Source organism: Amia ocellicauda, chromosome 17 (assembly GCF_036373705.1).
Source record: "Amia ocellicauda isolate fAmiCal2 chromosome 17, fAmiCal2.hap1, whole genome shotgun sequence".
NCBI classification, from domain to species: Eukaryota; Metazoa; Chordata; class Actinopteri; order Amiiformes; family Amiidae; genus Amia; species Amia ocellicauda.
The window spans coordinates 3869230-4013408 of record NC_089866.1 but is presented as its reverse complement, the minus strand read 5'-3'; the positions used below and the strand labels follow the sequence as shown (position 1 = coordinate 4013408).

The 144179-nt window shown below is 42.9% G+C and overlaps 5 protein-coding genes across 9 annotated transcripts in view; 2 read left to right on the top strand and 3 right to left on the bottom strand.

The window, feature by feature from the left end:
• The window catches only part of LOC136712455 (3-phosphoinositide-dependent protein kinase 1), a 20965-nt gene extending 1250 nt beyond the window's left edge, over positions 1-19715 (bottom strand). The window contains exons 1-14 of one of the 2 annotated variants that reach the window (XM_066689064.1): positions 19575-19715; positions 8315-8599; positions 7690-7732; positions 6882-7019; positions 6323-6467; positions 5993-6090; positions 5338-5413; positions 4837-4905; positions 3710-3806; positions 3291-3464; positions 2571-2785; positions 2071-2128; positions 1324-1476; positions 1-1097 (exon numbers count right to left, since the gene is read on the bottom strand). The exon at positions 1-1097 is cut by the window's left edge and continues 1250 nt beyond it. In XM_066689064.1, the coding sequence (XP_066545161.1) occupies positions 984-1097; positions 1324-1476; positions 2071-2128; positions 2571-2785; positions 3291-3464; positions 3710-3806; positions 4837-4905; positions 5338-5413; positions 5993-6090; positions 6323-6467; positions 6882-7019; positions 7690-7732; positions 8315-8599; positions 19575-19598 (1689 nt within the window). In that variant the 5' untranslated portion in view covers positions 19599-19715 and the 3' untranslated portion in view covers positions 1-983. Of the gene's footprint in view, positions 1098-1323; positions 1477-2070; positions 2129-2570; positions 2786-3290; positions 3465-3709; positions 3807-4836; positions 4906-5337; positions 5414-5992; positions 6091-6322; positions 6468-6881; positions 7020-7689; positions 7733-8314; positions 8600-18904; positions 18923-19574 lie in introns of those variants that run through there. The other variant, XM_066689065.1, reaches the window with a different exon arrangement.
• A 10585-nt stretch (positions 19716-30300) lies between these two features.
• il21r.2 (interleukin 21 receptor, tandem duplicate 2) lies at positions 30301-39752 on the bottom strand. 2 transcript variants are annotated; one of them, XM_066689617.1, is made up of 9 exons: positions 39606-39752; positions 36113-36207; positions 35706-35829; positions 35076-35242; positions 34580-34731; positions 33894-34083; positions 33315-33411; positions 32773-32857; positions 30301-32150 (listed from the first exon to the last, which is right to left on the bottom strand). In XM_066689617.1, exons 2-9 carry the CDS (start codon positions 36192-36194, stop codon positions 31521-31523), a joined length of 1527 nt encoding a protein of 508 aa, XP_066545714.1. In that variant the 5' UTR covers positions 36195-36207; positions 39606-39752; the 3' UTR covers positions 30301-31520. The 2 variants fall into 2 exon arrangements, with proteins under 2 accessions (XP_066545714.1, XP_066545715.1); XM_066689618.1 differs by lacking the exons at positions 35076-35242; positions 36113-36207; positions 39606-39752 and having other exon boundaries at positions 35706-35804.
• A 17246-nt stretch (positions 39753-56998) lies between these two features.
• il21r.1 (interleukin 21 receptor, tandem duplicate 1) lies at positions 56999-73865 on the bottom strand. Its single transcript, XM_066689599.1, has 9 exons — positions 72597-73865; positions 70321-70456; positions 68839-68947; positions 68109-68296; positions 66690-66841; positions 66040-66211; positions 65571-65652; positions 62829-62922; positions 56999-59267 (listed from the first exon to the last, which is right to left on the bottom strand). The coding sequence occupies exons 2-9, from the start codon at positions 70376-70378 to the stop codon at positions 58431-58433; spliced, it is 1692 nt and encodes a 563-aa protein (XP_066545696.1). The 5' UTR covers positions 70379-70456; positions 72597-73865; the 3' UTR covers positions 56999-58430.
• Positions 73866-79283: 5418 nt separating this feature from the next.
• cog7 (component of oligomeric golgi complex 7) lies at positions 79284-90306 on the top strand. Of its 2 annotated transcripts, none has more exons than XM_066689367.1 (18): positions 79284-79421; positions 80381-80617; positions 80871-81019; positions 83066-83182; positions 83307-83475; positions 83747-83829; positions 84012-84134; positions 84470-84668; positions 85097-85224; positions 85730-85884; positions 86433-86549; positions 87263-87328; positions 87634-87820; positions 88119-88259; positions 88538-88621; positions 88731-88845; positions 88977-89120; positions 89967-90306. In XM_066689367.1, exons 2-18 carry the CDS (start codon positions 80452-80454, stop codon positions 90131-90133), a joined length of 2310 nt encoding a protein of 769 aa, XP_066545464.1. In that variant the 5' UTR covers positions 79284-79421; positions 80381-80451; the 3' UTR covers positions 90134-90306. The 2 variants fall into 2 exon arrangements, with proteins under 2 accessions (XP_066545464.1, XP_066545463.1); XM_066689366.1 differs by lacking the exon at positions 79284-79421 and adding an exon at positions 79428-79597.
• A 6485-nt stretch (positions 90307-96791) lies between these two features.
• Positions 96792-127992, top strand: usp31 (ubiquitin specific peptidase 31). 2 transcript variants are annotated; one of them, XM_066690268.1, is made up of 16 exons: positions 96792-98337; positions 106532-106669; positions 107323-107414; positions 107792-107884; positions 112645-112780; positions 113588-113735; positions 114129-114303; positions 115730-115841; positions 116095-116189; positions 117845-117922; positions 118149-118278; positions 118480-118599; positions 118707-118932; positions 119950-120108; positions 120652-120804; positions 121858-127992. In XM_066690268.1, the coding sequence occupies exons 1-16, from the start codon at positions 97810-97812 to the stop codon at positions 123408-123410; spliced, it is 3936 nt and encodes a 1311-aa protein (XP_066546365.1). In that variant the 5' UTR covers positions 96792-97809; the 3' UTR covers positions 123411-127992. The 2 variants fall into 2 exon arrangements, with proteins under 2 accessions (XP_066546365.1, XP_066546364.1); XM_066690267.1 differs by having other exon boundaries at positions 121855-127992.
• The last annotated feature ends 16187 nt before the right edge of the window (positions 127993-144179 follow it).

The following is a 144179-nucleotide window of genomic DNA, read 5'->3' as shown; positions in this document are numbered from 1 at the left end:
CAGCCGTCCGAGAGCGAACATCGCCAAAGAGGTCTCTAAGAGAAGTACTGTGATCGCAAATCTACAACTGGCCATGCAGTGCGGCGGAGCGAGCGTCACGATTTAAAAACTAGACCCGCGCGCCGCTCCCCCCGGGACACCGCCTCCACGGCAGGACACACGCCCCCGGGCGCGGACGGCGACGCTATATTTAAGTACCACTGTAAACCTGCACGGGCTCCGTCTGGAGGGTGAGGCGAGGCGCCGCCGCCCCGGACCGCCAGCAGGAGATTCTGAGAAAGCCCCTCCGGACCGAAAGGAACAAAACAGAAACACCCGGAACAAACAGACGGAACAAAAACAACCGAAGAGAAACAATATATCACATGTTAACGAGTTTTTGAAGGCTCCCTGACAGACGAGAAAAAAAACAGTTCGGATAAAAATGAATAAAAATAAAAGGGGTCACAGGAATAAGCCTCCCCGCCCGCCCCCCCACCCTCGTGGTCACAGGGCTGCTGTACACTCTGGGTGTGCGTGTGGGTTTATACATTACTCTTAGTGAAGCGGATTCGACACAAGTTTTTTTTTCGTTTTTTTTTTTTTCTTATCGTATAGAGTCGCTGTAGCAGGAGAGCCGAAGAGCACGAAAGCCAGATCTTCATTTGCACGGGACGATATGCATCTGAAGCCTCAACAAGAGCACAGAGAACAAGCAAAGCAACCCTGAATTCCATTTAGTCTGCGTTTTTTTGTTTTTTCTTTTCTTTTTCTGTTTTTTTTTTTTGTTTTCGTTTTTAAAGAGGAAAAAATTAATTCTGAAGCCCGCCTTCCTAAAAAAAAAAAAAAAAAAAAAAACGTGGTTGTTACAACTCTCGTGGTCAAGGGGCACTAAGGGAAGGCTGTCTGTTGCTCTGTCACGGAGATCTCTCTCTCTCTCTCTCTCTCTCGGGAAGCGAGGTCTGGCAACAACGCGAGCAAGTGGACCCTTCCGGCACTGGGACCTAGATGGCCGTGTTCTGGTTCTTATGGTAAATCTTCCGCCACACTTCTTGAATCTTCTTGCACCATTTATCAGCGTTTCCACTAGGGTCCATTAGGTAATATGTCCGGTTAGGCTGCAGGAAAGGAAAGAGAAGAAATTGAATACCACCGGAAAACTAGGCCGAGATTCCCCAACTCTTCAAATGGAAACACCAAAAAGCATCGATTCCCCGTCAGACTCGTTTACGGATTGGACATCGTAAAATCTCTCTCAGTGGGATATCGGAGAGAGAACGGAGAGCTACCGTTGGGATAAACACTGGAAAAAGTCACAAAATTTGGACCACTTCAATGACTTACTGTATGAACAAAAAAGGTTTTGAAGTTCTTGGCCTCGGGGCGCAGCTCTGGAGACCACGGGATCTCCCCCTTCAGGACTTTATTGACAGGGTCCACGTAGTAGAGGTGAGGTCCCTCCGTCAAGAGCAGCTGGCGGCGCCGTGCGAACAGTCCCTGTGAAAGAAGGCCACAGGTTTCGGGTTTCACTCAAGCACATCACTGGGTATCTTTCAAGCAGACACGGTGTCCAGACTACATACATCAAGGCCTTTGTAAGGATTAAAAATATGCCACTTATACAAAGTAAGACCAAGCTTCAGAACGTGGCTTTTCGGCCATTTCAGCGCCATCTCTGTCACCATTTAGATCTGTGGTTTTGTTAACATCGGTGAAATAACAGCTTTAAAGATCAAATGCACAGCAGAGCCGTCGTTAGGACTCTTTACAGCACTGAACACTTTTAAATGATGCAACCGTAGGCAGACTTTAATGTGAGACCTCTTCCTCTTTCACACAAGAAAACAAACCATCATGCACTACTTCATAACACTCAGATCAGCTTCTCTCATTCTGCCACCAGATGGCGCTGTTCCGTCACAGAACTCAGTTTCCGGAGCGAGTTTTAGCACAGAGGTTCTCTGGGCCAATGGGAAACAGCTCAGGGAGGTCACATGATCACAGGGGGGAATAGTCTTACAGGTACACCTAGGCCAATCAAAATAAAATAGTCATACAAAAACAAACAGGTTCTTCAGTTAATGAACTCACCTTCCTCTTGTCCACTGGACCCATCTTGAGTATTAAATTATTTTCTACAAATTGATGCCTGTATCAAAGACACAAGAGGGACACAATGTACCGCAAATCCACACAACACAAACACCGGTTTAAATGACAGGAACCACAGATTAAACCTGATCAGCTGAGCTCCGCTGTTAGGAAAGCAATTACAGTAAATTTTTACAGGCAGGTTTATAAATTGAACATATGAATACGATGCATGTGTGTGTATATAATTAATTGTGTGTAATAAACATAGCTCAAATGCTATACATATTTATATGTATATATATAACACATGGGGAAAATCCTGCTACCATCTGTAAATAAACCATGGGAACATAGCGACTATAATTTCCATGAAAACAAACACCTGTGATCCCTGTGTAAATATTATGGTGGAATAAAAAGGTAATCCGTCTGTGCCTGGCAGGACGCCAGCACAGGGCCGTGTGTCTGTGTGCCGTCCGGCGGAGCGAAACCCCTACCATGGGTTCCCACTGGTCTGTTTCTCCAGGAGGAGCTGCTTCTCCTCGTTGGAGAACTGCAGGTCCAGCTCGAAGGAGTTGTTGTCCAGGTCGTGGATGTACTGCTCGATGTTGCTGCTGGACCTCTGCGGAGGCGTGGAGCCGGGCAGTGGCAGCAGGGGGGAGGTGGACTGGGCCACCTGCATGCTCCCGAACTGGCTGAGCAGGTCATCGTACTGCGGGGGGGACAGGCAATCCATGATCAATAACAGCAGTTTCCAGTTCTTCTACTGCGTGTAGTATCACCCACAGTTCATGGATACTCAATAGTTGATCTACAGATGAAATTCGGTGTCAATTTGGACACAGACACGCTGGACATGCGTTTCCATTCGGCTGCAGGAGAGAGAGACGCGACTCAGGACCGCAGTCCAGTCCAGGTGTTTGGAGGGAGGCCCGTTTACATGGCTGTGAAACTATGCAAATATATATTGCTACCCAATGGCTGATCAATACAAGATAGTGTTGGATGAATGTAAACAAATTACCAAAAAATACATATTTCCTTCTTTTAAATGGTAGGAAAAGTAGCCATTTGCGACCCTGGAGATAAAAGTTAATCTTTGATTCACTGGTAATAGGCTATTTGAATGGGAAATTATATTTAAAGCATTTCACCTTAAAGCGACCTTTCGTACGGCACCGAGGTCATTTAATTTGATCTAAAAGAAGAGTCCTCACATTTCCGTAGCAATCCTCGTCGTCTTCGGACATGGCGGGCAGGTAGGGGGTGAGCTTCGGGGGCGTCTGCAGGTGAAGGTTGTCCCAGGAGATCGTCTCAAAGAACGGGTGACCTTTTAGCGGATCATAGCCACCCGCTTCCTCACAGCCTATCCGCTTTGAGGGGTCCAATGACTTAAAAAACACAGGCGTATCAAAATTTAAATGAAGTCATAAGAAGAGGGATTCTGGTTGCTTTCAGATTCACAATGCACAGCCATGACCAAGAGTTTACAACATGTGTGGAAATTAAAGATGCAAATCATACCACATGATAAACGAATACCACACAACACATGAATGTGAAAATTACATCCATGTGCATTCGACAAAACATTAAAACATTAACGACTTCAGTTAAAACACAAATTAGGACTTACTAAAAGCTGTTCTACAAGATCCTTGGCTTTCGGAAAGAACTTCTCTGGGAATTCGTATTCCAACTTAATTATCTTCTGGAATATTAGATACTCATTTCTGGAAACAAACGGCAAAAAACACGACAAAACACAGTTTACGTTATTCATTTCGATGTGGAGTTGCTTATTATTGGTTTCTTTCATGTACTACGACATTGGATATGATGAGAGATGGTCACACAGTCAGAGAGATGCATCACTGCATATTTTGACACAAATGTGCTGCAGAAAACAGCTCTTACAGAGATCAACACAGGGACTGCTTTCCAGGTCTAAATGCTACATTCACAACACACAATAGAGAGCATATCGCAGGGATGCTAAAACCAAACATTACACTATACATCATGTTTTGCTACAACTGTTTAGGGAGATAAAGCACTACAACTCTTAAGAACAAAGACTCAGTTACAACGGTTAATTTTAGACAACATTGTGGTTTTAATTTAAAGCAGATTGTAGGGACATTTCTGAACAGGAATTGTGTTTTGAGCTTCTGTCTCTCTCTCTCTCTCTCTCTCGCTCTGGATTGCTAGTTTGGGGCTAAGAATAGACACAAGGTGCGAAACAGAACGGGGAGTTTTTACTTAAACAAACCAAGCGGCCACCCACTGTTCCTTTAGACAGCGCTAGGAAAACAAACCATCACCGCCACGAGAGCAGGCGAGGCCGACTGCAAGCTGGAGAAGATCAAAAGGTTGTGCTCCACTCCTTACTGTGCATCTCCTGCACAACGTACAGGGCCGGGCTCGTGCGTCGGCAAGTGTTGATTGTCAGTTACAGTTTAACCATGAAGCCGCCTGGTCATGTGACTCTGGCGTTCAGTTCTCCAGGCACTCGTTATACAAACAAGTCATAAATACCACAGCCAATACTTCCTGTTATTTTGCAGAGTGTTTTTGACATGTTCTTCTGTCTTTTGTTTCCCTAAATAACAGGCCAGGGCAAAGTACGACGCTTTACTGCTGTAAAAATAAGTCTTTCCCCTACCAGCTCAATTCCCCAATTCGTTGCAGGGTTTTTCCTCCCTCAGAAACAGTTGTCATACGTTCAATTGCTATAACATGAATGTGAAACCGTGTGCTTACCCTGCTCTAAATGGCGGTAATCCCGCCACCAATTGGTAGATTATACAACCTAAGGCCCATAGATCGGAGCTAAATCGAACACAAAGCAAAAACAGAAGTTAATTCAGAAGTTGTACTGAGAAGTTTTCTTTCTGGGCAGCCAAACCTAATTAGTTTCATTAATAACATGGATTAAGGCATAGCTCAAAAGTGGACTTCAAGACTTGATTAAATAAAAAGAACACTGAACTCAATTTAATAAATATGGAAAAGAAACAATACTTTAAAAAAAACACGTGAGAATCCTGGTCTATTTTCATTATGATTTTAAATCCAAGACAGTTATTTGAAGGCATTTAAAAGGGTTTACAATATCACAGCGGATTGTTTCAGGTATCAGAAAACATTTAGCATAACATTAAGAACCAAAACAATACGGCACCCAGAAAGAAACGACACAAAAACAACAGAAACAGAAACAAAACCCAGTAAGAATGGTGAAAGTGCATCACCGGACAATACCTCTTGCAGGCAGATTTCTCTGTCAGCAGTTCTGGAGAAACATATTGTGCCGTTCCCACAAAGGAGTTTGCCCTTGCTATGAAAACAAAGACACCATCATTATCAGCCATTCCTTGCGAACGTTATCTCAATTCTTTCATATTTTAATCTTGAGAGATGTGGAAATAAATGGGAGAAAAGTTACTCTACATAAAAATGGGTATAAATAAATAAAATGTAGTATAATAATCCATTATGAAATCCTCTACCAGCTAAAACAGCTGTGTCCAAGGACATTGACTATGAAAAACAGCTAATTCTTACAGGGTTTTTCCCTGCGGTGATGTTTTTTTATATTGTAAATTTGAGCTGCTACTTCAATTTGACTCCACATTTCAGGATGCAAGCTAATATTAAAACACAAAGTTATCATGCACTTGGAGTCACTGCCTGTTTGACATGAATGCAAATATAAGCAATTGTTTCAGTCTGCCAGAGAGATTTAAGCAGTTCTGTAACACCAGAAAAAAATAAATTTCAACATGGGTTGGATACGGTTTTAAAATGAACTCTTATATGTAGACTGGGCTCACATGTTTAAAAGGATCTTAGCCTACATCTGCTACCTCGTCCCTCTATGGTACTCAAACATGGTATTTTCTGAAAACGGGCATACCTTGCTTACTATCTGAAGATAATTGCTTTGCGGTTCCAAAATCCGTTATTTGAATGTGCATGTCCTCATTCAGTAAAATATTTTCTGGTTTAAGGTCCCTAAAGAGAGAAAATCGAAGGAAAAGGAACAACAGAAGGTTACACGAGACCACTGAAGGACCATACCAAGAGGCACACAGATCAAATATGTAGCACCAATGTGTGATTTAGTTCCAGAAATGAAGTGAATTCAGTCTCACAGCGTATTGTCGCTCTTAAATATAACATTTCAAAGTCATCCATCTTAATGCTTAAAGGAATATCAAAGTTGTCAGGCCTATGATGGCATTACCTGTGAATAATCCCCTTAGCATGTAAATATTCTAGCGCGCAGACGATTTCAGCCGAGTAGAATCTTGTACACGTCTCGTCGAAAGACCCTATTTTACGGATGTACTTTAGCAGCTCTCCATTCTTCGCATAGCTGAGGCCGAAATCTTGAAGGCAGTTAAGGACCAAAGGCAAGAGGAGACATTCTACTTTTTAACTTAATTTCCATGGGCGAACATTCATAACGTGTATAAAATGGCCAGGGAGGCTGTCGGAAGTTTCTACAGGATCACGCGTGTGCCGATTTAGAACCTGCTGTACTGTGCTATCCAAACAACACAGCTAAACATAATATTGTCACATATGGATTCGTATCAGAGACATTCAAAGCACTCCTGTTTTTTATCCCTCTGCATTAAACACACAACATATTTAACGATAACTATACACATACACACAGTCAAAACACACCAGAATATAAGCATTACATCATGGAAACACAAAGATTGCAGCCATGTGAACTGTGTGCTGCAGACCAGAAGGCCTGGACCGGCCGGTCGGTCATCGATTCAAAAGGATACACAGCTTTTCATCGTCTTGAAACGTAAAGTAAAGTTTGACAAAGAAGGGATGATCGAGGTCCGACATAACGTCTCTCTCTCGCTTTACATATTGGGCCTTGTTTTCCTTCATGATGTGCCTCTTTTCCAGGATTTTAACTGAAAGCAACAAAGATGGAAGTTTAGAAGGAAATAAAAAAGGGAAAATACAAACAAAATCTAAAAATCAAAGGTATCTGCTAAGTAATAAATAATCATCTCTAGAAGTAAAATAAGTACATCTTCAATCTTCACAGTCCTTGGGCACCAAATAATTTAATTTTTTCAACCGACGCATCTTTTCATAATTCACAAAACGGTGCCGATGGGAAATTTTCCTTTTTATCTTTACCAAACAAATCTATATAGTACTACTTAAATACAGCTACATTTTTGTGCGGTTGCAACTGAAAGCTGTGTTCAATGAAGTAATTTCATGGTAAATTACATTTCCATTTAAAGCACTCCTAAGTAGATACAAAAATCAAAACATAAGCAGAGAAAAAGGTTTAACTACCATTTCAAAATACTTAAAAACAACAACAAAAAGAGATATGAATCAGGTGCCTTTTAAGAGAAGCACAACGTTTTTAAAACACCTAACTTTCAATCTCTCCGCCCAAGCGCTTTTCCACCAAAACACTCGAAAACATCACTGGTGATCAACTGAGAGACACTTCCACAGTAAGTTAAAAACAGAGGATTGCAATGCTTTCATTTGTGATTATGTTCTCCACCATATACGACACTGCAGCTCGGACCTGCTTCTGCGTTATAAGGCACAACTCACTTGCATATTCCTTGCACGTAGACTGTTCTCGTGCCAGGACCACCTATCAAGGGGAAAAGGCAGAGCAAACACATCATTAACAATTGTGGATGGTAATTTTTATTTACTCAAGTTTTTTCTGCTTCATGCTGTTGTGAAAAATCACACTTCTGCATTAAACACGTCACATTTCATTGTAAAAACTCTGGCTCATCGAAAACTAACAGAAGGAGCGCTTTAAAAACACGATACACAGAACTGAACCATGGCCTTCATCCGTATTGCTATCGATACTTCAAAGAGAAAACTGAAAACATCTTCCGGGTTCAACACAGCAGGTCTAAAAATCTGTTCCCGTGTCAAAAAACGATGCTGTTGCTCCGAAATCTGTGGAAATCGCAACGACCCTGACAATTATTCACTGACTTAATGGTGTAGCACCATTATTCGATATAACATAACTCTGCACTAAGTAGCTATTTATTTTATAAACGTTTTACAGTGTAAACTTTAAAGCTGCTAGCCTTGATGAGGAATTAAATTAAAAACTTGAGGCAATTTAGTTTAAAACATTAACACAGAAAATAAACACAGAAGACAGACAAGTCAGACAACACAGAATAATGGTCACGGTTCGAAAACTTACTGTCGAAAAAGAACCCTCTCCTAAAATCTTCCCAAATTTGAAGTCTTCGGGCCTTTTCTTGCGCGACGGGGGCGGCTGTATGGATTGCGGTCGCTGCTCGGTGTTCTTCTCCGTGGATTTGGAGGACATGCGGGGCTCGGCGGGGGGGGCCTCCATGGTGGGACAGTGGCTGCTGCTGGCGCCTGGGATCGCGAGCGGCGAGCTGGTCTCGGGGTGATTTCTTACCATTGATGGCGATGGGCAGGAACAAATAACGACACTGGATTGCATGGGAACAGCATCATACTGCAAGAAGAACAACAACCACCGAAGTATTAATTAAAAAAGTTAAAAATACAATAAGTGGCTGAGAACAGATATGCACGAAAATGTAAAACTTTATCTGCGGTCGCATTTGTTTCTATTTTATGCATACTACAGACTATTGCGATTCATTTCAAGAAGCAGCTCATTTTGTGCAGATAAATTAAAAAAGGAAAAAAGAGAATGTTGATCTAATCTAGAATCTGAGTGGAAGAGGCCACTGGTAAACACTGGTTAAAGTTGAATGCAAAGGTTACTCGGGCTAGAATGCATCTTGATACGAGATACAGTACATTTCCATTTATCTTGCAGAGTTATTTTTATGAATATTACATTAAAGGGCGCAGCAACACATTTTCTTGAGCTTATGCAAATTGGTTCTAGATAATTTATAGAAGTTTGATTCTTTTTTAACATGCGCCCCACCTTCAAAATGGGCTTAAAGGCCTGCATTTCACAGAATTCATTCTTTTGTGACAAGTTAGAAACGGACGCATACAAAACAGAACTACTGATAAGCAAAAAAGTTATGTATTCAATTTTGAGAGAGAGAAAAACTGGTACTTTCCAAACACCTGCTTCAGCCACGTCCCTACCAGTAATGTAGTAGTACACTGAAAACCACAGAAACCTTTTGGGTCTGTCCCTGTGAGAACAAAACCATCCAAAACAGTCTTTGTAAAATACACACATTCAGATAAACTTAATAAGCCAAAATTGTGGATCAGTGAATGGATGAAATGAAAATGTGCATAATTTGAATACTGCAATTTCCTTTCTCATGCACACATGCTGGGTGCAGGACGAGAACACGGGAGCAGAAAAACAGGCAAACCCATTTCACTCCTGTGTGTTTATGAATCGAAATTAACTCCCTAATTCAAGGTTAAAACCCACATTTTAGTTTCTGCTCAGATCATCGCAACCTATAATGAACAGGGCTTGTCTTTAACTACCCAGGTGTGTTGTGCTTGTGGGGGAAGGAGTTTAACAAGCGGTGTGTTAAAAAAAGCAACCCTCTGAAATACTTGCATGTGGAAAAGGGAGGGAAAGAATCATAAACATTTCAGGACTGCAGGAACAGAAATTATACGCCAACCGAGAAGTCGGCCTCCAATGCCCTCAGGATAAATACTATTGAAATGAGTCATGTTTTATTTCCCAGTCATGCATCACTCTCCAATCCTCAAAACAAGTTGGAGGGCACACTTCCTATGAGGTGTCTGAGCCACACGAGTTGATTCTCCACTTCTGTGTTCTTCAGGTTCATGGAGATTGTACCAACCAGAGTCTCCTGAACTACCAGAGTAAACCGCAAAGTTGAAGAAACTGCACCGGACTGGACTGTGTTCGACTGCATGCTTTCGGAAATGCTTCCAACAAGCACATTTTCTTTGCACCGTGTTTCTACCAGGTCTGCTAGGAAAATGACTGGGCAGCATAGGTTTAGTGTTCTGGAGTTTGAAATTCAGAGTGTGATCTTTAGAAATAAATACATGAATTTATCAATAAATAGAGAGAGATGCAATGATCAGATTCCTCACATTCACAAACTGGTATCTAATTCTGTTTTGGGTGACGCTAGTGGGTCACAATGCTATAACAAAAACAGCTATTGCATTTTTTCAAATGGTGTAATTCAATAAGGAAAAAGCCTCCAGGGGGCCTGGGGTGTGGGTCAAATATATTAACCAGAAAAGAATGCAGTGGCACCGAATAACCCAGCCCGAGGGCAGAACAAAGTATAAAGGCTTCGTCTCAAAGGTGTCTGGCAATTCGTCCGAGTGTGTTCTTTTTCCTATTAACAGTCAATATCAACAACAAAAAAAAGTTTACATTTCCATGCTCTGGTTGCTTCACTTCTTGCTTGTTGCAGCTGGTTCTATATTTGTGCTTCTCGGTTCTTCCACGTGAGACGGATATTTGCTAACATTAATTCAGAGATGCAAAATCACAATAAAAATAATAATCGTAATAAAACAAACACGAGTCCATTGCTCATGGCTCACTGCCTGCAGGCTTTAACGCTGAAGGGCAGTTTTGTCTTCTGCCGTCCTTAGGGACCACAGGGACTCCTGGGGTTTTATTCTTGTCGAGCTCTCAATTAGGTTAATGAACAGATGACTGACCCATTTTGCCAGATATAAAGCGGTTAATGATATAAAGAGGACTTGACACCTGCAGCACTTGGGCCCACAAGGCAGAGAGTTGAGAAACCTCGTGCTACTGAGGAAGCAGGCCCTGTTGTCCAGCCCTACTCTAGGTCGAGGCCACATACAGGAATCACTAGTATTTTAATGATGATAAAAATATCATGGGGCAAGAATTACTCCAGTATTTTTGAATGCACCATTTTCACCCTGTAATGGATACAAGTTGGTTGTTAGTGAGGAGCATCTTTAGTGGTGTTTTCTGCCCCCCCACGATTCAAAACAACAGTTACTGAGCTGAGACCCTTAATTTCTTAACTGTTTTGGAAAGCTGCGGCAGCAAAAAGATGCAACACTTCAAATCTGAACGTATGGTGATTTATACCGTACATCGCCCATTATGCCTGAAATACCTCACTATATCTTATAGGCCGAATCGCTCCCCCACTCTGGCCCAACACTAATATACTGCACCTGGCCTCAAGTCATCTTAGAAACTGCGTTAGATGGAATAGTTAATCAGCATAATAAATCTAATCTTAAAGTAAAACTGAATTACAAAGAAATCACACCACCCTTCAGCAAGTAAGAAATGAACAGTGCAGCACCACAGGCTGGGAGCACGAACGGTTCTTTTAATAACCCATAACAGGACGATCAAGTTCTTGGTTTCTAGATTACTGGTGCTTCGACGTCTTTCTTCAGCAGCGATATGTTTTGTTTGAACAGGCGCCGATCCCTGAAACGTGCCCAGGGATCCACTTATTTTACGTGAGCTCAGTTTTACCTGTTGCCGCATCCATCTGAAGAGAAGTGTCTAATGATTACAACTATTTAAAACAACTCTGTACTCCTAATACCCTGCGTCTGTGGCCACAGCCTGCACATAGCGCGGCAGTAACAGATTGTGGACACGCAGCTAAAGGTTGAATGACAACTGAGGTCCAATGGGGTGCAGGGTAAATGAAGAGGAAATTTACACTGAAGAGTTGAGCGAAGTCAGAAAACCCTTATGTTCTCTCTCCACTGGTATCATTTCTGTAGCGGTCCTATTTACAGCTTTTATATGCACGCTAATTAAAAGCAGCACACCCCACCTTTTATTTCAGAGTCGTGCTTTTACACTCTCTCAAAGTAGCCAGCTGGGGAAGTCTGTGTTAAAAAGTCAGCCCTGAGAGAAGGGGGGGACTTTTTTAAGTTTCAAGCAAAAGAGGCAAGAACGGTGTTCGGGACTTTAAAGGAATAAACATCAAAGGAGATTCAGATTGAGCCATTGTTATTTGCCCAGTCTGTCATTGATTACATGATTATATATACATACTATTTAAAAGCACAAAAAACATCCCCTGTAATCCCCACTGTGCACTGTGTGATGAGAAGTGTGTTCATCTTAGTAACGGGGGATTAGCGAGAGAATCGTCAGTCGGGCCCGCGGACTGGCACGGGTCTGTGCCGAGTGTTCAAACAGCAGCCATGGAAATTTCCAGCAGGTGCTTCTTTGAGCTTATTATTATTTTCCATTATTATCCAAGCATGTGTATAGATTTAAAAAAGTCAAATAAAAAGTATGAACACTTACAAAAAAAATCCCTGAATCCCCTATAGAGTTTGAACAGAGAAAGGACAAAAACAGCCTTTTCATTGAACACAGAAACACAAACAAAAACATTTCTTTTTACCAGAAACATCCCACATACAAACGAGACGTCATAATGATAACAGGAGAGAGGGCAGGCTAGGTGAACAGCTGCCCGAGGGTTGACTCATCCAGCGCCCTCCTGAAGCATGAGAGACTCACAGGGGTTTCCAAAAAACATCTGCTCTGACTGTGGGACTTGGCTGAAGACCGCTTTGAAACGTCTTGCATTTGGTTTTAAGTTATATTAAACTTTGGTTTTGGTTTGGTAGAAATGACTTCTACTACTGAATAATAATAATAATAATAATAATAATAAAACATGTACATGGGACATTTCCACATTTGAGAATTACCAAGCAATAACATTTGCTAAACGTAGGAGTGATTGTGACAATGTTGCTGTTATGAAAACCTGGTTTAGGCAGAGCTGTATTAAACACACTGTAGCTGTGCTCTGTGAAATCACAGCGTCTACACAAACTGGTCATAACCCTAGTCAACACACTCAATGCGAAGGGTACAGAAGTAAAAATGCTGAAGGCTAACATTTACAGTGTGACAGCTCCCCCCCAAGGGAAACATTTAAAATGTACATCAAAATCAAAGGAGGCTGAGAATTTTGGCGATTGATTTAGAGTGGAATAAACCATTATAACTTACATAAAGTTTCAGTTTCACTGAAGGTAACTCAAGTCAAAATTCAAAAACGTATTCAATTAAGTGTATGAAAACTACCTGTACAATCATATATATACAACACTGCACATCCTCAGTCAAAAGTATATTGCCCAATTTAAATTCAGGGCAGAAGTGAAGAGTACAGTGTTTGTTTTCTACACAATTAACTTACTGAGAAGTGAGGGGAAACACTGGAACGATGTCTTGTGTTGCCACGAACGCTATTCAATAGATCAAACTGTTATTGAAAACAAGTCAGACGTGTAAGGGGGAAAAAGTAATAAAACAATCAAACGGGCAAAACAAACAAAACTAAAAAAAGAAAAATATAGTACATTCATTGTGACCTTGTGGGAAAAGAGAATGAAAACTAGAATTGCTATTGCATATCAGAATAGTACCATCTGTTATTGAGGAGTGTCACCATTGCTGGCAATAAAACAATAACCTTGAACATAAACAAGAGTATTATAGTACTAAAGCCCTGGGAAGTTCATACACAAGGTCAACCAGTTACTAAACAAAACAGCAGCACAGATCACGGGCTGCATTAAACGAAAGTATTTTATGAATGGATTAGGTCATTGTGGTTTCCTGTTCTGACATGCCTCGATGAGAAAGTAGCAGCCCTCGGTGTTAGCATTGTAACGCACTGCTCCAAAGAATAAGCTACTAATAGATACACAAACAAACAAACTCCCTCAAGAAACAGAATACGATGCCTGGATCGAGCATCACTATGAAATGACGTCTGAAGCACTTGGCCGGCGAGGAGACTGGTGTGTGAGTTACAGACCTCATCTGTCAGCAGGCGTGTGCAAGACTGTCCTTCCCTGCCTGCACCGAATCGACATGATCAGCATTCGCCCAGAGGGGTCACACTAAACACAAGCTCCCCACAGCCCGTCCCGTGAAGAGACACTGACGGGCGTCCGGCCGGCATGGAGGCCTGGAGAATCAGCCACTAACGTATCCTTCCACTCGCTGATTACAGTTATCTGAAGCTACAGCTCATTCAGGTCATGGCTTTCAATCTGCCCTCATTTTCTTGAAATGAGTATAAAAAAAAAAAAAAGATATGTAACAATAACGATTTACATATAAGGAGATTGTTATTGCAGATCTAAATCAAGGTTCATATCAAGGTATATATACATTTGCTTCCCTTCGTATTTTGGGTGAATACAATTCCAGAGTGCAATTATCTTTATGGCCATCCGAAAGGGTGGCTTCTGAATTTATCCTCTTTTCACACACGACGCCAGGAGAGACAGTGCACTCAGTGACACCTCTCTCTCACAGCCGTGGCCATCTGCCAACCCAAATTTAGCCTCCGCATAACGGCAGCGACTTGAGCTCAAACGGAAACAGAAACGACCTGGTGCCGAGCCAGCGGGTATCAGGCAGCCGCGCTCCGATCAGAGCAGGGCTGGTCAAAGGACCCGGCGGCACAGAGAGACCGCGGCAGCAGGATCCAGCACCTTGGCAAGGTATCGAGGCCATATCCTTGTAACTGCATTACTGGTAGAGGCTGCTCTCGCTACCAACATGATGCTCTTTAAGTAAACAAATGCATACAGCAGCGCTGGTTATAGAGGCTATACAGTCAAGAAATTAAAAATACATACAAAATCTAATCCTCTGCCAGAACCTTCTTCACACTATGACAATCATACCCAACCTGCCCCCCCACACACTCCCACCCATCCCCCAACACCCCCACCCAACCTACCCCACTCTAACCCTTCCCCCCACCCTTCCCCTGCATCAACATGTTTTTCAGTTCACTGCCAACTTCCTGAGAAGCACTGTCTTCCACACCTGACTCTATGGTACGCTGCCCTGCAGGGACCGGGCGAGTTTCATGGCAGGAGGCACACACTTTAAGGGCGATTCTGCCTGCATGCAGATCGGAGTCTCTTGGTTACAAATAGTGCTGTCAGTGCTTTTTCCATTGCTTTTGCAAATGAAGCTGGCCTGCTGGTTGATGAGTCACAGACTCCTGCCTGGACGGACGGCCCAGCTCCTGCTGAGCCACTCCCAGGGTGCAGTTCACTGTGAAATGCAGCACATCACGACCAGCTCTCTGTTCGTCTTTGCATTAAAATAAAAACCAACAACAAAAATTCCAACAACAACAAAGGATCTCCTCATGATCCCTTCCATGTGGGTTGCACAGGCAGTTTTCTTTTTAGGCCTTTCCCAAGTGTGTTTAGTGTAGAGTCAATATTTAACATATAGGGAGAGTTTGGGGAATCTGTGAAGCCACAATGCTCTCCCTGCCGTTCAGGGCTGGGCCGTTCTCCTGTCAACGGGCTCTCCCATTAGAGAGAGGATGACACCCACACACTGCGGGCGTGGCGCTCTGAGGAGTCAAGACTCCCTTTCTGGTTTTGAAATGTGAAGCGTCATCAACACCATACACTGCGTCGGCCTGTACATGTGATTTTCACCCAGCAGGGTAATTCCTCTTGAGTTCCACTGAATTTGCTAAACTACCCAGAATTCATAACTGTTACAGTGGAATCGGTCACATATTGATCACGGCCCCTAACGCCAGGAGGATGAGTAGTCGCCCAGCCTCGTTTGCTAATTCCCAATGTTTTCCTTAGATACAGCAGTATGAACAGACCGATAGGCGAGGTTATTTGGTGCACTTGTAAAAAGCCGTCCTTTGAAAGCGTCTGCACATTGCTGATTGTCAGAGCTTGCCAACTTATCTGCATCCAGTGCCTGGATTTATTTTTCTTTTTTCTTGTTTTTGCAGAATCACTAATCCTTTCAGATGCCACAGAGCTGCGCAGTGACGGTTCAACACTTTCAGCTGTGCTGCCGTGTGGCAGGGATGGCATTCGAGAACATTTCCAGTCTCGAATACATCAGACAGCGGCCTGCAATATATACAGTGAATTTAAAGAGGTAATGTTTTGACAACCTGTTTACTTCTCTTCCCCGACTCTGCCAATGCCTTCGTGAGGATGGTGAGCCGCTAACAGATCCATCACCAAGGTTTCCTTGAATTGATGCATCTTTAACAGATATTTAACAAGCAGTTTAGAATGTTTCTCCTGCTACAAAACCATTAATAATATATTCTATATGTGCGTAAATCAGGTCTCTACTGTGACAGCGGGGAATTGGTACATCTACCTACTGATATTGTGTATGGTAAATATGACTCAATCTATAGACTACGCACTGCATCACCCCGAACTGTGCCCGTATTGGTGGTTTGAAGTCGTTAGCCCATCTGTTCAGTGATTGATTGGAGCCCTTTCTGCCACGTCACCATTTACAGCATTTGATGAATTAATGGTAAAAATAGAAAGAAAAGAGAGGCTGGAAGTGCAGTGCAGCGCTTCTGCAGAGCGGGCGCTTACTTTAAGATGTCCCTCCGCAGATCGGCCGACTCGGTTTTGCTCCACTTTCTAAAATGAAGTGTCGGTTGATTCTATTTATTTATTTATTTATTTATTTATTTTTAAATTTAAGGAAGGGCAGCCACAAGGAGAGAGCGTGCCGGTCCAGTCCAGTCGACTTTCTCATCTCCTAGAGACTCAGATCAACACCACACTGCGACTTTTAAAACGTATTTCTCTTTTCATTTTACGGGGTGAGCAGATGGAACAGTGAAGCCGGGCATTGTGTGGCGGCACAAAAGGTTACAAGTGGGTTCATTGAAGAGCATGAATATCGGTCATAAGAACTTGTTTTCGGCATTAGGAGCTAGATCAAGACTGCCAATAGCAATTCATCTGTTTGAGGCCATTCATAAACTTGAGTTAAATTAAGTGTTCCTTGCAAATCCCTGATAGACTGTAATAAATTAATGTTTTAACGAGCATGCTCACATTTAGCCACGAATGACAAAGATGGTGCTATACTGATCAGTAATGAAGAGTTAGGAGACTAGGAGCTAGCAGGCACTTGTTGAATGTGCGCTTGCCGTTTCAATGCACAGAGCGATAAGCAGATCTGGGTATAAATCTGGAAATAGGCCAACACTTTCTCTTACTCTGGATATTGAGTGAATAATGAATTGACCAGTACCGTCCACTCTAAAAACTTCTACCTGGGAAAAGGCCTTGGCTTTAGTCTTTGGCCAACCTGCTCCGCTAAACTAGCAACAGAAGCAGGGGTTCGTATTTGGCGAGATGATAATGCTTCTTAAATTACAGACAGACATTAAAACTACAGGAACACACACTGCAGCTTGTTCACAACGGACACTCTTTAGATTTCCATTTATTACATCTACCTAAACAAACAGGAACAGGTAACCAATTAAAGACCTACAGCTATTTTTTGCCCTATTGCTCACTTAAATCCCTTAACCAGAACAGCCCAGGACTTCCCGATCAAACTGATAGGCATCTCGGGACACAGGTCTAGTCATCTGCTGAACACATTCCTCTTGCTGCTGCTGACCCATTCCAGCTGTATTCGCTTTTCAAAGGCTCCAAATTAGCCTGCGTGTTTATACAGGTTTACCTCTGAGGTGAAAGTATTAGAATCTGGAAGCATTAGACAAATATATATTCCATCATGTGTATCAATTTATTTTTTGGATGTTTGGTCAAGATGAGCAGACACGTATTGCTCTCTTCACATATTTGTATATTTATTTATGTTATGTTTATTTTTGTGGTCTGATTGCACCTACCAGCAAGTATCTGTATCTTGTTTTTTAATAACTGTTCTCTAATGGGTGAAGACATCAATATGGACATTTAGTAGCCAGAGTCGTTAAAACAGTTGGACAACAATGCAAGGCCTGATGGGTATTTACAATATATTTTCTTACAACACGGAAATAGTACATTTAAGATGAGATAACTGTAAGTGAACTGCCATTTAGATCCTGAATTGAACCCAAAATAAAACTGCCAATTGAGATATATGCATAGCCCATAAAATGACTATTTTAATCAGACACTAGATCATTGTTCCCAGATATTATCGACTCTACTGTGAATTATGGAGGTCTGTCTCTTGCTTACAGGCCATGCTATTATTTAGTTTCTGGTGTTGACAGGGTTTACAGAAGGTACTTTCAATGCTTTATTTAGTTTGGTATTCGAATAACTCTCAACAGATTAAATCAACTTTTCCTGACACCATTAATAATGAATGACACGTTCTGCAGTTTCAGCTGAAAAAATGGCCTTCCCCTAAAGAGTGAAAGCATGTCTTAACACTATCAGACAGAAGCAGAAAACTGAAGCACAGCTCTGAATGATGTATATATGTGCACAGTGGATATCGTGGGGATAGATTCACATGTTTTCTTAAATATAAATGACTAAACTGCAACCACATACAAAAGCAAACCAAAAAAACAACAGGGAACCCAATTTGTGGGAATTTAAACCTGTGACGTATGCTACTATTTAACAATATTTGCATTTACAGAAAGACAAGAGAGGCACTAAGGTGCAGCCTTCTTATCACCACATCATGAGCACTCACTACTCATCTCTGTCATAACAAACAGTACATGGAGGCTACTCTTCATGCAAACAACACAAAACCCAACAGCTCCACTGGTTTCGTGCTGCTGCTGCTGCTGCTGCTTCTTTTCATTTTTAAGTGACATATTAAAAAGAGGAAGGTGACTAATGCATCTGACACTTTATAACTCGCACAACGAAAACAAGACACTGATCAACCACCCGGCTTCACTGCGCAGTGGAGTCACACGTCTACCGGCTCAGTAAGTTTCTCAAGCCCAGATCCCACACGCAGGTCCCGCACATAAACACAGACGCGCATCAGACCCCATCCAGCCCCCGCACAGCCCCGCACAGCCCCGCCACTCACCCCCAAAGCGCAGCATCTGTCTAGGTGTTTCCACTGGGGATTGTGATGAGGGTAGCCGAGGCTCTTACATAACAGACCCACTAAACGGATCAGCAAACGGGACCCACACACCCCGGCCACTTCCACGGCTCCTCACCAGCTCTGCAGCCGGAGGCCGGTCTTCAACAACTCCCCCCCTTCAATCCACCGGAGTATCGGGTTATTTTTAACCTCGATGTCTCTCTCTTGCCCTAAATGTGTCCCGTGTTTGGGGACAGATCACAGACACCTACCCCCCAGCCACTCACTCCTGCCCCGTCCTGTGGCAACAGTGTGGAGAGGAGGGGGCGGACAGAGAGAGGGAGAGACAGGTAAACACAGCAGCCCATTTCCTCAACTTGCCCCACGCTCAGTGTAGGAAAGGCGTAAAACTAAAAGAGGAGGAAGAGACGGCAGGCCGGCCCAGCCGAGCGGCCCGAGAGCAACTTTTCCGCCCGCCTATCGAGGGCTGCAACCCCGGGACCCAAGTTACGCGAGTGTCCCAAGTTCCCCACTGGTGATAATAAGTCCTTCTCTCGGGCACAGCTGAAAATAAGGGCCTGTCGGACATTACCGCCAACCGCCGCCGTCATCGGGCCCTGCCGGAGCGGGGGCTTCGAGGCGGCGGTCGGGGGGAGGTCACGATACTCACGATCTGACTAGTGGTTCTTGCCATGGAAGTTTTCCGCCGGTATTTATTTTGGATTTAATAATTACAGCTCCTCCAGTAATGGCTGCCTCTGCGCCTTCATCTTCTAGCAGTGACGTCACTCCACAACAATGTTACCGCAGCCGCCCGGAGTGGAGCGCTGCCCCGGCCCCGCCCCCTCCGCCGTCACGCCGCGCCGCCATTGGTCGGCCGCCGCTGTCACTCAAGCGCAGGGGGCGGCCGTTTCGCTCGCTTCTCGCCGTGCTGGGGGGGCGCAGTTGGAAATGCTGCACAGTCACTCTGAACTTCCGAGGTTGACAACTTCGTGTTTGGCCGCGGTCTGTGCAGGCGTTCTGTGATGGAAGAGGGCATGACGCGGTTCTTTTATTTATTTTTTTTGGCCGGTGAGAGATACAGTTATGTGCAAGCGGTGCATTAATGGACGCAGCCCCGCCAAAAACTAGAAAGCATGCAAAAACCAATTATGTCGGCTGAGAAACAGTTCTGTACAGTATTGCATGTCAAAGGTGAATGTCAAGTCATGCCCTTGCATCTGTAAAAAGATCCTGGAGCATGCCAAGTACAGGCCTCTGGGATCTGAGTCTTTATCCCTGTATCTGGCCCACTTAGGAAGTTGCAGCTGAGACCCTATAGGGTTCAGAGATCCATGTTCAAATCAGACACTATTGTGCAATGCATAGTTGTGCTCAGTGAATGTGTTAGTTGGCGAGATGCACAGCTGACATGGGCTTCTGTGTCCTTCATCGCTTCCCTCGATGCTGCAAATGTTTAATACTGGGCAAGCTGCTGCACCGCGAAGACCCAGAGTAACTGATGCAGGAGAATGTGTAAACGGTTGCCATACAGTTTAATTTTGTTCTGGATGTTCACCAGAACTAAATATAAACTTCTGTTGTAGTGCTGGTATCTCAAGCTTCAATTGATGTCACAAGTGGACCTCTGGTGGACAGTGTTTTTGATAGAGCCTACCCTGTACTATAACCACAGCGATCTTCACTATCTCTCCAACTGCTTTTACTTTTCTTGTATATATTCAGAAAAACTAACTGCAAGCCCAGTCATCAGTGAAAATAAGGAAGTAATCTGTTTATATTAAATGTATATTTATTCCCCACCAGGGGGCAACAAAGCACAATGTATGTTCACAGGCATCGCAACAGCTAATTTAATTCGGTGGCAATTTAATCCGCATTCCCAAAGTTTAATGTATATCTGAAAAAATAAATAAACAGATGGATTCCTAAGGAGTTTCAAATGAACAGAGATTGAATATTGTGCATGTTAAATTCAACATTTGTGCTTCACTAATTATATAAACAGTTTAGAGTCGTTATCATATTTGAAAAACAAACCCTGTCATACAGAAGTCTCCTTTTTGAGGTTATGACTTGACATTGACTATATTATGTGTGCAAGTGCATGTATATTGTGTTCTTTATTTTGATTCACTGTCAGACTCATTCCTCTACATTTTTTGCTGTGTTTTTTGGTTGTTAAACCCCCACACTAATTTAAGTCTTGCAAGGTAATCTGTTTACAGTTCCACATAAAATTAGACTGCAGTTGTAGTTTTAGCACATAGGTGTCAGCAAAATAATAATAATAATAATAATAATAATAATAAAATCTGCTATTTGTTTTTAGATATTCTTTAGAAGCCATCCTTGTAAAGTTTGCTTGAAATACACATGATCAGTAGGGCCTCAGAAGAAAACAAGCTCCTCAAAATATAGATTGAGGCCACAGTTCCTCCTGGAGCCGGACACACAAAGGGGACCTACTCTGGCGAAAGGATTTTGCGCTGCCTGGAATGTGAGGGTGGAATGTCAGCAAAGAATTCCTGTTTAGAGGACTGCAGAAGGCCTTGTGTCCTCCGAACACCATATATGGATGTCCGTGGAATAGGCAACAAGAAGCAGTCTATAAAAACCTTAATGTTAATCTCAGTGCAGTGAAGTTTAATCTCACCGTGCCTCTATCTCTAATGTTCCAAGACAGCTGTGCAAGATGCTGACGGTCTCGGACGGCACGCTGTGGTTTGCAGCACCTGTTCCCATGAAGGAAACTATACGTTATCCCGGAGTGGGAAGAGACTGCATGCATTTTTCAGGAGGAAGTCATGTCTACCCCAGGTCTTCAGGAGAGGGGTTTAAAAATAACAAAAATAAAGCCGCAGTCGTAGAGGGCAGTATGGTTTATTTTTAGAACTGTCGTTTGGGAAGCTAAATACATTTTTCTTTTATGTATATGGCAGCATATTTATTTGGGGTGTGCAAGCACTACAGACTGTTTTAGAAATATATCTCATGCAAAACACTGACTAAAATAGCCAGGACTTTATGGGACGATGAACTACATTGCGTCATTTATAAATTATGATTATAAATGTGTGCTGTGGTATTCTGGGGTTGGAGCACAGTGTAGTAACGTCGAGTGAAATGGGAAAGAAAACTGTAATAATGGGGAAACCAATGAAGATAGACTTGGGTTAGAGCACGGATTATACTGTGGCAAGCTTTTAATGAAAGGGCTCAGTGGGAAAGTTGACAGTTGCATCCTGTCTGTGGTTCTACCTGCAACTAAGGAAAGAGGAGGCAGATTCCACCATAGCTTTGTGTCACTGTCTTGTCACAAAACCTCAATGGTTGTCAATGGTCTGTGCTGCCATGTCTGCCAGTCTTGTTATGTGCCAGGCTTTGGAGGCATTCCAAGACAAACCAGAGCAGGCACAAAGCCGCAGTGCCTGTTATCTTGGCCTTGCAACATGCAGGTCCTAATGCAAAACACTCTTCTAGAAGACTGGAATATAAGCGATGATGCAGAAGTCGGATGGAGGAATTCTGCTGTTTTTGTTAGGTGCTCATTTGAACAAGGCAGAGATGTGTCAGTAATGATAGCAAGAACCCCTTTACAACAGCCAGAAATTGTTCATCACTTTACATTCAGATTTCTGTGGGGCAAGTGCTGGAGACTTAACCATTCATCTTTTCAGCAGACAGACTAAAAAAGATACTGCTGAATGTAAAGGTAATTCAAAGGAGTTATATAAATAAGATAAAAACCACACTGTATCAAGGGCATCTATCTCTGCCAGCAGCCAGAACATTTTTTTCAAAACGTCAGTGCATTTCCTTTGACAGGATCTGAACAACGCAAGAACATCCTCATTATACATTATGTAGAATGAACTGAATGAACTTCAATCAATACCAACTCTCACGATGTGTGACCGTGTCGTCGAGGCTGCTGAACTCACAGAGCTGTGTGTGTGTTTTGCATTCTGGTTTGGTTCACTTATTTCTTTGCATATATTGTAGTATATTTCCCCCACAAACATAAGAAGGCACTGATAAACATCAACTTGGAAAGGTATTTACTCACACTATGCGTTAGCAGAGGGTGGCAAAACATTAGCCATGTCTCTTCGCTCAGATTATTCCTGAAACTGGCTGCTATTAGCTTTCCCCAGACAACCCCACCTCTTTGTCACTTAGCCTGTGAAGAATGATTCCCATATAAGCATGTAGATGAATATCTAACATAAACATGTCTATTCTATATACACAGAGGCCTTTAATGGAAGGATAGGATTAAAGCAATAGACACCTCTCAACATCACAGTTTACCACCCTTAGTCAATAGTGTGGGGTGTGTCGGCTCTGCACAGAAATAGTGCAAAGATAAAAGACCGATGTGTCCGATGCAACCCCTGGTGTTATTTTCACACAGTTCACATGGCGGCAAAGTTAATAAAATTATAAAACTTCTGTTGTTTTGCGACATGAAGCAGTTGTGTAATTTAATACCAGCATATTTCACGACAAATAAAAGTGTAATTAAAAAAATGATTGCCACAATAAACTTCTCCACAGCATTAACAAAATCATATATATACCATGCCTATAGAAATTCAACATCCCCTTGAACTTTTTTCACATTGTGTTGTGACAGTGCCTCAGAGTTTCCTGTGTTTAACTGAGGATTTCCACCCATTTATCTACAGACGTAGACGTGCTCAAATTTGTAGGTACCCTTACAGTTCATTCATTCATCTTTCTGAAAAGTGATGAAATTAAAAGCTATTGCATCATGTATACTTGCATGCCTTTGGTATATCGTAGAATTAAGCAAAGAAGATGTGAAAAGAGATTAATTATTGCTCATTCTACAAAGATATTCTAAAAAGGCCTGGACACATTTGTTGGTACCCCTTAGAAAAGATAATAAATAATTGGATTATAGTGATATTCCGAACTAATTAGTTTCTTTAATTAATATCACACGTCTCCAATCTCGTAATCAGTCATTCAGCATATTTATATGGAGGAAAGCAGTCACTGTGCCATTGTGTTCACCACACTGAACATGGACCATAGAAAGCAAAGGACAGAGTTGTCCTAGGAGATCAGAAAGAAAATAGACAAGCATGGTAAAGGCTACAAGACCTCTCCAAGCAGCTTGTTGCAAATATTATGAAGAAGTTCAATGTCCATGGAACTGTAGCCAACCTCCCTGGGAGCGGCCAAGACAGGAAAATCAACCCCAGATTGAACAGAAGGATAGTGTGAATGGCAGAAAAAGAACCAAGGATAACTGAACTCCAAGGTGAAGGTACGTCAGTTTCTGATTGCAACATCCGCCGCTTTTTGAGCAAAAGTAGCCTCCCAGGAGGACTCCACTCTTGAAAGAAAAACATAAAGCCAGACTGGAATTTGCTAAAATGCATATTGACAAGCCACAATCCTTCTGGGAGGATGTCCTTTGGAAAAATGAGTCAAACCTGGAGTTTTTTGGCCACATCAGCTATGTTTGCAGATGAAAAAATGAAGCTTTCAAAGAAAAGAGCACCATACCTACAGTGAAACATGGAGGAGGCTCGGTTATGTTTTGGGGCTGCTTTGCTGCGCCTGGCACAGGGTGCCTTGAATCTGTGCAGGGCATAATGAAATCTCAAGACTATGAAGGCATTCTGGAGCGAAACGTACTGCCCAGTGTCAGAAAGCTCCGTCTCGGTCACAGGTCATGGGTCCTCCAACAGGATAATGACCCAAAACACACAGTTAACGCCACCCAAGAATGGATAAGGACAAAACAGCGGACTGTCCTGAAGTGGCCTTCTATGAGTCCTGATCTGAATCCTATCGAACATCTATGGAAAGAGCTGAAACTTGCAGTCTGGAGAAGGCACCCATCAAACAAACTGAGACAGCTGGGCCAAACTACCTGTTAACAGGTGCAAAAGTGTCATTGAGAGCTACAGAAAATGTTTGATTGCAGTGATTGCCTCTAAAGGTTGTGCAACAAAATATTAGGTCGAGGGTCCCATCATTTTTGTCCATGCCATTTTCATTTGTTTTATTTACAATATTATGTTGAAAAACAAAAGCAAGGTCTGACTTCTAATAAATATTGATGATTGATTGGTGGATGCCAATTACTTGTCAATTTCAAGTTATTTCAGAGGAAATTGTGCATTCTTCGTTTTTTGTGGGGGGGGTACCAACAAATCTGAGCATGTCTGTAAACCCTAAACTCCACAGTGTTAAGGGGAAAAGGGTTTTAATTGTGAATACATTTATAGATTAAATATCCAATTATGATATTTCAGTTGTGTATAAGTCTCCACCCCCCTGAGTTAATACTTGGCAGAAGCACATTTGGTAGCAATTACAGTTACGAGTCTGTTGGGATAGGTCTTAACCAACTTCGCACACCTAGATTTGACAATATTTGACTGTTCTTCTTTACAAAACTGGTCCAGCTCTTGTCAAGTTCTTTGGGGAGCGTCGATGGACAGCAATCTTCAAGTCATGCCACAAGTTTCTGATTGGATTTAGGTCTGGGCTCTGACTAGTTCACTCAGGGACATTTACCTTTTTTGTTCCTTTCTACTCATGGTTGAGTCTTTGCTTTGAAAAGCACCACCCAGCAGAGGGAACCTACAGGAGCTGCTGAATCTATCCTGAAATCATGTGAATCACTGCAGTGGCCACTTAATTGGTGTGTGATTGATAAGGCAATTGCTGACACCTGAGCTAATCAAGGATTGCTGTTACAAGAAGGGTGGACACTTATCCAACCAAGCTGTTTCATTTAAAAAAAAAAGAGTAATTTTCTACACATTTATAGAATATTTGTTTCACTTGGAAGTTGTGGGGTAGGATGTGTAGATGAATGAATACAACTATTTTAATTAATTAATCACAGACAATTAAATTGTTGTATACCTGCAATATACATTCATTCATTCTAGGAAAATATTTTCGGCAATAATATATTATTTTTCAATTTTTCCACACAGCATGTATCATATTGTTATAACCTGCAATTAGTCAAGTTAAAAAGTATTTTTTTCTAATTTGTTTGCCTAACGTTGCTCACGTGAAAAAGTTATTTCAAGTACAGTTCCATCAGTGTTTTGCAAGTTTCATTTAGTGATTGCACAACACTAAAATATGTAGATAACAAATGTCATGAACTTGTTCCATTTTAATAAAGGAACATACATATTGTGACACTGGGGGATTTACCTGCAGTGTCGGGGCTCTGAAGGCAGGGTTTAGGAAACACCAGACTAGGATACTGTTCCAACGGGGGGTGTAGAGAGATATAATGTCACACAGAGTCATACCTGAGGATGTTTGGGTAAAAGCAAAGTATTTTAATTGCACAACCCACCCAGCTGTTGTGCTTTGGTGAGAACAGACCTGTATCGTGAAACGCAGAGCTTCAAAACTGTCTCTCATCAAGGACAACTTGTTTACCACAAGCCTAAATCTCTAATTTAGGAAGGTCTATAAACCGATATATGTATCTGCCAAAATAAGGTCGTATGACTTAAACCAGTACACAGTATAGGTCCTAGTTACTTTAGAAACAAGTACAAAATACAGTGCAGAGTTTCCCCCTGAATGTGTGCACTGAGTAGATCAGGCATCATGCTTCATTTTACATTTAGCGTGTATAACGATAATTTATTCAAAATGAATGAGAGATGAACAGATAAATCTTTACTGTAGTAACAGCAGACACATACATAAGGGGAATACGAAGGTGTTATGAGCCTTCACTCGAGGTATTAACTTCGCTACGATAGGATTCATTTTGGCTAAGGTGCCAATAATGCCTGATTCAAGTGTTTATTTATTTTTCATTTAAAGGCTACTGTAAAACCCTGTCCCATCTCAGAGTGTCCTGATATGAGGTCACACTCCCCCTGAACACAGTGATAATCTGAGTTGCTGGGGGCGGCAGACAAACTGCACTCCTGTAGATGTAGCCAGCTCTGCTGTCCAGTAGAGGTCTGAAATGTCACACCAGGAAACACACAAAAGCTCTCCGTTGGGGTCTTTAGTGCAGCCACTACACTACACTTTAAGTTACTGAATTGATGTTATGGAAAATAAATAAAACAGATACTTATACAATGCTACTAACACATGAATACATGCAAACCAATCATTATGGGGCCTGCAATAGGCCGCCTTTAAACTCATTCCCTGACATGAGCAGGATGTAGAATATAATCTACCAACAGGATCGACACTGTACTTAATAAGTACAGAATGTGCAAAGTGCAGCTTGTTGTTTTCTTATGTGGCAATAGTGTACTTAAAATATGAGCTTGTCAGTAGGGACTTTCCTATGAATGATGGCTGCAGTTTGATAACATCAGATTACGGATGCTCGTTGGAAGCCATACTTCACACATGATCAATGTAAAATGAAGAAAAACTATGGAGTTTATGGAGTAGTGCCTTAGCAGCAACATAGGTCATAGGTCATTTGCTCATAGGAGGCAATCAGACTGTTCACAGAACTTGTATTAGTGTATATAAGCTCAGCAGAAACCCTCTTGTGGTTTGAAATTTCACTGATACCCTCAGGAGAAAATATCCACGTAAGCCAAGGGAATCTTCTTTCCTCAAAATATGTCAATAAAGGTGGGGAAATCATTTTGAAATGGAGTATTATTCTGTCTGTTTTTCATGAATAGCTTATGCATATACCAGTTTCACAGCAGGTGCTTTCTCTTTCTCTACAGAAGCAGACCTCTTTATTTTAAAAACTGCACAAAGTAGGACAGTTGGTTTATTGTGACTCTCACCAAAGAAATACCGACTGACCTTTTTAACAAGCAACTCTTTTAACAACTGTCCTTTAGACATTTAGAGTTTCTGAAATTAACATTCATCACTTTTTTAAAACAAAACAAATGTGATGTTGTTGTGACTTTCTGGGGCCTACTTTAATTATTTGTTTCCTGGAGTTGTATTATAGCTATTATCTTCTAGGATATTCAATCAGCTAAAACAGTTAAACAGTATAAAGGTTGTGTGTTTTGGGGCACCTGTGTTTGGTTGAGGACTTAAAACAATGTCTTTGATAACATCTGCTGTCTGAAGATCGCAGACCAGCACCAATCAACACATCAAACACAACGACAACAGTAATACATTTAAATCTATGTTAATTATTTTGTACAACAATTTTGTACTTTAATGAGATGTAATCACTTCTGATAGATAAGACTGGAACCTATTGCCTCTTTGAAGATATAAAAAGGCTTCTCCAACTCACATCCTCAGTTCATTTCTTCCCTTCTTGTGAGAGGAGAGCTCAAGGTTAGCCTGTATTTATTTTTTGAAATAAACTTGTTACTTCTTTGTCTGTGTATTCTGGGAATTTCTGCAACCACTACACCTTCAACGAATCCATAGTTTAAATATCTGCAGAAAGGTACAGGATTATTATTTGTTTGTTTGTTTGTTTGTTTGTTTGTTTACTTAAAATAAATATCTGTCGTACTGATTTATTTGAAAGAAGATATTGCTTGGGTTTGAAAACAAATGTTTGTGAGAGCAATATCAGAGCAAGCAAGCGTGTTGTTTGAAGCTGATAAAATCCTGAATGGGCTCACGGTGCACCCTCACTATGGGCTTGGTGGAGCCAACACCCCCAGTGAACGGCAAATGGTATTCAGCCTCCCACGGCTTCTCACAGTTACTGGAAGAGCCGCCCTCTCACACAGGCTTTGAAGACTAAAAGTTGCCATTTCCAGAGCTTTAAAGTCATTTATTATTGCTAAAGGTGAGTTTCTAGTTCTGATACAAATGGTAAGAAGATTTTGATTTTTTTTTTTTTTAATAATACTTGCTGAAGCTGGATTTTTTCAGAGGTTTGTGAGAGCAGTAAGCACAGGGATCTTTTATATGAAGACAATTCCTGTGTGTATTCTTATAGATGCAAAAAAATATTCCATTGATTTGGTGTTTTGCCGCACCGAAGATGAGACCCAGCAGTAATATGATGTGACTCCTACAGGGTGCTTTTCCATTTGTTGGTTCTCCAAAGCAAAGTCCAACTCTAGAAAGAGGAACATAGTTGACGGGAAATATATATATTCATATACAGACGGGTGACAAATTAAAGGAAAGACCAACATGCAGTGTCTCAGTGAGGTGTTGGGCACCACGAGCCCCAGAACAGCTTCAATGCTCTTGGCACAGATTGTACGAGTCTCTGGACTCTACTGGAGGGATGAACTCCATTCTTCCAAAAGATATTCCCTCATTTGGGGTTTTGAAGATGGTGGTGGAGAGTGCTGTCTAACACGTCCGTCCAGAATCTCCCATAGTTGTTCAATTGGGTTGAGATCTGGTGACTGTGAAGGCCATAGCATATGATTCACATCATTTTCATACTCATCACACCATTCAGTGACCCTCGTGCCCTGTGGATGTGCATTGTCATCCTGGAAGAGACCACTCCCATCAGGATAGAAATGTGTCACCATAGGATAAAGATGATCACTCAGAATCACTCTGTCATGATTTGCAGTGACCCTTCCCTCTAAGGGGACAAGTGGACCCAAACCATGCCAGGAAAATGACCCCACAGCATAACAGAGCCTCCGGACCCCCTCACTGTAGGGGTCCAGCAGTCAGGCCTGTCCCGTTCTCTTGGTGTCCCGCACTCGCCCACTTGTCCAGAACACGAGCCAGTTGAGCGTCTGTGTGACTGAAGCTCATGCCATTCATGCCCCAATAATGCCCCCTCTTTCACAGTCACTGAGATCCTTTCCTCTTGCCATCTTGATCCAAAACCGAGGTCAGCTGGGCCTGCTCAGCATTTGTATACATGCCACAGAGCATGATAGGATGTTAATTGATTAATTGTATCATGCAGTACAACTGTTTGGACACATCTGCCTTCGTTACGTTCCTCCACTCATTTATTCAGGTTTTTCCTTTAATTTCTCACCCGTCTGTATGTAGGCCTATGTATGTATGTATTTAATTTCAGATTCAAAAAGTAGATTAACATTTTCCCTGGAGACCGTACAGTTTGAGAATAATCCTTATCACCATCATCAGAATGACTTGTCTTTTCAGATCGTGGTGTAACTGTCCTCTACATGTCCCAGTGACTAAATATCGGCTGCTTGTCTACTGCCTCATCTTCTTCATCTTCCTAATATTGCAAATACTTTACACTTTCTATTGGGATTTTTACTTCTTCTTTGCTCTATTGAACTCATTTAACATTTGTTACAGTCAGTGTCAGAAAGGCGTATTACCTCACATAAGAGCCACTGATCTACAAGTATACTGGCCTGTCTCTTGGGAGGGAAAAAAATAGATTGTCTCCAACATGGAACCGGTCAATTAACATGCTAAAAGCACATTTCCAATAACCAACAACAGAATCACTACATACATGTTTTTATTTTCACTGATAAAATTATACAGCAAGACCTGAATTGAGCAGCTTCTGGGGAAAGGGAAACATTGTATAAAATATATTAATATTAAGCAATCATTCAAGGTGAATGTGGTTAAAATCCTGCAGACGTATGTCTCCCTTTAAAACAGCATTATAAAACAGTACTCTGGAAAAGGGGGGTATTTCAAGACATTCTTTAGGTCAGGGAATATATAAAAATCTGTTACAAAAATGACAAAACATTTGTCTACATCTTTGTTGCCACCTCATGAAGTTCAGCACTATGATGAAGTATTTTCAGTCGGATTTACTTTAAAATTGAGCACACAACTGTATAGTAAATTGCAAAAACAAATGTAAAAATGTAAGTAAAGCTCAAAGCCAAGACATTCCAAGACATGGTGGGGAAAACAAATTAATCTGTAGGAATCAATGATACAATAATTCATACAAAGACACGAATCAAATGTGGAAACACATAATCAGCAACGACACACACACAAAACATGAGGCTACAACTTAACTTTCATATTTACACAGATAATATCTCTTACAACATCATCCACAACCTTGGCATCAATCAGAACGGTATATCCGTCGAGGTCAGGTGTCAGGCATCTATGACGTGCAGGTTGATACCGGCACACATGTTGCTATATCTGGTTTAGCAACAAACCTGCACATTTATTTGGTTTGTAGTGATACTGACTTCACCCATTCACTAACTGTGTGTGGTTGGTATCTGGATTAATGCATTTTATAGATACAGTGTTTCAATTACTGTACGGTTACAGAATTGCAGGGTTCCAGTACCTACTTCAAGGCTTAATGCTGGAGTGAAGAGGAGCACAGCAAATAATTAAATAATTTATTGTACCATAAAACAGAAACCTAATACTGAAAGGTAATTCAAGTAATTATGCTCTTTGTTTGGAGCAGCAGTACTAGATCCCTCACACTCTCACAACTTACAGGTTTAAAATCTTGTCAGCATGTAAAAACACATACAAAATAAAATAAAACAACACCAAAAAGCAACACATCAATCGTGATATAGAAAAGCCATATATTGGGGGGGGATTTACCTTAATCTATGACGTTTAGATTAAAACAATTTACACTGCAGTGCATAGGGGTCTGATCTAACAATACAAAATGTGTCCCAAAACAGAGGATTTTACCAGCTCTCCATCTCTGGCGATTTCACAGACTATCACAGCACGAGTCCTCGCTGTTCCTCTCCATCTGAGAATCGTGTGAGCGGTTTTCGTTATCATCTGAGCTGGAGCCCTCAGATGGAGGTGGGCTCCCCATGTCTTGCTCGCCGCTCTTGATTGCTGGCTTACCCCGCTTGGTGGGGACCAGGCCGTTGTGGGTATCAGAGAGGGTGCAGTATTCGTCGCTGTAGCATACGCTCTCCGGCTCGGCGGGCAGCTCGAAGGAGAGAGCAGGGCTCGGCCAGCTGCTGTCCAGGCTCTGCGTCAGATCCACACACCCGGAGTCCAGCTCCGTGGCCTCGGCGGCGTCCAGCGGCAGAGAGCCAAACATCTCCTCGAAGCTGGCCTTCAGGAACGCGGGATGAGGCGAGCAAGGGCCGTCGGTGACCAGCAACATCTCAGGCCAGTCGTGGTCTGGGCTTTTATCCCCACACAGGCTCCCGTCCTTGCAGTTGGGTTTGACGTAGGTGATGGGACACACAGCGCTGGGCGGGGCCCAGGTCAGGAAGCCGCTCTCCACTTTATTTATGGGCCTGGCCTCGATCAGGGTGTCGATCTTCAAGTCTTCGTCTCTCCTGAACGACTCGCCGGAGAGACCATCAGACAGGAGCCAGTTCTGAGCACCATCAAACACAGCAACCAATTAATAACAAAAACCTTAAACTTTTGATCATTCTTTAGTTCCATTGATTGTCTAGATTACAGCTGAAGAAAATTCCAAACATGATATCTAATGCTTCAATTTCTTCTTTTCAGTCAGCATTTAAAAAACTAGATCCACTAGAGCAGGGGTGTCAGACTCCAGTCCAGTGTCTGCTGGTTTTGGTTACAACAGCAAATCCCAATTACTTAATGAATGTCATTATTTATCTAAAACAGATTTTATGTTTATAGTCGATACCTGACAATTTGTCGATGACTCAAAACACTGAACCCACAGAACGTTTCAGAATCTGGAGAGAAGTGTTCAATTAATCGAGTTAATTGTTTAATTAGGCCAATTAAGGATCCAAGAGCTGGCAGATTGGAGTCTGACACCACTGCACTAGAGGCTTTACATGTTATAAGGCCACAGTATGAATGCGCCACCACTGTAAACACAGTTGGGAAGTCGAGTAATCGCGGCTCATGAAGGACTACTAAAACCTGGCCCATGTGGACTGAACTAATTGGTGAGAAGTGTGGAAAGTATTTTACAGATTTCATAGCAGTGACTGGTAAAACAATGTAACTCATACCCGGAAATTGCCTTTGTAGTTGCTGTACAGAGGCTGAAAGAACGGAGCTGGGGTCGGCACCTTTCTGAACGATATCATGCCCAACCTAAAACACAGACAATAAGATGTAATTTTCAATGTTTGCAGCTCGGCGTCAGTATTTCCCCAAAAGTGGGCATCCACAGGGGATCATAATCGGAGCAAAGTGGTAGTTACCAGGAAGTGGTTACTGTACAAGTGACATGGATTCGTAGATATGAGCTAGGTCCTTTTTTACTCATATGCCTGCAGTTATGTTGTTGCTCTATTTATTTGGTATTTGGGCTACAATTTGTAGTTTTATTTCCTTTATAATCACCCATAATGGCATTCCCCATACAGTAAAAAAGAGGCATTTTATTTGGCACTGGGTTCATCAGATACTTTGCATGAGATCCCTTATTAGCCTGGTTCAAGGTCTTATAGAGAAATTGGAAACATACAATGCCATCATAGATGAAGAATAGGAAACCTGACATGAAAAGGCATCACAACATCAGTAATAACGTATATGTGGCATTTACCTTGCAGGTACGGTGAAGTACAAGAACAGCAGGACGGCGGCAACTATTGCCAGTGGTAAAATGATTTGCAAAAACATCATGAGGAAATCAGGCTCACCTAAAGGAGGAGAAAAGCAATATCTTTCTTTTAAGCACCCAGTGAACCATGTATTACATGTCTGACCTGCTGACATTAGCAAGAACTTTACTTCTCGTTTCTGCTTAAATCAAACACTTGTGGCCATTGCCTGCTCTTGTAAAATGTACTTGGTATGATTTTAATGATTATTGACTGTTTTGATATATTAGTCAAAGCCTTTGACTGCAGTGACTTACAGTGAGCTGTAAAAACTGAAGTACATATTTCATATTGTACAGAAAAGACAGAAGGCACAGTATGATAGGACACAACTGAGCAGAGTGGAGCATTACACAGTCGGCAGGAGTTTATGGGTTGGAGATCTGAGACTTTCAACAGGACCGGTCAGCTGAGGTGAAATTTGTGGAAGCACCAGGAGATAGGTTGGGGACAGCACAGCACTGAATTGAAGAGACCAAGGTAACACCCAGATGTTTATATATCTGCTCTGTTGTTTTCACCTTTCTTCGTGTGTCGGACCGACGGCTCCGTCCTCCACTCCACCTCAGAGCTCCAGTCACTCCAGTTCCCCCTGTAGTGTTTGCCATCGAAGTAAGAGCGCACCCTTGCAACGTACTGGGTATCAGTTTCGAGCTCAGCTTTCTCAAGACGAATTTCGTTGAGATTACTGGTGTTGTGGATAAACTTTACCTGCAAAGAAGACCAGAATCAGCCGGATGGCACTAAAACCTAAAAGTGGGTTTCTAATGGTGCACAGACTCAAATGTACCACAATGAAAGAGTGTAAATAAATGAGAGTGAACAGAAAATATTATAAAAGGATGCATTTGCAAAAGAGACATTATAAAACCTGTAAAAGCTAAAGTATTGAATAAAAGGTCTGTATTATCAAACTATTTCAGCTTGGTATTTGTAATTGTCGTCAGGTTAGAAACCCATCCAAAGAATATGATAAATACAGTTTCATGTACACACAGCCTAGTGCATGTGTCTCATAATGACTTAACAAAATGTGTCCAACAATGTCATCAGAGGTCACGTTCAACTGGGACACTGGATCTTAGAAAGCCTGTCTCTTTCATTTCTCATTTGAAAGAGACAATTTGAACGAGACAATTTTCTCTCTGTCAAGCTCTAACGTCACCTACGATATTCATCTAAAAATGAACATAAAGATGTTACATACGCTGTTGGGATATCCCTTCTTGTGAAATTGCAGTTCATGGTGGAGGCTCATCTGAAGCAGCAATAATCTATCATAGTTTCTCTTCCATGTAAAAACACATTCTTGGGGCATACTTTCATTGACACTGAAGTTAATCGGAGTACGTAACTTAACTGGGAAAACAAGTCAAAACAGACACAAAAGATCAAGAAGTGGGTTTCACAGAAAAAAGGCATCACATGTTCCCCCTTGCGTCAGTGACTCCCCTGACATTGTTCCTTCTACACATCATGTATCTACTATACGAGAATACAGGACACATTTTTACTTAGTTAGACTTATATGTGCAGATCCAGCAAGTGAATATGCAGGATTGGAACAAAGAACTTAATCATGATTTTCCCGCCCTGTGAAACAGCTGTCCAAGAATCGTTCAAGTCACTTCCTTCACTCCCTTATTAAAACCCCTCTGTAATACCCTATACCAGGGCTGTGAAATGAGCAAATGATTACTTACTGAAATGGTGTGGGGTATAGCTGAATGTCTCAAATGCAGAGGTTTGTCCATTGAGTGTGCGATATAGAGTAATTAAATACGTGTCTGCATCTATAAATTCATCAGTTACATCGAAAGCGCACTGGTAAATGTCTACTTGCTTTTCAAACTGGCAAGTAAATGGCCTGCTGCAGAAAAAGAAAAAGAAAAATGCTTTAAATTTAAATTAGGTTTGGGATTTCATCGTATATCATAAATACTGTACCTCAGAAAGGTCGGGAAATTCTCACTTCTGTTATTCACTATTCTCAGTTCTTTGTTCCAAAGATAATTTATTTAGTTGTATTCATGTGTTTATTAGTTTCTTCATGTTTTCTGTAGTGAAATATTAACATAAAAATGCCTAAAAGGTTTTGTTCTTGGTGAGAAACAGAGTAAGACTATTTCAATTAGAGAAGAAAAAGAAAGAGGTGACAATTAATTCACTATTCATAAACTCATACATTAAACCAAAACGGTTCTGCACAGTCCAGAATAAACATGTTCCTCTGCTGTGTGAAATATAGAGAACAGACCAATATACCAAATGCCGGGCGTAGGCTACTTTTAACCCAAGACAAGAGAATGAGAAAATAAAATGCTAAAGCTTACTCGTTCAAAATGTACAGCATCTCCAGGTAATAGGTGGTGTCATCAGTATCATTTGCAGGGATTTTCATGGTGCAGTTTACGGTGACAACGTAATCGTTCACACAATACGGGAGAGCGCTGTGATCTGGGACACAACGGATACAACAGTGAATATCGCCCGATCCACATCCTTCTCTACAAAGACCAGCTGTCCTTGTGTCTATGATCTATCTGCAGCTAGGTCCACTGCCAAGGCCTGCAGTTGTGTTACACCCAAACCATCGGCCATGTTAATTATCCCTTTTGGCAGTTGTCTTTATCCAAGGCACCTTTACGGAAAACACAATAGTATTGCATAGGAAACAGGCAGGTAAATGTGGTGCCATCTTCAAACCAAATGAAGAGTCTTACAAAACATTGGGTATTACCTTCTGATCTGGCGGCTCCAGACAAGCCACCACTACCATAAATCACCCACAGGAAGGCCAGCAATCTTGATCCGTGCTTCATGTTTCCGTCACACCTGTGAAGACGTTGGGTTGCATGTTTAAAATATGGGTGGCTGTCACAGCATTCAGCGTAGTGTCTTTCTCGGCATAGTCTGAAAGGCGTAGTTCTTGTTTTGTTAATTTGCGCAGCTACACACAGGTGTATTCATACAGGCTGATGCCCCCAAGCGTCAGTTGGTGCGGTTGACGCCCGCAGTAAAGTGCTGTGCGGGTAAGTTCATAGGGAAGCATCGGGAAGGACAAAAACAAAAGGAACACTTGTGCAGAAGACAACCATGGCACCGAGGCAAAAGGAGCATGTTGTATTGTTCTCAGAAGGTATTTTAAGCAGCATCAAAGCAACAAGACAGACTCACAAAGGAAGGCAGATAAGCTAAGCATCAAGCATTGCACAGCTTATCGTGCAAGGGTATCCATATCAATAGACCCTGCAAAGAAAAGAGACCGCAGCACAAACAGCACTGTCTGAAAACACATCCAGGAAGATTCATTCGTTCATTCATTCACTGATGACTTGATGACTCCGATCTGTGTCCCGAAAGGCAGCGGGTCACGGAGCTGTCCCCCTCTGGTGCTGAAGACTGAGCTCAGAATCAGACAACACTTCACCAGCAGATTGTGCCACCTTTTTCCCCTCTCAAATTGAAAGCGTATGGGCTCTGAGGCACATGCTAGCTATCTGCTTGTACTGTTCCCAAGCGTGAGTCTCGAAAGGAGTTACACACAGCTGTAAACAAACAGCAGCAAGCAGTACCTTTTTGTGTCTGTGTGTTCAGTTGCCCACTCACAGTGCAAAGACATTTCATTTTCACATGTCTTAGAATAAAAGATTTTTACACACACAAACATACAGACAAAAAGGCAACACTTTATACAGCTGCAGTAATACTTAAACAGCCCCTACACCAGATTTTGCAGGCAGTTTCTCCTAAGGTATGCTTGTACAGTGATGCACCTCAGCATATCTACAAGACTGAATATGTTTTTATTCTCAGTTAGTTCAGATCTCATCCTACCATGTGTGAATCCAACTCACGAGGTGTATAATCTCAGCTTTTCAATCCTCAATGCAATGAAATGTGCCATGCGCTCAGACTAACCCTTCGATCGTTCAATATAATGAAAATAGAGACAGCGGAAGCAGATATTGTACAGCAATAGTACAGAAAAAGATTCAAACGGTTTTCCCTCTGGAGAAAGTGACACATTTCTTATAACTCCCCTTTAATGGTACCAGTTGGATATGGTAATCAGTTTCTTCTTCTTTTTTAATCATCATGATTTTCTTTCATCAGTAAATAACAAATAAACAAGCAAATAAGATGATTCCAAATTATCAGTACAATCAAAATACGTTCATACAACAATGGAGCTTTAATCAGTCCTGAAACAAACATGTCAGACAAACAATAGCGGCCTATGAAGGAATCTTGTGCATTGCTGCCTTTCTACCCACTGCGCTGCATACAAGGCTGTTCATATCAGGGTCTCCATCACTGATCGAAATGATAGCCAGAGATTTCACTTCTTTGCCCAGAAATGAGCAACTGGTGATGGGAAGGTGAGAGCTTTCTTTTTTAAGACAAGCCATCAGAACTGAAAAAGAAAAGCTATGACTGATCCTCTGTGCCTTAGTGAAGTGTACTTTCCTCGTTGCATTAGAGGTCGTTACTCACATTGACAACTTTATCTCCCAGCGCGTGGGACGGTTACTGGCAGACCCTCAGTCTGTTGAGAGTGGGCAGTGGAGCACTTACTGCACACCCAAATACTTGGAATTTAGCATAAGAAAACCGGCATAGTAATGTAATGGGATTGTGGCAGGGAAAACTAGCAAGCATGCATATATATGTATATATATGTATGTATGTGTGTGTGTGTGTGTGTGTGTGTATGTGTTTATATGTGTGTATATATGTGCAGGATTTGTATGTAGTAAACCAAAATCATACAAGACTGTAGTTCTATTTTCTGTAGTTGTCTGTTCTGCTCCCTTGCTGCTTTTTTATTGCCATTCATTCATTCTCAGAACTGAGTTTCTTTCATCAAACAGAACGAGTTTTCTCACTTCAAATGGAAATGTTATAAAAGTGCTGGACATGTGAGAGCTCTGATAAGAGACTGTGGATTGCATCAGCAAAATACAGTAGGTCTTCCTTATTTATACCCGATCAATGCAGTCTGATGCGTTTAACCATCGTCTTCTCACTGGCCCTGGATTCAAACTACAGAAGTGATGCTTAGGCATGCTTGTAACATCACCTCATCAGAGTGGGCAGACATTCACACTAAACAAACCAGTGGTACGAGCGTAAATCAGAAGTTGGTTAGAGCTGATCTGAAGAAGTGTCTGATAAGAGAATGAAAAACATTGAAATAACCTCATGTGACTCCCAGTGTCCCGAGAACCTGAAGCCAAAAGCTTTTCTGATGCAGTTCATGTAAGGTAAACTGGTGGCAGTGGTGGTGGCGGTGGCCGGTGGGTTGTTAATTCCCTGCACCAGAGCTGTTTGTAGTGTTTTTTCTCCTCACTGTATAATTTAGTAAATGTGTCATTCATTTGCAAAATATTGCTGCTACACAGACGTGCAGGCTACTTGTGATTGTAAAACAAAACTAAAACTAAAACCTTCAGGTAAGTGCAATTTGAATTTGCTAGGTGGTGATGGTGGTTATGGCAGAACTAGCGCTATTTTAACACGTAAGTAGATACGAGAAATACGGTAATAGTGACAGAAATACGGTAATAATGCGAGAAATACGACAATAGTGCGAGAAATACGGTAATAATGCGTCAACGCGCAAGCTGTGCTCAATAACAGAAGTCTTTGTCATCTAAATATACATATTTTCAATTTGGGAAGTTCCCTTAAGTTTACTGAACAACCTTTAAAGGACACACAAATACAGAGCATTTGTATAGATCTGTGAATCAACGGAAACTAGAGAAATAACTTGAAACACCCGAAACGACATTTAAATGATGCACCTTTAAACAATTAAAGTTAAAATGCCTAATAATATGAACGGCTAACTAATTTATAATAATAATAATAATAATACAAGTATCATCATTATTAATAGTTATTATTTGTATTAATAATATAAATACTTATAAGTAATACTAATACTTTATCTGGTTAAAAAATGTTTAAAAGCGAAGACTATCTGAAATTACATGAACTTCTCTAACTTCTCCTTTCATGACTTTTTAATCTTTTTAAACCACTGCAGCATGAACTGCCCTGATCCACAGACAGCATCATATGTGCACGCCAGCGTGTGTGCATGAATGAACCCTCGTTACATTGTGTATCTATTGTGTCCGTTTGCAATAAGCTGTCGCTTCTCTCGGTCCCCAGACGCTGCTAGAAATAGAAGCACGCAGGCGCAGTAGCCGCGCGTCTCTTACCTCCGTGCTGAGCGGCGGCTCTGGGGCGGCCGGGCGGGCGCTGCTCTTATAGCGCGGAAGACGGGGGTGTGCGCAGCGGGGCTCGGCGCAGAGATCCCTGCGCTCACATGCGCTCACATGCGCTCACCTGCCTGCTACTGGCTTGACTAAAGGAGAGTGAGGAAAACGGGCTGTGTTCCGTTTTCTTCTTCTTATGTCCTTAATCAATGATCTTCATGATTATTTTGTAACTCCCCTTTAATGGTACCAATTAAACATTTTCAATATTATCAGAACACCTAAACACCAGTATTATCTGGGGGACAGCCACGGAAATGGACAAAATATGCTACACCAGCTAAATCATTATCTGGAAGTGGTTATATTGCTTTTTTTTCTTTTCTTTTTTTAATAGACATGGATCCCCCATTTAATTGCAGTCTGACTTTCCTTATGTACATGTTCACTGTTACTCCCATGACTATTTGATATCTTTACTATTCAGAGGTTAATGGAAAGAGGAAGCTTGTGGCTTTCCAAAGAAGTATTGTGTTTTCTTTTCACATTACTTGGTTGAAACGCAAACAGCCAGATTCAGCATTTCTGTCACATTAATTCGTCTTTTGAGTTCTTATTTGCTTGCTTTCCTTCAAAACCTTGTTTCCCCCCTGTTGCCTTAGGACATCACGTGTCTCCTGTTGTTTTAGCTCAGTTACATACATTTAATAAATTCAAATGTCAAATGAAATTAAAATCAATCGAACCCATCTCATGATTTCTTACAGTGAAGTGTTGGGTTAAGTATAAATCACATATGAGAAATCAGCCAATCACAGAGCAGTATTTCAAAACATCCCCATGCCTCTTATCTTGAGTATAAATGGCATCCTGTGCATAGAAATGTCAAATTATTTAATTATTTTAAATTCTTCATTTATCAGCGAAGTTTCAGGACAGTTAATGCGAGTGGTGCCAGTTTCAGACAATGTACATTTGCTTGTAATAGTTTCATAATGTTTAACCAGTATGAAAACACAACGCTGATCGGCTGCTGCAGGTCAGTTACAGCGGATAATGAACCGAAACATTTTTAGATGAAGAGGAAGGGGGTTGGTTGTTAAACGTAAGACACTTGAATGTCTAATCCTTAGGTGTGTGTCTTATAATAAGTTCATAGGTCATGTGAAGAGTGTCTCTTATTGTATAAGAGATGTTATTTCAGGGAGCTCTGCATCGCGGTCCTCTGGCCCAAATTGCATGAGATGACATCTCTCATACAATAATAGACACCTCTCACATGACCTATTAACTTTTAATTAATACATTTAATTAATTTAATTAATCTCATCTTGATTGGAGTTTCATGGAGTGGCAGAGTGTGTGTGTTTTTTGGCGAAGGGGTAATTAACTTGACTTGGTGAGCAGTGATGTGCAGAAAAACAACACAGCGAAGACTCATGTTCATGTCTGAGATTCACATGGTCCTAACAATTTCTTTGAAGATCGCATTCGCAGAAAATGAACATGACACTTCAGAAATGTTTTCTGAGGAATTTGGATCATTAATTTCTAGAATCTGCAGAGAGAAATAAGCTAATATGTTCTTTGATGGCTGGAGATAGGGTTGCATTAATGACTAGTTTAGCAAAATACAGTTAGAAAGCGATGGTTTTGATTGATAAAATCACATCGGAAAGTCCCACCAGTTTCTTAAAATGATAAGAATGGTGTACATCCCGGATCTGTGTCCTTTCAGCTGTACAAGGCGACTCCTCTAGCTGTAGAAGCTCAAAGTTGCTACCGGAGTCAATCCAACACTCCGGGGGCTGTTTAGGCGGCAAAGATGGACTCCAAGCGCACAAACCTTCTTCAGTGACAGTCCCTCTGTATAACTACACCTTAGCACAACATCTGTTCTCCCTTGTGAAAGCAGCTCACAGCAGCAGCACTCAGGTGTCTCTTCACTCTTCCCCTTCCTTCATAATTAAAACAATAATAATGTCCATTTCAGTGTCATGGTGGTACAGTGAGAGCAGACTATTGTACAGAAACTCTCCAGCCTTCTCTTCTGTCAGACAGGGGAAATGAATATGGGGTAATTTCTAACATGAAGAAGTGTATGAACCACTATATTCTGCCTTTGAAGAAAACTGCAGACTTGGTTAAGTTAGTGTTGATAACAGGTTGAATGCTTTGCATGTCACAGCAACCTTTATCTGTAAAACATCTCGAGATCTGTGAGATGACTACGGGCTGAAAGGTTGCTTATGGTTTCAATGGCACGGAAGATTTAACACACAGTACATCAACTATGCACTTAAATGTGTTAATTTTATTCATTAAAGTGAATGCATTGTACTTATTAGACCCGGGGTTCTTGATTTCACTACCAGGGCTGATTGAAGGAGTCCTGGGACATTAAAAGTTTTTAATATTAAATTAGTTTTTTTACTTGAACTGCTGGCACAGCTGGATTTTGAGCAACCCTAAATTATATGACACATGTGGATGCTGGTACATGAATTCAACTCAAACACCACCTCATCAATGTCACAGAACGGAAAAAACCTGTCAGAAGCAAGATGAGATTGTGAATCAATACAAAATATTAAATATGACCCAGAGACCTCTGTATGCCGGCTCTGTACCAGACTTTTTAAATCAATTTTCCACACCTTTGTTGTGGATGATTTGTTTCCTGGTTCTATGAGTTGGGTTTTTATTTGACTATTTGGACCTCACTTTAAAGGAGCTGCTGAATCAGAGGAGGCCAAAGTATCTTGTAGCGCACGTGTTCCTGGAACTAGGAAGTTGTTTCCAGGTTGCTGACGGTCCCGTGTGCTGGAATAGAGATAAATCCAACAGGCACACATATCAGTCTGAATTTGGGAGAGCATGTGAGTGAGGGAGTCATATCCAGTTCTGTAGATATTCTCAAATAAATGTATTCGCTCTCCATATTTGTAGTTGCGCCATCACTCATGTGATGTTATGTCAGTCGCACAGCTGCACTCTTTGTGTAATCCAGGGCTTTTTATTTTGAAAGTGCAATTATTTTGTTTGAAATGTCAATGCTTAGAATGTGTGCCTTCTTTGTGGTAAAGTACTCTGCAACAACACCATGAAGCCTTCAAACCTTTGTGGAAATGCACAAGACAGCCTCAACATTTTCAAGCAGAAGGCAGTTTTATGGCATCTTACAAGGTCGCTTACCTCATTTTGCAGTTTATCTTTGTTTAATAGATAGTTTAGATTAGGACTGTAGTGCTTTACAAAGATTATATTACTGCTGTGGTTTTCTCTGACATTCTGCTCTGAAAACATGATGACCTTATATAGTTTAAAGACAAAAACAACAAACAGACTGTTTTTGACAAGGAATGTGTAAAGCTAGGTTTCTTACAAAATAGCCCAGTGTAGTGTTCTTCCATTCTCAAAGGCTATATGACCAATGTATGATACCCCCGTCATGCAGAGCACATGTTGCTGCTAACACAGTGTTCAAGGAAAACATGTTTTTAGGTTTCCAAATATTCTTAAACTTTTTTAATGAGTTTAATGTTTAATGAGGTAAAGTTCATTTTTAATGTAGCAACAACTGTTGTGTTTCAAATGGTTGCAGCAGAGTCATGTGGTATGTTCTTCCTGGACACTCCCAAACCTTCAGGCACCATACAAAGGTTGTTTACAAGTGGGAGAATTAATCTGATCATGATGATGTGTTTATTATCTGATGTTATCTGCGCAGTCAGTTTCAACACTTGGGACACGCTGTTCAGAGGGCCTGCAGGCTTCGGATGTTGGTTTTCAAACCACTGTTTCAGATTATGAACTTTCCTGCTTAGTGCACAGCAGGAAAAGATGAGTGAAACACCATTGTCTGCTCCTTCCTCTCCCTGTCTGGGCCTGCTGTGTTGAACCCCTAAAAAAAGAGGAATATGCCCACCTCCTTATTCTATTATTCAGTGTTGTGATTACACTGCCATTTGTTCAGGATCAACTTTCAGCCATAACAGGGATCTTCGCAAGCGCACCAACACACAATGTATGCATATATTAACTTTATATCCATTATATCAAAATAAAGGGGGTGCGGGGCAATGGGGGTGTGTGTAATATGAGGTGTGTATGTGGGGGTTTTCTATTATATTGATTATTTTATTTATTGGTTTGGTTCATTATTTTGTTTTCTTTCACTTATTTTCATTGTGATTGTATCTTTATTTCTTGTATTTTACTTTCTTTTACTTTTAATGAGCATGTGTGCATTCACTATGCACATTCCACGATGTGGCATCACACATCCCAGCAGACCTGAGTGGGGAGAGTGAGCAGGGTTTAGGGAAATCACAAGCTGAAGCAATGCTGCAGGCCCAAGAGTTGGAGGACCAGCAGGAGGTAGCCTTCATTTCCGGGGCACTCACAGGAAACGCAAAGAGGTAAATTCTACTGTTGGAGCCAGGGGAGAGGGCTAATAAAGACCATTTTTGAATCTTTAGAGGCATTGTACCAGGAGAAACTGTCCAGAACAGGATTACGGGCACCGTTCTTTTGCCTGAAGCAGGGAAAGGGGGAGTCGCTGAGGGCCTTTACACTCCGGCTTCGTGAGCTTTATTCCAGGTGGTGCTGGGAAGAGCCTATGGGACCAATTCATCTCCATCCTGGTGATTGGGACTATGAAACCTGAACTCCAGAGACCGGTTTGTCGTACACCCACTTTAACTTTCTCTGCAGTCCTTAAGGAAGCCAAGGCCCTGGAGGCAGAAGGCTGGCATCACCCGGAAAATGCAACCACGCAAGCGGTTTCCTCGGCTGCCCCCGAGAAGAAGCCCCCCACGAGTCCGATGGACTGGAACTCTAGACTCCGCCGAGAACTATGAGAGGAGCTACAACAGCAGGTGCTGGAGTTGGGACAGGTCCTCTGAGAGGAGCTGCAGTGGCCCTCTGACGCCCCCGCAAGAGGGGGTCTCAGGAGCCGGAGCCACCCAGAGGTCTGGTTATGGCTGGGCGCTATCGCCTGATGGGTGAACTGCGGTGGGATGAACATGGGTGGCCGGTCTGTGCCCTGTGTGGATGAGGGAGACATGTGCACAGGTTCTACCCACAGAGGCCTGATGGGGAGCTGGCTTTAAACAGGGTGGAGGTCGCCGTGGTGGCAACAAAGCCCGACTTAGTGGGGGAATGCCCTGGCATCGAAATACTTGTAGAGGGTGTTAAAATCCCTTGTGTACTAGGTCACAGGTCACATTATTTTGTGAATCCCTATTTCTTAAATATTTGGGCACCCATGCCATAGCAGGGAGGGAGGAGACCCCGTGGTTAAAACTCAGTGCAGCAAATGGGTTACAGTTGCCCTACATCGGCTATGCCCTTTCAGATTTTGAAATAAGTGGGGTGAGGATTCCCCATAAGGGTGTGGTTATAGTAGCCGATGAAAAATTGAATACCAAAACTGTGATTTTGGGGATGAATATCATAGGACCGATCTGGAAACAGTTGTTTGAAGGTCAGGACACGGACTGGGCTAAATTCCAGGGGACGGCTGGAGGTGCCAACACATGGGAACAGGCCTTTGCTGTCTGCAGGAGACTGGAGCATGAGGCTGACTGGATTGTCGAAAGGGACGGCTCGTCTGGCTCGGCAGCCGTCGGTTTTGATTCCCCCACACAGTGAGATGGTGTTGTGGATACAGGTAACAGAGTTTCTGCAGTGGCGCAACCGCTGTGTCTTGATTGAGCCCAAGGAACAACCGGCTGATTGGTAGGTGGCGCAAGCAGTGCCCTGCGTTAGACAGGGTAAGGTTCCAGTAAAATTGATTTAATCTGCACCCTTACCCGATAGAGGTTCCACAGAGATGACCCATTGTGACACGGGTCAGACATGAGGACATATGGAGTGGCTTCTGTCGGCTGCCAGGTCAGAGTCTTGTCCTGCTCACCTGCAAAAGAAACACTTAACGGCAGGAGAGTTATTATTGTGGAGACTGCCGCTGTCTGTCCCATTTTACAGAGTCGGTGGAGATGGGAGGGTTCCGTGGAGCAGTGCTGGTGGCGAGACTGGACCCGGGACATTGCGCCTGCAGGAGGGAGAGCCGAGGGACGTACAAAAGTTCAACTGGTGGTGCGCAGTTCTACTTATCCAGTCCGATCTGTGTAGCAGTCCCTCTGAGCCTCAGTTTCTCTCCTTTTTCTTGAGGGTCGTGGTGCCACCGTTCAGATCTACATCGCGACAGGGACCCACTCCACCGGCCGGGATGGACTTTTTGGGACCAGACGGTGAAACCCGAGGTCTATTGTCGGCCGGAGTGCGGGGGACCGGACAGTATACGTTTCGTTTTTTCCCTGGACTTGGTATAATAGACCCCTGTTTTTATATAAGAAACCACCCATGGGGATAGGATTAGTTTAGGTTTTAGTTGGTTTTAATTAGGTTTTATTAGTTTTAGATTAGAGGGTGAGTGGACCTACAGTTTTTCCTTTCCCTATTTTTTTTGGATATATTATTGCCCATTTATTAAAGGCAGTTTTAAAGGGGGTTTAGACCTATACCAACGCGGAGGGTTTGGACTTCATGCCTCTCGATTTGTTGATTGTGCATAATAAACTGTTTCATAACTGTGATTGGTGTTCGGCTGTGTGTATCTGGGATTGTCTGCCAGACCTGCGTGGGGAGAGTGAGCAGGGTTTAGTGAGTCCCCGCCCCTCACTGTAAAGCAAACTGGGAGTGGTGTAGTGGTGGTTACTGGTGGTTGCCTCTCGCTGCCAGTGCCACAAAAAACGTATCTCGTTACGAATTCTTCTAACAAGTAAAATCAACTCACAACTGAAGCATTTTAAATATAGACTACAAATATCTTTTGCTTTCATGAAATAAGTTACTTTTCACGACCCAAGCAATTAAATTAAAATACAATTCCATATCACTTGCTAAGATAAAGTAACAAGCCATGTAGTGTTAATTTTAATATTTTATTTATAATAAGGGAAGTAGGGGAAAGTTTATCGCTCCACTGACGCATGTCTGACACCTGCCTTTAAAATGCAGCTGGTTTAGCATGCAAGTCCAAGCTTAATTATATGTATATATTAAACAAGTCAGTAGAATAGTTGGTGCTCGGGGCGAGGCGTAATATTTTATGATATGTCACCTTATGAATCATTCTTACGTTATATCCAGAAGGAAATGTACACCCATTTTGCCCTCAACCACAAAGCCCCCATAGCCCCCTCTCCTTCTATCCCCCCTCCCCCACTCCCTCGCCCCACTCTGATTAGGTCTGTAGATGTTTGTTCTTGCCGGGGAGTGTGAATGGGCCTGAGAGTTCAAAGCCTGCTGTAGTGTTGGGTGGCTTCTGCCCCCCTCTCCCCCACAGGCGATCTTGTTGGTCAACTGTAAAAGGTGAATGGGTCAGATCCTCCTGTAGTGGTGGGGGTTCTGTGGGGGGGCACCCAATCTCTTAATTAGTGACTCTGCAGACAAACCATCTCTGTTGTTGTTGTTTTTTTGTAAAAAAAAATTAATATACATGTAATGGTTTTCAAATCAGATTCCTTTACAAGATCAACAAGGTCTGTTGTCTGTGATGTGACCAAGGCCCGACCGATACAAGTTTCAGGGCCCCCTCCTCTAGCATTCACTTTTTCAGAAATTTGAGCTACAGGAGCTCATCTGTTGGATCGGACCACACGGGCCAGCCTTCGCTCCCCATGTGCATCAATGAGCCTTGGCCGCCCATGTCCTTGTCGCCGGTTCACCGCTTTTCCTTCCTTGGACCACTTTTGATAGGTACTGACCACTGCAGACCGGGAACACCCCACAAGAGCTGCAGTTTTGGAGATGCTCTGACCCAGTCGTCTAGCCATCACAATGTGGCCCTTTGTCAAAGTCGCTCAGATCCTTACGCTGCCCATTTTTCCTGCTTCTAACACATCAACTTTGAGGACAAAATGTTCACTTGCTGCCTAATATATCCCACCCACTGACAGGTGCCATGATAACGAGATTATCAGTGTTATTCACTTCACCTGTCAGTGCTCATAATGTTATGGCTGATCAGTGTATGTTTACACAGGTAAATCAACATAAAACTCAATAAAAACGAAATTTGTAATATTAGTACAGAAAAAAAAAACTGTTCAAAAGAATAAGTAATTCTAAGCAATTCATGAAATAAGATTAAGTAAAGACCATTAATAAGTCTTAAACAAAGGTCTGTGTGTGGGTATGTATATTTATGTGTGGTACACATTAGAATGGGGTGGAGGGTTAGTCTGAAGATCTTAATATCCCAGGCTGTATTGACAATAAAATGTTTGAACAGCTTTCAGCATCGCTAACTAGTATAATACTTACCATTGTAAAGAATGAAAAAGTCATTTTAAATATATTAACACATGATATGAAGTAAAGGGGAATAAATAATTCTCAATTAACTTGAGAAATCCTGAATATATAAGAAGTTAAACTAAACAGAGCAGCCTTGGTTAGGTGACAACCCTCGGTGGTGTGGCAAAAGCCTTAGAATAGTATATTTCTTACAGAGTCAAAGAATGATAAAGTCATTTTACACATTTCACCATCATCGGGGTGTTAAGTAAAACTAAAGTAACATAAGAAATCATGAATAAGTATATTTTTATGAAACCAGCAGATTTGTACTTTTTCTAGTTTATATCAGCTCCATAGTCTCAGTATCTCAAAGTTGAGACCTAGGTAGATGAGAAGCTGCATATCCAAACAGTCCGCTTCACCATGCAACGATTCCTTGACAGAAGACAGGAAAGTAAAATGTAACATAAAGCCGTAGAAACACACAGGATCTGGCGTCATTATTTATTTTAGTTGTCTGACACTGCTGCATTAAGGCGGTTAAGGATGTTCAGAAACACTGGAAAATGGTAAGATGCCTTGTAATTGATTTATTTTATGATGATTATTATCATTATTGTAGTTGTTTTTATATGTCTTTCTATGGTTTTGTTTTGTAAATAGTATTATTACTTTACAAGATTAGTAAACAAGAGGTATGGATACAAGTTTAAAAGATTAATGTCACTATTATTTATTTCAAACCAATGGTAGGGGTGCCTACATTGACCAACTAAAGGCCTGTTTCTAAATAAATGTTTGGGGGGTTAAAGACAAATTAAGCTTTCTAAATGTTGACACTAAAAATAACTCATCTGAAAGTGAAAAGCTTACACCTAAAAACGGTTTAAAATTAAATAACTAAGATATTTAACAAATTAGTAATTTTAAGAATAAGTAGCATCTAAACGGTTACCTTGAAATTGTGTGACACAGTTAAGGACCTTGATTTGCTATTAAGTCTGGTTGAACCTGATTCTCTACAGTCTAAACCATACAGCACTGAAGTACATTATTCAAAATACAACACTCGCCACTGTCTGTAATGTTACAAAATAGGTTGACAGGTTTTCTCAGGCTTTAAAGGAAATGAGCCATAGCTACACCCCAGTATACAAGCTATAATGGGAAACTTCCTCTCCCCCTTAAATTTAAAGTCATTTTGAAATAAGTGTAGCTGAATTCAAGAGTGAGTGGCTTGTTCTTCCAGTTTGAGAGGTTTAAATCCTTCTTCTAGAAGCAGGGGATCATTTGTATTAGTTGTTTGACTATATGTTTAATTGATTTGTTGTTTCGCACAGCTCATGTATTTTGTACCATATGACTATGGGTTTTATTCTGGAGGGCATTTAAGCTATGGCCCACATGTAAAATATTTTGTTTATCTGAATTTGACTGCCCCGTAAAATACATGCTAAAGTTTTAACAATGATAAAAAGGGGTATTTATCATGTATCGCTTAATCAAGGGGTTTATTATCAATAACTTAGTTGAACACACAAAGAGGTCATATAACAACTGCTCATTTGGAAGGTGGTTTATTTATGTGATGTATGGTATTATAACCAAGTTGAAGACCTACATTTGTTTTAGATTTTGATTCCTTATGACAATAGTAAAGTAAAGAAGGTTTTCAAAGTAATATAAAAGAAACAAGGGTGTCACTTTAAAAGTAAATACCCTGTTTACTAATTTGTGGTACCAACTGCTTTAGGGGCTAAAAAGTCACAAACCTGAGTACTGAAAACCAGTCAGCTAGGGTGGTAGCGACTGATAAACCCCCTGCAGAGGCCAGATCAGGGAGCCTTTAGGCTGTATCACAGGCCAAGCCGAGGGTGGTAGGGAGGTTTTCTAGATATATATGCACGTCCGTTGGAATATGTAAACATGTTTATGTTGTTTTAAGCTATACATAGTCTGCCTGTAGATGAAATAACTAAATACATGCTTGTTTGTATAGGTTTGTAAAGACACCCCAAACTGCCCTGCAATGATTCATTTTTGCTAACATAAAATAACAAGCCATTTAGTGTTAATTTTCAGAATCTCGTCACAACAGAGGGGGCTCAGTGTGAAGCATGTAACCAACAATGCCACCTCAATTGCAGGGGTGTAAAGTAATAAAGTACAAGTACTTTGTTCCTGTACTCAAGTACGTTTTTCGAGTATTTGTACTTTACTTAAGTATTTATTATTGGTAGCTTTGTTTACTTTTACTCCACTTTTACATGCACCCACTGCTGCCATATTGTCCCAATTGACTTGTCTCCGCTAGAGCTCTTCACGGGTCCACAAATGTGCGCCCGAACCCAAAGAGACCCGGAAATGTGCTACCTGGACCCGCGACTTTGCAGCGTTGCAGTTTTTTTGTATCTCGTATAATACAATAACTTCCATTGTTTGCCCTTTTGAACTATAATAACGATGCTCATTCAGTGCCACAGCGCTGACGTTAGCATCACTAATGTGCTACTGTCACTGTCAAAAAGAATTGTGAGCGTGTAGAGAGAACTGCACATGCGCAGCCAGAAGCGTGAGCACGCAGCGAGAACTGCAAATGTGTAAACGATATTGAACGAGTGCAGAATTCAATTGTAAGCTTAAAATAAAAAAACGTAAGTGTAGTTTTGCATGTACAAGTTGTATTTCTGTGTTCGTTAATTTTGACAGTGAACTAACTCCATACATTTGACACAAACAGTTTTGTGCCCACACTCCCTCTGGCTCCTGCTTTTGCAGGCGGCAGTGGCATCTGTCACCGCGTTGTTTTGTGACACATCTCATGCATTGTCATTTTGAAAACTTGAGAGCTGTGCAAACACATTTGTAATATCGATTATTGTACATCCTGTGTTATCATCGACCGGAAATAGTTGTGCCCCCTCAGTCATGTCTGATGCCCCCTTGCAAGTCAATCCTGCCGCCGGGCCGGACAGAGATCAGCTGCACTGGTCCTAATGTGGTCCATGTCTCCGACCTTCACAGTTTCATACAATGAGTAAGAGTTGCATCCTTGAAGGCTCGTCCTGCGTCCGACATGAATATACAGTATGTTGGTGCCAGTGGCGATTCTAGAGTCTTTAGGGGCCCTAGGTAGAATATTTCCAGGGTGTGTGTGTGGGGGTGGTGCTGTCGGTGTTTTCTCCTTTGAGTGTTGGGGGGGTTGCTAACGGTGTTTTCTCCAGTGAGAGCGTGGGGAGGTGATGACGGTGTCTTCTCCTGTAGCAGAGTTTTTCCATTTGTGTTGCGGTCGGATTCCATTTTGTTGCCCACTTTAGTCTTTTAGTCTTTAGTCTTTAGTCAATTGCCTGGTTTGCCTACCCCGTTGCGACGTCTCTGGTTGGTGATTCACACTGGATGTGAATGGAAATCATAGAACTGCCTGTATTGCAATAGGAGCCCCACACTGTTATTTAATAAAAAAAAGTTTGCCCACTGACAAAGAAATTATCAGTCTATACTTTTAATGGTAGGTGTATTTTAACAGTGAGAGACAGAACTAAAAAATCCAGAAAAACGCATTTCAAAAAAGTTATAAATCGATTTGCATGTTAATGAGGGAAATAAGTATTTGACCCCTTCGACTTAGTACTTGGTGGCAAAACCCTTGTTGGCAATCACTGAGGTCAGACGTTTCTTGTAGTTGGCCACCAGGTTTGCACACAGTTCGATTTTGGTCTCATCTGACCACAACACTTTCACCCAGTTCTCCTCTGAATCATTCAGATGTTCATTGGCAAACTTCAGACGGGCCTGTACATGTGCTTTCTTGAGCAGGGGGCCTTGCGGGCGCTGCAGGATTTCAGTCCTTCACTGTGTAGTGTGTTGCCAATTGTTTTCTTGGTGACTATGGTCCCAGCTGCCTTGAGATCATTAACAAGATCCTCCCGTGTAGTTCTGGGCTGATTCCTCACCGTTCTCATGATCACTGAAACTCCACGAGGCGAGATCTTGCATGGAGCCCCAGACCGAGGGAGACTGACAGTTATTTTGTGTTTCTTCCATTTGCGAATAATCGCACCAACTGTTGTCACCTTCTCACCAAGCTGCTTGGCGATGGTCTTGTAGCCCATTCCAGCCTTGTGTAGGTCTACAATCTTGTCCCTGACATCCTTGGACAGCTCTTTGGTCTTGGCCATGGTGGAGAGTTTGGAATCTGATTGATTGATTGCTTCTGTGGACAGGTGTCTTTTATACAGGTAACGAGCTGAGATTAGGAGCAGTCCCTTTAAGAGAGTGCTCCTAATTCAGCTCGTTACCTGTATAAAAGACACCTGGGAGCCAGAAATCTTGCTGATTGATAGGGGATCAAATACTTATTTCCCTCATTAACATGCAAATCAATTTATAACTTTTTTGAAATGTGTTTTTCTGGGTTTAATGGTCTCTCACTGTTAAAATACACCTACCATTAAAATTATATACTGATCATTTCTTTATCAGTGGGCAAACGTACAAAATCAGCAGGGGATCAAATACTTTTTCCCTCACTGTATATATATATATATATATATATATATATATATATATATTTAGTAACATCCTGGGGAGTTTTGAAATTCAAACCCATTCTCCTGTACCACAGTGCAATAGATTACATTATAACAAATACATGGGGAACATATTTTATATTGTTTATTTTGTTTTTTGTTTTATTATACAACTCTTTGGGATGTGTGTTTGTGTGTGAACAGTGAGTTTGTTAAGAAAACTCAAAATAGGCTATCATATAAATCCCCAAATGTTACCCTTTGTTAACATTGAATACAAATGAAAGTAATTTCCAGACATGTGCCTAAATAACATTTATTTTTGTTGGACGTGGTTTTCTTCAAGATAAAATTGAGGAGCCATAAAATACCTTGATCATTTTTGGAAAATAAAATGTTGGATTAAAACATCAAAATAATCTCTTGCATGCCTCTTCATAAGGCTCACACACAAACACATGCACTTTCACTTTACTTTAATACTTTTTACACCTCTAATCAACTGTTGAGTGAGAGAGGAACTCGTAACCCTCTTCAAATTTTCTCCCCGGGCAGCTCGATCGGACAGGAGGTAAGTAATAATAACAATATTTTATTGAAGCAGGTTTGATGTAACATGCACAGGGCACAAAGGATTTGCAAGACAAATGGCAATTACACACAATCAGGGAAGATAACAGGCAATAAATACACCTAAACTAAAACCCACTTTTAATATTCAGGGTGCATAAAATACTAAAATACCCTAACCTAAAGAACATAAAGAAATCATAAAGGACCTATTGATATAAAACTAATCTTCCCGTACTGTAAACATTCACACTAAGCAGCAACAGATTGCTCATATACAGCAAAAGGAGTTCACAACCAGGGATACTGTTAATTTACTTCTGTCTTGTCAGGTAGCAGCCACCCCACGAGCCACCTACAGGTAAGGGAGATGCCTGCTCTGGGACGCAATCTCTTTGGTGCCTCCAGGGCCGGTAGCCGTTTTGGGCCAAGCAAAAGCTCAGACCGGCTCAGCACTGATTCCCCGGATTTTTAAAGGTCATTTGTATTCAGAAAACATTCTCTGTGCAAAATAAGCAAATATGAATTAGGGTTGGCAAAGCTCCATGTTTGCTGGCTCCGGCTCTGGAGTGGCTCCAGAGGTTCTGCTCCAGTTCCATGATGGCTCCGGTGCAGCTCCACACACAAAACAGTGCAAACTAGGATGCGATCATTATTTATATCGTTTCCTTTTTTACTTCTTTTATGCAAATAACTGTTTAACAAAACCAAAATATTAATAACAAACATCCGTTTAACCATTCAAACATGAAAAAGTAAAACATTGTAAAGATGTCTGTGACAATTAGGATTGCCAGCCGGCCAGTATTTTACTGAGCTGTCCGGTATTTTTACACTACATGGCCAACAGTATGTGGACATCCCTTCTAATTAGTGGATTTGGCTGGATTAGTGGACCCATTGCTGACAGGTGTATATAGTGTATCTCAAAAGTATTCACCCCCCTTGGACCATATTCCATACTGTGTTACAACATTAAATCAGCATGGATTTAATCATGAGTTTTTGCCACTGATCAACACAGAAAATGTCCATAATGTCAAAGTGAAAAATATAATCTGAGAATTGTCTAAATTAATTACAAATACAAAACAGAAAATAATTGAATGCATAAGTAATCACCCAATATTTGGCCAAACTGCCTCTGGAAGCAATGTCATCACATAAATTGTTCGTTGGGAGCTTCATGAAATGGGTTTCCATGGCCGAGCAGCCACACAAGCCTAAGATCATCAAGCGCAATGGCAAATGTTGGCTAGAGTGGTGTAAAGCTTGCTGCCATTGGACTCTGGAGCAGTGGAAACACGATCCCTGGAGTGATGAGTCACGCTTCACCATCTGGCAGTCCAATGGACGACTCTGGGTTTGGCGGATGCCAGGATAATACTACCTGCCTGAATGCATAGTACTACCTGTTTAGTTTGGAGAAGGAATAATGGTCTGGGGCTGTTTTTCATGGTTCAGGCCCCTTAGTTCCACTGAAGGGAAATCTTTATGCTACAGCATACGATGACATCCTAGACGATTTTGCACTTCCAACTTTTAGGCAGCAGTTTGGAGAGGCCCTTTCCTGTTTCCTATGCAATGCCCCAATGCAGAAAGCGAGGTCCTTACAGAAATGGTTTGTCAAGATCGGTGTGGAAGAACTCAACTGGCCTGCACAGAGCCCTGACCACAACACCATCCCACCTTTGGGATTAATTGGAGCGCCCAGACCTGATCGCCCAACATCAGTGCCCAACCACACTAATGCTCTTGTGGCTGAATGGAAGCAAATCCCCTCAACAATGTTCCAACATCTAGTGGAAAGAGTGGAGGCTGTTATTGCATCAAAGGGGGGACCAACTCCATTTTAATGTCCATGAGTTTGGAATGGGAGGTTCGATGAGCAGGTGTCCACATGCTTTTGGCCATATAGTGTATGTACTTTGACCTTTGTACTTTGAGAGTGGAGCAGCTCCATGACCTCAGCTCTGGCTCCAGGCTCCGGAGCGCTCCGATGTGCCTGAGTCCAGCTCCGCTCCGGCTCCAGCACTGCCAGCTCCAACTCCGCTATTCTTGAAGATAAAGCGTCTACATTTCTCCTCGTCCTCCATGATTTGGACCCTGGAAAGGACCTTGATCTTTTCCTGTTCCTCCCTATAGAGGGCAGAGAGGCTATGTTTCACCCGGGCCACCTCATCAGCCAGCCAGGTTACAGCTCTGAGCTGTAACAGACTCAGGTGCTGGAGGCAGGCATTTACATGGGAATATCTCACCAGCCTCTTGTGAGTTTTCTGTTTCCCTAGCTGGATAAAGCAGCCCTTGGTTTTAACCTTCACCATCTCCCACCACTCTATGGGAGAATCAGAAAGGTCCCTCAGGGTCCTCCACTCCTCGTCTGCCAAAAGTCTTAACGACACGAGGGTCATCGAGCAGAGAGGTGTTGAGCTTCCTGACCCCAGGCCCCGACTCCCGTGTGCTCAGAAGTCCATGTGGGAATGCGGCCGGGCGGTGTATTGCTGGCTGTTAACTTAAATAACACAAGTGAAGTAATAAACCAATTCAAAAACAATTAAGGAATAAAGAATAAAAGAAAGTGGAAATAACAAAGAGAAACCATAAAATAAGCTAATTTAGTGCACTCAATAATAATTAGTGAAGAAGGAACCAACAAACAATAATTAAATAAGTGATTAAGGCCAGTCACGCCCCACTTGTGACAATATTTTATTTCTAATACAGCAGTAGGGAAGAGTTCTCCTGCTCCACTACTGTGAAGGGTGTTTGTTTGAACTGGAGCCGGTCGAGCGTTTCCACTGTCAGGATCAAATACTTGTTGCAATTGGACTTGATCTGGATCAGCAATGGCAGTGTAATAGTGCATATTGACAAAAAGTGCCTTGGACTGCATATGAACAGCCCCCCAATCCTAACCTCCTAACCAGATGCGATTCTAGGGTATGTGGGGGCCCCAGGCAAAATAAATCCTTACGGTGATGGTATTTTCTCTTGTGAGAGAGGGGGGGGGATTTGGAGTATTCTCTCGTGAGGGGGGGGGTGGGGGCGGTGGAGTCTTCTCCCTTGAAATGGGGAGGGGTGGTGGGGTGTAGGGGTGCAGCGGAGTTTTCTCCCGTGGTGGGGGAGCGGCTGAGTTTTCTCCTGTGATAGTGGGGGTGGGGGGCGGTGGAGTTTTTCCAATTTGGGCCCCCCCCCAACCCGGGGCCCCAGGCAATTGCCTGGGATGCCTACCCCCTTGAGATGCCCCTGCTAACCTATTTAAGGTGGTAATTTCAGCATACTCACTCCAGAGACAGATTCATTGGATGGCCCCTTGTTGAGTCGGCTGGCTGGTCAATATCCTACCTTCGTTGCCAAATTGCAGTGGTTTTATAAATTCTCAGGACACATCGATGAAGAAGTAACAAGTTTATTACAGAAAACATGAATACAGTGACCCCAGGTCTTCATCAGTAGCTCAATGAAAGGTACATAGTCAATCTGCAGGAATTTGTTCCTCAAGGGCAGGGATTGCTTACTCCTGGTCTAGGGTCTGACATTTGGTGCATATGGGTTCCCAATCTAACCGGCAGATTGACTCACCCATTGGTTGAAGAGTTGACTTTTAAAATACGTATTTCTTTCTCGTGTTATTGTTGTCCTGTTCTTCATGGTAAAGTGTTCTAAAAAACACTGGTTATGACAGGAGCTCGATTGGATCATTTAGTCTTTGCAGTTCCATGGAACCAGCACCAGCCTGGTCCAGAACAGATTAGATTAGATCACGGATGACAAGTAAATAAACTCTTTCCTTTCCTCCATCTCATCGAATATATATATATATATATCTTACCACAACCACCTAGACAAGAAAAGTATGACACTTGGTGATGCATATATACATATATATATATATATATATATATATATATATATATATATATATATAAAACCAAATGAAGATTTAATCAGACTATCTTTTTGAAAACATACACACACCCATGGACATGACTTCATGTGTTTTTTTATTATCTTTATTTAAACTTTACACATGAAAGACATTGCACATCTCAACTCTGATAACTTTAGAAAATTCCACCCACAGGGTATAAACTCCTGCGTCTCTCGAAATCACAGTGTAAATGATTGCAATGTGACAGTAAACAATCATATTTACTAAATAATTATCGCCAGACAGATTATGTTTTTCTCTTTTTCTTGTGGACAAAACACAGAGATGGCGCCTTTGTTATTGACAAACAGGCCCACTTTCTGTGAGGGGTGGGCAGTGCAGTGGAGGTAATGAAAGAGCCTATAAAGTATAACTTTCAACTTGAATCTACAGTACCAAGTCCCAATAAGTGCAATATTCAAAACAACACATAAGAAAACATCTGGTCAGTTCTTTTTATTAGTCTATTATTGAGTATCGTGTTAATCAACGTACAGTAACTGTGTGTTTTATTTTATTGTAGATTGTGTGAAAAAACGAAAACGAAAACTAAATCATGGAGAAAAGAAACCCATTAATGAATAAACAAATGGCAACCACCCCCTCCCCAAAATCTAGAGAATAAAATTAAATCAGAGAAGACACCAAAGTAAGATACAGCTCAACTTCACTTTGACGAACAGGTTGGGGATGGTTAAAACAGAACTGTAGAAGGTTAGAAGTTAGGTTGCGTGACAACAATATGTTATTTACTTTTACTGGCCATCACCTCTGTTAAAGTCCCTGAAAGTTTAATATTAATTGGACCTTGAAAGAAGGGCATCAACCTGCAGGAAGTTCAGTGACGTGCAATGACATAAAGTGCGGGACGCGACAGGGCAAACCTCAAGGGGAATAAAAAGGTTCTTGCAATTAAGATGGATTATCATGATGAACGGGATTTTGCTATAGTGAAGTCAGACTGTGCATACTTCGGTTCCAATGTTATTAATACTGTTTATACAAACATAAAGACACTAGTATGGTTCCATACACACACAGCTGGATTCACAGACCGGGATAAGCACCAGACTGTGGGTAGTTAAAGACCGATGTGGGTCTGTGAAACCAGCCTATAGAGTTCCAGGAATACAAGGTGAAGTCTTTCACAGAACGCTGTATCACGTCAGTTAACAATGTCTGTTAGTAAAGTATGTTCTGGGAGCACCTTTCGTTTCTCCACAAGCTGCAGGTGCTCTGTCTTGGGACAGGTGATGAAATGACGAGTGTTGTCTTTCCGTGACCAAGGCATGATTGACTGCTGCACCACATTATGAAAGGCATGGGCAAACAATAATGCAATAACCTTAGACTGGACGAAGACATCTCTGTCCCTGGGGATTGTGCTGTGGAGGACCAGCGCAGGGGCTGTCCTGGTGGCCCACCGCACATACCGGAGACCTGGCATGGGGGCCCAGCTGTGCATACCGGGCTGTGTCACACCGCACTTCAGCTGCTGGAACTCTCTTCCACTGAGGACTTGGAGGTATACGCCACCCACTGTTTGACGTAGTTTGTTTGCGCCAGCTCCTGATCATTTAACACCGCCGGGTTCATCGGCTCTTTGCTGTTGAAGTCCGAGTGGACGGGGCTGCTGCAGTCCGACTCGGCGAACCCACTGTCGATGGTGTCCAAGTCCAGGCCCACCCGGGGGTAGCCGTCGTCTTCAGATCGGTCGTTGGACACAAAGGAATCCAGGGAGATCCTCTCGGACTCATTGTCTCCAGACTCCAGCTGCCACCCGTTGGGGCCGTGGAGGCTGTACAGCCCGACCGGGCCGGGCGAGTCACCAGAGCCTTCCCCCCCATCCTGCCCGGCCTGCTGGCCTCTTCTGTAGCCCAGGGAAACGCAGCCACAGGAGACGACCTCGCTCCTCCTGCCGCCAGAGCTGAGCAGCCCGTCCGTTTCCAGGCTGGAGGGTGGGTAGCCGAAGCACTCGTGGCCCCCGCGGCAGCTCCTGTAGGGGTCCTCTCCCCCAGAGCTGCTGTAATCCGGGCAGTCCAGGCCCTCCTCGCCCCACACAGTGACAGTGTCGATGGAGATGTGGCCAGTGGACTTGTCCCTTGTCTGCCCTGAGCCTCCGGGGAAGTAGAGCTTGAAGCCCCCTTCTGTGGACAGACTCAAGAAGGAGGCGTCACCCCGGCCCTGACTGTCCTTGCTATTCGTCATGCCTTCGATCTCACACAGCTTCTCCAGGGTCCTGTGCTTGCTGTCCACCACAGGGACCACCGTGTTCTTCTCCAGGAAGTCGCAGGCTGAGAACGTGCAGGTGGGGCCGACCCATTTCTGAAATGAACAAAAGTAGGGTCTTAACAGCCATGTCAACAATTAGAACACTTATTTGTGGGGACAGGAATGCCAGCTGGGGTTCATGCGAGTATAGTTAGGGAAGACAATGCCAACAACACATCAATGAGCTGCTGTGAATCATTTTGTCTTGTTAAATCTGCCACATGTTCAGGTATCTTGTGGAGATCCGGCAAACTAACCTTGAAGTACAATCTGATAACAACAGTTAACCACAGATTGTTTCAAAACAAAGAGAAGAAAAGAATAAACATAATGTTGCTAAACTAAATGCATGATCATCTGCTTCCTCGCAAGTGTTGCTGAAACATTAATGAAGAGAAGGGGTAATAACTTTTTCACTTCGTTAGGGAGAACAACTAAATAAAAGTACCATGGCAGCACAGATAGTATACCACAAACAATCAGCACAAAAAAAAATGTTGTGCAACGTCTCAGTTACAATAGAAACCAGAACAAAAACTGCAATTGTTTACCTAGAAATGTTTGAAAATGCAAACGCATTAGCGTGTGGCAAAACAAAGGTTATTACATTATCTACATGTTTTACTCTTTTCATACAACTGGGGAGAGATCTTTTACCTCATGGCTAAGTAGGGCCAAATAACTGCAAATACAAAGATAGGTTTTTATATCTGTTGCATTTGTAAGAAATCTGTATAAACTCAAGTCCATACAACCATGGATGCTTTTCACAGTATGTCTAGTTTTAAACTAATTCACCTACCCAAACACACGCTATCAAAGGCTAAAATGCTGAACTTTCAGCCACAAAATTGCATAGATTTGCATGCAGCACTGACAAATGTGCGCTCAGGATTGCAAAACCCAACATTGGAGATAAGACAGTTTTGGTGATAGTGCCACGTCTGCTGATCCTAAAATGCTGATGCTATGGATACAAACATGGCTGTCTGCCCAAGAAGAGATGTTCGCTCTGCACAGACACACACTCGATGCGGCCGCACGCTGCAAAGGGCCGGTGAGAAATGGGCAAAGAGTCTGCAGATCAGACCCGAGCGAGGCCTTGTACTGTCCACCTTTCTCTCTGGGGTTCTTTTTATACACCACACACGCACCTGTTCACATAAATGGCCGTGTCTCGCAAAAGCACCAAATGGAAATGTCTATAAATACAGTGTAGAGGCCTCATGGTCATCAAGTGCTATAATTACCCAGTGCACAGCTTGCATTTGTATTAGTAATGTGTTACAAAGAGCGGAGAGCTATTAATTACAGTTTGCATCAAAGCAAGATGTCCACTGTGGTGTAAAACTCACGTGACTAAGGCTCGTAATTTTAGCCACATCCACAACATCCAGAAAGCACTGTTGTATTTCGTTATACCTTCAATTGTATGTTCTGTGGGCAAAAGTATGTGTAACCCTAACAACTTCGCATTGGGTTAGCCAAAAATGTTCACATGCAAAACCTCAAATGTTTTGTCACAAAATTAAACATTAATTCAAGGTCCCCCTATTACTGTATTTCATTCTTACCCTTTAATGCAAACAAAATTAAATATATTGACAACCTCAGGTACGAAGTAAACTTCCGCTGTGTTTCATAAGATTAAAAAAAGTGCATTTCCGCCAAACACTAACTATTTCAAACGATTAAGACTCATAGATTGTTGTCTCGCCATGCGTGGGCTGGAAGCTGCTGCTTTTGCAAGCCATGCTGAATGACAAACACGGGAGCAATCTCATAAAAGGTCATTAAGAAGAAGATGCATATGCAAAACAGGAACATACTATAGATTATTTCAGTCAAAACACACATAAAACACATTCAACAGAGATTGCACTTGCTGATATGACTATCACTTTTAGTCGGTGGGTGAGTGTGTGAGCGTTGTGGGGGTGGGAGTGAGATAATATTCTAATGAAACAGTGTTTGGCAGCATAAACTAGATTTTTATTTTCACAATATTACCACTGGAAGAGAATGAATAAGGAAATCGTCCCTACAGATTTGTCGTGTGGTTGGGTCTTTGTTAGTATTATTTGTAATGGACATTTTTGTTTTAAAGAGAGTTGGGTAATTATGGGATTTGTTTGTACACTCAATTTAATTAATTCTGTTTTTACACTGCTGGCTGCTTTGACTTGGTCAGTTTTGTTTCTTTGCAGCAGAGTAGTCATACAAGCTTATCAGACAATCTTTCTAGCAACAGTTCTAGCTGTGCATGAGGTGAATGTCAAAATGCAAGCAGATCAGAACAGTCAGACTGCTGTAAAGGTTGTCCATTAATGACAGCTATCACCTGTGTGGGATGGAGCTCCCACTCAAGACAGGAGCCGAAGGTGAACAGAAACCCACACCTGACTCCAGGAAGCAGCAGCATACTGTGACTGGCTTATACCGAAAAGGGATACCCTGCAGGATCTTGAAAAGTGGGCATTCCCCATGAGAGGATTAATATCTGTCCCCAAACCCTGGCTGCAGCGTGATACAATAATTACAGTGAATTTTCTAAAAGGTAGTACTTGAGCCTGAGAGCAGAAATATACAAACACAAACCGCACACAGACAGTGCTCGAGGCGCAGTGAATGGAGCGATGCAATCACTAAGGATGTTTCAGTCGCATCAGCTGCTCAGAAAGTTTAATTGTAATGCAGTACTTCCCCCTACTGGCGGTTTCTCTGTGTAACCACTCAACAGTTTCCTTTCACAACCGTAGTGCAGCGGTTTGAGCATGTGGTCGACTACCGTGTACTGTTTCACTGCACCTTTTACAGGAAGGTTTCAGCAAACCCACAACCCAAAGAGCCCCCTGCGTTTCACTGAAAACAGCCTCAACGGAGTTTAAATACCACCGACAGGACAGAGACTCAACACACACTCACAGCCTTTTATTCACATTCACCTGCGCCCAAATCCTCTGAAAGAAATCTCACAAGACACAGATGAGAAAAGTTGTCCGGGCTTTTCTCTTCACTTTTTACTTTTTTCCCACCACTTTCACACTATCCGATTAACACTACAAGTAAGAGCGTGAACTGAATTCAACCGATGTTTCTTATCGGTTGCTTGACTCTCGTTCTATCGACATTTCTTCAGCTGCTGAAAAAATTATTCTCCTCTGATCGAATAGACCTTGAAAACGATCCTATTGTTATTTCATTGTAATTCTTTAATTTGCGAATTTCAGACAGCAAAAAAACAGCCATTTTTACACAACGTAATAATAATAAATTGTTAACATGTCTATTGAAAGTGTTCGGGCTTATCTAACGGTTTCTCAATCATATAGGGAAAGCTACCACTTTGTTGAACTCTTGGAATATTTGTCAAATTACCCCCCAAAACTGTAAACAGCTAAAAATAGCCCATGAGAGCTAAACTAAACCCTTGTGAGCCATGGTATTTTCCGTTCAGTGCTCAGAGCAGCTTGCTTTCTTTATGGAGGCCCAGCCTACAATTTCCCCTCTTCCGTTACAGCTTGTGAAACCCCCTCCGAGCCCATACTATCGCACACGCAACACTGAGTCACACGTTGTTGTCATTTCGTTTTTTTTCTCTGTTGTTTTTTTTACCTTAAAATCCCCATCATACAGGAGGTAGAGGGGCTTGAAGAAGTCTTCGGGGCTGGGGATGTAATTGTGCAGGTATGGCTTCTTCTGCAGTCTCCTGGAGGGGAAAAAAAAGAGGGCGTAAAACATTTTGCAAACATCAAAACACTGAGCACAGCTTTTAGTAGCCGAGCCGTGCAGACATCCTGAGCTGCAGAACCGCAGCGGCCTTTTCTGGGCAGGAAAGGTTTTTAAGTTATTTAATATCAGAGGTGAAATATTGATTTACTCGCTTGTTTAGGGTGTCAAAGGGAAGGTAGGCGTTGGTTTGCATGGGCGGCAGTGTTAAAACATCTCCCTGATACGAGCACGTGATGGGAAGGGTGCCTGGCTTGTTGTTTTACTCAGAAGAGGTGTCTCAGTCGTGGGTGTGCGGGATACGATAAAAAGAGTGGAAAAACAAGAGTGCACGGGGGTAGCATATCGGGACAGCACCCTCCTCTGATGCCCCACAAGCCTTCACATCGACAATCAGATTAGGAGGGCAGTGGGCAGAGATGTTTGAAAAAAATATGCACTTTGCGGTCGTAACTGGTTTCGGGCCGTGCAAATCGGACGTCAGAGAGAAAATGATGAGAAAATAATCTAAGACATGCAGCCAGCTACCAACTCTACGACAGACAGGGTGAGAGGGCAAACGGCTGCTGAGCCACGAAGCATGAAGAAGTGCTTTATACAAGAAGTTGTAATGGGGGGAAGCAAACCTCAAACATTCATACAAACTCAGTCACAAAAACAACTCCATTTCCAAGTTCTGTTAGTTATTAAGGTCAGACTGACCCACACAGAGCTCAGTCTGTATGTGTCATTCTCCACATTCTTGCAATAACTGGTAGTATTGACTCCCTTTTTGTAAGCAGTAAAAAAGGCAGCCACATATTATCAGGAAGATCATTTTAGTATTAATATGAATATTCTTTAGCAAACGTCATGGTCAGTTCAATACAAGGACTCCAGTCTGTATCAACTCTTTTTCCCTACTTGAGCTGGCCTTGATTTAGAGACTAGTCCCATCTGACACACAGCGAGCATTGCTGCGTGATGGAGGGACAGAAACCTTCAACTTTCGCCGAGTAATCCCGCAGACAGTACAGAAACAGAGCTGAATGTGTTGTCTGCATCACTCTGCAGTAGCTTTCTCTCCCTATGGTCCTTGCACAGACAGAGGTCCTATAAAACTGGCCTAAAGTGCAAAACACTATTACTCACTACTCCAACACTCGAATTGCAAATATGATTAGTTATTTTTGAAGACCAGGGGGGGGGAATGTCAGATATGTTTAAAACCCACTGAGTAATACAGATGGGTGCTGTGTGCATAACACTCGAGACAAGGAGACCGTGAGGGGCTACACGGGGGAGTTTCCCCAAGAGAGGTGCGAACCAGTCTCGAGGGGAAGTCCAATATGAAAGTGATTCAACATAAAGTGCAAGGATTACTCGTCTGGGGGGATTCGTACAAAATACGAAATATGACATTTGAGAACGATCCGTGTTTTTAACCATAATTTGTATCACGGTGACGTCGATTTGAGCTATCAGTTCTGTCTCCTATGATGCCCACTGACAAGGATCTGATGGGAGTACACATTGTCTGGAAAGCTTACTGATAAACTCAGCAAATGAAACAAATGCAGAGACACTAAAGTAATAATTGTGAGGATAACTTGTGTATTCGCTTTCAATAAGACGTGGATTAAACTACAACAGGCAGCTACCCTGTTTGTCGAGATCGTTTTAACTGTTTTGCAGGACAACCTTCAATTGAACAGAGAAAACCAGAAACATGTAAACCTGTAGTAACTGTCAGGAGCATTGGTTACATTGCACAGGTTTTTAAAATAACAAAGTAAGACATATAAAGAGCTGATTTCCTGTCATCACAAGTCTGATGCTTTGCACCTAGCTTTCTTTCATAAGACTAGAAATGACTTGCAAGGTTTGTGGTTTTCAGATGTAGGAGGTATTGCAAGAAAAGAACTAGATGATTAATCAAGAACCATTTCATGTTTAATTGGCCAGCAGACACTATTTTACAGTCATCCTTGCCACACAGACCTATCTGGTAATATCCTGTACCTTTGCTTTGTATATTTTGCAGCAGCATTCATATCATTTTTATTTAAGTTTTAGTTTCTCAACACCCACGTCTCTTAGGCCCATATTCGTGAAAACTTTAAAATCATGTTACTTTCTCCAGCCTTTAAAGAAACAAAGAGATCAAAATCCAAAACCTAATGGTACAATCAAGCATTCAATTGACTTCTGTTATCTTCATAACAGATACGATACGAAAATTTTTTCGGTCACTTCCCCATCAATTGTCCCCACCCCTCCACCCCCATTAGGAAAAACAGGTGTTAATTTAGCCCAAAGGTAATCGCTCTGACTACTGTGACAGAGTGGGTTTAATTTCTCTTGGTTCTCTATTGAAGTAGCCAGTAAAAGAGAGAGAGAATATTAAACACGGCAACACCAGCAAACTGGGAATTCAGCAGAAACTGACCTCTACCTTTCTTCTCCCATCAAAACCAACCAGAAATCCTTCTTCCTCAATACAAAGACACTACCTCTCATCCCAAGGTGCTTTCATTTCCAGTAGAAAACAATAGTTTAGGACACAAACACTTTTCTGCAGTATAACCACAGTTTCCAGGTCTCAATATTTATCCCACCCAAGCTACTTCCCTTTTCTCAGTCGCTTACCTTTTTCCAATGTAACACAGGATCACCACAAACGCAACAAATGGCAAGACGCCATAGAGGCTGTAACTCTGCCAGCCGTCAGCTGTAAATGAATGAGAAAAGACACTGATCAGGATCTAGGAGGTTTCTGGTTGTAATAATAAGAGCTACGTATTGTAATTTTCAATAATAACATTGTCCTAAAGTGTCCATGTTGCCACCAGTTGCCGAACTGCTTAGCAGGGCGGCTAGAGAAATGTGTTAATCTAGAGGAATAAATGCATCCAGAGCAGACTGAGAAACCCCAAAGACTAACCGATAAAGGACTAGCTACCATTGGGAACAGCCTTATGAGATCTCTCCAGCCACAAGGGCCATGTCAGAGATCTTACCAGATCAGGCTTCAGGGAGAAAAGGCTGCTATTGAACCTATTGGCCATCATAACCTTCATGCATAGTCTTCAACCCTTTTAAGACGAGCAGGACTTACACTGTGTTCTCCACTTGTAGGCCGGGCTCCACTCGCTCCAGGGACCCGAGTAATCAAAGTCTGGAATCAAGCTGACCCGGACCTCGGCAGTGTACTCTCTTCCTTTGCCCAGACGGCTGTGGGGAATGACCAGGTATCGTCTGTCTTCGTTCACCAGGAAATCCGTCAGCTTCTGTGAACACATTGCAACGGCACGCTCAACAAATGCACACACGGCAAACACACACAACTTTCTCAGTGCACAGTGATCCTCCCGTTCAATCCATCTCCCTGTCATTGATGGGTTTTGGAAATTACCCAATCTAGACAACATTCAATCTAGACAAATTAGAAGAGGGAAGAAAGACACAACCAAACCTAGTTTTATCAATTGTATACCTTCCGTTTTTTTTAGAGTTTACTATGTAGAATCATGGAAATAGGTGATAATATTTAACTATCAGACATATTGAGAAGAACACAATAAATTGATGTTCCACCCAATCTTTATAAACAATGTAATAAAATATGTTCCCGAAGCCAAGTGAAGTGTAATATTCTTACTATCTGCTCTAGGACTTTACCCTCGCTTGGGAAGATGATTAAATTCCTGTTAACCTTCTACCACTGAAGGCACTGGTAACAGTCACATGATCTCAGAGTTTCCTTACCTCTGAAGATGTATCCTTTATTCGCACCTCATACCTAAGATTGTTAACCAGGTAGTAGCCTTCTCTGTCCTCTGTGTACCACATTTTCCAGGACAGATTATAGTTACTCTGGTTCTCCAATAGAGTCAGGTTTTCGGGGGCCTTCGGTTTTACTGTTGATGGAAAAATGGCAGAGGGAGATGCAACATTACCTTGGGAAAAGCTACAGGGGACAACGGTTCAGAATTATGCTGTTCAATCCCCCCCCCACCTCCACCATTGTCAAAGAAATAGCGCATGAACACCAGCGTAGTGCATAAAGACGTTCAACAGACCTATTGGATAATAAATATAACATTTATATTTCTAAAACAGCTTCGAAAGCAATGGAAACAGCAAGAGGAAGGGGCTTCAATAAGAAAGTAACAGTCTCCGGGGGAATGTATGAGCACTACACCTCAGCTGGGGAGAAGCCGACCACAGGAGTGCTCTTCTGTTGGAGTTGGCGCAATTTGTGTGAAACCAAAGATTGTACTGGGTTGGGTTTCGCGCAAAAACAATACAAGACATCGACAGCGAAATGATCTCCTCAAGTGTGGGACAGTGGTCCCCACAGACGCTAAGATGATGCCATTGCCTGATTCAATTCCCCTCCATCTTTTGGGAGGTGTTTCACAGACTTTTTTTGTCTCTTCTTCAAGCTTTCAGAGTATAAACTGAAAGTGTGGTAGGTTTCTTATTTGTATATTGGGCTGAAGGGAGAGTTAGAACTCATCTGGAGTAGTTAGAGCTCATCTGGATACTGTGGACAGTTCTGGGCTCCACACTTCAAGAAAGATATCGCTGCTCTAGAGGCCGTTCAGAGGAGAGCAACCAGACTTATTCCAGGTCTGAAGGGAATGTCCTACTGAGAGACAGAGGAACAGAACCTTTTCAACCTGGAACAGAGGAGACTACGTGGGGACTTGATCTAAGTCTTCAAAATCATGAAAGGCATTGACCACATCAAACCAGAGGAGCTTTTCCAGATCAGCAGGGACACACGCACCCGGGACACAAATGGAAATTGGGCTTCAAGGCATTCAAGACAGAAAACAGGAGACACTTCTTCACACAGAGAGGCGTCACAATCTGAACAAACTCCCCAGCGATGTGGCTGAAGAGGCAATTTGGGAAAATTCAAAAACAGACTGGATAGGATCCTTGGATCACTGAGTTATTAATGGACACCAAACGAGCACGATGGGGCGAATGGCCTCCACTTTCTTATGTTCTTATGTTCTTACACGCCTGGTCCCAGCTACCAGACAGTGATGGTTCAGCCTGCTTAATGGCGGCCCAGAGAGTGAGCATTACATGTCAGTGTGTGCGCTGTGGTGAGAGAGGAAGGGGTCTTTTTCTCTAATTGAATAAGATTAATAAGTATAAGGGTATACTTACTGCTGCTTGTTAAATAGACATCGGTACAGTCCTCGGGGTCTATACTTCCTTCCACGTTGCTGTTCTTCACACAGACGTGGCAGCCCTGGAACTCACTCAGGTCTGTACAGTGGCCCTTGAAGCTGAGCTCACACCATCTCTGGTCAGTTGTGATCTCACAGCTTGATTCTGCTGAGCCGTCCTCGTACCTAAAAACACACCACAAAATTTAAAAACAAAATCTGCAAAAATGATCTCATCTCTTCACTTGATTTTACATTACACTTGCTCCTCTAATCTGTAAACCCAGCCTTCAATGCATGTCATGGAGAGAATTTATTCAACCCCCACCGCCTCTCATTTGATTCTCTCTCTTTTATTCCATTGAATCAAAATCCACAAGCAAGATTTGTTTGTTGCCCCCTTTGCTTCCGCTAGGGGGCAATGTTCACAAACCCAAAGCCGCCCATGACCACTTCTGTCCTGCCAGAAAAACCACAACTCTCCCAGCACACACAATGAATGAACCGGCACTTTTCTAATGAAAACCAACCAACAAACAAACAAAACTAAAATAAAAAAACAACAAATAAACAAAACAAGACACTTCACTTTTTAAAATGTCACTCTAACCACTTGGCCTTTAAGTTCGAGACATATTACCTCTTTCAGAAGTGTGACTAAGTGCTGACATTTAGTGAAACCATCGACTGCTTTGTCTTTTCAAGAGACATCAGAGACGTGTACTTACGAGCAATTTCCCAGGAGCTGATAGGAGGGGGCAGGTTGTTGGCCTGCGCAGGTGCAGTTCAGAGACTGAAGGTAGTCATTAGTGCAGGTGACATTGCAGAAGCCCGTAGCTGGGAACGGAGAAAAGGACACAACTTGAATAATAAGATAATAACCTCTTAGAGAAGAAACTGGGCGATTTAGCACATCTAGAAGTTCTTCATATCCATGAAGAAAGGATGGTGGAGGAAATTGTGCCCTAGTGGCCCAATTGAAAGCATAACATGGTGTTGTTGATGTGCACTGCTTTACAAGTCTTCAGAGGCCGGTCCTCTTAACACAGGTACTGCACACTGCTGGGCTGCCAAAATGATTCAGTCTCGTCCTATCGGCCAGAATCCAAGTTGCAAAGACCATTCACAACGCATACACCATGCAGACGGCTTCACACAACCCCTTATGGAAACACACAAACGCACAGACAGTTGATTACTATTCTCTGCCTCCATTATGTTGGTGATGTTTTATAGCTAAGCAGAGTCAGGCTACACTTAATGGAGATCAATTGAACACCAATTGGTATCAAAGAGGAAGAGGAGAACACAAAGCCATAACTGATAGATATGGGGACTGCCTGTAGTTAGTTGTTTAAAGTACACTGAAACGTTGTTTTCTTTCTTTACGTCCTCTGGAAAAAATAAACCGTGCTGATGTCATTGTAGAATAAAAAATGTGCATGACTGTCCCTGCCTGCCTACTCTTGACACAGTTATACTGTAGATGAACAACAAGGTACTGTGCTTTATTATTAGCACTTGAGGAAGGAGAGACCACACTTCCTCTGAGTCACATTACATTTATATTTCTTATCCATTATTAGATTATTAGAAGGAAGTTCAATAACTCACTTGGGACCAACACAGTGAGACAGTGGCACAGCCAGACCTCCTATAAATACATTCTTTAACTTAAGCAGTGGTTTACCCATTGTACCTATAACATAGACCCAAGTCATTGTGTATTGATTTCAGCTGCCCACACTGTACCACCCCAAGCACATAGCTAACATCGCTTGCATTTCATTATCACCCTCTTTAATCTTCTAATCAGTCTGGTCTGATGCTCTCTTTCTTTCTTTCTGTGTGGCTGTGACCTACTTGCCCCATACATTGATCAGTAAATAGGACAGGAAACATTGCTTGCCAAGATGGCCTGTAGGTCTGCCAGTGACGTAGAGATGACTAATATCGTAGTCTGTCTATTACAAGAAAGAGTTATGTTCACCTTTAGATTATTATTTTTATCTATCACTGGTGGAGGCCCACATTCAATGACGCAGAATTGTGGCGAGTTAGCGGCCCTGAAGGTGATTGATTACTGCACAATTATAGATTATCTGGCCAGAGTTTACTGATATACTGCAAACCAATACTACAATGGCAGCTCTGGGGTTTCAGAACAGAAGTCAGTAAACAAACAAACAAACAAGCAAACAATAACTTACTGTGTTGAATCAGACCACAAAGGAGAACTGAAATTATGGTCATTTGTAGCACTTCCATGATGTCTTGTCTAAGGTGGAGGTGGTTTTTGAAGAGGTGTTTTAAAGTCTACACAATCATCGAAGATGTTGAGGGAACCTATAAGGCAGAAGAAGAAAGAGATTGGGGGATGTCATGGACGAGAACAGACCAAATACTGTTTACATGCAATTTAAAAAATGTATTGCCAATTATTTTGTTGTGCTGCTTTCTACAGTCTTATTCAAGGATGCTACGTGTTTTAATGGCTTCAAAGTAGTCATATCTCTATGATGTTTTCTAAACAATATGTATATTTTAAATGATCACTCATTTGCTTCTTTAAAATCAGTTGCACAAGAGTCAAATACCTCGTGGAGGATTCTCTTTTCTGTTTTTTTCCACTACGGTAACTTTCACTTCAATATTAAACATGATTGGTTCTCTTTTTCACCTCTTCTCAGTAGATAAACAACAGGAGAAAATACATAAGTAATTGTTGTCCTGGTGGCAAAAGGGGAATTACTGCTTCTAGACAGATTTTTGATTGTTCATGTGATGAACAATAAGCCTTGTGTCAACGTGCTACAGGATTGCTGAACCTCTAAATGATGCAGCTCACTTTCTATGCACAACTGGTGCTTGATAAGTAACCCAGGATGAAATCTCAGTCATGATAATCCAAGTGAGCGCTTTCACTTCTCACATTTCTACTAAGCTATGCAAGGACTTGAGACGTTTTGAAGAAGGGAGGGTGTTTACGAAGAAGAATGTCAATCTGCATGTATCAGGGGTTAATTTTACTTCTCTACTGTCACCGCTGAGTAAACAACTAGCAAAAAAGCTCTCATGGGATGAAAACAAAGGAACTTTCCATTCCCTTCAGTCAGGTGTGGTGAGAAAAGACTCCTACCGCTTCCCTGTTTCAAAAGTGATTGTTGAATTTGCTTTATTTTCATCCTTCCTAGCTAAACAACAACATATTTAACCGTTTATTATTCAGTATAAATTATATTATTGGTATGTTTAATAATGGATGTTTCAGAAACTGGAGATGAGAATATCTGACATATTTCTTGACAAACAGTCCTAAAAACCACAAGCTAGTATTCACAAAGTCTGCAACTGCAGCAGTAGTACTGGAGTAAAAGTGAACTTCTTAGGAACCTCTGCACAAGATCACAGAGCTATCTAAATCAATCTTAGAAAATTAAAAAAATTCCCACTGAGTCAAACCTTCACTGATTTCAAACTGCTTTTGGCATTACTGTAATCTACATACATTGGTTGATTAATCTAGCTAAATGCTCTTTCTTCAAGCATTGTTCAGTTAAGCAGAACCGTGCACTCTGGTCTATCCACACTTACAAACACACAAACAGTGGGATAGTCCACGTGGGCTTTACAAAGGTCTGAGGCAATATCGTTCCCTGTTTTGTCCCATGGACATTTCAGTGCAAATTAAGTGTCAAACAATTAGATTCTGGAGAGAACTGGGGAGGAATCCAAGCACCTGAACACAATGAAATAAGCATTTCCTTGTTATTTTGAAAAATAAATATAAGACCTATGCAATCTCATGTCACTTATATTTCTATTACATCTAGTTCACAAGGTTATGTGACACCATGGCCAATCCCACCTGTATCTTTCCCTCCATGACACCGATTCATGGAAAATATTATAATAAGACCAAATATCACAAATCAAAAACTAGTTTTCCTGATGGCAAAACATTTGTTGAAAGAACCAATACTTTCTTTAATAATAATAATAATAATAATAATAATAATAATAATAAACTTTTTATTCGTCTTGGTTTCGGAGATTTGAAATTATGTCTGTTTACCCTGTTAAGGTCTAGTTTTAGCTATTGTCACAAGTGTAAGGGTATATAACATTTTGACCACCAAAACTAATCAATCAATCAATCAATCAATCAATCAATCAATCTTTTAGAGTAACAGCTTCGGTATGGTTTAAATACAACTAAGGACACAGACCCTGTGTAAGTAGCACATAGCCAAACAAGTCGCACTAAAACGGGGTAAATTGTTAACCTGTTCGTCCTTAATGGATCTTTTCTCAATCCATTAAGTGAATTAATCTTAATATTAATACATGTATTCCAAGTGCTCGTTTTCCTCTTACTATCTCCCTAACAATACAACAGTGTCAGTTTCAAATCACCTGATGGGGTCAATTTAAAAACACACACACACAACATTTCAAAAACAATCAAAACGCTGTCACCATTTACCTCGTTTTCTTTCTTGCAGGGCTGCAATCCAGAAGGATGCGTTTCAGTGCATGTCTGGATGGGGGCAGTTAAAGCCGCTCCCGCTGCCGTCATGCCCCGGTCCCCTGAGCGACTGTGGCTCCTCGGAGCGCCGCGCCGGCCAGGCAGCGTGTAGAGCGACGTCACAGCTCTGCGCTCCGGCTGCTCCGGCTGCTCTGCTGCGAGGATGTGGTTTCACCGAAGTCACTTCATAACGATGCATGCATCCAGCCCACACAGATTTCTCCAGCTCTGCAAAATAATGCACTAGTCTCCGAAACAAGTGGGTGACTTCTGCCTGCTTCGATTCAAAGGTCACACGTCAGTGCTGCAAAAGCTGCCGTTTCGTTTCTGATCCCCTTGCAGCAAATTTCGAGTTAAATATTCATGCTGCAGCAAGACGTCCTGCCTGTTTATGGGTTAACTTATGCAAAGTGCTCGACTTCTCCTACAAGTATATACGTCCATGTGTGCTGACATTTAAATCTATGTAAATCTTGGGGATATGGTTTATTTGTATCAAGGTGTACACATTAAAACATGTTCATTCAAATACGTGATGTATTCGTGATCCAATACTAATATGTATGAATCTCGAATTAATTGTGATCAGTTATACAGTGTTAACAACATATGATTATATCTGTTTTATACTTATTGCAGACAAATGTGGCTTAGAATTAAGTTAACATTGACAGTGACTGTGAATGTCAGACTCTAGTCCTGGGGGGCCACAGTGTCTGCTGGGTTTTGTTCCAGCCCAGCTGTTAGCTCCTTAATTAGTCTAATTAAACAATAGACTGGATGAATTGAATACTTCTCTCCAGACTCTGAAATGTTGTGTGTGTTCAGTGTTTTGAGTCATCAACAAATTGTCGGGTATACAAATAAAATAAGCCTACCAGAGTAAATAATACCATTAATGAAGTAATTTTGATCTCCTGTTGGATCAAAAACCAGCAGACACTGCAGCCCCCGAGTACTGGGGTCTGATTTAGTGCATTTAAATAATGTGTGGAAGCTGCTTTGAAATAACAACCAAAATCTAAATTGAAATACAAAGTACTCAGTGACATTGAAAACTACTTTACCAAAGTCACTATTTATAACCTATATAAAGCAGAACCAGAAAACAGCAGCTGACGTTTGATCTCATTCCACAACTCTTATGCAAAATATCTTTTCAGATCAATAGACTTCTCTAGGCAACAGACTAGGCAGTTAATTCATGACTTGTTTTTATAAATAATTATATTTAACAAGCATTTCTCCTAGGTACTAACTAACCATGCAAAATATGGACACATAGACTGTCCCCTGTTTTGTTCCTCTACAACACTTTTTTAATTCTGCAGGACATTGTTTTGCTCCAGTATGACATGTTTTGGTGACATATGACACTTTTTAATTGTCCATGGCATTTATTCGTCCCATGATACTTTATACTTCCATATGTCATTTTTGGGTTGTCTATGATGACACAGGCTTTGTTGTTGTTGTTGTTGTTGTTGTTGTTGTTGTTGTTGTTGTTGTTGTTGTTGTTGTTGTTGTTGTTGTTGTTGTTGTTGTTGTTGTTGTTGTTGTTGTTGTTGTTGTTGTTGTTGTTGTTGTTCTTCTTCTTCTTCTTCTTCTTCTTCTTCTTCTAGAACATGTGGTTCTCATGATTTCATTCATTTAAAAGCACTAAGTTATGCCTCATCATGGAAAAAAACACAAAACAGATTTTGAACAGCAATATAACTATTTCATTAGATATGTATTGTACTCATTGAACTAATATTGGCATATATTAATCAGCCAATTAATTAACTGGTTCGAAGCAAAAGAATACGTGTTGTACGTGTACCGTTCAATAATAAAATATAGGCTATATATTTCTTGTTTGTTTTAATTTGAATTGTTTCCGGGCAAACAGGTGCTAAACACAGTCTTTTCCTTTTTTCTGTTTTCACCTGTAGCAGAAGAATGAATCTTATTACACAGGAAGAACACAGAGGCTTACATATTCTTTAAAAAGCATGCCACTTCAAATAAATGAAAAACCACGAACACCGCTGTCACTTGCAGAGATACAGTACAGGCAGATACAATTTAAGAGTTACTCAGCAATCCATTATTTCAGACGTGCTACAAATGAAGAAACGCACAGCAGCCATGGTGCACTGAACATCTTTGGATGTATACATTTAGAACATTAAAAACATATTTAAACTGTTCTGACCACCAGTGATCTGACAGGGACCCATCGCACAGCAAAAGTACAATGGTAAAGCATTTGCTACAAGACAGTTTGCTAATGATATTTTAACAGAAGCTAACACTGAGTTACTAGTTTGAAATGATAAAGATTGTGATTGTGAGTCAAAACCATTGTTATGGGAAAGTCACACCTTATATTTGAACTCCAGTATCTCCAATAATATAGTCATGCTTCTGAGATACATGAATCATATTACCTGGTAACCTGCAGTGAACTATCTCCTCCATTGAGGCCATTGAACAGATGAGCGTTGTTTCTTTTTGAAACATGTACAACGTATCATGTGCAAATAATCTGTGTCTCTGTGTTTGTCCCCTGAATGGAGCTTGACTGTGACAAAAAACCCGGGATAATCCATTTAATATAATTGAGTGCCATCTTATGTAAACACAAAGGAGACCAGGATACCTCAAGAAGGCTCTCAAATCAATAGAGAAAGTGGTCTGGCAAGTCATCCATCTGCTGACATGATGCAGATCATCATCTGAAGCATTAAGAAGTTTGCTGAATTATCTCTCGATTGAACCGTAGCTTCTTCCTTCACTCTTCCCCTGTGTGGCAACTCTGTCCTTCCAAGAAAGACCTAAAGAAGGCAAACCACTTCTTTAAATGCTAGAATCATCTTAATCCAGGAAGGAAGATAAGTAGGAGTAAAATGATAAGTAGGCTATTGAACATTCAGTATTTGTCATCTCATGAACTCGAGAAATAAGCCTGCACGGGTTAATGAAATGCTGTGAATGCTTGACTGTGGATTTTATGTCAGTTTGTCAAGAAGTATGCCAGATATTCTCATCTCCAGTTTCTGAAACATCCATTATTAAACATACCGATAATCTAATTTATACTGAATAATAAATGGTTAAATATATTGTTGTTTAGCAAGAAGGATGGAAATTAAATATTATCCACGTTTATTCCATGTTTGAGTTCAATGGGTATTATTGTAAATGTTCACAGCGTGTAATTTTAATTCATTACCATTGTGCACATAAAGATATTCACTCTTTCACTGTTAACCATCTTGAATCTAAAGCAATTAGATATTCATGGTGGACTAACAATATTAATATTGAGTATCTGAGTCTCCTCCTCTTTATCTCTGTTGCAATGCACCAAGTGTTCATGCAATTGAATAGGTCAAAGTTAGATATCCTGTTGGTCCAAAATATCTGGCAGATTCATCTAAGACATCCATAATGGAAGGCAGAGAGTGATTCCATGTCACACTGGGTCATTCTCCAGCATTCACTACCGATTTAACATTACTGTGGTAGAGTCTGATCTTGTTTTTGAGCTGGTATTGTTTGGACTTCCGGGTGTACCAAAGTCATTGGAAGACTACTCTGGCCTTGTTCAGTCAGTTCTTGATATCTTATGGAGCTTTCCTGACTGACCAAGGCACCTAGGTAGGTAAAGTCTTCAACTTCGAGTACTTGACTCTTCTTTATGTTGACTTGGATGCCTAGTTGGATGGCAAAGCGGCAGAGTCTTGTGGTCTTATATTGCATGTGGTCTTGTTTACATGATAAGAGGTCTATGTTGTCAGCAAAGTCAAGGTCTCCTAATGACTGGAACATAGTCCACTGGATGCCCTGAGGCATATATTTAGTGGTGTTTCTCATCACCCAATCAATGGCCACCAAAAACAAGATAGGTGATATTATGCAGTGAACCACTCAACAGTGAACCACTCTGTCAGACTGTTGTTAAGAAGCACTGAACATTCATTTTTGTAGAAGCAACAAATGAGCTTCACTATTTTTGGTGGAATGCCATACTGTTCCAGAGTCCTCCAGAGGTTTTCTCTGAACACTGTCAAAAGCCTTCTTGAAGTCAATGAAGTTAATATTCCATTCAATGCTTTGCTCTATGATGCTTCTCAAAGTGAGTATTTGATCTATGCAGCCCTTTCCTTTTCTGAACCCAGCCTGTTCTTCTCCTGGCTTTGAGTCTATAGCTTTGTTAATCCGGTTCAGTAAGACTCGGCAGAAGACTTTGCTTAGAAGGGACAGGAGTGTTATTCCCCTCCAATTGTCAGTTTCCTTTTCACCTTTCTTTGGAATCTTGACAATCATCCACCTTTGACCAGAACTCTGGGATCATTTCCCCCTCCATATGCTGTGAAAGAGATCATTTTTTAATATTGAGATGGATTAACTATTGTAGTAACAACACCCCCAAAGTACATTAGGCATATATAGTATTTCAGATTAATTACTGTTCTAACTCTATTACTAGTTTAGTTGTTGCCTTAATAAAATGTGTTATTTTGTATTTCTTTGAACTTGCATGTGTGTCTGATTATTCTAATAAATGTGGCCTCTGCTGACTAAGGATATACATATTGCATATTTACACAATTGGTTGCCAACACTATATTGCTATCAATTTGAGCAACACTGCTTGGTTACATTGTTTTACTTTAAACACTATCTTTAACAGGAAATTGAACTTGAGTAATGCTTGATGTAAGCAGATTTATAAATAACATAAAACCTACATCCAGTGAGACAGCTAAAACAAATCGATGTTGTCAATAATCAAAATGAAACAATTGAATGAGGCACATTTGGATATATGTTCTGAAACCACATTGGGCGTATCTCACATATCAAATTTGTCATGTTTTAACACCTTGGACAGGGTTAAAAGAATTCCGCTAAATGTATCATCATATGAATCTACATATATTTATCAAACCACCACACGTAAACCTTTTGCACATTTTAAAGTTCCCTGCAATTTAGTCACGCACTTCAGTTTGCTAAATGAGAGTTGCCTCACATAATACATTACCAATATCTATTGATTTATAATCCATAAGCCAGTTAAAACAATGGGGGTATTTACATGCAAATTTAAATTGCTCTATAAGTGTGCATCCATGACATGTCACGCACAAATGATGTATGAATGTGCCTGATCCAAAAGTGAATGATAAAAAAGTATTATACTGAGACATGATAAAGCCTATCTGGCCCCATAGCAACAAATTCGGCAGTAGACGAGAAATAACATAAATTCTGGTACTACTTTGATTACAAACTATCACAGCTATTAATCTGCACACTACAATAAATAAATAAATAAATAAATAAATAAAACTTACTTATACTAACTTTCATCCTAACATGTATACCTATGATAGCTATCTGTTATTACAGCTATTAATCAATGTACTTTTACATACTATAGTATTTACCAATGCATACTTCTAAACTAAATTCTACTACTACTACTACTACTACTACTACTACTGTAGATCACATGAAAGCATATGATATGATATACTTAGATTTCCAAAAAGCTTTTGATAAGGTTCCACACCAAAGACTGATCCTCAAATTGGAAGCTGTAGGCATTCAGGGTAATGTAAGTAGATGGATTATGAGCTGGTTGATGTACAGGAAACAGAGGGTGTTGATTAGAGGAGTCGCTTCTAACTGGAGTGAGGTTGTTAGTGGAGTTCCACAGGGATCAGTACTAGGGCCTGTGCTTTTTCTAATCTATATTAATGATCTGGACTCTGGGATAGTTAGAAAAACTTGTCAAATTTGCAGATGATACTAAAATAGGTGCCTCAGCAGATACAATCACGGCAGCACAGGCTATTCAGAGGGACTTAGATAATATTCAGTTGTGGGCCGACACCTGGCAGATGAAATTCAATGTGGACAAGTGCAAGGTATTACAAAATGTGAGGGTATATTGTCAAAAGTGTAGAATTGAGAACAAGGGCAGTGATGTTCAGACTGTACAATGCACTAGTTAGAGCTCATCTGGATACTGTGGACAGTTCTGGGCTCCACACTTCAAGACAGATATCGCTGCTCTAGAGGCAGTTCAGAGGAGAGCAACCAGACTTATTCCAGGTCTGAAGGGAATGTCCTACTGAGAGACTGAGGACCTGAACCTTTTCACCCTGGAACAGAGGAGACTACGTAGGGACTTGATCCAAGTCTTCAAAATCATGAAAGGCATCGACCACATCAAACCAGAGGAGCTTTTCCAGACCAGCAGGGACACACGCACCCGGGGACACAAATGCAAATTGGGCTTCAAGGCATTGAAGACAGAAAACAGGAGACACTTCTTCACACAGAGAGGCGTCACAATCTGAACAAACTCCCCAGCGATGTGGCTGAAGAGACAATTTGGGGAAATTCAAAAACAGACTGGATAGGATCCTTGATCACTTAGTTATTAATGGCTACATCCTCAGACTCAATTCCTGTTCACATTTTGTTGCTGGACGGACCACAATAAGTGTAACACACAGCCACGTAGCTACCGTCCGGTGTAACAGCTATATACACGATTCCTCTACACACGTATTTACCGACACAACAAGAAAATACACAACATAAAATAGCACATTGTACTATAAACGATTATGAAAACCAAACACACTGAAAATGACAGTTTATCCGTTTCTCTGGAAGGTGTATGACGTGTAGGAACCAATGACTCCGACACCTTGTTTCCCGTTGATTTCGGCTGTCAGAGATGCGGATGACACTTTTTAACGCAGAGCCAATAAACTGGTATATATTTACTTCACAATAACCGATAATTCTGGCGGAGGTGGTTGTTTTAATCGAGCTGTACTTGGTGGTGATGATCATTTCCTTCTCCTGGGTCATTTATTTCATTTTCGTCGCTAGGACTGCAAAGAACTACAAAAGCAATTGAAGAACTGTGTTTAGCTACATGTTTCCAGGTAGTAATATCAATAATAATAATAATAATAATAATAATAATAATAATAATATACACGTACACGGAAATGCATGTTGTACTGTATCTTCGTATTATACGGAAATGAACCTACGGAAGGGGGGATGTTTTCGGTGCTCCTTGCTGTTTTAATCGCCGATGTTTAAGTAATGAATCAATCAATTAATCAATTATCAGCCTCTCTATGTAAACTGTATTATTATTATTATTATTATTATTATTATTATTATTATTATTATTTAGCCAGTACGACGATTACAGTATATGTGATTAGGAAAAGCATATTGTTTTTCCTTTTAGGTTTAGTTATTGTCTGTTGGAACTGTAAAACACTTACAACTCCTAACTAAATGTATGACTTATGTATTGTACAGTGCTTTTCTGTTTTTGTTATAGCTGTAAGGTATTGGTTAGAATGTCTAGCAATGTTATCAATATATAAATAAATTAGCCCTGTTGTTGTTGTTGATGGCCAGTATAACAATCACAATAGATGTGATTAGGAAAAGCACTTGCAAGTTATCGGTTAGAGTGTCTACCAATATATCACAATCGGCCCATATTGGTCCGCTGCTGCAGCAAGGCCTCCTCAAGATGTTTCCACCTGCTTTGATCTACAGCTTCTCTTTTCCATGTCACGCCTGCAAAGTTTATGATCCCATCGTTCATGTGTTTGTTTTCTAGGTATCCTTTATGTCTAAGGATCCATTCTACATAGATATGTTTTTTTTTTTAGTATAATAATAAACCCCCTTGATGTTTGCAGATCATTCTAAGGAATGGACCCTATCGGACCATAGGCTGACAACGTTGTAGCATTCCACAGAAGGCGGGACGATGGACTTTTCGAAGTTTCTGGACGACGACTTCGATGTGAAGGACTGGGTGAATGGAGCTTTTAAAGTGGTCCAGAAGGACGCCCCGGGGAAAGCAGACGGGCACGCAGCCACCCTGGTCATGAAGCTTCAGCTCTTCATCCAGGAAGTCAACAACGCGATCGAAGGTGAGCCCACATCACCCACTCGGACCTCGCAGAGGATAGGATGAGAAACTGCGAAGCTCCCCGAACAGGAAATTGTGTGACCTCTTGGTTCAGTAATTTACTGCACCGCACCGGATTCATAAGCATCAGAACGAGTTGTAGGATGAGGTGCAGTAGCCCAATGGCAGCCAGCTTCAGTACAGGCACAGCTGGGGATGTGTGTTGGCTGTGGGGGGCCACGATGCAACCTTAATTTATTTATTGATTTGCGCAGAGAGCAGCATCCAGGCCTTGCAGAATATGCCTCGAGTCCTGAGGGATGTGGAGGCCCTGAAGCAGGAGGCCTCGTTCCTGAAGGAGCAGATGGTCTTGGTGAAGGAGGACATCAAGAAGTTCGAGCAGGACACAGTTCAGTCCATGCAGGTACTGCCGAAAAAGGAGAAGTTCTCTTCAGGCGTGTCAAAGCCTCTCCAAAACAGAAAAGTGTGTGTATGTGTTTTAGTGTTGCACCGTATACCAAAAATTCGATACAAAAAAAATGAAACAGTTTTTGAATTTTTGTTTCATTCGGTACTTCTGTGAAAAGTGTCTCGCATCTCATGACTGAAAGAATCAAGTCAGTCTCGTAATTTCTCTGAATTAGCCAGAGGCGCTTAACTTTTCTCCATGTATTAATATTGCAGACATTTAGTGTACAGCGTTTCTACAAGCATATAAGTGTAGATTAGAATATAATAAAAAACGGTGCTGATTTGTATATAAAGGATCACTGTACAAATAAAAAATAAATGTGTTGATTGCAATTAAATGACTAGAAAGATAGATTGAAAGAATAAGCTTTTTCAGACTCGCACAGCAATAACCAAATGGGTAGAATGACTGCTACCAAGAGAGAAAGATGCACAGATTCCTGGGCAGGGGCAGGGCGTAATTCAGCTCTCGCACACAGCAAGACAAAAGCATGAAGCAAAAAAACTCACACGCACACCAAACCGAGCTTCTGAAATTAGGTCTTCAGTCAGTCAGATTAATTGTCTAACAGTGTTATCTTTTATTAGCTTACATCATTATCACTGGAAATGTGCGTTTGCATTTAGATCTCCTTGCTTTTTCATTGTTTCGATCTGATATTGGGATGTGGCTGCACACACGCTTCTTTTTCGTGGTTCAGTTATTGTACACAAGGGTTAAATAAATGCAGTCTGAGTATTACAGAGAGAATGATTTTTTACAGCTGTTTTTTTGCAAGCGCTCAGATAATGTTTTGTGACGTCCTGTCTTACGGAAAACCCATCGCAGAAGAAATCTGAAAGTGCACATGAAAGCAGCTGTGGTCAGGCCATATATTGAAAGGGTTTGATCATTTGTGTTGGTGTTCTCAGTATCTTCAGCATGTGGATCAGGAAGCGTAGAGTACTGAAATAGTACTTGTTTAAAATTAGTCTGAATTATCTGACGCTATTGTCTTATTGTTGTTATTGTTTTTTTTTTTTTGCTGTTAAAAACTAAAACTAAAAAAAAAAAGTCTTCATCAGATTATTTTGGGAGATTTGTTTTACCCTGAAGACTTTTACTGAAATTATTGTCCTGCATGTTTTCCAAGAGCTTTTCACCGTCATATTGCTTATTGCTTAGAATATGTGGTTTTGTGGTTTTAGTTGCCAAAACCATCAGTATTGCTTTTCAAAGAATAGTATTTCCATACTAATTATATGAATGGTATCAAATTATTTCCTCGAAAAGTCTGAAATGGAGACATTATGATGTTTCCGTGAAATACTGCTGAGTGAAAATGTTATTCCAAAAGCTGTCCAGTGTCATTATTTGAAATCCGAATCTGAGATTAATATCTGCAGATTTAGGTGACGCCAAGCGCTGGCCCCTCCGATCGTCTTATTGAGCAATTAATTTAATATCAACACGCATCTGTGGTTTAGAATGGAAAATAAAAAATGTAAGTGTACTTGTCGATAAAGTATTTACATATTCATGTTCATGATCTAGCACGGACATATCGGGGGGGATAAAAGTCACTGCGTCACGTCGTGAAGTGATACCACAAAGGATGTGGGCAGATAGCGACAGTGGCCCATGAAGTCACAAGAACTAGAGACGCCGTTGTTGTTTTTTTTATTATTCTTCGGTCAGGTGAAAGGGCACAGCAGAGGGTTTTTCCATTGTACCACCTCTCCACTCTATTTTAAAATGTTGTAATAGTTTTTCCGGTGTTCACATCCTGCTTTGGAAAATGAAAATTAAAGCCACGTGGCCCAAACAGCGGTCGATACTCCTCATTATGTTAAATACTGTATTTTCTGTATCGCAGTGTAATCTCTAAAACCCCAGAGCACCTGCAGGCTCCTTAAATGATCCCTCCGAAGCCGGCAGGGATGGCCTGGTCTAGCGCAGAGTTAAATCCATAGCGGCCCCGTAGTGATTGAATGCTCTGTGCTCGTCTCTGCCGCCCAGGTTCTGGTGGAGATCGACCAGGTGAAGTCTCGGATGCAGCTGGCCGCCGAGGCGTTGCGGGAGGCGGACAAGTGGAGCACCCTGAGCGCTGATATCGAGGAGACCTTCAAGACTCAGGTGAGCAGCGGCTACGGGATGGCCTTCCGGGAGTCTCTCGGTCGGGAGCCGGTTACGTCAGCTCTGGGCCGGCGTAACCTCTCTGCCGTCGGCACGTGTGAAAGACCTCTCTCCCCCCTCCCAGGACCTGGGTGTCATCTCCTCGAAGTTAACCAGCATGCAGAGCAGCCTGGCCATGCTAGTGGACACGCCTGATTACTCGGAGAAGTGCGTCCACCTGGAGGCCCTGAAAAACAGGCTAGAGGCCCTGTCCAGCCCGCGCATCGTGGCCACCTTCAATTCTCAGTCCATAGGCGAGTTGTGATGCATCGTGACGTTCTGCGCTGCCGTTTCCTGACTGAACTACAGTACCACCTCCAACCATTTCCGTTTTCCGTTTTCAGTTTAAACATGCTTATGTCAAATTATACAATTAAACAGCCACAGTTAAATTAATCTAGAGGCATATTTCTCTTCAGGTCTGTTCCTTGCAAGTCTTGCATATCCCCATCTAAATTCTTGGTTTCACTGTCCCTGTGTCTGAAAGCGTGTGGGTCTTACCACGGTGTGTTGTTGTTTTCCTAGACCAAGCCAAGCTGTTTGTGAAGGTTTTCACCGAGATCGACCGCATGCCGCAGCTCCTGGCCTACTACTACAAGTGTCACAAGGTCAGCCCGCCGCGTTCGTTCTGCTTTTCAGGGGTTTCTGCTCTCCTGGTTCTCTTTTGATGTGTGTGGCGTCAGTGAGCCAACAACGGCGAAAGATACAGTACCCTGCTGATCGTGTGCAGTCGTGAGTCCAACCGTTCGTACAGGCCGTTCTTCTCACTTGGTGCCTGTGTTTTTCTCAGGGTCAGCTGGTGAGCGTGTGGCAGGACCTGTGTCAGAGCGAACTCTCCCTCAACAAGCAGCTGGCAGATTTCTACGACACGCTTCTGGCTACCTGGCATTCGCAGCTTCAGTGGAGCAGCCAGGTAGGGTCTCCACACTGCTGAGTCACGTATTACACTTGAGAAAGGATGTGGGGTAAAGAAGAGTATTCCCATTGCCTCAGAACGGAAGGAGAGGGGTCCAGACCAAACTGCTGCATCCATTAGTTAACGGAGAGTCAAACTGGGCTGTCAAGCATGAAGAGAGAGCACTGCAGGGACACTGTCTGACTCGGGGAATTCTATTCTTAGTCATCAGAAATATTGGGGGTTTCTGTGTCCTTTTCTGCTTGTTGGAATCTCTTGTCTACACCTGTTGGTTTATTTATAGATGTATTTGTCTGTTTATCCGATCCCTGCTTGCGATCGTGCTTGAGCAGGTCTTCAAGAAGCCCTACGAGGTGGTGACCGTCTTGCTGATCCAGACGCTGGGCGCCATGGTCCCCTCCATCCCGGTGTGCCTCGGCGCGGTGATGGAGCGAGAGGGGCAGGAGACCAGGCTGGAGACCCTGCTGGAGCTGTACGAGACGGCCGCCCACTTCGGGAAAGGACTGGAGGCTGCCATGCTCCCTCACATCGGTAAATACGAATTGTGCGGCAATCTTGAGCATTATAAGCAGTTTGCCGAGTGCGGCAAGGAGCCACACATGAGCGCACGGCTAGTCTAGCGCACTGCCAGTGGGCGGGGTAGTTACCATGCACCAGCCGTCTGTTGCTGGATGTGTCTGTGTCTGTCTGGGCCTTATCGCTCAGAACTGTGTGTCTGTTCTCTGGCACCGGCATCAAAGCTGTGTTTGTCAGTGAAGTGTCTGAAACGTGAAATAATGATTTAGTTACACAAGTACAGTCGTTGGTTTTGTGCATCGCTGCTGAAGGGTTTAAGTGACTACACTTCTATGTAATTGTTTACATCTGTGTTCTAAAATGTATTCTGCTGTAAAAGGTTTTTATTTCTGATGCTTTTTGACAAATGACCCTCTTGTTTGTGTTTGTTTGTCTCTCCACAGGCGAAATGAACCTGCTGAAAGTGAGTGAGCTGGTGACGGCCGTTTATGGGCCCTACAAACCGTTTCAGCTTCAATATGGGGAACTGGAAGAGTCCAGTCTCCTTATTCAGATCAGTGCCGTGCCACTGGTGAGTTCTCCCGCAGCGATGAATTCAAATCCACAACTCGGTTCATTGGAAGATTTCTGTGTGAGAGTTTGAGATAAAGGACGATGAGAATGATTTGTATTTAACCGCGTTAGCTCTCGGTGTACGTAGTCTTGGGTTTTGGGCATGGCTAGAGAAAGCTGCAGGTTGTTTTCGACACCTCGCCCTGATATTTCACCGCGTTCAGCAGGTCCACAGAGATAAACAAATCTTTGAAGTTTTCCCAGAATGCGTCGATACTTGTTTTTGGTGTCCACAGAGATAAACAAATCTTTGAAGTTTTCCCAGAATGCGTCGATACTTGTTTTTGGTCTCAGTCAGTGAGACGCTGTGCTAAATTTGGCGTCAGTTTCCTATAGAGTGTGTGTGTGCATGTGTGTGCGTGTGTATGTGTGTGTGTGTATGTCAGTGGTTCCTGTGGCTGGAGATTGATTTTTTTGTTTTGTTTTTGTTTTTGTTCCACTGCCTCCCTCTGTCTGCACTGCAGGAACGTGGGGAGGTGATAGACTGTGTGCAGGAACTGACGCACTCCGTCAACAAGCTGTTCAGCCTGGCCGGCATGGCCGTGGACCACTGTGTCAAGCTGACGGACGGCCTGGCGGTGTGCGGGCTGCTCAAGGCCCTGAAGGCGCTGTTCACTAAGTACGACTTGTGTGTTACCTGTCTGCCCGTGGCACTGAATCTGTGCAGGGTTCTCCCCAACCCCCTGTTAGTTTTGTAGCACCATCTGGCCAAACAATGTTGAGAGAGAGTTTGGATGTTATGGGGGATCTGCAGCGGAGAAAAATATTAAATAACGACCAGAACAAGCTTCATCTTCCCCTCTGGAAGAAGCCGAAGCCACCGACTATTGTTAAAGCTTGGCTTTTCCTTACGATGCCCTTAAACTGCTGCCTCAGCTGAATGGCCTAAAGCCCACTGGAGTGGAGAGGCCAACTCTGGCAGTGGACCTGGCTGCCGCCCTGCGCCCAGGCTTTTCACAGCACCGAGCGGAGGGCTGCCGGGAGTGGGCAGATTGGGTGGGAAATTCTTTATGCAAGGATTAATTCAAGAGGGGGTGGTATTTTTGGAAGTCCTTCTGTTACCCTCTCGATTGGGGACACCCGAGATCTGGGTTTAAAATCTTTGCTCTTTGATAAGCGCAGTATGAAGGAAACGGTGTGGTGACAGCTTTCCCCGTCTCCCTGAAGATATGTTTCAGATTTCTCCATGACGCTGCAGTCCATCAGGAGGAAGTGTAAACTGGAGGATTCACAGCAGGCCTCTCTGTTTCAGGAGGACTGGACGCCCTTCCAGAACTCAGTCAGGTACGCCCGACTAGGAAATTATTTCACCACCTCCGCTGATTTCGGCAGTTTTCCGTTCACCTCTCCTGGGAACGTGTGGGAAGCAATGCCCGATGTGGGTGACCCACCCAGCAGGAAAATATGATGAGCTGAGTGGGGTAGGATGAGAATATTTCCACCAGATACCCAGTGCTGAGAACTGTACAGCTTTTCTTTCATTCACAAAAAAAATTAAAGCTGGAAGACCTTTTTAATGTATGTTCAGTGCTTTTAAATACCAGGTGGTGATAGTCTTTGGGATATTTGCTAAGAAAATGTGGAATAGCTCAATAAGATATGGTGGTAGGAGCTTTTTTTTGTGATTAGTTGTTAAGAAAACTCAGATCTGCTTTGGCTTGATGGGTTGTATAGGAGGATTATTTGTCAGCTGGAAGTTCAATTAATTGAGAAGAAAATGGACCCCGTTGCCCCGAGACTCACTCCTGGCCCTTGAGAGCCCAATGGTCATCAAATTTCATTCTACCCTGATCTCTTAAAGATCAATTATGGTCTTAATTGCTTCAAAAGACCCATTACCCATGAAGCTGGCCGGGCTGTGGTCTCAGTGACCAGCTGTTAGGCTCGCTACTCTAACGGAGAAGTCCAGCGCTTCTTCCATGAGGGTCTCGACAAAGAACCGGAAACGGAGAATCCACCAGCCGTTTTCACAAACGTTTCTTTCTCTTCGATTTCAGAATTATTGCAACATGTGGCGAATTGCTGAGACAGTGTGGAGCCTATGAGCAGCAGTTAGCCAACAGGTAAGAATAAACACTGGAGACTTCTTAATATATAAAATAATGGACAGTGAGGTTTGTGTGTCATTAATGCACAGTTGTTGTTGTTGTGTTCGTGAATCTTCGTGAATTCTCCAAGAAAGTGTTGAAACAATTCTCCCAATGTGTTGAAACAGTGAGTCTTCTTTTCCCCAGCTTGTTTTGTTTTATTTATGGTTGTTTTTGTCCAGAAAACCTAAAGTGGTCCCATTGTGAAAATGTGCCAAGTGCCCTTAGGGCCAGTATATGTGCTGTGGATGTGAATTGACTTCCCCCCTGTTTCCTCCAAGGATCCTGTCCACTGCTGGGAAGTACCTGTCCGACTCCTACAGCCCCCGCAGCCTGACGGGAATCCAGGAGTCGGGCTCCTCGGACCGGAAGAGCAGTGCCAGGAACCCGTGGCAGGAGTACAACTACTTACTGAAGGGCAACCCGGTGGAGTACGCCAACCTGATGGAGATGCTCTACAACCTCAAAGTAAGCTGGGAAATATCTCTGTGATACAGCTGTAGGACCTTCTGCTTGAGGCCATTCTAACTTTTTAATTCAGATACTAAATCCTCATTCATCCTCTAGTCTGTTGCAATACTTCTCATTATACAGTACAGTCTAGAAATTAAAGTCCATTCTCTTAAGACACACAACCAAGTAGAAAACATTCAACCAAAGACCTGAAATGAGTTTCTCAGAAGTGATTCTAGATCCCACGTGTCCACTGAAAATGTGATCACGCTTCCAGATGTGGAGAACGCATTGCTTACACCTGTCTTTTCAGGAGAAAGGTACCGGAAACTCCAGCCTGCTGCTGGAGCCCCGCACGACACTGACCCGCCTCAACCAGCAGGCCCACCAGCTGGCCTTCGACGCCGTCTTCCTTCAGATCAAACACCAGCTCTTCCTGGTGCCCAAGATGGAGGTGAGACTTGTTGACCTGCTGGTTTCCCATTGCTGTGGCTCTGGCGTTCTCTCCAGCGAGTAAACGGCGTGAGGAACTTTGTGAAAGTAGAGGTTAAATGACCAAGTGTGTTGTGCTGATTTCCTTCTGTTTGCTCATAATGCTTGTGTTTGTAGAGTTTCAATTCTAACTCAAAGAGCTGCCTGTAAGTGAAGCAGCGTCTCACGTAAACAAGTTTTCCTCTCGTGCATCTTGTTCATTTTGTCTTTTTTGTATCTTCGATGTGTCCCTGTCCTCAGTGCTGGAGCTCCTCTGGCTCGGGTGAGACCCTCACTGAGGACCTGCCCACCTTTAGCCTGTCCCCTCTGGAGTACATCACCAACGTAAGATGGTCTGCAGATGTTCCTCACAGAGGGTGTGGTTCAGTCGAGCATTTCAATCCACTCCCCTCACCTGCGGCCCGGGAGACTGACCGCTGTGTTTCATCCGCAGATCGGCCAGTACATCATGTCGCTGCCTCTGCACCTGGAGCCCTTTGTGACCCAGGAGGACCCAGCGCTGGAGCTGGCACTGCACGCTGGCAAGCTCCCCTTCCCCCCCGAGCAAGGTAATGGCACCGACAGGGCCCCAGGGCTCACAGGGAAACCCAGCGTCGTCTGTCTCCAGGTACTGACCCAGAAGTCCAGACTCATTGACGGCACAGTGACCCGGTCCCCCCCCCCCGCTCTCTCTCTATAGGTGATGACTTGCCGGAGCTGGACAACACGGCGGACTACTGGCTGGGGTCCGTGGCCCGGGCCACGATGCAGACCTATTGTGACGCGGTCCTCCAGATACCGGAGCTGTCCCCTCACGCGGCCAAGCAGCTGGCCACCGACATGGGTACGGAGGGCAGTTTTAATTAGTTCGTTAGAGTTGGTTTCAGTTGTTAAATTGTAAATAAACTTGAGATGCAGTATAAAATAAGCAGAGTGCATCATGGGAAGTCTGCATGGCAGTGCTAATAAACACGTCACGTGATCACTGAAGATATATTCTGCTCTGAGATATTTCCGTTTGCTTGAGTTGTGCTGCAGTCAGCAGAACCGTTTTTGTTTTTTTGTTTTTATCATAATTGGTGCAAACATATGGGGACTAAATCATCGGGACACGTTGAGAGGACATATTGCCCAACTGTGTCTGTTCAGGCTGGCAGCTCTTCTGCCGCCCCACATGACCAAAGAGCAGTTCCAATTTGACCTGGCATTGTGGGAATCAGATTTCTTCCGTTTCCTTTTCTCTCTCCCCTCATCCTGCTTGACGAACCTCTGTAATTGCCCGCCATCGGTTCAGCGTTTCACTTCACGCGCTGCGTCGGCCTTGGCGCCTCTCGCGCCACGTCAAATAATCGACCGGGTGAATAAATAATGGAGTAGCACCTGCTGTATGAGGGGAGAAGAGGCTCGAGATGAAGCCTTTGCTTTTCTGTGCCTCTCCGCCCACATGCACATGAAAGCACTGCGCTTCTCTCACTTCAAAAGGACACCGCAGACGTGATCGAGGCCCGAGTCTGCACATGTGATCAGACGAGCTTTACAACCTGTCTGTGACAGACCAGTACAGTATATAACCAAAACCACTGGCACGGTGCTCCAGCTGCGGGCAGTGCATTGTGTGAGTGTGTGAGTGTGCAGGGGCTCTTTCATGTGTCTTCTTCCTGTGGTGAGTGTTGTTGTCTTCCTGTTGCAGACTACCTGAGCAACGTGATGGATGCCCTGGGGCTGCAGCCGTCGCGCGCCCTGCAGCAGATCGTAACCCTCCTGAAGGCCAAGGCCGACGACTTCAGACAGACGGCCAAACCCCTGCCCAGGAGACTGGCCTCCACCATCGCGGCCATGCGAGGGCTGGACTGTTGACCCGCGAGTTCCATTTCTGTGTTTTCTGTTTGTCCTTAATCAGCCATAACCTTGTAAATCACTGGAGTCGGGTCTCTTTTGTTCTGTACAGTTTTCATCGAGGTAACCTGCTGGATTAAAAAATATATAATAATTATCGAATATAAATAGAAATAAATCTAATTTTGAAGTAATACCGTCTCTTGGGTCATTGCGCTTGGTGTGTTTTTGTTGAGCTTGTTCTTGTGAAAGGTATTTAAGTTGTAACCTGAATAACTGGTTCTCCCACAGGAACGTTTTGCAAGGTGCACTTTTGTGTTTTTTTTTTTTACTTGTTATTAAAAGGATAAAATGCCAAAAAACTCTCCATGTTTGTTTGTATGTGACCAAAAATAACATGCAAGAATGCATTTAGCAAAAATGTGTATATCTATCTCTAATTAAAAAAAAAATCGTTTAATACATTCTGAAGCCAAATATATATAAAATAACATTCTGGCTTTTTCACTGTTCCTCAGGGCTTAAAGCGTTTAATTGACAAAAGAACAGATGATTTTTAATGTTTTATACTGTTTTGACCAATATGCATTGTGTGACATTTTACAATATTACAACCAGATCTGTATTGCACAACCACAATATCCTAGCCCCCCACCCTGTGGCGACTGCTGCCACCATATCTATTAAAGCACACGGCACGTCTCTGGCCTGAGCTTTGTATTCTCTTTATATGACTCCTGTCCTTTTTTTTTTTTTACTCTGTCTTTGTTAGAGAAACTTCAAGAGCCCAACTAGACTACCTCCTCTAATCCCCTCCTGGCCCCCCGGTTATCCATGTCAATAGGTAGCGTTTTATTTAATAGTCTGCCTGTGACTGCGCAGGTAAAAGGGAATTGAATTTGACTGCTGCCATCTGCGCTAGCGAATAGAAAGCTGACACCTCGCCTGCCGTTCCGGTCACCAAAGACGCTCTGTTCGACTTCCAGGATTTGATGACGGTGTTTTTTTTTCCGGAAGAGACCTCCGTTATATAAATGGACCGCCGATAGCGATGGCACAGTGCCACACAAGCACACAAGTCGGTGGAGGGAAAAAGTGCACTAGTCCCCGATTAGCATCATTTTTCAGAACATTTTGTTCTCGAGCTGCACTGTGGGCAGAGAGAGAGAGATTCAATTTGCAGGGCACTCAACGCCGGGGCTGCTGTCACTGCTGGCTCCCACACGAGCGCTGCTGCAGCCCTGGGCTTTATGTAATTGCACGGTGATGTAACAGTTCCTGGGTCTCCTTTCCTCCTTGGGCTGCGGTGATCTGACACCGTATGTCACCTCGGGGCACGTGTCCGGGCCGGAGTGTGAAGATCGTGTTGTTGAGAGGAGGATGGGTGCGGGCGGAGAGCGATAGGGGAGTGGGGGGGTGCATCTACAGCCTGCTGGGCCGGGCTCTCGGATTACACCGGCCTCTAAAGTAATAACAGTTTGTTTGACCTTGTCCTCCTGAGTCTTACATCGGATCGATCCTCTCTTTACTGAATCCAGGGCAGAACAGATGTTTGCTCACACTGATATGAACATATTCAAGTGTGGAGTAGGATATTATAGGTAATTCAAGCCATTTTCCTCCACCATGCCAAGCACATGGCCAGGTATCCTTGGTTTAACGGTGGTGAACTGTGTCCTTGTCCTTATAGGTATAGTTCAATTAGCAATCAATGCAAGACCTGGAATAAAAAATGAAGCATGACTTGAATTAACATATTAAGACCTGAAAATCAGAGACCCCTGTTGCCCTACAGGATGGCAGTGTCCCACCTGAGTCCTAGGCTGTAGGACAGTGCCCCCTGTCTGTCCCTGTCCCACAGCACTGGTTGGGAGCCACCAGGCCAGAGGAGACAGTGCCACCTACTGGGCACTGACTTTTGTTCAAGTCGATGCACCCTACTTACCATTTAGTGTGAAGCATAACATCTGAATGTGGCTGCAGCTGGAGGAAGAAACTGGAGTGTTATTATGAGTATATGAATGATTTAAAAACTTTTTCATACTCCTCTCTCTATATATATATTTACTTAACAGATACAATCAGTACAATTAATCAAGATAAGAAATGCAGTGCTGCAGGCTCTGAATGTATTGTCTGATGTTTGCCCGAGTGCTGGTGCTCTGATAAATCCTCCAGCCATGCCACCATCTCACATAATGGAAACCACTGTAAATAGATAAAAGGAGTTTTTAAAGGCCTGTTAAAATCAAATCCCAAACATTTTTATGACTTTAAATCTGAAGCAAGTTTTTACCCACCAATTAAAGTCTGAACATAACGATAACAACACACTGCAGCCATCTGCTTAGAAAAACACCCTCCTAGAGTCTGCAGAACTGCAACATCTGCGTTTTCTGAATGAAGAGACACCTTTAAAAGATTGTGCTGTGATTCTTCCTGAATTAAAATATGAATACCACGGGATGAAAACATCAGTACCTCGATACCCTAACCCTGTCGTACATGCGATTAACATCAGAACTCAGATTAAGTGTGTAATGCATTCATGTGTTCATCCTGTGGTGATCATATATGAAGTGATGTGCAATTACACCTTTTTATTTTAAAGTGTGGCCGGACTGCAATCCTATCCAAGTCCACCCTAGAGAAGTCCATTGCCTTAAGTCTTTACCTAAAGAGCCATGTAGATTACAAATATGTAAACACCAACAAAAGCATAAATACCAGATTGAAACTTGATTCCTGTTCCCCAAGGAGATGGATTCGATGCCACAAGTTTCATGGCATAATTTTAATATCAGAATTCCCAAATTAGTGTGACGGCACTGTTGGCTCGGCTGCAGATTTATTTACAAGATTATGTAATTCTCGTGCTCTGCTGTGACAAACCAGACATAAACACAAAGGACATGGAAAGTAAATGTTTTTATTTTTTCCTATTGATTTTAAAAGCGTTACCCTGCCGAAAACGAGGACCGAAGCTAAGGATGGCGTGGGATTCCAGGTAATTACACCCACCTTTAATCCGCTGTATATTGCACATCAAGGAGGTAGTGCCTGCAGGTCTAAGGAGATTGAAGTGGAGCCCAGGAGCGAAAATCAATTGGTTTAAGCAGCTCGGTGGGAGCCGGATTACCGTGTCTGAAGACCTGTGATGTGGGAATCTGCGTGGCAAGCATATGTATCTGTGCTGCACATGGAGGTGATGACAACGGGGTGTCTGTCTGGCTTATTGTGAAATGCAACTTGCGTGTTCAAAACGCTTCACTTCTTCACCATTCGTTTTTGTGTGTATTCAATTGTTAAAATATTTTAACAGAGAGAAAACATTTCTGCAGGTATTCTGGGGTGGATTGTGGTATTCTGAAATCTCAATCAGACAGGATATGAGGCATCTAAGAAGACAGTAGTGTGAACGAACAACTTCACCTGTTGTGTCATCTGAATTCATGCCAGAGTCAATAATCATTAACAAACTACTGGAAGATTTTGTTTGAACAGGTACAGTAACTGGCTCCTGGAAAAACCAACCCAATCCCACCCCCTTTCCAATTAGTACTTCTATTGAACTTCACGGGGCTGTTGATTTCAACCAGGACTAAGTGGGTGGAAAAACTGGTGAGACTTGATTTGACGTTCGCCAATGTGCCACCTCCTCATATCTTTGATTTAATCACTCCAGTGTCATAACGAGCCCAGCCCAGTGCCCCTGGTAATTACAGACCCACCCTGTAAAGCTTTTCTTTCTTCCATTCTCTGGCTTTTCTGTTTGGGAGCAAAACGAATTCTCCACATGTAAGAGAAGCTGGGAGTTTTCTTTCTGAATGCAATAAACTACTTAAAGTTTACCTTTAGTTTAAATATTTTATTTTCTGTGCATTTTTTTCCCGCAGTGGTGTTGCACAACTGCAATAGCAGCCTGCCTCAGCTTGCATCAATACAAACAGAAATTGCAAAAATAAAAAGAATGAAAGAAAACAAGAAACGAGAAAGCCAATAAGATTTGTTTTTCAGTCGTGTCCTCATTTTTAGGACAGTTTATCCATTTTAATTTCTATATCAATCCAGGGCTCCTTTTGGCTGGGTAACGGACAGCTGGCGCAGCTGCACAGAGGGCATGAGCTTAAAACCACCGTCAACACTTGGAATTCAGAAACTGCGACGTCTGTGTTGCTTTTAGAGCAGAGCAAAGTGTGCTGTGGCAAATTAAAACCAACTGCTAAGACACGGTGTGACCTCTGCATTCCAGAAAGGCACATGACTGCGACCTTTCACCTCTTGCTCTGCCTTGACTGCCCTAAGTGGTAGAAAGGTGGAACAGTGCAGAGCAAGGAGTCGCATTACTACAACAATGTTTTTCTTGTGTGTGTGTTTTTTCGACTGCAAATGGAAATGAATGTCAGTCAGTTTGACAATGTATAAAACAGAGGGAGTTCAAGAACAGGGCAGCCACGTGTTCAAGGAGACACAGTTAGAGATAATCAAGGCAGGCTTCCCAAACATCGGTGTCTATGTTTTTAGGGTAAGATGCATCCAATTAATCGGATCCATGACACTAGTGCTTCCGAGCATCGTTCCAGGATCCTCAGTGATTGGTAAGAATCACTTGTCCGAGTCTGAAGAATTGTCATCAGCTTTAAAAAAAACAATGTACACCATAATACACGGTGCACAGACACTTCTCAACAGTTCAGGAGATCGCTTTCCGTCGTTTTCCCAGACTGAAGCAGAGTACAAGTATGACTAATGACCTCGGTGCTCAAGGCACGGTTGTCCTTTCCTCGTTTCACTGTATAAACAGGCAGGCCCACGGGCTTCAAGGACTTCCTGGTGATTCACTTCTCCGCTCTTTGTTTCTGCTTGAACTGAACCTGCCAATCGCTGTGAACAGTTACTGGACAACCTGGCATAGCAAGAAATATATGAAATAGGTTACGACTACTAGTAATAGTAGTCCAATAAAACAGTTTCACGGACACTTTGTGTATTAATATACATGTATACACCCAGACTTCCCTCATAGAGCCAGTCACACAATAATACATTGGGGGAAAATAGTTACAGGTAGGCTTCACCCAAGAGCATGTCCCGTCTTGTCAATGTTTGTCACTGTCACTCAGAACTAAAAATGTGCTCAGCTGCTGTATGCACTGTCATGACCTTCCTATCTGTGACTAAAAAGCTAAACAAACAACAAAAAAAGCTAAAATACAGCTTTAGAGAATTGCTGTATAGGAAATAATACAAGAACAACTAGGTTTTAATATGAATGGAGTCTTTGCATGTGACAGGACTTTTCACACAATACATTGGATATGATTGGTTTTGCACGGCCGTATGCAGGTTACAATCACTGATCGTCTGTAGGTTAGCTGAAGTAGTAGTGGTAGAAATGAGCTTAGCAGTTGTATGGATAAGTGATAGTCCGTGGCAGTGAGTAGGCTGGCAGCAGCAGAAGAATAAAAGCAGGCATGTTAGTGTCTGATTATGTAAGGAGATGTGAGAAGCAGTGACAATGCAGCAGAAGGTATCCACCAGTACTACACTGCACTGGTATATTACAGTATGTATTATACAACACTACACCAGTAGTATATTACAGTTTGCATTATACTACACTGCACTAGTACAGTAGATCATTGCACTACATTAGAACATCACACTACAATGCTACACTGCACTATACTATAGTATTTACTCTACACTGTACTATGTAACACTAAAGTCATAAAAACAAAGTGATAAGAGTAGACTAATGAACTTGGTTGTACAAAGAGGACAAATGTATGTTTTACTCACTAGCGTTGGCATGTTACTGTATGTTTATAAAAGGGCAAAGGGAAGGGGATTTGTATCATTCACTAAAAATGATTGTTAAGTGATCACTGCTGGTATAAATCATCTGATACTGATAGAACATATTCAGTTATATCTCCCTGTTGTGTTTAATTCTTTCTACTATATACAATATAGTACGTTTATTGTCCAAATAGGACAAATAGGATATGTTTCTTTCAAAATTATTTATTCTAGTTACAGCAGAAGCAACCACTTCTTCATATCTAATAGCCAGATTTTCTATTGTCTATTTAGGAAGTACACGATACATACAGCACTTGACAAATGACGTGTCAGTGTCTGAAATGTGTTAACCTCAAAAAGCCTTGACCAATTTAAGAAAAACAATGTGCATTCACCACAAATCACAGTAATTCATTCGTATCGAGCCTGGCCGCTCCTGCTGCAGACGGGTTCAGCTATAGGTGACGAGACAGCTCACACTATGACGTCGTGAGAAGGTTGTGTGTCAGCTGGGGAGTCCTGTGTCAGTGGGACAGGAGAGGACATCTGGACAACAACAACAACAACAACAGCAAAAGATCAAATCAAAAAGTAAACCCTTCTATTTTTAGATACCAACTGCATTTCGCGAAAGAGCGCCCCCTCCCCCCCCCCACGCCTCCTGCTCTGCGACCACTCTCAGACATTGCTCTCTTTCGTGTTGCGCAGATGCCCGCGGTTCTGCGCAGCTCTGCCCGGCTCCACCAATGGGATCGCTGGCATGGTGCAGATCTGCGCATGCCCGAACGACCCGCCGCTACCTGCGCTCCGCACGGCCACCCTGACTGAGGGGCTGTGACGTCAGCCTCCACCACCGCCCTGCAGTGTGCGTGATTTGAGCCGCCGGAGACGCAGCCGCGGCCTGGCTCGCCGTGCGGAGAAGCGGGCAGGACGTAGGCGCGCTGCGAGACCCAGAAAGCCCCGGCCGGGACGCCACACACGCCGCGGGGGAGACGCGTTCCTTCCTCGGGAATGCTGCGACCGCTCTTCCGGAGGACGGGCCACTTCTGCGTCTCTGGTGGGCTTTCAGGGGGCTTTCCTGCCGGCGGGGGCTAGAGCTCCACACGGCGGCGGCGGCAGCGATCCGGAGGAACCACTCTGCTCGGGCAACACGGCGGCGGCGTCCTGATTTATTGCGGGGGAAATGCTTGCCTTGCAATCTTAACTCCCCGGGAAAGAGGGGTGGAGCGGCGGATGGTTTAATAATACATGAGCGGCGTGGAAATAAAGAAGCTGTGCCATGGGCGCCGTGTGAAATGAGTGTTTTTGCAATGCACATATTTTGTTTTTAGCACTATTCCCTGGCATGGGCTGGTAGCAGTTTTGCGTCTGTTTGTTGGACCCAGTTCAGCTCCCCTGGATATCATTATTATTATGACCAGCAGAGTGACCGTTTGGTGAAAATGGGGGATGCTAGCATGGGCTAATTCCCCAGATTAGCACCGCGGTCCTCCGGCGAGTGGCAGCGTGTTGAGCGCTGGTGGGTCCACGCAGGACCGGCACTGACTGCCCACCCGAGGATGCAGAGCGCATGTGGCCAGTGCAAGGCAGCGGCACATCGGAGGGGCTGATGCACACCGTCTTTCCCGGATCATTCATGCTTGGCAAGCGAAACTAAAAGGGAAACCTCGTCTTTGAGCAGGTTCCTTCTGGGCGTTTGAAACATGGCCATCAAACTCAAAGCTGGACTGGTGCTGGTCTTCGAGAAGATCAGTTAGGACCATCTCGGCCAAGGCAGCTCTGCTCTGACAGGATGGCACAGTGAAGTTTCCCAAGCGTGCTTATCGCCGTGCCAAACCTTTTTGATTCATTTTTAAAGCTCTCCCGGGCATGCACCTCCTCCGAAAGCCCTCATGATGTCCAAAGCGGCGACGAAAGAGAAGAAGTCCTTCAGCAAGAAGCTCTTCCGAAGGGGCTCCTCCGTGCGGTCCGTGGGGAGTTTCATGAGCCGGGTGCTGAAGACCCTGTCCACCCTATCCCACTTTAGCACGGAGGAGCACCCGGTGGAGGACGAGAAGGACGACGGCGGCTTCACGTCCTTCAAGACGGGGGGCAAAGGCTCGGTGCAGTCGGACGAGAGCGACAGCGGGGGCTTCCTCTCGGGGGACAAGATCCCCGGGCTGGCGGGGCTGAAGAACCACGGCAACACCTGCTTCATGAACGCCGTGCTGCAGTGCCTCAGCAACACGGAGCTGTTCGCCGAGTACCTGGCCCTGGAGCAGTACCGGGGGGCGGACGGGGAGGAGCCCCCCAAAGCCAACGGGGTCCTGTTGCAGAGACGGGGCCCGCAGGACAGGGGGGAGGTCACGGAGCAGCTGTCCGGGCTGGTCCGGGCGCTGTGGACCTTCGAGTACACCCCGCAGCACAGCCGGGACTTCAAGGTAAGGCACTGCAGAGCCGGCCGCGGTGCTGTGCATCTGTCACACTGCCTTTGTGTTTGCTTGGGCAGCGGATTGAGATGGAGATGCAATTGCGGCAATTACAGACCTCAGCTCAGACACCCATCCTGTCCACCCACTGACAGCGCACTGTGTGATGTGTCCTAGTGTTGTGCATGTGGTGCATATAGCATTGTCAGATTACTGGAAGCCCTTTTTATACTTGTTCTCAGTGTTATTGCAGTATTCCCACATTGACACCAAAGCAGTACCACCGCTGCTCATCGGGGGATGGAGAACTGCCTGCTTTCAGTGTTTCCGGTGCTTTCTAAAGACAATACACTGCAGATTGTGCATGGCAAGCAGAGTGTACTAGTGGCCTGCACCCCGAGTCAGGGTGTCCAGCTCAGAAAAGCATGAATGGGACACCTAGGCTACAGTCACTGGTGTCAACAGTCACCTCCTACACCTCCCTGTGAGGATTGGAGAAGAGGAGTGACGTTCACGGCAGTCTTTCATCACATGGGCTCTCACTGTGATTAACTTTGCAAATGGCTTACAGTAGGAGCACATTAAGACCAGGGTTAATTACACTGCAGTGCAATGCCATGCATATTCACATTGACTTTTCTGACTCAAATTCTGTGTGATAACCTCCAGTTACCTCCTCATCAAACGTAATCGCTTGTAATTGTGTGCTGTATGATACCAGAATATTTGCAACACATTCTTAATGGAATTGGTTTATTTACTCTTTACTATCAGTTGTTGATTTTTACACCCATTTAAGTCTAAGAGCCATTGTAGTTCCAACCAATGATTAACAGAAACCTAACCAACCTGACATTTTAATTACTGTGTACTAATCGCACGCAGCGAGTGATGGATAGGGTTACCATTTAGACAACTTGTATGGGCAGTTAAGTTTCTACAGCCATTGAGGCCTGACATTTACCTCCTGTTCAGGCTAGTGGAAGAGATCAAATGACGAAAACCGATTTGAGGTAATAACAGATCCAAAAATGTGTTTTTGAAGACAACCGCTAACATTTCTTGAGACTGGCCCTCAGTCAATCTTCACAGTGTTTACTCTGACTTCCTTTTCTTGGGCTAGCCTAGAGTGGCAAAGCTTTGAGCTGTCCCTTTCACGGTCTGCTAGCCTTTGCACTTCCACTCCCCGTGACCGACAGTGACCCTTGACCTCCCTGGCTGTTTAAATATGGTCAGGGTGCACCATTGTACACAGTTAGTGATGGATAGGGTTGCAGAAGGACCAGTTGTCCAAAGCCAGAGCCGGTTGTTTCCAAACAGTCACCGTCTCCCCAGGTCCAGCAGAGACAAATGCTACATAATTATAATTGCAGGCAGATCGTATTTAGAAAATGTGTGTGGTCTGTGTCTGTGGAGGAACATGTGTGTGAAGAATGTGTCATGAGTTTTCTGTGCATTGCCACCCCCAGAAGAGTTTTTTCGGAAGGCGGAAAGACAGTTCTCTGATAGAACTGTTTATGGGTGATGCTAAAGTCTGTCGTCTTTGTTGGGACATGACAGAATAGAGACAAAATTACAAGATTGTTATTATTACACCAACGGACAAGGCTACAGGTTTTGGTAATAATCAAAATGGCACATATAGACAATAGAAATGTGTATACAGCTCTGGAAAAAAATAAGAGACCACTCCAAGTTCAGAAATCAGTGTTAATTTTTTCCAGAGCTGTATATAAGGTTTGTGTGAGGATTCTGTGGTAATATCTCATTAGTCTTGCGCTTTCCCCACAATGCTGTCTGTTCGCTCGTGCTATTTCTGTCCTCGTCCAGCTGCAAGATAAAGTACAAAACCATACGTCTCTGCCACCTGTCACTGCACACGTTTCCGGAGTCCTTACTGCTGTGGTCATTCATTTACATGCCGTCGGCCTGGAAGTAATAATTCAGAAGAAAGACCAGGAAGTGAGTAATGCCGGGACAATGTAACATCATTCCAAGCTTTTCTCATGTCACTGTATTGTTCAGGACAGAGAGACCAAGACAAAACACAAAAACAGAACAATTGTCCTTTCTTTGCCCTCGCGTAAAAAAAACACAATTGACCTTTTTTGGCATTTTGTATTGTGATGTATGTATGTATGAGCATCCTGTATCTTGAAGGACATGCTTTATTGTAGTTTTTGAGCTGCAGATTGCCCGAGTCCTTGACAACATCAAATAGAAATGAAGATCAATAGCCCACGTGTGTGGCTGTCTTGCATTCGTCTGTCCCGTCCTTTAAGATTAAGTTTCAGCCTGAGAATTGTGACTGTATAAAATCAGTGCTAATGTCTTCTCATCCTCTTGTAGTGGGAAAATACCCCCACACAGGGTGTGTGCTCTCAAACCTTGGGATACAGGCCCAGCTAGGGAAGGAGCTGGGAATGTTAATTAGTTATTCTTAATGAAAAGATCAGAGGAAAGCGTAGGGTTTAATTATTAACAAAATATCCTTGAGGCACTTTCATTCTCTTTCTCTAATTAGCTACATTGTTTTACATTAAAGGCGCTCCTTCATCAAGATACAATTCATACCAATAAATCAAAATAATGCACTGACTTTGGAAAGACCACTCATAGGTATGTTTTTTTGGTTTGTTTCTCCTTCTACTTTTTCATCACAGACAAGCCTCTCAGATTTGTCTCGAGTGTTTTATTATGCTCAGTCTCGGCAGTGTGAGATAGACCCAGTGCGTTATCTTTAGCAGACTGGAGATGATGCTCGATGCTGAGTGTGTTTAGTGCCCTGGGGTGAGTTTAAAGAACCAGCGCTGTGATGCTCTCTACACTGTGGAGGTCTGGCAAGGCTTCCGCTATCACACATACTGTTTTGTTGAGAATTTTCAAATCGGTAACATCAAACGATTGGTTCTTTATTGTGCCTCACTGTCAGCTGGGGGTACTTTATATTTATTAGGGGTTTTCTGGTCCAAGTAGCATCACTAAACCTTTTCAGACAGAAATCAACTTTTGGAATGGCCGCTGGGTTGGACTGTCCCGTCGGATTGGAGAATCTTAACATATTGCTTGAACGTTGAGGTTGAATGCTGAGATGTGGATAACTGATGTTCCAGCCAGCATATACAGTCTTCTCCTCGTTAAAGAGTGATAGACTTACAATTGTGTCAGTTTGACCAGAAACAAAGAAGTGATTTTACAGACTTGAGCAGGAACAGTAAACTATAACCGTAGTGTTTAAATATCTGCAATGTTCAATTTTATAACCCGTTTTGGCTTCCCAAGCGAGAACACCCATCGGGATCATGAGCTGGGCTTTATGGCGTGAGTGATTTACTTTTGACATAAGTGGCTTTTGGCTGAACTGCCTCGAGAGGGCGAAACAAGCGGGCCGTATTTGTCTTTCTCAAATTGAGTTATACAAAAATAGTTGTCTTTGTTCTGCAGCTTGACTGTGGAGGGTTTTAACTTGAAACCTGAGTCAGACTCTCACAACAAGGGCAGCATAAAGAGTTTGCGCAAGGCTGCCAACTAGGGGCCAAATTGTATTGAATCTAATTACCCTCAAAGGAAATGGCTCCAATGTCAGCATTCCTGGACTCGCATGCACTGCGATTCCACGTGTGTCAGGTTACATGTATATTTACATACGGTCTCTGGGATCTTCCAGTCAAGGCAGGAGAGTTGATTCACAGTACAGGTAGCGTGTGAGGCTCCGAAGTCAGTTTTATGCGGTGTGTTACCAAATCATCTGTGGCATTTGCAGCCATTTGTCTCCTGTACCGTGCAGCAGGAAAAGCAGCGGTCTGAATAAAATGCTTGGAGCGCTGCAGGTGCACTGCTCTCCCCCTCTCTCTCTCGCTCGCTCACTCTGAGTCAGCCGGTTTGTGCTCTGGACTAAGGCTTTTTTTTTTTTCTTCTTAATGCAGTGAAGCTTAATGGCCCTGAGGAAAGCAATAAGGTACTGGAATGCCAGGCACTTTAACAGGATCTGCTCTGTGGGGAGGGGAATTTGTGGTATTCACAGCTAATACCCTAACAAGAGTGCAAGACATCAGGAAGAGGGGATGATGGGATCATGAAGCACATATTCTGCACAGAATCAAAATGGCGGATTGCAGGCACCCAACTGCAGACCGAATGGGATATTTTCAACACTGTTGGCTAAAGTTTTTAAATGTAAGCATTTAGCAAACCCCATAAAATACATGAAGAGGAAGTTGTACCTGAAGAGGTGTTATGGATTTGTGCCGTCTCCGAGAACTACATATGCGAGTGTATTGAAATCATGGATCGCCTAGTCTCTGTAATCGGCCGCTTTTTCCTGACATGGTACCAAACACACACAGTGTCATGTGTGAACAGATCTCATTTGACAGCATGACTACTTCTTCCTTTAAAAAATCTATCAAGCCTGCAGCAGTCTCGTCATAATTGCTTTGGAACAAAAGAGGTGTAATTGCATTTTGCGAGGGAACCCGGTTTTGTTTTAATTCCTTTATCATGCAGAAATTAATCTTCTTAACTAGACAAACTTAAATGTTATTTTTGGGGAGGTTCTGTGTGGTGTAGGTGTCTGGTGCATTTCTGTGCATGTGTCTGGAGTTGTTTGGCAGATCGCAGTTTGGATTTGATTGTCATCTTCCTTGATTTAGATCCAGAGATTGGGTCAGTGAGAATCATAAGAACACAAAGTGTCCAGTCGAGAGGAGGCCATTCGCCCCATCGTGCTCGTTTGGTGTCCATTAATAACTAAGTGATCCAAGGATCCTATCCAGTCTGTTTTTGAATTTTCCCAAATGGTCTCTTCAGCCACATCGCTGGGGAGTTTGTTCAGATTGTGACTCTCTGTGTGAAGAAGTGTCTCCTGTTTTATGTCTTGAATGCCTTGAAGCCCAATTTCCATTTGTGTCCCCGGGTGCGTGTGTCCCTGCTGATCTGGAAAAGCTCCTCTGGTTTGATGTGGTCGATGCCTTTCGTGATTTTGAAGACTTGGATCAAGTCCCCACGTAGTCTCCTCTGTTCCAGGGTGAAAAGGTTCAGGTCCTCAGTCTCTCAGTAGGACATTCCCTTCAGACCTGGAATAAGTCTGATTGCTCTCCTCTGAACTGCCTCTAGAGCAGCGATATCTTTCTTGAAGTGTGGAGCCAGTACACATTACACGGTCTCTGACACCGAGTCCTAGCAAATGGACAGTAATGAGAGGACAGTCAACTGGGTATGATAGGCACAAGTTTTGTTTCACTCTTTACCTCCATCAGCACAACACTTCTCTGCATGATCACAGGACGCGAAAGCAGTTTTGCTTAACCAAAAACAAACCAATAATAACCTATATTGGATGTGATTTTAACTTTGCATGTCTGCCGAGTCACATTTCCTTCGTATATGATGTACCTGCAGCAGAGAGCAGGAGCCTGGATCTAGTATGTGCTGAAATGCGTGAGACTGCCCTGCACCGGGCATCTGGTTTGCTTTCTGTGAAGAAATCCTCAGCCACCAGCTCCAGCCGCTGCCTCCTTAAGCTGCCTGCAGTGCCGCTTCTTTTTTCATCCTTTACGAGGTGAAACAACTGCTTTTCAATCGAACATTTCCAAGCCCCTGGCTGTGCCAAAGGTCTTCATGGCCTCCTCGAGAAACAGATACAGTAGTAGCCATTATCCAGGGAAACGTATACTTTTTTTTTTTTTTTTTTTATTTTTTTTTTTTAAAAGGGCCTCTTGTTTAACTGCCAGTGTGTCGACCTTAGGGCAGCCCGTTTTATATAAACGTAAGAGCTGTATTTTGTATTTCTTTATTTTATTATTGCTTTGGAAAGATGCCCTGCCAATATAAACCTGCTACTGCAGCCTTCGTCTTGCCACTGTTACTATTTCTGTCCTTCCCATGGCCGTGGTTGCCAGTCAGAGTTAGATCTGTCTTATTTAATATAGATTATCCACTCAGAGCGAGTGGGGCCGTGTCTCGCGTCCTGCCCAACTGCCGTACTGGGCACAGAAATGGAGGGGATGGACAAATCTGCTCGGGGTTTATCCAGAGGTTTAGCTCTTATTGGTGACCTTCAAATCTTGGCGTTCTTTTCCGGTTTATCTTCATGAGGCTTTTGATGTTGCCAGTAGGGTTTAGATACCTTTTTTTTTTTTATCTGATTCTGGAACCAGAGATCATCTGTCCATTGGAATTATTTAAATGTATGTATTTATTTATTGGGAAAGTTTAGTTCGTTGGATAGTCGGTGAATTCAAGTGACGAAAGCCTTGGATGGATGAACATTCTCCTCCTGTTTTGATTGTTATTACAGGACACAGTGCCGGGTTGAGAAAGACAAACAGTATCTTGGACTAAACTTGGTTCTCTATGATCAAAAGGCCTCCAGGACCTACTGTCTGGAGCGCTGCGAGGGGCGTCTGTAATTGCAATGTGCTCTACTGCAGGATTTCTAAAAGGAGATCAGAACGAAAATCAAGGAGTGCATTTTAACAGAAGGCAGAGATGCATGTCATGTTCATCCTTGCGGGCCCCCAACATGAAGATCTCTCATTATACACTCTCCTTTATCGGAGGAACTCCACAAATGGCTTGTCTTGGTGCAGAGTGGTGTCAAGTACTAGTATTAATAATAAATAACAGTATTTATGATATTAGTAATAGTCTGAGGCACTCATCTTAATAATGTGAACAGACTGAAGATGCTGTTACTGTACATTAAGTGTGAATGCAGAATCCCCCAGAAAGAAAAAGAAAATAAATGCTGTTTTTATTGCAGCTCCTTGAAATTGTCTGGACCTGTGCCTGTGAAATGCTCTTGTAACATTTGACACCTGCTGCCTTGATTGCCTGTTATCCTCTGTGGCTGAAGTGGCAGGAGGAGTGCCACTGTTTGACAACAAGGCTATTGTAGAGGAAAAAACGTAACCCCTATGTCAGAATCTATGCAGGGTTTGTGAAGTATAAAGTCACGTTTTGAGTGTTTTCACTAAGATCGTCCATCGTCATTTGAGGGATCTGGTGTCAGCTCTCTCCATAATTCCTCCTGGCTGACGCACGCTTCTGAGTGACGGCTCAGTGACACGGCTCTCGGGTGTCATTCCCAGGACTATGCCGAGGCCTGGCAGGACTCTGTCTGTTGTGTCACAGAAGATTGTGTCTGATTGTGATGAGCAAGCTCCCTTTTAGTTTGCTTGGTATGAACATTAACCTGAACAAAGGTGGTGAATCATTAACTTTTCTTTTTTCCCAAAAAGCCCTCCCTTAGCTCCAAGTTTTCTCTCTCACTTTATAGCTTAGCTTACGGTCTCTCCTGACCCTACTCCAGAGAATTCCCATGCCAGCATTTCTCTCTAAGACACCAGGGCCCTCGGATGATTCCCTATCTGTACCACGCTATGTTGTAGCGCGTCTAACAGCTTCTGAAGCCAAAGCACCGACACTTCACCCTGTTTCGATGTCACGACTTGCTGTGTGCTTGTGTAAATCTAGACCTCAGATGGAAAAGAAACATCAGATTGTCTGTGCATCGAGTGAAATATAAGAGCTGCTGAGGCATGAACGCGAAGTCTGTTAATTTCTGGGTATATTTTTGGATTTGGATTTCCTCTCACTGTTTCCATGGTTCATGATTTGAAGGGACACAATGCAGAAGTTCACAGCTGGCGCTCTTTGCATACAGCTGTGCTCTCTCCCCTGTAGCCAGATGATGAGGTTCCTGAACGGGAAATCCTGTTTGCAGAGGGACTTTCAACCCACCCTGCTTTAACTGCTGACAGAAACTGGCAGGGGGGTTGAAAAATCGCTTCTGATGCTACGGTACTAGAGCCTTAATTGATCAATTTCTTGGAGGATTTAGATGAAGGTTGACATCTGAAAAATCACAGTGCCAAAGTCAGAGTAAATACGTGAGATTTCATTTTGACATTTGGCTAAAATGGTGGCGACCTATGTTTTTTTTCCCCAGTGTTGTTCGCTAGATGACATAGTATATTATGTTCAAGAGTCTCTTAAAGACGTGTTCCATTCAATTAATTTATTTCCCATGTATACTGCCATACTGGTTGACATTTTCAAGATGGGTTCAGGAACTAGACCTCTGGATATCTGTACCCAAGATTTTAATAGTGGCTGTACTGTAATAATACGTAACTTCTATAATATACCTCAGTACATGGGTTGAAGAGGAAGGCGAGTTATCGGCCGATTTTCTGCATTTCAGAACGTCGTCTCGAAGAACGCCCTGCAGTACCGGGGCAACGCGCAGCATGACGCGCAGGAGTTCCTGCTGTGGCTGCTGGACCGAGTGCATGAGGACCTCAACAACATCGTGAACCCCAAGATAAGGACCACTATTAAGGTAAATTGGATTAAAAAAACGTGTACAAGTATAGCAGAGCTGCCAATGCGTCGCTCCCTGTCAGACCAGAAGTGATTGTGTAAGCTTAGGGACATTTTAGTCTACTGTGGACGTCCCGTGAACTTTCACCTCTAGCTACTGTGCGTGGATGGACTTGTGGCGGAGTTGTGTAGATTTGCTGTTGGAGCTTCATCAGAAAGGCAGGCACGCTGTCTCCCCCGTCTCCCGTGGACAGTAAATCTGCCTGGAAGTGGCGATGTAGCACAGCAGGGACACTCATTCATCACACGGCACACATTAGCCACAGATTTATTGTGCGCTGTATACCGAGGGAGTACCTGTGTGGATTTTGGGTACGGGTGCGTTCCCATTCTCACACTGCAGGGCTTTTATATTAAATATGTTTATATTTCTCAGCAGACGCCCCTACCCAGGGTGACATTCAATTGTTTCTATCTATCACATTATTTTTACATACAAAGACCCATTTATAGAGCTGAGAAATTGGATGTAAAGGAGCTGAGCATTTCTTTGACCACTTGTCCAATGCGGGGCTGTAATGATGGCTCTCCTCTCACCACCGAGGTCGAGGCTTGTTTTCAGTCACTTTATTATCCTGTTTGTGCTTAATTTCTTCCTGTTTGCTGTTCCAGCCTCCAATAGAGGAGGATGACGACGCATCCGAGGGCCCCTCGCTGCCCGTCACCAGCTCTTTCGTACAGGAGCTGTTTCAGGCTCAATACAGGTAACGGGCTCCGCTTCATTTCGCATTACATTACAGTGTTGTCCCAGTACGTTGGCCATTGTCACTGATTCCTCTGTCCCAAACCCCTTTGTTTATAATCTGTCAATTCTGTTTCCCTTCATTCCCTTTATCCAGTACAAGAGCATTTCTAGATTATTTTGGGGGTTGGGGGGTATAATCTGAAGTTAATCCACAAAAAGGACCTGACCTACTTCAAAATAATTTAGTAATTTACCCAAAAGAAAGACAAAGAATAAACTACAGTAGAGTTTACAGATGTGACCAGCGTTTGCATAAAGGAGATGCTCTCTTGTCTAATCCCTGAAATAAATAAACTAATGCTGTTTGTTGCTTGTTTGTGTTGTCTTGTTGTGCAGGTCTTCACTCACGTGCCCTCACTGCCAGAAACAAAGCAACACCTTCGACCCCTTCCTCTGTATCTCCTTGCCCATCCCCTTGCCGCACACAAGGTAAGTCGATCTCGCGTTGATCGGCTCCGAGAGTGAGAGCAGCTCTTGGGCTCGGGCCGAGGATGAGTGGCGCTCTGCTGGAAGAGTCCTGACCCTCAGACGGGCGCACTGGGATAACCGTCTCCCTGCCACAACCTCAGGGCTGAGTGCGATTGGCAGAGGCCCCACGCAGCTGTGAGGTCAGCATGGCTTTGGGCAGAAAACCATCATCTGCCCGTCGCGTTAGGAGCTTAATTAGTGCAGACGGGGAGTTTGGAGCAGCGCAGGTGATGCTGACTGCCCTTGGGTTGACCTTGCACAGGGCTATGGCTATGGGTAACACTTTCATTTTTGTTTTTCTCACTGCTTTTTCAAGTGGCTGCTCATTACATACAGGAACTTGGATGCCACAACTGCTGACAGCTTATTTTTTTACTTCCATTTAAACTATTGTTTTTATAAGGTCAGTGGAGGACAGCTGTAGACACATTTTGTGATATAATTGGCTCTCTTGTTGTTCGTTTAGTCATGTGTTATTTGTTATCTGTTTTTGTTTAACTTACAAAAGGTGTTGAAATGGAAGCAAATTATATATTTTTTGTGGATTAAAAATAATGTATAAATGGTCTTTTCTGAAAATCCTCTTTTTTTTATTTTGGTTTGTTTTTCTATTGGTTTATTTCTTGGAGTATATGAGACTAGACAGTAACATTTGTTGTAAACTCGTCTGGGTCTGATAGATCACACATGCTTGTGGTGTTTTGTTGCTGATTATCATGGCGATCTATTTGATGTGGCTGCTTAAAGCCCTGAGTAAATTGGAGCTGAGAAAGAGAGGATGTTGATCTACAAGGACGATTTAAGAGAAAAATACAAAATCTTTGGGACTTGTCATTCACGAAGTAATAAGGCAAAGACACGTGTTCAGAAATCAAAATGAGGGATGGATATTAAGCTTAGAGTGTGTGGTAAAACATCAGAAAGCAGAACCCTTCCCTACATTTATTGATTGCTAAATAGGAAAGAAAGATGCATCTGATTGTGTGCTTCTTGAGCCAAATATCTTTGTGTACCGATCATCCAGTCCACCGCTCGGAACAACAAACCAACCCACAGGGATTACATTTCAAAAAAGAAAAACATTCCTTCCCTCCTTTTGAAATCACTTGTCACCAGCAAAAATGATCTTCCTCCTGCCGTCCAGAACTCTTACCGTTTTCACCAAACCAGGGTTGTTCAGCTAAACTCGCACAACTCCAAACCCTCATACTTTTGTCAGTCATATACATCTTTTTTCTCGCAGTAGACGTGGCTGCATCTTGGTTAACCTCCGATTTATGAGCTCAAAAGAAAAAGCAAAGCTGAATGTCTTTTTGCATATTTAAGTTTTTTTTTTTCTTCAACTGGCACTGTAGCACTTAATTCGGCAGTCTGAGCCAAGGCCACAACACATGACAGAGATGTTGAGTGAAGCCCTTTCCAAGGAGGTTGGTAATCTGTGTCCACCCTTCCGTCTCCAAGTTTCATTAAACCACAGAAACTGACAGAATTGGAGCATACTCGAAGAGCATTGGCTGGGACAAAATTGGCTTTTTTCCCATATTTTGTGTATGTATATATTTAAATTACATGTATATATAATCATAACCAAGACCCAGACAGAAAGACCCGTCCAAACGGTTAACTCATGTCAGTTGACGGATGTCTTCGTGGTTTGGATTGAGACCCTAATTTGCTCTGAAACCGCCACATAGTTTTTCCCTGGTGAGAAATCGGGAATGTGAATTCCTAAACGAATCTCAAGTCCTTTGTACTCGGCAGTAAGATTATTTGTATTATTTCCCAGCTTTGCCTGGAAGCCAGAATAAGTGAAATTATACAAACTGCCAAAGAGGCTGGATCTCAGCTAGCTAGTCCATGTGTGGGTAGCGTCTGATCAAGAAATGAGCAAAAGATCATACAAATGAGAAAAATTCGGATTAAATTATACAATCTTACTGCTGTACAGAGGGTGGGAATCCTGAGGTCGATATTTTGTATTCTTCATCATCAGATGCTTCTACTTAGAGATGAAGCTGCTAATAAACACAAGGAAAAGGATTTCAGGAATGGAAAGATAACATCTCAGTCTTGGTCAGATTAAATGTTGAAAAGCCGGAAGGTCGACTTGAATAAATGATTTGGAAAGAAGAATCTCATAGCGGTTGCAAAACACGCTCAGTGCGTCAGACGCCAGGCGGCAAATAATCTGAGTGATTTCACTGGAAACAAGGAAGTATCACTTGCCTCTCTGATTATGTGACAGATGCTTTGTCACATAATAATGACTAATTATTATTGACTAATAATAAAAACAATCTGCAGAGATTAAATCATGAGAACTTCAGTTTGCAACCTGGCGTCAAAAGCCGTGAGCTTGTCCACAAAATAGTGCAGGATTTTTTTTTTTAAGTTTTGTTTTCTTAATCTCCCACTTTACGTCCAATTAATACTCTCAGCAGAGGCGGGTAGAAATGAGCATCATCTCTGTTTTGTTCTTGGAGATAATGAGAGCGGTCAGACAGGTCAACTCTATATTCATTTATGCGCGGTGCATTCCGAGTGCCGGCGGTGTCCTCGGATTCAACCTGCTTGACGTGTTTCACCCTCCTGGCTGGAGGAGGTTGTGCTGGTGATATTAAATTCCCTGCAGATCCATTTTCAATCCCCCAAGTTTTGCCGTAATTGGGCAGCACGGCGCGTGTAGATTTCAGGGTGGGAGGGTTTGAAGGCGCGGCTTGCGTTTCGGTGTATGAAACCGAAATAACGTAGAAGACGAGAACAACAATGAAATAAATACACGCTCTGCTGTCATAGAAGTGTAGAATTCAAATGGCCTAACAGAAAAAACCTAAGCATAATGTTTGTCAATTTGTAGCTACTTTAATTTCTATTTATGCGTGTCTCTCTGGATCATATTTTGGCAATGCAGTGTGGTTTATAACAAAAACAAATGGGCTTAGCCAAGAAGCGTTACTGCCTCTGAAACATTATTTACTGTGCTTGTGTTAAGACTGTCCAGGGATTTGCACAAGATCAGGTACATGAACAAATAAAACCCACACTACGCAGGAATGTTCTGTATCCGTTCAGGTACGCTAACCGTAAGCTTATACGAAGCCGATATTTTTTACCAGACACACTTGCTCAGGTAACAGGCTTTGGCTTGGTTCCTTCTGCACTGTGTGGCTCTTATGCAATTGTGTTTAGAAAGCTGTGCCGGTCCCTCAGCACGCTGCAGCTTTGCAGCTCTCTCCCCGGCGTGCCGCGGCCCTGGCTCAGCAATGCTCCCTACTCCCCAGAGACGACAGTAGTCCGAGCAAGTCAGCTTATTCTCCAGTCAGCGAGAGACCGCGTTATTCCTCTGTGCTGCTGCTCCTGCCATTCTCGTTTAAGGTCAATCGCATTTATTTTATTTTATTGAGCAGCGTTACAGAGAAAGATATGGCTTCCTAATGTCAGCCTGTCTCTTCTTTGTGTTAATAACTTTTTATAGATAGATGTACATGTTATTTCCCGCAGACTAAACCTTTGCAGATGATATTCTCCATGGTTTGTTGCTGAATTAATGGATTTCCCCTCCCCTGTAAGTGGTCCTGCAGCACAAGGGTAATTAAAGAAGATGGTAGTTAGAAACAAAATCAGAGTGGAAGCTCATTTCCTGCTTCTGACATTGTGCAACTTAGTATGATGATTTCATTTATTTTTTGGCTTAGTCAGACTGTGAGCCATTGTAACAGAGTGATTGAAATGAATCGTCATCGGCCCATATTGATCCACTGCAAAGGCCTCCCAAAGATGTTTCCGCTTGCTTCGATCTAGGCCTATAGCTTATTTTTTACATGTCACCCCTGTTTATTATTTCATCTTCCCATCTTCTGTGTGGTCGTGATTCAAATTTCTTGGGATCTGTACGATAGCTTCCTTTGTCCATCTTTGATCTGTTCTTCTTGAAATGTGTCTGTGCTACTGCCATTTTAATATCTGCAGTGATGTCACTTTTTTGTTCGTTCTCGGATCCATAAATTAGTTTCTGTATCATTTTTGTGTTCAGTGACCGGGTTTCAGAGCCATAAGTGAGCACTGGTAGTATGCATCGATCAAATACTTTTCCCTTTGAGCAAATGCGTACATTTCCTTTCAACAGTGTGCTGACAATGATTTAAATTAATAGAGGCATTTGTTTGACAGTTTGTCTAAATGTCTTTTATTTTTTTTGTCCTTTGCTAACCACAGCGCTGCAGGTTCGAAGCAGCTGACAACGTTATTGTGTGTGCAGTCTCGGTTCACATTCCCATGCTGTGGTGAAATTTACACTTTTATTTCCTTCTCTTCTACTAGAGAATCTCAAATGCAGATGTGTGTGCGTACATTAAATTAATACTGTTGTTGCTACCCCATCTCTGGCCTGTTCCCAATGACCCAGTATTTGTTACCGATCTGTCCAATTCCATTAGCATCACGTTGTAAGAAAGCCCACTTCGGTCTTTCCAGATATAGACGGCAGTTATTAAAGAAACTATTCTTCCAGGCATCCAGAATAATAACAAAATCAGAATTGTTTTGGAGCAGAAGCTGCAGATTTGAGTGTTCTTTCACAAAAACAAAACACAAACAGCTTGTTTCAATCCTGGGATCAACCAGAGGAGCCAAACATGATCTCCTTGCATTGGTAAACTTTGTTGTTGCGACTGGAACCTCTGGATTGCTAATATTTTGTTTTTGTTCTTTCCCCCCTTTAGACCTTTGTATGTCACCGTAGTTTACCAAGGCAAGTGTTCCCACTGCATGAGGATCGGGGTGGCCGTGCCTCTGTCCAGCACGGTCTCTCGCCTACGCCAAGCAGTATCTCAGGAGACCAAGATCCCCGCTGACCAGGTAGGTGGCCGTCCACTCGCCGCGAAGGGTGCCATGAATTCAGACCAGAGTGACCGCATGGTGACAATGCGTCCAGCAGTGGACGGCCGGCTCTCCCTCACGTATGGGAAGCAGCACGTGTTTATTGATGATCCACGTCTGCGGTTTGTCATGCAGCCTATGGCTTCTGCTTCACAGGAGAAAAATAAGGAAGATTCAGTTGAGTTTGTCGAGAAACATTTGGTACAAGAAGTGCTCCCTTAGGAAAAGATTAAAAATTGTAGTTGGATGTTTGCTTCTACTAACCCAACAGTCGCCACGACCCCCCAACACAAGTCAAAATCCATCCGTTGGGCGTATCTCTCCTCGTGTCACTCTCCCAGGCCCACTGGCTCGGGTCGGGCGCATCCTGTGGGCATGTGTACCAGCAGCGCTCGGGAGGGGCGCGTGAAAGGACCCCTTTGTTCTGGGACGCCTATTGTCCAAGGGGAACAATGCCGCTCTGTGTCGGATGTGCCCCATTGTCCGAGCGCTGCACTCTCGTGGTGTCATGGGACAACAATAGGTTGTCCATGAGAGAATGAAAGGTATTTGAATGTATCCGCTTGTGTGTTTGGTTATGTATTTATTGAAATCCTCCTCATTCTTCCGGTCAGTGGAATTCAACCCAGTCTCCCTATGTTTTTAGTTTTTTTTTTCCTCATTGACCTTTCTTGGCAAATCAACTTCCAAGGCTGTCATCTGATTACTCCGCTTTTTAAATTTGTTTTATAAATAGAAAATCGGAAACCTACACACTGTTTTGACTGTGTGCTTTGCTCTGCGCAGATCGTTCTAACCGAGATGTATTACGATGGGTTTCACCGCTCCTTCTGTGATGACGACGATGACCTGGACATCATTCAGGAAAGCGACTCCATATTTGCTTTTGAAACGCCAGAGATATTTAGACCCGAGAACATTCTCTCCCAAAGAGGTAAATCCGGTTCATTTAATTTTCCCCACTTCCTTCCTGCAGAGATAACTGTACAAAGTAACATTTTATTCCCCAACGGTCTTCTGTGAGTTCATTAACAGACTTGTATGCGCCCTTGTTATGAACCATAATTATTTCATTTCAAGCTTACTGTAATAGACTGAAAGCACTCTGCATGTAAGTGAGAAGAACAATTGATGCGTACGCACACTCAACATTTTTCATGTTCTTAAATCTGAACCTTCAACAAATGTTTGTGATGATGACGAAGTGAGCAATGAAATACAAACACTGAAGACAGAGGTCATGACTTCGTGGAATGCTATGTCACAATTATCAGATCGTTTTGTTCTGTTTGTGATGTTTTTAAATAGTTTTCTTTGCTCTTTAAAGGCCTTCACACGAATCTGAACCAGAACAACCTGAAGTATGGCTCAGAGAACACCAGGACGTCTTCGTTCATGCAGGGCGCCATGAAGCCCACGCTGATGGCCAACAAGAACACGGGGAACGAAAAAGTCATCCTGCTGGTCTGCAACCGCGCCTGCACCGGGCACCAGGGGAGAAGGTAACGCCTCCAGTGACTCGGAGAGGATGGGTCCCTTCTGGTGGCAGGAACTGTGCTGTTTGTTTGATCTGTCATCACTGAATTCTGGGAGGCGCTGGGTTTGCTGTGGTCGGTATGAGAGAGAGGATTTCTTAAACAAATGAAGAGATCGAGAGTAGTTGTCTTTCAGTAGACACTTTTAAGTGATGGATATAGATTTAGACACTAGTTATTTTTAAGAAATTATAATGGAAAATATATAAATGTGCTTGAACTTCCTCATTAGTTTAATCCGTAAGATTAAATGGATGAAGCAATACATAATGTCTATGGAACGTGTCTGTGTGGTTTTTGTACTAGAAACATTTTCAGTGGTTTAATAAACATTTTGCTAGAATCTATTCAGAGTTTCTCTAACTTCTAAATTACTTGGATTCTTATTCAGAAAAATTAATACATTGTTTTCTTAATTGGAAGTTTAATGTAGCTTTTGTAAAAGAGGTTTTTCGACAAAAAAAAAAAAAAACAGCATGAAACTGATGACCTTCTGTTTTCACTCAAGGACGGCGGACAGTAATTCCCTGGAATCTTGGCCAGCCGCTTTGTGCGGTTTAATCGGAATCTAGGCTTAAATTTGTTTCATGTTTTTAGTGCTTTTTGGCTTCTTTTTGGAAAACAGTGGTGAGACCGTCTGAAAACCGTTTTTAGTTACATTAAACACATAAATAAATAAATAAATTAGCTGGGGACTGCCAGAATTAGGAATATTATAATTATGATCTGCTGATTATGGGCAATCAGTCCCAGAGAAGCCAGTAATGAAACACACATGCAGTGGTGTATAAGACGGCTACGTTTCACTGCCTCTTCCTTACTGGGTTTTATTATCTGGCTGCAATTCTCAGATTAGTTTTTCTGTTTATTTCTGAAACTTGATATGCTACGCACTGTTGTTCTCAAATTGCAAATAGTGACCATTTTGGAGAACTTTGGAGCACAGGCTAAACCTAGGTTCACAACCGTAAAGGCACAGTGGTTATTTACTATAATTATAACCGTAATGGAGAGCCGCCCGAGATGATACTATTGTCTCCGATCTCCACACCCCAGAAGGACTGTTCCAGGAAGCTTCTGGAGATAAACGCTCTTCTGAGGTCAGGCAGCTGTTGTTTGAAGAGATTGGTGGAGTACATCGTAACTCCTGTTGCCCAGCAGGTCGTTTAAACTTGAACCACCTGTTTGAACGTGTCTGAGCAGCTGGGCCCTCAACAGCAGGGGGCAGGAATGCAGAAAATGAACGTGGGGCGTGGGTGCACGAAGCCAAGAGGTTTAAGAAGGATTTATTTCCCTTTTTCCTTAAAAGGCAGTTACAACTGGAATGATACTGTCTTTTTAGCTTGTATGCCCTGTATGGCACCTAAATCCTAAGCAGTGATGTTCTTGCTAGGTTTGGCCACCCTTTCGTGCTCTACTTGGAGCGAACGGTAACCTGGGATGTCCTGCAGAAAGAAATACTGGAAAAGATGCGCCACCTGTTGAGGCCGGGCGTTTATATACAGGTAGGTGGGAAAATATATAAATTATAATAGACTGCCTTTCCAAAATTGTCTTTAGTCCAGATCATGAATAGAGTCGCATGAAAAGTGTGAATATCTTGCCGTGCGAGAGTTATTTGTTTTGTTTATTTTAAGATTTAATATGTATTTCTTAAGTCACTGCTTTCAGCCCATCAATCGTGATTTTGGAAGTTGAAGCAGTGCATAGAGAGAGAGAGAGTTGTCTGTGTAAGTTAGTTTTGTTTATTTTGTGTAGGTTGGCCCTTTCAGTCTACGTGTGGTGGGAGTTGTTGGAATAACGTATCTGTTACCTCAGGAAGAACAGCCCCTTTGCCACCCCACCGTGGACAGGTAAGGATTTCGGTATATTTTTGTGGAGTTTTAAACTGAGGTTGGGAAGGAGGACAACCCCAAGTAGAGGTTTCCAGCAACACACACTTTCCCAGCATGCTCTAGCTCCATCTAGTGGGGGGGGGGTTTCCAATGGCCTCTTCAGAATCCCCAAGTCACAGTTCCCTCAGTCAGCTGGCATTGAACTCCTGAACTTTTCTATCGATTGTTTTCCACAGCATTGTCTGAGGCTGTTTTGTGAGATGGGAGTTGAACGACACTTACCAATTACCAGCACAATATGAAAGACTGGCTCTAGGAGTATTCATTGATTACCCACCAAAACTACTATATTCATTAATCTAAAACAGAAAAGGAGTACTTTACGCACATCAATGTTTTTCAAGTATGATTAGCCGATCCTGTTGAACTGATAATTACTTTTTTAATTAAATTGATAATTTTATTAACACATTAACACAGTGCACAATCAATGTCCGAACCCTCCCCGATCAATATCTTCAACTCCCGTCTAGTAAAGCCCGGCCAACTAATCAGGAAATCGTTTCATGTCCCTCCATGGCTGACGTTAATTTGGAAGGCATGCCATCCAAAGTCGTATCTTATTAAAGTTAGTGAAATAACAAGATAGTTTGGGTTCATTCCGGTGTGGGCTCAAGGGGATATGAGGTGTTATGGTTCTGTTATTGTCCCATTATTATTGTATAGTCATGTGTAGCAGGAGGTATTGATTGAAGACCACAGAGGAAAGGATACACTAATGATAATGAGGCAGAGCGAGCCAGAGTTCTTTTAAAAATTAAATAAATTATAACCTACTTGTGACATAATCGACATACCAGCCTGGGCCCTTTCCCGGATTCACATTTTTTTTAATTATTAAACTAACTACAACCTTTGTATCTTCATGTTAATGGTATACAGAGAACTAAACCAGCAGGAAAATGCACATTTATAATATCCTCACAAAGGCTTTGTTTCTGTTTAGTCTCCTTTAGACAGCTAGACATGTCTGTTTAGAACGGAAGTCATTATACTCTGTTGGAAACCTTGTTTGGATGGAAACCATTTGTTGAACAGAATCCTGTTTTCTTCCCCGACATCATAACTCGAAACATAATTTTTGGAAAGTAACAGCTGAGATGAGAAATACTTTATGATGTTATATTCTTTCCCATCAGTTTACCTTTTTGTAATGGTAGTCAGCTGTAATATAGGAATAGAAATAAGTAATTAACATCTTCATCCTTCCTTCACAGTTAAAGGACCCAGAACGCTTTTCTTATCATCTGTGGGCGAGGGAATACCTCTCATTAAACTATACAAGAACCTTTCCAACCTCTAAATGCCTGAACAAGAGCTAGTTTAAAGCTAAGTGCGAACATGTAGTAATCTGACAGCTTCAACCTTTGCTATCCTTGAGAACTGCATTTAAATGTCTGAATGGCTTCTCGTGGAAGTTAATGAACTGCTACTTCGCCCTCGGCTTGGGGCTTACAAATGAGGTTTGGGTTAGGTTAAAAAATAACACACCGGTTTCTGTGACACGACCGAGACACATCATTATATCTCTGCGTTTTGTTCCTGGGCAAAATGGCAGACTACTGACACCGTACGGTCCCCCTCTCGAAAAGTTAACCGTGTCTCTTCTTCAGGGCCTACAAATCCTGTGGACAAGGGGGTCCTCCTCATATCAAGATCGTTGTGGAGTGGGACAAAGAGACGAAGGATTAGTAAGTGATGCTTTTACATACTGACAGACAGTTGGATTTTACCGATCTAGATCTAGTGCCTCATAAGAAAGAGACGCTTAAATCCCTGCAGAAACATCACGGCCGCGCCTGGACCCTGAAATGTGTGTGCGGATATAAATCTTTACTCTGAGAATCAGTGCTTTCTCTCCAATCCATCTGGGCTGTCTTTATTGTCCCCCTGACCGCCCCCGCTCGTCTCCCGCAGTCTGTTTGGACACACGGAGGACGAGTACATCCCCGACGCGGAGAGCGTGCGCGTGCAGAGAGAGCAGCACCACCAGCCGCAGGCCTGCACCCTGACGCAGTGTTTCCAGCTCTACACCAAAGAGGAGCAGGTACGGGGCACGGGCACACGCCAGCGGGGGGCTCATTAATTCATCAGCCGTGTTATAAATGTGTGGAGAAAAATTCGGGATTTGATCTCCACACATTCATAACAGGGCCGACGAGTGAATGAGTGCACTTGTTGAGACCGAAACCCTACACGTGTGCTTCTGTTGGATTAATTGACGGTTCTTTTCTCCCACCTCTTTCAGCTCGCACCCGACGACGCCTGGCGCTGTCCTCACTGCAAGCAGCTGCAGCAGGGCAGCATCAAGCTGAGCCTGTGGACCCTGCCGGACGTCCTCATCATCCACCTAAAGAGATTCAGACAGGTACCGGTCCCCACCGCGCGCCTCAAGGCGTGGCTCCGTTCATTCTGTCCTTCCCCCGCCGCCCCGTGCCGCTGGGCGTGTTTTAACTCCCTGTGGCCGTTGTGCAGGAGGGCGATCGGCGGATGAAGATGCAGAACATGGTGAAGTTCCCCCTGACCGGCCTGGACATGACCCCCCACGTGGTGAAGAGGAGCCAGAGCAGCTGGAGCCTGCCCTCCCATTGGTCCCCGTGGCGGCGGCCCTACGGGCTCGGGAGGGACCCGGACGACTACCTGTACGACCTGTACGCCGTGTGCAACCACCACGGCACCATGCACGGCGGCCACTACACGGGTACGAGAGCACGCTTCGGAGAGGAGAGGGTTGTGTTTAATGTCACTCGTTTGCGTTTGCGTTCGCTCCCGACTGTCCGCGGCGATAAGGTCACGGCCGTCCAAAGCGTCATGTCTGTCTCGATTCCGGGAAAGTCGAGCGTGCAGCACTTGCTGAACTGTGACTTTGAATTCCTGAGTGGGCGTTTGGGGTTTCCTTCATTTCTCCCCCCCCCCCCCCCCCCATATTCCCATTAAAATATATAAATGAGTGAATAAATATTGATGAAAGCAATTGAAATCCTGCTAAGGCTTAAAAACATTTGCTGTGTCGTTCTTTCTCTGGTTTTCACTGAAATGCAGAGTCTGTGGTAAAGTTTTGCAGCGGTTTTTCCAGTTTGGTGTGATTTATTTTTGGATAAAATAAATGAAATGGATGAAATAAAACCTGTTCATCGTAAACTACTATATTTCATCACACACTTACCTTTACTATATCGAGGGAGATATTCCACGAGAGAAAGAGAAAGGATAGAATAAGGCAAATCAAAGGATCGGTTTAAGTTGCTCTTGGGTAAAAAAAAATAATTATATGAAATATCTGCCGTTGTTTGTCATTTTCCCTCCAGTTTTAGCTGTTGTACACAGACCAGATTGTGGATTAGGTCTGTTTTCTGTGGATCCCGTTACTTAGTGCAGTTTCTGTAGAGTGTTGGACTTTGTACAAAGTTGTGTACGTGTGTGTGTACATATTTGGTTAAGGCACAAGATACTTCTGAATATTTCCACGTATGGCTAGCTGTAAACTCTTAACTTCTGTGTCTTTCCATCACAAGGAAGTATGTAGTACAGCTGTAGTACTTTTCAGTTCAGCAGGTCTATGTCACCATTGGCTTCTCTCTCCGTTGGCTGCTTTTATCTTCAGGCTGCGTGGCTCGGTCAGTGGGTAAAGGGTGTGGCTGCGTTAAACGTGTGTGTTAGGAAGGAAGTTGTGACGTTTCACCCCGTGTCTGAAACCGTGCTCTCCCGTTCCCCACAGCTTACTGCAAGAACTCGGTGGATGGGCAGTGGTACTGCTTCGATGACAGCGAAGTCCAGCACATCGCCGAAGAAGACGTGTGCAGGCAGACGGCCTACATCCTGTTTTTCCAGCGGAGGACCACCATCCCGTCTTGGTCCGCCAACAGTTCTGTCGCAGGTAAGATGCCGGTTGGTACCTTGATTGGCACTAGATTTGGGATTACGCTACCTACAATAACCCTGGGCAGGCCAAGACCATCACAATCCATCACAGCATCTGAGGCTCTGTGGATAGTGTCAGTGATGGGTCAAGAGCGAGGAGAGGCTCTGAGAGGATTCATCTCCCTGCGCAGTTCCTCTAAAAGTACTTAAACAGTCCAGACTGTTGGGTCAACAGAATTAGCAAGGCGTCTACTCCAGAAGCCCACAGACACCAGTTTCTCTTCGGCGCTGTGTCCCGTAGCCTGTGAAGTGTGCGGCTCCCCAGTGGATTAAATCTGACCGGTGGCTGGGAATACATTTTGGAAATATGGGTCAGGCTGTAAAATACATAATAGACCTTGTAATTAGAAATAGATTGTGCTTACAACTGCAGAGACAGTTTCTCTTTTTGAGTGGCCCTTTATTTTGTGTGATTATCGAGTGGTGAGCTGTGTGTCCGCGTGTGTCCGCATGTTTCCGCCTGCTCTGTCTGATATCCGGGGTGTGTTCCTCGCTCCAGGTTCCACCAGCTCGTCTCTCTGTGAGCACTGGATCAACAGGCTTCCCGGGAGCAAGCAGCCCAGCGTGGCGTCGGCAGCCTCGTCCAGACGGACCTCCTTGGCCTCTCTCTCAGAATCGGTGGAGTTCACTGGCGACCGCAGCGAAGATGATGGTGAGCTACCGATTCTTCTTCCTTTTATTGTATTTGTCTTCCGGAGTAGTATGTGTGTGTTGTTTTTTCCCTAGTCTCTTACATTCATTTTTTTGTTTGTTTTGTTTTGTTAATCTGAGCTTGTTGTGAATTTACCTCATCTTACAATTCCAGTGAAAGAAAGCCGGACAGGGGGAAAATGTGTTATTAGTATATAATATTAGTATAATATGTTAAATTGATAGACGCATTAAACTTATGCAGGTAATAAGTAGGTGAGGGTGTTATGACTTAATTCTTATTTATATCTCAAAGGCATGCAAATAAAAAAAAAAGTAACCTATCAACAGTAACCTATGAAATTGGGGGCCAAACTGTTATTTAGACATCTTGAAACAAAAATGGGGACTGAAATGCCATACAGAAATGCAAGAAACACACTCTTCATTGGTCCGTTGCTGCTATGAAGTCACAGTGCCCAGGGCTAGGCCAATCAGAGAAGAGGGAACCGAGCGAGGCGGCCCACTCCATCTCTCCCCGTCCTGTCGTAGCTGCCGGGTTCAGCTTTTGCCTCCCAGTGAGCCTCAGAGGAACTGTAGTCTGGAAATGAAATCAGATATTTGACTTTGTCCCACTGGGTCCAGGAATTGGTCCTGATCCACTGTGTAGAGATGGCCAGTGAGAAGGTCCGGGGATCAGGTTCTGGTTACTCACCCAGCAGAGAAAGATGAGGCCAATGCAAAGATGATTGATTGATTTATGTACTTATTAGCAGACACCCCTAGTCAGGGCAACTTACTTTTCACAAGAATCAAATCATAACCAAATGTAGTAAATATTTTGGGGTAATATCATTGGAATGGGTTAAATACATTTAAAATTAAGGCTAAATCCATTAAGGGTGATCAAGTGTTCACTTACTAAATGCATGTTCAATACCTTTAATATTTGTGTGTAAATTTTAATCATAACTTGTAGAGTTGTCCCACTGTAGAGAGGAGAGCAACACAGGCTCAGGAATTCACTAACCTGGTGGCAGTGCATTAGTTGAAATTTTCTCTTGTTTTTAAGGAGGATTCTCAACTCGGCCCATTGTAAGAAGCGTTCAACGGCAGAGTTTATCTTCCAGATCTTCGATTGCCAGCCCTCTGGCGGTGACCGAAAACGGGGTCAAACCCTCGTGGTCCCTCTCGGCCAAGCTCCAGATGAGGTCCAACTCCCCATCGCGGTTCTCCCTAGACTCACACTCGTCCCCCACTCTGGAGCGGATCGGGGAGGCGGGCGATGACAAGGTGTCCACGTCCTGCTTCGGGAGCTACAGCAAGCACGAGCACAAGTCCAGTGGGAAGGCGCCCCTGGCGGTGATGGAGGGCTCAACGAGTGACGAGAACGGGCACAAGAGGTCCCTGGCGTGCCTGGAGGAGCCATACACCAAGAGCCCGTCACAGGCCGAGAAGAGGAGCTCCAAGGCCGAGCCCGTGGACAACAACAACCAGCTGCCCTGTGCCGTGGATCCGGGCATCTCGGGGCACAGGGAGTCCTCGTCGAAGGACACGAAGCACCGGAGCAGCTCAGGGTCCGCCCAGAAGGCGGAGAGCGCGACGTCCAAGAGGAGCTCCACCAAGGCGGTCCTGGAGCCGGAGAGGAGCTCCAAGAAACGCCAGACCAGCTCCTCTGCTCATGAGTCCCCGGTGTCGCAGGTCGCCTCCAGCCCTCAGATCAAGACCTCCGCCAAGTCGTCTGGGTCGAAGGAGAAGGGGGATTTGGCCAAGCCGGGGAGCGGCAAGTCCTCCTTGGCCTCGGCTCAGCCCAAGAAGGACTCCTCTCATGGCCAGGAGGCTGCCCCATCCGGTGCTGCCCAGCAGAAGCAGAGGGTCTCCTCCACGGCCCAGTCCTCCTCCTCCTCGCTATCGCCCACCGGGAGGAAGCCTTCCTCGGGGGCGGAGAAGAGTGCGTCGGCCGGGAAGAGCAAGCTGGCGGAGCGGACCGTGAGCAGGGAGTCTGCCCGGGCCAGCCCCCTAGCCGACAAGCCTGCCGCGGTCAGCTCCTCCAGGGCCAGTCCTGCCGCCCGGGCCTCCCTGCCCAGGGCCGGGGAGGGCGGGAGACCCGAGGGCCGGCCGGTGAGAAGCTCCAGCAGCAGCTCCTCGGTGACGAGCCTGAGGTCCCCCAGCGTGGCGTCGAAGACGGACCTCCGCAGAAACAGCAAGTCCGAGGACAAGGGGCTGTCCTTCTTCAAGTCAGCGCTGCGGCAGAAAGAGACTCGCCGGTCGGCAGACTTCGGCAAGACTGCCATGTTGGCCAAGAAGGCCTCAGAAGGGACTGCGAAATCCAGTACGGGGGCCAAGAGCAGCCCCCCCGCGGGGGCCGACGAGGGGCCAGGTAAGCCTCCTCGCAAAGTGTCTCCCGAACCCAAAACGAGCAAGGCAGCTGCGAAGGAGAAGGAGTCTGCTAAGACCTCCACCCCTGCCAAGCGCTCCTTGCTTTCTGCAGGCAAATCTAAGTCTTCCACGTCTGAAATAGGTGCTCAATCTCCTGCGAATGGGAAGAAGCCACTTGAAAAGACCTCGTCCAGGAAGCTTTCTTCCAGCACGCAATCCTCTGCACGGCCCTCACCCAAGCCTCAGTGATATTCAGCCCTGTCATTTCTCTTGTAATGCAGCTACTTTTATGTTGTTTCTTTTCTTTTTGATGTGCCTAATATATATTATATATATTTTTCTTTTCTTAAAGAAAACATATTGTAAATTATTAAAGCGCCTTTCTACTCGGCCATCAAACCAAATAATTGCCATTGTTGGCAAGATCTGGTACCAGAGTCCACTACTGTACACAGACTGAGAGAGGGATGTGTTTTAACACAGCACTTTGTATATATATATTAAACGGAGTCTTTTTTGCAGAAGAATGCTATATAATGTAATGGACTGTATATTTGATTACAAGGTAATTTTTAATCTCCTGTTACTGTAGCATGCTTTGAAGAAGTACGTTTTGGGCTTTATAAACAGACTAGTGTACGAGGATTGAGGTGTGTATGAAGGTTCGTCATGTTCATACAGCGTATTTTAATCTGACTGAGAGGTTGCTTTACTTTCTCTGAATTGCTTTGTAAAGGGCAGTATCTTACACCTAGTGGTTTTCAGGTGAAATAACATGACTTAGGCTCACTAGTGTGGGCCAGAAATGTTATTTTACAGCCGCATATCGGCAAATCAATAACAGCACAGTCTCTTAACTCCCCCCCCCTCCCCACACACACACACACACACCCCTCCCAAAAACAACAACCTAAGAAGCGATTAAAACGTGCCTCCGATCAGAAACTGCTTCAAATTTGACTGGTGTGGCTCGAATGGTTTTATTAATTAGTAGAAATGTTGAAATTGTTTTTCGAGAAAATGCTTACGATTAATTAATTTTCCCTCCTTGAAACGGAGCCAATATTCAGCTGTGCATGAAATACTGATTTCTGAACTTTACTTTTTGGTACAAGAAAACATTGAACTTAGGCCAGGATCTGCTGGTTTTTTTTTTTTAATTGTAATTTGCAAATTGGCAACTGGGTTGAAGCTTTTGATTAATCTGGGTCTTGGGCGTATTATCTGGAGAATTTATCCCACGTCTGAAGGCTGAGTCGTCTATTTTATTTTGACACTTAATTTCGTGCTTTAACTTTAGAATTAGAGGCGATTGTTTCAGCCAAGTTGACACTTGAGTCTCGGTTCAAAAGCATGAAAGCTTATACTTTTGCTGCTTCGTATCAGAATAAGTTGAATGATCTATATTCATTACTGTTTCCTTCGCTGCTCTAACGGTCTTAATGAATAAACTGACAAATCTTTCCTAGGCACTGAGAATTTCTTGTAGACAGAATTAACATTTGAGTGGTGTGGTTATATGGCAGGTCAGTTTCCTCATTAATATGCCATTAACCCTTTTTGTTTTTGAATTAACATCCATAAAGCTGAATGTCATTCCAAAGCGGTCTCTGACAGGCCAGACTGCAGCCCAGTAGAGAGAATGTCTTCTTCCTCTAACCAAGATCACGTGCTAATGTCTTTATGCTTAATTTGTTTTGCACTGACCCGCCTCGCGTTCACTCCTGTGAATTGACTCAGGTGGGTAATCTTTCCGTTTCTCTATACCTGGTGCATGCTGTGCCTGCTGTAAATGAGGTGGCTTTGCAAAAAAGGCAACAAAAAAAAGTCTAGCATCCTCTCTCAGCGCAAAGGACTCGACCCACCTCTGCGACCCTGGATGTCGTGACCGAAGGACGATTGGCAGAGTCCACCTCAATTTCCAGTTGACCTTGTGGCTTTGTGCTGGGGCCTCCAGTGCGTGCGCAGAAACGCTTTCAGACTCTGTGCTGGGTGAAAGTCTCTCCCGTGTCAATATGGCTTCCTTGCTTTGACGGCTTTGTGGTGCTGTAGCTGTTGCTTCATCTTAATAACCGCTCACTGGTGCCTTGGTGCTCTACAACTACAGAGGTCCCATTTGTATTCGTATTCTTTAATTTAAGAAACGGCATTTCAGCGGTTTTCCCAGTCGCTGACTTCAGTATGAGGAAATAGAGGGGGATCTCAAATGGAGGTTTATACTTCTATCATAGGATAATGGGCCTCTGGGTAATTAAGTTGGGGGCCTCGAGCAGCACTGCCATGTGAGACGAAGGGGCCTCGTAGTCAGGATGTGGAGAATGGATGAGCGATAGATCTGGTATCTGGTCTGGGTTTATTTACATTCCAGTCGCTGCCTGCACAGGAGATTTATTATGGCGTGTCAGGCCTCCTGTTTAAAAGGAGAGCATTTAAAACCCACAAAAAAACAAAACAATGCCTTATGACACTGCACGCTTAAATATGAGTTGAGTAAAAATTTGATATCAGTGTTTATGCCATTCCAGACACAATCAGGATAAATGAGCAGTAGGGTTTCTTCCCCTTGACACAAGAGGGTTACTTAGAGGGTCTCTTAGAGCCATTAGTTTGTAAGGTATTGCCCTTTAGACTGCCTATCATGCACCATTTCATAGCTACTCGCCGCTGCAGTCTTGCACAAAACAAATCGGTTACAATAGGTGAGGTGGTTGAGGTGTACTGTAAATCAAATACAACCAGTGATCAGGGTTTAGCAACAGTCCAACAGCCAATAACCTCTAAGCGCTGCCAGTGGCTCCTGAGTGTCAGCAGTCCCTGTCTTCAGTCCAGTGTTGAGCTATTCGAGACTTCGGCTCCCAGACCGCGGCCTTCGTGTGCCTGATGCATTTGAGACGGGGTTCAAAAGCACTCTGAGCTGAAATGCCATCTTAAAAGATGCACTCCAGCTCGCAGAGACGCCCTCGCCCGCCTCTCGATTCAGCCATCCTCGGTCCATTTATGTTTTAGATATAGGAAACCTGTATCTAGATATCATTACTCCTATCGCAGTCCATTTGGGCTTCTGTGCTTCAAAGCAGAGCTGTCGGCTTCTCACTGCACTGACATTCACAGAAAAGAAAAGCAAAAATAAATAGAATAAGTCCATTTGAAGATTGATGGCAGCGATTTTGCATGACTCTGCTGATGCATGCACTTACTTAACTATGCAAGCGACTGTTGCTAATATTGGCTGCACTGACTTAGTGAAACTGCTCCTGTAGACGACTAGACTATATTTTTACTGTATTTTTTCAAAGGGCCAGAGAGCGCATGTACAGTGTCTTTTTAAATGCTTTATTTGCACACTTTCTTTTCTCCTCTCCCCTTCCCCGCTCCCTTTTTAAAGGGTTGTCTGAGCTGTAAGATTGCCGTGTGAGAGTGGTAGGTATTTCTGATCTGCTTGCGAGAACACAGAAGTGACCAGGAACTCCTGTGAATGCGAACAAACTGGTTTTGTATTGGTTTTAATGGTTGTGTTTTTTGTTGTTGTTGTCGTTGTTTTTTTAAATATGTTTTGTAAGGGATAGGCCAATGCCTTTTTATCTTGGACTTTTTAGTGTGTTTTTAATCCTTTATAATACAAAACATATCTTGATTTATTTTGTATGGATCCAATCGATCTTCATTCTCTTGTACATAACCACCGCCCTCATACTAAAGACATTGTTTTTAGCATTTTAATCAGGTGCCCCGAGACCAGCACCTGTGGGGCATTATTCTGCAGAGTGGTATTAGTCTATCCCTTTGTATTTATATCAACAGCACTAATTCCAAAAATCATCCCAGCTGTTTTATTTCTTTCTGAAAGCAAACTATACTCGTATCCCATTGATTTTTCTTTTCTCATTGTATTCAACGCTTCATGTACTTTGTATAAGATCTCACCTGAAATGTTTACTTCATATACCATTGTGAGAGACTTCCGAGAGTTCAAATCTAATCCTGGATGATTAAACTGGGGAGTTTTCTTCCCCCAGAAGAGTGCGAATGACAATGAAAAGACCTGCACAGTTCAGACCAGTCGGGCGAGTCGCCGTCTGTCTCCGGATTTCAGGTTTTCCACCCTATTGGCTCACACCTGTGTTTGGCAGCACAGCACTGTTTCAAAGCTCAGTTGAATTTGAAGATCCTATTCTTTCCAAATAAGATCAGTTTTGTTTAACCTGTGTACACTGAGATAGTGCCATCTCAGAGATCCTTCATAGTCATCCAGGATTATTTTGTTTTCCTTTTCTGATGCTTAGAGTTTGAAGACTTGGACTGAGAAAGATATTACACTTTAACATGAAATCCTCCCCATGAAGGCTTTCTCTTCTGGTTTTTGGTTAACACACTGGACTTTAAATACTGGCGTTTTAATAGCGAACTGCAGCGAGGGGTTACTGTACACGACATCACTAGGTACTTTATTTGTCACGGTTAAGTTTAGGTTGTATGTTAGAGTTCTGACATCTGTACAGTAGAAAGAGAGAACAGGTCTTCCGGAAGGTTGTTTAAATACATGAATAAATAATATTATTAATAAAATATATATTAAAAATGTAAATGTATCTTTTAACTTATTCTGGGGCAAGTGCATGTGACTGTGTCAATGCCTTTTTTTTCTGTTTTTGTTAATTTATTTGTACGTTTAAATATCAGAGGAGTATGCACTTTTGATATGCAATTTATTTTCTTTTTTTTATGTTTGAAAATGCATTTCTTTTGATGGGAAAAAATCTGTTTGTATACATAAAGTTGGTTTACCAATGCAAGAACAAAAGCGAAAATATAATAAAACACAGAAAATTGATATTTTCCTTTTTAATTATTATTTAGTTTTTATTGTTTTTATATTTCCTGTATCGTTTGTTTCTTTCTCCTGTGACTGTTACAAAATGACCAGTTTTCCATTTCATATTTATATCCACTAGAGGGCGCAGTTGTCAGTTTTATTTTATAACTGCCCTGCTGCTATATTGTAGCTTGTGTCTCTGGTGTGAATATTTCCTTCAGAGGAAATTGTATCTAGTTAGAAACAACAATAGTGAGCATTTTGCATCACATTGTCATGAAAGCGTCATCATTTGATCGTGTTGCCGATTTTTTAAATTATTTTTTTAACCCTTTCTTTCAAAAACTTGGGTTTTATGGCAGTTTCCTGTGGTTTCCTTTGTGTTCAACCCCAGTCCCCCTCCGGTCTCTTTGCTCCTCGCCATTTCCATTTCTGTCACTCTTGACATCTTGCCATTGAATTGACTCAAACTCTTGGTACATCGGACTCCACTCAGCACGGGATTAGGATATTTCTTAAAATCAGGTTTTACTTATTCATTGATATATCCATAGATGCTCATAGATACGGGTCTCAAAGTAAAGCGTAGGGGATTGGCGGATTGGCCCTCCTTGGTTCCCCTGTGATGAAAAGTGATCTAAATTTGCCAACGTGACGAGGTGAAGATTCTCTTTCAAGCCTGTGGATTTAAGAGGTCAGCCATCCGTAATACTCACTAAGACAAAATGTATTCAAACTCCCTGCAGTGGAGTCATACCCGGTTGGGGGTGGATTATCTATAAGGTTAGCGTTTACCCGTCTCCTGTGCATGATGTGTGAAATGGACTTCCATCATTTCAATGCTTTAAGGAAGATGTGAATTAAAAAGAATCAAGATCAAGGTTTCATCGTCTGTGCAAAAGCACCAGCTGCCTCACTGATATCAGAGCATCGACTCCGCGAAGCCGCTCATCAACAACAAATTTCTAACGAAGCCGCTCATCAACAACAAATTTCTAACGAAGCAGCCCATCAATGCGAAGGGGCTCGTCAGGGAGCCGAGCGAGGCGGTGTTTATCTCATTTATTCTGAGGGAAGCACAGAAGGAGATCTATTAAATTTGGCCAAATTGATTGTGAATTCCGGCGGCCCATCGGAAAATCGCGCGTCCGTGGATGTATTGACAACTGTGTGCAACTCTCGCGTAACCCTGTCAGAAAGCAAATCCACCGATCTCTTCTTACCTTGCCCTGAATGAAGTCCTCAGTGCGGGGGGCGCTTGGTCGACAGCAGACAGACTGGCGATGGATTGATCGTTTTTGCTGCCGTGAACTTCACTGATAGTCGTCGGGATCATTGTGTTCCAGCAACTGAAAAACGCTGCTTGTGATTTCTGTGTGTTTGTTTGTTTAGCAGACTCTTACTTTTCCTTCGTTAAAATCAATGAGCAGGAACTATCCTCATCTTCTCCTGTTCATTCTTGAACTCGTATTTCCACGCAAGGTGTTTTTTGTCTCTGAAGTGTAAGTCTTTGGTGAACGACTGGATCGGTTCGGTGTGTTAGCTGAGTTACTGGGCCAGACTTGGACCTTTGTGGGCTTGTGATTATATATCTGTGGAACTTCAGTGTGGCGAGAATGAATTGACCACAAGGCCAAGGGTCCTGCTGACCACACAACCAGAAAGGGACTGAAACAGAAAAAATAACTGGTTTCATTCGTGAATTTATTTTCAGGTCTAGCTGCTGGTTACGATTGCAGATCTGTAGGCCCATAGTGTGTGTGTGTGTGTTTTTTTTTTTTTTTGTGTCAAAGGAGTATTTTCTTATGTTTTTAAATAGTAAATGTCAGAATTATGTCAAGCGCTCTTAACAGGAACTCTAATCCTCTTGTGGTTGATGTGAAAGGTGCACCTCTGAGCCGAATTAAACTGCACATCATTTCTAAGAATTCCGGATGATTTCTCTAAACTGCTGTAAAATAACTTGTAACTTTAAAAGGCATACAATACCCCCTGGCCCCTGATTGGACCATGAGTTGTTTTATTCTTTCTTTCTAGAATATTCAGATGAAATGATTTGCGTCAGATTTGCCGTACGATTCGGTTTTTCATTCGTGGCTCCTTCAGTCAAGTCACTGGGAACCTCACAGTACATGTACTGGATGTTATTCCACGAATCGGTTGAAGGTTCCCCACATTGTCAATCGCGCCAGAGGTCACGCTCCCGTGTGCCGACTGGCCTCCTGTCTCGTTTAGTCTTCATCGATGTCCGTTTCCTCTCAGTACTGTAACACGGACTTCCTGCAGACACCACAGGTTTCGACCCCCCCCACCCGTCTATGTGTTCCTCTGTTTCTCCTGTGGCCGCTGGTCTGCACACAGAGACAGCAGGCTCGTGCGTTACAGACAGCCGAGTGAGAGTGTGAAGCCATTACCCAGTGATTACTCACACCGAACACCCTAATAATGGCTCTGGCTGCAGAACTGTAATCCTCCTTTGTACTCGGGCTCTCAGGACATTTTCCACTATAGTCTTTAGTCACTGTGGTCCGTCTCCCCCCCGCTTAAATGCACTTACTGTCCACACTTAACCCCAGGCACAAATTACAATGTGTGCCCCCCAATTTCCTGTCTTCCTTTGAAAAATAAAAATGATCCCATTTTATGTCTCAGCCAGGGTAATCTCCGACTGCTTGTGTCTGTGGAGTTCATTTGGCGCCGGCTGCTCGAGCTATTTATAAATACTCTGCACACTCCATCAAAAAACTCATCCTACCGCCAAAATATTTTCTCTCTCTCTCTCTCTCTCTCTGGTATTCATTTAGTTTCGATCAGGGGAACAACACCCTTTAAAAACAAAAAAGTGTTTTGTATTTGATTCAAAAGGTTGACTATGTTTCCCATCTTTGTCGTATCAGATTTTGAAATGGACATTCCTGGTGTTTGGAGCTGCTCGAGTGCAGTCCAGTGGCAGTGTTTGAGGATAACCTTCAGGAAATCTCGCTTCTCTTCATTAGTAATGAATGAAATGCATATTTTTAAAAAGTTTTAACATCAATACCTAATTTGCTTCATATTAAATAGTTTTATGTTTTATGATTGATTGCAGGCAGTTACTAATAATTACCACTAGAGGGAGATCCATCTGCATGTCGATTCACTGACATTTTTGAAACCCGGTCCCTCCCTGGTTGCCTGGGTCAAGTGTGCACTGCCAGTACATTAATAAAGGCAGTTTTCTAACAGTGTAAAATCAACTGTCTTCACACTGAATCTTTAAAATCCAAGACAGATTTTCTTTGTGTTTTGGCAAAAGTTGATTATATATGATTGGTGCTAGTTTCCAGTCACATGCGTTTTAAATTGTTGAATGAAGATTTAATTCAATTATTTGCATTTCTGGCACTTCATTTAGTTGCTGGACAGAAGGTAGATCAACAGTGCTAAACGGCACTTCTACAGTTCTGCCACTAGATGGCGCTCCATCTGAAGTTTAAAATATTATAACACCAATGAAGCTGCAGTCAAGTAATATTGTTCATGAATTCAGGTGTGGCCTGTGGAGTAAATCTAGTTAAACTGATTTTTTATTTTTATTATGGAACAATAATTTAAAGTATCTGACAATACAATGTCTGCATGTGGCTGTATGTTTTGCATGCTGTATAATTGGATATGTATTTTTATGGTAGTGGTATGCATCCGTAGTAGTAGTATGTAAAATGAAGTAGGTTAGTTATAGTATAATAGAAGATATGCTAATTTCCATATTATAAGTAGGTATATGTAAGTGTTATTATAACTGATCATACAATACTAATTAAGGCCTCAAGAGTAATTAAGCTGTTTTTACACCATAACACCTTAATAATTTGCAAATACAAGCACAATTAGGAAAAGATAGAGAAATTGTGGACCAAGGCAGCCATAAGGGTCATAAGAGAACAAGAAATGTCAGAGAACCAAAATTGTCGTCACGCAAGCAAAATATACCATCCAGGAATAGAAAATGGCATGAAGGATTATTATCGACCACAAGCTCGACACAATGCGCTGTGCCAGGAGTGACATTTTGAGCTCTCCACCCCGATGATAAAAAGTATTTAACAGGAAGAGGTCCTCTGTCTCTGCAACATTGTAGAAAACAAGCCCCACATCTATCGAATGCAAACAAAACCATTTTGGGGCTTCTGGATTAATTTATCCAGTGAATTGCATTTGGAGGATTTAATTATTTACAATTTCGCTCCAAGTCGGCTTTAATTAAATGAGTCATTTGCCATTAATTGATATGGAAGCAAACCTAACATGCTCTGGTAACTTTTCCTGTGCAAGATAATACATTGTAAATACATTTTGTGGCTCTGGTTTTTAATAGCCTAGCCTAGTTTACCGTTTATGTGTATAAAGAATAACTTAACTTAGGCACGCCTGTCAAATGATCTAGGACAGAAAACGGAGAATATTTTGATGGAGAGGGTTAAAAACATCTACAAACGGAGTTTCTCATCATCACTGTGACCTTCTGCCCGTGTCCATCCCTGAGATCCCCCATGATCCTCTGTATGGTTGATTTCTTCTTGCTGTCCTCCAGGATGATCGATTCTGGTTTGTTTTGTTAGTCTGTGGGGATACATGACTTTTTTGTGTGGTGCTGCAGTGATGTGCTGTCCTTACTGTAGCCCATCTGTTTCCAGTCTCTTCGGTCTGGTGGTGACATCACCTCCTGCTTGTGCTCCAGCCCATGTGGTGCAAGTTTCACATCCTTGGGTTTAACATGCAGTACTGTGTTATTATAGGCAGACCACTGGTCAGAGATAGAGGGTCATTTTGAATTTTCCAAAAGTCCCTTTTGGCTTTTCAGATTATATCGATATCTGATCATGTGCCTCAGCTGTGTGCATCATTGTTGAACTCCTCTAGTTTGATGCCACGCTTCTTGACAAAAGGATATTCTTTAAACCTTATTGACGTCTTGCATGCGCGTCTGTCTGTCTGCCAGTGTCAGATCTGCAAATATACACAACAACCTTGATATTCAATCGTGTATTAAACAGTATAGGCACGTTTCAACACATTTTACTCTGGTAGGAGAGGAGAAAATAAATTGGATTTTTCCCAGGTAAATGACTGCCTGTCATATCTAAGAAATAAATGGCGACGATCCACTCTGTATTTTTAAATCCTAGTTTCAGGCTGAATTGCCAGACACTGAATCATGAGAAGTGACCTTCCACCCGTCAACGCCATCGCCCTTCCTGTGTACAATAGATATTAGTGATTTTTTTTTTTACATTTGATAATTTTAGGTCTAGCGGTAAACAGGGGACAGCTTAAGTCATTTACCTGCGGTTTTATCTCCTCAGTCCCCTTTTGACTCAATCTGTGAGAGACCATCGGGAACTTTATAACAAAATCAATAGTCATCGATTCCTCAAGGCTGAAGTAACTGAGCCTTTTTAACAATCTAATTTAGCACTTCTGTGAAGACCTTGAAGTCGACACTAGTAAAGCGGTGTTAATAAAGATGCCAGAGACATCACATTTTTCACTCCTTTACAGTAGGCTTTTTGTGTTGTTTTTTTGTACTTTGCATTTTTACATATGCAAAATGACACGTTTGTGAGGATTGAAGTGGATGTGTTGGTTAGTCTGAACTCCAAGGCTCAAGGAGAAGGAGGAAGAAGAAGAACAAAGGAGATAACACTGAACCTTTTTTTTTTATTCAGAAATTAAATTCTCTCTCGTTGTCGGACTCCTTCGCTGGCTCAAATTGAAAAGCCATGTTTCTGCGTTGTTGTGCTCTTCTGCTAAAATAGGAAAATCACAACTGACTTCCTCTACAGAGGCTCACATAAGAACATCAGAACATGAGACAGTGTCCAATGGAGAGGAGCCCATTCGCCCCATCGTGCTCGTTTGGTGTCCATTAGCTAAGTGATCCAAGGATCCTATCCAGTCTGATTTTGAATGTTCCCAAATTGTCTCTTCAGCCACATCGCTGGGGAGTTTGTTCAGATTGTGACGCCTCTCTGTGTGAAGAAGTGTCTCCTGTTTTCTGTCTTGAATGCCTTGAAGCCCAATTTCCATTTGTGTCCCTGGGTGCGTGTGTCCCTGCTGATCTGGAAAAGCTCCTCTGGTTTGATGTGGTTGATGCCTTTCATGATTTTGAAGACTTGGATCAAGTCCCCACGTAGTCTCCTCTGTTCCAGGGTGAAAAGGTTCAGGTCCTCAGTCTCTCAGTAGGACTTTCCCTTCAGACCTGGAATAAGTCTGGTTGCTCTCCTCTGAACTGCCTCTAGAGCAGCGATATCTTTCTTGAAGTGTGGAGCCCAGAACTGTCCACAGTATCCAGATGAGCTCTAACTAGTGCATTGTACAGTCTGAACATCACTGCCCTTGTTCTCAATTCTACACTTTTGACAATACACCCTAGCACTCTGTTTGCCTTTTTTTTTGCTTCCCCACATTGTTTGGATAGAGAAAGTGAGGAGTCCACGTAGACTCCTAGGTCTTTCTCATGCGTTACTTATTCCAGTTCTATTCCGATAGTGGACATTTTTATTACCTGCCTGTAATACCTTGCACTTGTCCACATTGAATTTCATCTGCCAGGTGTTGGCCCACAACTGAATATTAATATAAGTAACAAATTACTCAGAGCTTTGGTTGAATTGAATCATATGTGCCAGTTAAAAAGTTAAATTAAAGTTAAATATTCATTCATTTCAAAAATCAGTTATGAGAGCATCTAGCTGTTGCTGTTTGAAGACTCTTCCCCTGCACTGAGCAGCAGAGAGCGGTCACCCTTCACAGCTACATTATCATTCATGAGCTTCCTCTCCCTCTGTGTTTACACCTGGACTCAGTCCCCCACAGCCCAACTCTACCCCTCCTTGGACGTCTATCCTGCACACACGGTTATATCTAGTCCCCGTGACCTTCCTATTAAGTGAAGCCCGATCTTGGCACTCTTTAAATAGCGATATTCCCTGCGGACCAGTCTGTAAAAGGAATGTTTCCCATCGATTTAAAATGTTGGCTAGATTGAGCACTACTCCAGCAGCTTCAATTATCTCACTACATCTGAAGTGGCGCAGAAGAAATTTCTGGCAAAACGGTACTGCACGTGTCAGCCCCGTTTTCTGTCCTGCAGGGCTGTGAGAGAGACTTGAGATTGCTTGTTTACAAACGCCACCGTGTCTTTGGGTTGATTTCCGGATGTTGATTACGGACGTCTGTCTTGTCTTGTTGGTCTATTGAGATGGCGTTCGAGGTGGTCCAGCAGAACCACACTCGCTCCTGACTTCTCTGCGTGGGTTTGCAGACCCTCGTGTTCTGGTAACACGTCTCTGAGGAGGCAGATATTTGCGTCACAATATTATCTCATCCGTTTTCCCCATGTTGATTAGTGGCTCGTCTCACCCACAGAGAACTGCAGCGGCTGTCTGATTTCTCAATGCCTGCACTGTTGGGATCCTGAACGAATGTCATACATTTTTTAAGGTGCTTTGAGACAACACCTTTCTGCTTTCTTGTATGACATCACAAAAAGTATTGCAACAGCAGGTTCAGTGTCCAGGACAGCTACTCATTGTGTTCAGTAGAGTGCCTTTTCCTCCGTGATGTTGTGGTCTCTCTGTCGGAGAGAGATGCTCTAAGGGACTTTCTTTTTATTGTATTGGTGGCCACGGTTCACAAAACTAGCCTAGAGGGAGGCGGATCTCATTATTAATGCTAATAAAGTGTATTCCATCATTGCTCTCCCAAAACTGTTTCTGTATCTGTGCCGTCCCGAGCCATCTCCGCACATGGCAGGAGACCAGGAAAAGGACACATACATTATAAGCACATGCTAGAGCTTATAGTATTGCTTTCTTATTAGTTTGTATTCTAACGAAATAAGAAATGATCACTTTGAAAATGGAGGAAACATTTTAGCAGAACAGAAATACCTCTTTTCTATACCAGTAGCAGAGTCGTAAATTATAATTTCAAAGCCAAAGCATGCATAAGACAATCGAATGCTTTCTCAACATAGTTACTTCATCTTACAAGTTGTTAAGCCGTGCACTAATGACCATGAACTGTCATTCCAATATTTTTTATTTCCACTAGACAACACTCATGGTGGCCTCCTGTGTCATTCTCTCGTCCCCATGTTGACGCCAGTGCAGCGCGGCCTGAACAAGTGACAGAAAGATGCTTTGGCACGTCTGTAACCTCCCTGAATGTGATGGTGATGGGTGGTGTAGTTTCCGGAGTGGTACACACATACGGAGGGTCTTTACCGGGATCCATTTCTGTTTTCTTTTCTCGGGAAACGGATTTCCTGGTGGCAGGGTAAAAAAAAAAAAAAAGAAGAAAAAAAAAATTGGTAACGGTGTCTTTCAGGACCCGAGTGCCCGTTGACGAAGTAATGTAAGGGTGTCATCAGGCAGGTCTACCGATGTGCTTCTCGCCATGCCTCCTGGTGTGTAATCTTTTCTGGGTGTCAGTAATTCAGCGCTCATGTCTGGGAGATCATTTGCTCCTCGATGGAGGTGTAATGGGGAATTCCTCTTCGTACTTTATCTCCTCTGTCTTCTGGAAGCTTCTCTGGGCCTTCTTTTCACATCACATGCCCGGCGCTTTTGCCAGTGCTGTGATATACAAGGTTATCAGATTAGTTTAATAAATGTTTTACCTTTTATTTTATCCCGCTTTCAGTCTGCCTGAGGTTTTCTTTTTCTGACATTTAGATGTCCGGAGAGGACTTCTGTGGGCCTCGGTTTCGGCCATCGTCTGGATGGCCGCCGGCAGCTGAGAACGGAGGCCCACGTCCTAGAAAGATCTCTGTCAATCTGTGCAGTAAATAAAGTGAGCGAATCCAAAGTACAATGGGCGAGAAAACATCAAGGGATATTAAACCGTTCAAGATAGATGCTCGATGAACAGTGAGCAGTACCTGTGTTGCACGTAATACAAAATCCCTCATCTATAAGAAATTACTTTACTGGGAATATGCGGTGCTGTAGGGCCCCAGTTTGAAGATCAATGACCCTACAAACATGAAGCATTTTTCAGCAAAGAGCGTGACCGAAAGCTTACTGCAGATATGTAAAGGGAAATTAGATTCTCTTCTCCCGATCGGTTTTTTTTTCTTCTTTTCCTCTTTCTTTCGGCACACTATGAGAGAAAAAGAACAAAACGACAACAGCTTGATGGGACCCAGAGAAGAAAACTGCATTTGTTGTTGATTCCGATCTGGGCCGAGCAACTCAATCGCTGATTTTAATATAGATGCGCCCGCAGATGAACACCCCTTGCACGAAACGCACACAGCGTCGAGAGTGAATCCACACGCTGCGGCGCTGTTCTATCTGCTCCGGGTCGGATTGTTTTTAGATAGCACAGCTTGACAAATGATGGTCTTTTTAAATGGTTCCTTTTATTCTTCTCATTTAGTTTGTGTCTGAAATAATTCACCGTCTGCTCTCTCGAACGGATAGAAATAGGAAAGCGGCTATTTTTTCATTTTGCTTTTTATAATCTCCACCACCAACCGAATGAACGGTCTGTTGTAAAAGAGAACGCATGCAAGTAGGCATTTATTAGTGGGAGCATGGTGAAGTGAGGAGAAATATGCTGGGTTGCCCTGAAACACCCACTTAATTGGCTCTTTAATGTGAAGATGGTGGGCGCAGGCGTTTTCAATCAAAGCATTCCTCTGGGTCTTCAAACCGTGCTTCCATGCCGGTCATGTGCAGCGGGCAAAATTTAGATACTGTGTTCAAAATGCAGACAACAAATACACAGGGATCCAAAGCTAGTAGCCATGACGGATATATATGTGAAGCAGACTGTCTATGGGAGCTCATTTTGCCCTGTGCCTGTGTTAGGTTTGCCCATGCTCTTCCAAGTGACTGGCCTGAAATTACTATTAGCGCTGTTATGATTTTACTTTACTTTTTTTAATGGAGAGATTTACCTTCTATCAATCTAATCTCCTTGGACCCAAACGCTACATCTGCATATGCTGATAATGTGTGTTTTCACATTCTGCTCATTCATTCACACAAGATAGCCCAGGTCCTTAATGAAGGATAAATATCTGCATCAATAATCTGATTAAAAAGCTGATGGTCGCAGAGTCCTGATTGCCACAAAGGATTGAATGAGCGAATTGGAACGAACGCTTTCTTGAATAGCTCTGCTGTGTCTCGGAGGGAGCCGTGTGTCCTGATGTGTGTTTTGAGATGCGGGCAGGCAGTCCGGGCCCCTACGGGTTCTCTCGAATCTACTGAGATGGGAAAGAGCAGCACTCCTAGTTGATATGGCCAGGCAGCTGGACAGCATGTAATAAAACTAGGAGTCAGGTCCATCCCAGAGCAGGGGAAGCTGAGTGATTACTGATTGTGTGAAGCTGCAGTCATGCCAATCAATTCCATATACCAGAGCAAGTGGGGTGGGGGGGTGGTATCTAGTGAGTTGTGTGCAGCAGCTCGTCTGCTCATCCAAACGTTGCCTGGTCTCTAATATAGCCGATAACACTGCCAATTAAACACAGCGTGCCTCTCGCTTAACAAGGCGTCTCAGGCTGACGTGCACTTCGTGTTGCCTCTCAGTCAAAGCAGTGCGGAAACACAAACCTGCCAAATAATACCCCCCCCCCCCGAGCGCACCTCCGTCTATCACCTTGCGTTTGTCTCAGAGGCGTTTACATGCAAACGAGCATCCCTGCCACAGACTGCTTCTGCATTACTGTAAACTGCCCCAAGCCTGTGTATATAAAGTTTTCATCCAAATGAAGAAATCCACGTGGTTACGTACTCGCTACAAATGTACAGACCTATGCCCAAAACCTCTTTCTGTTTGTCTGTGTAGGAATGGAGGCTGTGAGCAGGGAAGTCTCGCAGCCATGGAGTAGCTTGTGCCTCTACTCTGAGCTCCCCCGCCTCTCTCCGTGTACACAAAATAAAGCATTCTTCCATGTGTCATCTTCACTGAACAGAAATACCTATAAGAGCAAGTCAAAAGAAACCTATTTCACAGCTGAAATGTCTGCATCATGTACTATCTGCTTGTGCTTTTTTCTTTTTGTTTTGTTTTCCTGGTCTGTGATATTAATCAAGATTAACGTCACGGAGCAACTCAACCGAAGCCTAAGACAGGACTGCTGGCAGGCTGTTCCTGAGTTTATTGGCGCATGTCGAGTTAATAAAAAAAAAAAAAAAAAAACAATTCCCAGGAAACAGAAGGTCCGTTCTCTCTCAGGGCCAGAGGTTGACATCCCTCTTGCCAGATAGCTGCAGAATCGCCTGTTGTCCATAGTTTTGAATTGTTTTATTAGAAAAATGAATTGTTTAATAACAACAAGAACAACAACAAAAACCTATTTTCTGCCCTCTTCTTATTGTCCTATTGGAGTTCCTCATACACTCAGCAGACCTGTCTCTCTCCCAGGCCAGGTCTGTGCACTTTAGAAACCATGGCCTCCAGCACCAAGAGGACAAAGAACAACAAGAACTGTTCAGGGGTTTTCTAATTCAGTTTTATAAAGGAACCATTTTTATTGAGGAACCGTGTGACAGAATTGTTCCTTATACTTTTCCTTACCTGTCTGAAATGGTATAAACTCTAGCATTATATTGAACTTACACCCATGTTTTGGGCCAGTTAAGATGACTATTTCTGGTGGAAAGTGCCCTCTCTGCACTGCAGTGCGTCTGCACCACTCCGGCTCCTATTAAAACAAGCATCATCGGAGCCCATTATGTCTGCAGAGTAATCACCATCAACAGAATTAATGATGGGCTGAGGTGCATTACTCCCCTCTGCCTTAATAGATGGTTCTCTGTATCTGCTGACAGAATCGTTGATCAATTTGCATGTTGATGGCGCTATATATTATCTGAACAAATAAGCATCAAATTTATAATGGATCCTTCAAGAGTTTTATGGCTGTCACTCATGGCTCCACTGAAATAACAAAGCACTAAATGTCACCAAAACCAAAATGAATACTGTGCAGTTCCTCGGTCGGGCAGGGAAACCGCTCAGAATTAATTACGGGGATTGGGGAAGCGATGGCAGCAAGTGCCGGAGAAACGACTTTCTGGAAGGGAGGCGAATCGTGCTGATCGAGAGTGAAACCTACTACTGGCCAAATGATTTTCCACGAGGGAGTGTTCTTTCTCGGCAGCTGTTTTGGCATTCACAGAGAGAGCCAAGCATTTATCATCATTCCATCGTGAAGATGTGCCCCAGCCAACACCCATTGGTGATTCGAGCCCAATCCATTTAAACCTCATGGAATTGCCACCAGAAGAATTACATTATCTTGCCCCTGCAATAAAAACAAAGGCAGTTCTAACTGTCACCCTGAATGGTGAAATAATAATGAGCCAGGCCTGGAAAGCTGGTTAGAAGTGCCCACGTTGTGCTCCAAGTCACATTACCGCTTATTTGAAGCATTTTATCAGACGCAACGAGCAGACACAGTAAATCATGCCCAGATGTTGCAGATGTAGGCTAATGAAAAGAACTCTGAAACGACACTCCGCGAGAATGGCTCTTTGATTCAATTTTGGCCAATTTATTTGATCATTTGCAGCCTTTTCATGTGCAAAGGTCAACGCCCTGAGTCCAGGCCTCCTTGCTCTGAACATGTTTTTTTTATTAATCTATAAAAAATGATTGGAGGCCATATTTGAGAATAATTCCTCTAATACGTAGAAAATCTAATCTAGGAATTTCCTAAAAACGTATCCTTCTTTATTAAGACATATTATTCTGTCAAACCTGATGCTAATGCAGACTGGAGGTGGCAGATGCCTTATTAAACCACAGGCCATCATTTATTTATGGATGATTATATTAAGACTATATTAATATTGCCCAGGGCTCAAAGGAATTATGAGTTAATATCTTTTGTTTTGTTTTTTGTTTGGTGTGTGCGCCATGCCTGTTATATGGGCCAATGTTTTATCAAATCAATGTTTTTGTTCCTATTGTTTATTGGATTCGAGGACCCCTACATCGCAAAAGCCCACTTAGAAATTGGACTGGCCTGCCAAATAAAGAAACTTAAATATGTTTATTTATTTATTTATCGGTGTCTGTAAAATAAAATAACATAAAATAATGCCGAAATCTCGAACATGCCTTGAACCAGCAAAGTCACGTTAAACTTAAATGTAGACTCCGTCCAATGTGTGGAACTCTTTTTTTACAGACCAGCACTGCCACTTAATTTTTTTCACCGCAATCATAATTCTTACACTACACTTACGTGAACTATGACAGCACCGCGTGTGTGAGGTCTGTAAACACAGCGTTCACCACATATTTCATGTACATCTCGTAGTGTTTACACTTCAACATGTTTGACTTTGCAATATAAATTCCACGGATGCCATGTAACGTCAGGACGTGTTCAGCTTCCCGTCGACACACAAATCAATATAAAAATGTTCACGAATATACCTTTCCCCGTGTACTGTGTCTTACCTTCTAAATTAGAGGTGAATGCGATTCATTTGCATCGGTATAACTTTTGATCCGAGAAGTGTAAATGGTGTAAGTGGTAATGAAAACTAATGGTGACTTTGCGGAGGCTGTCAACACGTTGCTGATTGAAACCACCTCTGTCAAGCGACTGCCGGAAAGCTTGCTTTAAGGACGACTAATTACACACGCCAGAGTGGAGTCGCAGCAGAAATGAATTTGCATTACATGAATGCATTATAAATGTTAATCGCCAGTATGACACAGACAGGGAAAGCTGCAGGAAAGAAGGATTTGCACATTCGTAATCTTTAAAATAATACGCTAGGGAGGGGGGTCCGGGGGCAGAGAATATTAGATAAATATTTTGACTTCTGCACTGTGTGATGTAATGTAACCCTTATGACAGAACATCAGGACACAAGTGAAAATTCACCTTTACCACAGATTTACCACAGTAATGTTCCTTAAGTGACCGTGTGATTCGTACTCTACAGTTCCGTCTCTGGGTTCTCATCGCATCCGTGTTATATGATGACTGTTGACTACTTTAGAGGTAGAACCAGACTCTGCGGCCTGCAAAGTGGATTTAATTAACTTTCTTGCTGCGCTTCAGTGCGTCTCCCTGTACTCTTGATATTTTTTTATGAGAATGTCTATTCCTAGAGAGGCTGCCGGAGTAACTGACAGCTTTAAAACTTAATTTGAGACACATGATAAAGATGCTCCGGTGATCGGCTCTGCTTCCAAATGGCTATTGGCCGTGTGAGTGTGCTCGGGCCGATCCCCTGCATTGATCCGTTGTGTGCACGTCTGTCCCCAGAGGTTGGTTTTAATCCATGTGGTTAACCTTGAACAGCTCTGCTTCAAGCACCCTCGACTGGGATTCCCTTATAAAAAATATATATTGGGGAAAAAAATAATGTACAATGGAAGAGTATAGCAGATGTGCCTTTCTGTTTGAGCTTCCAGCTCCAGAGTTCATGGTGTGTTCTTCGAATTGTAGCACAACTCGGTTACTGTTTCTCTTTGATTCTGCAAACGGAATGGATTAAGTTCACCGGCGAGCCTCCCAGACTGCCGCTGCTGTAGGATGTTGTAGTTATATTGGGAATTGGGGGCAGAGTGATGTGCCAGTCATCCTAATGCTGAAATCTGCTAAACAATCACCCAGGAACCTCCCCAGGCGCGCTGCACTGTTTTCAAGGATTCTAGATTGCACCTTGCTCCCTGCAGGGCAGAAGTCGTCTGGTTTGCAGAGCTGGCTGCTGGCTGATAGATGCCTCCTGCTCATTGTGGGAGCATTGTGCTTCAGAAAGAAAATCCGGCAGCCTACACGTAAGATTACAACCAGGACGAGACCCAGGCGTTGTTTGGGGGCCATTTTTCTCTCTAATTCCTGCAGTCACACTACTCGTGTTCCAGGGCTGGAGGGCTTTCCTCAGTCAAGAAAACAAGCTGTGAAAAATGAAGGCCAGGCATGGGGAGCCCAGAGCGCTCTGTGAGTCTGCGCTGAACTGCCCCGATATCCCCCCCCCAATTTGCCTGGCGGCAGTGTTACTCACACAGTCCCCGGAATATCAAACAGCGGAGCGGCAGCGGCAGACGTGCGGGCCGAGCAGCACACGAGCGCGGAGGGGGGACCTCGGCCGTCTCGCCAGCAGCTTCCAGACACGTGATTCCCCTCACTCAGTTCAGCTCCATTCGAACACCGAAATGTCCAGAAATATTTGATCAAAAGAAACAAAAATTGTGTGTTTTTGTGTGTGGGTGTGAGAGAGAGAGAGCGAGAGAGATTGAGTTATTGTTATTGTCTGGATTTGTGGAACATTAAAGGTACCAGTAATATTTTAATTTGTTTTGTCTGTTTTTAATATTCTCGACCAGGTTACAGATCCTCATAGAGAACAACGCAGTCTGTGCTGGGACATTGTGCCTTTTATCAAGAGTGTCTTATACTTCAATAATTGCTGCAGAGTCACTATGGCTTCACAACTTCACCTCAGGATCGAGCGTAAGAGCAGACAGTGTATCTTGCTCAGGGTAACACAATGGTGTGTGTCTTAACCCAAGAACCTGCAGCTAACAGCTCCATTTCCTTAACCACTGGACCTTCTGTGGATGCCCACTGTGCACATTTCACAATCGAAATTAAGCGGGCAAGATCGCACTCCCTTACTGTTCATACATACCCTGATTGTGAGCAATATGCAGCTCTGGTTTGCTGATATAGTTTTTGACAATACAGTCTGTTATCGCTGTTTACAGTTTCATTAATCAGTTTGACATCAGGAACTTCTTTATCGAATATAGTAATAATCTTGCTCTGCTCACATCTGCAGAAGGTGTAATTGGCAGAAGTTTGGCGTCTTTACTGTGAGGATTTTGAAGTCTGCCTCAAAGGCCTTTAATTACAGCGTGAGGGTAGGTGGAGAATCTTGATGAGTCTGCCTCACAGACATGAAGAAGTCTAGGCCACGTTTGTTTTGAAAGAAACCTATATGATCTGCAGAATACGGATAAAATACAACTTTCTGTTGCTGTTGAAACTGCAGGCAGAATGAGCTGACCCAGATTAGCACTTGATTCTGATTTTCCAATGCTACGTGAGGTCGGTTAGGCCAACATTACTGCTAATGTGCGAAACCAGTTGTCATCTAATCTTCCTTTATTACTGAAAGGTTGGATTACTTGAAACAAACTTAAAGACAGTACTTAAGTAGGAGACTAGGATCAGT

What these genes read in the sequence shown, in the direction of transcription:
- il21r.1 (XM_066689599.1), bottom strand. Translation starts at nt 70,378, where the DNA reads ATGGAAGTGCTACAAATGACCATAATTTCAGTTCTCCTTTGTGGTCTG. An exon ending in TTGTGGTCTGATTCAACACA is followed by an intron (nt 68,948 to 70,320) that starts GTAAGTTATTGT and finishes CTCCGTTCCCAG; the next exon opens with CTACGGGCTTCTGCAATGTC. An exon ending in CAGCTCCTGGGAAATTGCTC is followed by an intron (nt 68,297 to 68,838) that starts GTAAGTACACGT and finishes GTGTGTTTTTAG; the next exon opens with GTACGAGGACGGCTCAGCAG.
- il21r.2 (XM_066689617.1), bottom strand. Translation starts at nt 36,194, where the DNA reads ATGAAGCACGGATCAAGATTGCTGGCCTTCCTGTGGGTGATTTATGGT. An exon ending in ATGCTGTACATTTTGAACGA is followed by an intron (nt 35,243 to 35,705) that starts GTAAGCTTTAGC and finishes CTTTTTCTGCAG; the next exon opens with CAGGCCATTTACTTGCCAGT. An exon ending in TACTTCACCGTACCTGCAAG is followed by an intron (nt 32,858 to 33,314) that starts GTAAATGCCACA and finishes TCTGTGTTTTAG; the next exon opens with GTTGGGCATGATATCGTTCA.
- usp31 (XM_066690267.1), top strand. Translation starts at nt 97,810, where the DNA reads ATGATGTCCAAAGCGGCGACGAAAGAGAAGAAGTCCTTCAGCAAGAAG. An exon ending in CTGTTTCAGGCTCAATACAG is followed by an intron (nt 107,415 to 107,791) that starts GTAACGGGCTCC and finishes CTTGTTGTGCAG; the next exon opens with GTCTTCACTCACGTGCCCTC. An exon ending in ACCGGGCACCAGGGGAGAAG is followed by an intron (nt 114,304 to 115,729) that starts GTAACGCCTCCA and finishes TGTTCTTGCTAG; the next exon opens with GTTTGGCCACCCTTTCGTGC.
- cog7 (XM_066689367.1), top strand. Translation starts at nt 80,452, where the DNA reads ATGGACTTTTCGAAGTTTCTGGACGACGACTTCGATGTGAAGGACTGG. An exon ending in CTTCAATTCTCAGTCCATAG is followed by an intron (nt 83,476 to 83,746) that starts GCGAGTTGTGAT and finishes TTGTTTTCCTAG; the next exon opens with ACCAAGCCAAGCTGTTTGTG. An exon ending in CCCTTCCAGAACTCAGTCAG is followed by an intron (nt 86,550 to 87,262) that starts GTACGCCCGACT and finishes CTTCGATTTCAG; the next exon opens with AATTATTGCAACATGTGGCG.